General features: G+C 50.5%; 1 protein-coding gene across 3 annotated transcripts; it reads left to right on the plus strand.

Annotated features, from left to right (window-relative positions):
- The first annotated feature begins 28,262 nt into the window (after positions 1-28,262).
- Positions 28,263-112,606, plus strand: LARS2 (leucyl-tRNA synthetase 2, mitochondrial). 3 transcript variants are annotated; one of them, XM_081159190.1, is made up of 22 exons: positions 28,289-28,374; positions 30,665-30,710; positions 32,287-32,540; positions 35,467-35,595; positions 42,545-42,636; positions 43,654-43,714; positions 57,276-57,365; positions 60,815-60,958; positions 70,175-70,282; positions 71,666-71,825; positions 76,531-76,635; positions 79,360-79,475; positions 81,224-81,507; positions 85,082-85,180; positions 87,852-87,989; positions 95,515-95,615; positions 98,261-98,443; positions 100,146-100,315; positions 102,156-102,233; positions 102,534-102,645; positions 106,839-106,966; positions 111,302-112,606. In XM_081159190.1, exons 3-22 carry the CDS (start codon positions 32,307-32,309, stop codon positions 111,479-111,481), a joined length of 2,712 nt encoding a protein of 903 aa, XP_081015316.1. In that variant the 5' UTR covers positions 28,289-28,374; positions 30,665-30,710; positions 32,287-32,306; the 3' UTR covers positions 111,482-112,606. The 3 variants fall into 3 exon arrangements, with proteins under 3 accessions (XP_081015315.1, XP_081015316.1, XP_081015317.1); XM_081159189.1 differs by lacking the exon at positions 30,665-30,710 and having other exon boundaries at positions 28,263-28,374; XM_081159191.1 differs by lacking the exons at positions 28,289-28,374; positions 30,665-30,710 and adding an exon at positions 29,052-29,104.
- Positions 112,607-127,406: the final 14,800 nt, after the last annotated feature.

Below are 127,406 nucleotides of genomic sequence, written 5' to 3' on the forward strand. Positions count from 1 at the left end.
GCTGTGCAATTAAATTGAGGACAGTCAAACACTAATCCGTGGTGACAGAAATCAGAATGTGGCCAGGGATGGGGAAGGTGACTGGGAGGACATGAGGGAACTTTCCAGGATGATGAAATTTCTCTGTCTTGTTTGGGGTGATGGTTCCAAGGGTGAAGACAGTTGTCAAAACCCATCAAGCGGAATACCTAAGATCATTGTACTTGCTGTGTGCTAATTATATCTCAGTTGAAAAAAGAGAAAGCCAGTCCTGGCCGGTTTAGCTCAGTGGTTAGAGCGTCAGCCCGTGAACTGAACAGTCCCAGGTTTGATTCTGGCCAAGGGCAGGTACCTCGGTTGCAGGCTCAATCCCTGGCCCTGGTTGGAGGGCATGTGGGAGGCAACCAATTGATGTGTCTCTCTCATGTCGACGTCTCTCTCTCTCTCCCTTCCACTCTGAAAAACCAAGGAAAAAATATCCTCCAGTGAGGATTAAAAAAAGAAACAAGCCATAGGCAAATGGAGTCTCTGGGTCTAGGATGACAAATGCAAAGCTCATATACTGCTACTTCTGCTTTTGTTCCCATGGCAGGCATTATTAATTGATTTCAGAATTCTCAGCCCTTGATCCTCAATGGGGCTTCAAAATACATCACAACGTAGGTCTCCAAGCAGCCACCATCAATCCACCAGTCTGTTTTCTTCCAGATCTTTCCCCGGTCACATAGAATCATGTCAGGTGTGTATTAAATATGGTGGACTTCAATGGAGTGAATCCGTCCAAATCTATCCCACTCTCTTCTGAAATAACAACCAGATTTCCCTTTGGGGACCCTACCCTCACCCAAACTCTCATTTGTATTTAGCCTGTGAGGCTCAGTCAGGGGGACTGACCCCACCTCCTGGAACAAGGGTTGGGACATGACCCAGGCCTGCCCTTGAAGCATCTCCCCTCCCCCCGCCCTTACTTCAGCTGAGCCATCTGCTCCATCCAGTGCTGTAGGGGCTACTCCGGGGGTCTTTCTTCTGGGATTTCTAGGCTGGAGGATGTGAGCTAGGACCCGTTTGAGCTGGTTGAACCCATGGACGAAGCTGCGGCAAAGCTCCAGCTCCTCCCCTGGACTTCATAGTTATCGGAGCCAATTCATTTCTCCTTTTTGCTTAAAAGTTGAGTCTCTGCCACTTGTAAGAAAATAACTATCTGAGTCAGATAATATGCATATGCATAGAGATTTAAAAAGCACAATTGGCATCATAACGTCTATATTGGCCATCAAATTAATCAAAACAATTTTTTTACTTAAATAACATCATCCTTATGTTTCCATTTCTGTACAGACCACTTTCTGTTTCTCAGCGCTGCACAGTAGCCACTGTGTGAGTCAATTATAATTTATGTAACATGTTCCAGTTAATGGGGATACCCTTTAGTTTTGATTTTAAATAATTTGCCTAATTATTGTTGTGGTTATTAAAGAAACACGTGCATTTGATCACAATGAAATTGAACCACCACTAGAAAGGTCTAAGATGAAAAGCCATCTGTCATCACCCCTCTCCTAGGCCCAGTTTCATTTCTCAGGGGCAACCACTTCAAAGAGTTCCCAGTTTTCCATTTTTTTGGTTGATTGCCTGTTGAAGTCTTGTGTTTCTTTGCCACCTTTTATCAGCCTCAGATGGGGGACTTTAACACACTTGCCCTACTTCCCTTCCGTTCCGTGAAAACAATGGTCTTCCCTGTAAAAGAAATGTGAGCTGCCCTATAACTCTTTTCTACTTTTTCTAAATTAACAAATTAACTTAGAGTAGAAAGGTGGTCCATTTTCTGCTTCATCTCCATCCCTCCCTTGGGCCGTATCTAAACCTCCAAGGCTGGCAGAGCTCTCTTGAATAGAGACGAGGCCTCTTGTCATTCAGCCCAGCACAGCCTCTGTCCTTACTGTGGGTGGTTCCCCGTGCACAGGTGCTGGCAATAAGCCAAAAGGGGTTCATCTGCCAAGGTCCACTAGCCGAGGCTGCCTGCCACGGGCGGGCTGTTGGATGCCCCTCACTGTGGTGTTTTCCAAGGTGAACAGGGCATGAGGAACCCAGGCAGACTGGATACTCCCACATGCTAAGGTAAGGAGGACTTGCCCTGGGGATGGAGCCAGCCCTCCAATGAATTTCACTCCTGGAAGGAGCTGCCTGTTCTCCCGAAGCTTAACTTCCATGACTTCAAACTCTGCTCTGCTTTGCTGCTCTTGCAAATCCCTACAACCTGATCCAAAGCTCTTCCCAGGAAGGTACCCACTTCGTTTAGAGATTTTATTCAGGAGGAAGCCATTGCTTCCAGCTATGCATGCTCCACTGATAGGAGGAAGAAAAGAGGGCGGAGGAAATAGAGGGCTGATTAGCCCAACTGTTGCAAAGCAGCTCTTTAAGGAATGGTCCTGATGATTGCCCCTCAGCCCACATCTGAGTTTATATTTGTTTGTTCCAAGCTGGAAATTTCTCTGGGGTTCCCATGGCAATGGCTGTTTTTTACCTGTGGTATTTAAGACTATTGTTCTCTCTGTCCCATTTTCTATATTATATTATATATTTTTTCTTTCTCTAATGAATAACGAGGTTATTGATGTAAAATTTCCATTACTAAGAAATGATAAATGTTAACATTGATATTTAACCCAAGGATGTGGAGATCAATCCTAAAATTATCCCTCAAGGAACACTGTGTAGAAGGCAAAACAGACAGATACATAAGTAAAGGAAGGTGCTTTAAAATTTGTAGAAAGTTCATTGGGAGCTCAAAGGAAAGAGGCTGGGGATCTGGGAAGGGATTTATAGGAGAGGTGGTTCTTGGGAGATGAGTATAGATTTTCCATGTGGGCAAGGAAGTAAAGGGCATTCTTCCCCAAGAGAGAAGTAAGGAGTAATAATTCATGGGAAATAGTGGCATGGCAAAAATCACCTTCACCTGCTAGTCTCTTCTTTTAGCTCAGATTTTCATTCTGGGGTATTTTACTTCTTCCTTAAGTACATCCCTTAGGAGCTTCTTTAGTGAGGTCTTGTTGGTGGTAAATTATCTTGATTTATATTATATTCAGTTTATATTACTGAAATGCCTCTATAACTTATTCTAGAAATACAGTTTTGTTGGCTTTACAAATCTAGTTGATAGTTTAAAAAAAATTATAAGAGTTTATTGGAGCCAAACTGAGGACATATGCCAGGGAGCAAAATCTTAAATGCTCCTCTAGTGGACAGTTATTTTTATCAGCATTTTGAAGACATTATTCTACTGTGTTCTGGCTTCCATATTTGATGTTGAGAAGTCAGATGTTAATCTTTATACCTTTGTGGGAAATCTGCCTTTTCTTTCAGGGTTTTTTAAAGATCTCCTCTTTGTCTTTGGTATTCTATAGTTTCACTATGAAGTGTATGGGAATGGCCTTTTTTAAAAAATATGTTTTTATTGAATTTTTAGAGAGAGAGGAAGGGAGAGGAATAGATAGAAACATTGATGAGAGAGAAACATTGATTGACTGGCTCCTGCAAGTCCCCTACTGGGGATTGAGCCCAAAACCCAAGCATGTGCCCTGATGGGGAAATCGAACCATGACCTCCTGGTTGATGCGTTGATGCTCAACCACTGAGCAACACCAGCCGGGCCCATTTGCCTTTTGAAAGGAGCCAGACAGTGGCTCATGGACTTGTGATACTTCTGAGTAGATGGTGCTTGTCCTGCAGAGCCCAGTCCTGATGTTCTCCTGTGCAGGTGGCAGCTGGTGTGGTAGGACCCTAATTGGAAGAGGGTCCTGTGACCTCCAAACCAGTTAAATGATTTCTCGGGAGCTGGGAATAGCTGTGTGAGGAAAACCCTGTGGCTGCTTTGGGTAACAGGTGAATTTTTCTCTCCCATCAAAAGTTGTGTTAGTGATCTTTGGAGATATTGATGTGGATACTAAACAGGTCTGGAAAATTGGTTTCAGGAGAAGCAAGAAAAGTGACATTAACAAGCTGGGTCTTTCAACAGAGGCTCTAACAAGGCAGAACTGGGTTGCTAGGGAATAGTCCTTTCAGTGATGGGGAAATTTGCCAGCCTAGCACTAGCAGGTGCCTCAGAACCACTGCTGTCTGAGGGTGGAGGGCAAAGAACCAGGGGATCAGGCTGTGCAACCCCTACCCCCTGGAACCACATTCAAAGATGTCCCTAGAGACTACTTCAGGGTGCTGGAGTTTTCTAGATCTGGATGGCGGTCGATGGTTACATGATGATATGAATCTGCCCAGGGTCAGTTCCTCTATATGCAGATTATTCCTAAATTTAAACACACATACATAGTGTCCCTTAGGCCTGCCCTGCTCTCCCAGACCTAGGTCGGCCTCCAGGGCTCTGATGTCAACCCCACATGCTGCTGACAACTCCTGAGGCTCCGGGTATAATTGTTAAAAGGAGGGAGGGAGGAGGGGAAACACCAACAGAGGGTTATGAAAACGGGGAGATTGGTAAAGCAGTGATCTGCCACCTTGGCTGCCCCCAGGCCACACCCAACGAACCAAGTGAGATTTTGTGGGGCAGGGACCTGGTCTCAGGATTTTTAAGTCCCCCCACCCCGCCCATGAAAGCTTCGCGGTAACATCAAGAACCACCGCTCTGCAGTCAGGAGGAGGGGCCCAGCTTTCCATCCATCACCATCAGGTCTTTGGAGATATAAGACTAAAAAAGACCACATTTGAGTCCTGGCCAGTGTGGCTCAGTGGTTAGAGTGTCAGCCCATGCACCAAAGGGTCGAGGGTTCTATTCCTGGTCAAGGGCACATACCTGGGTTGCAGGTTCATTCCCCGGCCCCAGTCATTGTGAGTGTGGGAAGCAGCCAATCGATGTGTTTCTCTTACATCCAAGTTTCTCTCCCTCTCTCTCTCTCTTCCCCCTCCCCTTCTCTCCCTCACTTCTAGTCTCTCTAAAAATAAATGAAAAAATATCCTCAGGTGAAGATTAACACACAAAAAAAATCACATTTGAGGCCATGTGCTCCCCTGCCCCCACGCCCACCCACAGGCGCCGGGCACCTCAGATGTCCATCTTGCTGCTGCGGTGGGACATTCAAGGGGCTCTTCTCTCTCCCATCCAAGGATCTGTTTGGAACTTTGGCCTCGGGCTCCCACAGCCTCCTGCCACCTGCCACTCCTCCCCTTGTCCTTGGGAATGTGCACACATATGCTGTCCCCAGAAGAAGAGCACATCACTTGGAACTGAACTCTGGTGAAATTCCCCAAGGGTCTCAGCCAGAGCAAACCCCTCAGTCTGTTTGAGCCTCAGATTCCTCATGGGCAAGTTGGGGCAATGAATGAGAAGACACAAAGGACTCACTTGGGGAACTTCAGTATTCAGAGCCTAGTTAATGTTTTTCACTGGTGGCTCCTGGAGGGCAGGACCTCATGACCTTCATCTCTTGGTTTCTAGCAGGAGTCACTGCAGATTCCCCCAAGAATATGGGACCATAATCTGACAAATTGATGGTTATTAAACCCTGTTTCTGATGGGGAAAGAACCGAGCTATTTTCAGGCTGGCAGTTACCTCAGAGTTCAGTGCAGGCCTGTCACAGCTGCTGGCACCTGCTGTGAGGGCTCTAAGTGGCCCAGATTTCTAAGTGCTTCTGTCCTAATGGAGAGGCTGTCATGGTGGCTGTGCCTGCCCGCCAGGAGGGCGGACATTGACTGCTGCCTCCCTTTAGTCCTGTTGCCATCCTGGTGTAGCACTGATGGCATGAGGCTGTCCCCTCTGCAGGGGAACCTGGGCAGCTCCATGGGGAGCAGTGCTGTGTTTTGAAGCTTTTCCAGAATTGGTTGGTTGGGAGACATTTTTTAAAAAGGGTCCTTTCTGAATGTTGGAAAAATAGCCAAATCGCCCAAAAAGCTACGACAGGGACACTGTCCCTGTGCCCTCATTAGGTTTCCCAACCTCTTCAGAGGCTGCACGTCCCACCCCTGGCACCATGGTTCCCACGGGGGGCGGTGAGTCTGGGGCGTGTGCTACATGTGGCAGACGGGAAGCTGGCAACAGCAGAAGTGTGTTCTCTCACTGTCCTGAGGCTGACGGCTGAAATCCAGGCATCCCACTCGCCCTCTGAGCGCCCAGGGAGGAATCCTTCCTCGCCTCCCCCCAGCCTCCGGTGGTTGCGTGCATCCCACCCTGAGCTGTGGCATTCTGCCCTCTGCCCCCACCATCCCATGGCCTTGACCCTGTGTGTCTTCCCATGAGCCTCTTAGAAGGACATTAGTCACTAGATTTAGGGCCCACCTTAATGCAGTAGGACCTCATCTTAGCTAATTACATCTATGGAGACCCTACTTCCAAATAAGGACTGAGCGGACCTGAATTTGGGGGGGACACGGTTTAACCCAGCACACAATCCCTGGGGCTTGCCTACTACCAGGCCCACGAGCCTGCCTTGTTTTGCCAAAACTTCACCGAACCAGTATTTTCTTTCAACATTATTCGACAGATGAGAACATAATGTCCAATTTTAGTTTTTATACCTGATTATTGAAGGAAGCCGAACGTATGCTCATTAGCCTGTTGTGTTTCTTTTAGGTTAATTTCATGTTTGTGGGGCTCCTACCTGTATTAAGAAGAGTCAGCCTATGTCATACATGCTCTTATCAAGTTGTAAAAGGGAACACAATCTCAGATTCCACTCCGTCCTTGGGGAGGAGCGAGGGGAAAGCACTTGGCGCTGTGCCCGGCACACAGGGGCCCCAAAGGCCGCCTGTGTACCCCCCTTGCAGACGCCCACCCCGGGTGAGCCCCTCCTGTGACCACCGCGACCCTGTGATGAACACCAGGATGAAGCTCAGCGCTTCAACCTGCCTCCCACTTTATTCCTCCCCCACGCGGTCCTCCTGGCTCCAGACCTGCTTGGATTCGCCTCTTGATTTTCCTTCGGCAGAACTACAGACAAGCTCTGCAGTTGACAGCAGCCTGATCTGCAAAAGCCCCACCCAGAATCAGGTCCTGGTTCCCAGGACCCCCCTCTGACAGCTGCAGAGGGTGGCAGCAGGGGTGGGTGGAGAGTGAGGTACCTGCCTCCAAAGAGAGCACTGTCCAGGCTGCCCCGACGTGGGCGGACTCCCAGGCAGGACAATCACTTGGTGCCCCACCGGGCAGATATCTTTAAAAATTCTTTAATGGGAAGTAGGTAGAGAAACGGTTCTGTTTTTTAAAAAATAGCCTGCAGAAAGAGCTTTTTATCTTATGCTCCCAGAGCAACTTCTCTAAACCATTGTTGTGAGTTCTCCACTTTGCAGTCGCCGGTGACTTGTCCTCACCTTTGAAAATTGCCTCTTTACTGCACTTTCCGCAGAGCATCTTTTTTGATTTTTGCTCCCTTCCCCGGCCTGAAACCTTAGCTGATACAGTTTTGTTTGGAACGTTTCCAAGAGCCGTTCACCATTTCAGAAAATCGGGTCGGCCACAGCACAGCCACGGTGGCATCCGGGTCGCTAACTCCGCTCCCCTCGCTCAGCCTGCTTCCCGCTCGGCCCCGTCCGGCCTGTGCCGCGAGGCTTCCCAGCGCGGCCCATCGAGCTACTGGGGGACTGAGTGCTGTTTCCTCACACACAGTCCTTTCCTTCTGTCTCTTCTTTTTCTCGCAGTTAGGGCATTGCAGTCATTGTTTTAAAATCGTGGGTATGGGTAGATTTTTACATTCAGGACAGCAGAGAGGGATGTTGCACAGGTGAGTCACTGAGGCTCAAAGCTGGAGAACCTCGGCTCTAGTCCTGTCCCAGCTCCCCCTGCCTCTCCCCTCTAGTCCTGTCCCAGCTCCCCCCGCCTCTCCCCTCTAGTCCTGTCCCAGCTCCCCCCGCCTCTCCCCTCTAGTCCTGTCCCAGCTCCCCCCGCCTCTCCCCTCTAGTCCTGTCCCAGCTCCCTCCGCCTCTCCCCTGCTAGACTCACACTTCAGTGCTGACCATTGCACCAGCAACAGGCAAATAATAATGGTCGCCGCTTGTGAATGTCTTACGGTTTCGCCCTTTCTAGAATCGCACGTAAGCGCTCGCGTATCATACGCGGTCCTTTGTATTGGACTTTGCCTCGGTGTGATGTTTTTGAGCTTCATCTGTTTGTTCTGTGCACGACTCCTTGCCCCTATTTATTGCCGAGTGGATTCCGCTGTAGGGCTGTTCCACAACTTGTTCATCTCTTCACCAGTTGGTGGACATTTGGGCTGCTTCCAGCGTGGGCTGATTATGAATAAAACTGCCCTGGACATTCACATACGCATCGCTGTCGGACTTCCGTTCTCATTTCCCTTGGGTAAATACCCTTGTCAGCCTTTGCCAGTTTTTGTTGTTGCTGTGGGGCCAGCCCCCCGCCCCCCGCTGGTGGGGCCAGGTTGAAACATCAGATGCTTGCTGCTGACCACTCCCCAGGGCTATCTCTCATTCCGCGTGTCAGGACTGTGTCGTCTGTCCAGCCAGAACACAGTGGCCCCTGCGCTGGACCTCACGCTGTTTGACGAGTTGCAAAGCTAACACTGCATTTCCCAGACTCCTTGGCTGGGGGTCTGAATGTGAATGAGGCTCTGTCCATGAGATGCTCCCATGACAGGTTGGGAAGCACTGTGGGTTATGTGTCGTTCCCCCCCCCCCCCAATTACATGCTGAAGTCCTGACCTCCGGTACCTGGGATTATGCTCTTGTTCAGAAATGGCATCTTTGCCGATGTGATGAAGTTAAGATGAGGTCATTAGGGGAGGCCCCAGTCCAATATGGGGCACACGCCACATAAGACAGAACACAGGGAGAACCCCATGTGACGACAGAAGCAGAGACTGGAGTGGTGCAGCTGCAAGCCAAGGAGCACCGAGACTGGAGGGTGGAGAAAACCCCCGATAAGAAACATCCAGCGGCTCGTTCTGCCTGTCTTGACAGCTGCCCCTTTGATTACGGGGTGAGGGTTGTCATGGTGATGAGAGGGCTGGATGGGAAGGGCCTGGTTTTGCGTGAGATTGTTTATAGGCAGTGGCATCACTGTACGAACCACTGTGAGATTTTGCCTCTGAGCTGTGCTCAGACAGGCTCCCTCACTACTGGGGACACCACGAGCGCGGAGGAGGCTGAGTCCTAGGGTTCCAGGGCCAGGCCGGGTCTTCTCGGCATCACTCCCAAACCCACAGGGAGCCCACAGCTCCTACAGAGGGTGGGAACAGCCAGCGCGGGTGGCCCAGGGGCTGGGAATGGACACGTTTTATTGGTTGTTTTGCTTTCTTTTTATAAAATTATTATAATTTAGCTTTAGTTTTGAGGGTGAAGGAGGAAGGAAGTACTTTGGTGGCGAATTTTTAATGGCCATAGTTGCAGGTTCTGGGGGGCTGGCTCGATACTGGCCATTTCCCCATCCACTTCTTAGGGCTCTAGAATTTGCAGTTTGGAATGAAGTGTGTGTCATAACCCTTTGATGGGTACAAACCGCTTTCACTTGCAGAAGAGACACAGAGCCTGACTGGAAAAAAAATCACTTGCCAGGCTTGGGTCATCTGTCCTCGAAGAAATTCCTGGACTAAAACTTTTCTAATATCCAGCCACCACTGCATTTACTCCCATATCAGAGTCCTCGGGAAATCCTCCCAGCGCCTCTCGCAGGCTCCTGCCTCCCCAGTGCTCTGGGCCACCCAGACCTTCTCTCCTTGGCTCCCGGGGCTCAGGGGAGCCACCAGCTCCCACCCAACCCGGGAAGACCTGGGCTTCCTTCACACACTTGCTTGACTGCTGGCGTCATCCCGCAGACGGGTGCTGTAATGACACCAATGACTCCGCCAGGTAGACCTGGAGAATCCCCGTGGTTAATGGGAGCGATTCACTCAAAACACGAGATGTCTCATTTCCTATTTGCGTGTACGAGCAAAATCCCGCAGAAATGTAGCCTCCACCACTCCAGCTGAGGTGTCTCCACAGGTTTCCTTCCCAGGCAACTGGAAGCAGCAGAGTGTCTCCTTAGGGTCCAAAGTTATATTCAGGATGGGGGTGGGGTGAGGGAGGAAGTCCCTGGTCCTTCCCATCACAGAATATTTTGTGTGAGCTATTACTACTATTTGTATGCACTGGAAACAGATGTGCAGGCCGGCACCAAGGCATGCTGCGTGACCTGTCCTGAGCACCTGCTGTAGGTAAGGTGCTGTGGCTGCAAACTGGACAAACACGGGTCCTGTCCTCAGGAGTCTCAAAATATAGCAAGGAGACAGACACCATTTCCTCAAAGCATGGCATAGGCAGGGAATTCACGGAAAAGCTTCCAGGGGACATCGTGTAGGCAACGGTGAGAGCAGGGACCTGCTGCTGGGGTGACCCCAAAAGCCAGCCAGTAGCCCAGCTTTCAACCCCTGAAAGTGGGGCTTCCTCTAAACAGCTGTGGATCCTCGTGGGGTCGACCTGGCCAAGGCCAGCACTGTAGCAATACTTGGAATCAGGCAGTGGGAGAGCCATGGTTCTGGGAGGTGCATTGGTTGCCATGGTGCCCAGATACCAGGAGGGGACCAGCAGGAAAGAAGCCTCTGAGCCCCTGCCCCCTCAGCAGGAAGAGATTGTTAAGACAAGACAAACTCAGGCAGGACTCAGGGCCCAGTGCCAGCCCCAGGCAGACAAGAAGGGGACAGCCTGTCTGCCTACGACCCGGTGGTCTCATCCAGGGTGGGCTCCGGGAAGGCTGAGCTTTGAGTGACAGGGATGCACAGGGCGGCTGATGCCACACTGCCAGCCTCAGCCAGAGCCAAGTCCTCAGAGCTCACAGCTGAGTGGCACCTGGGCCAGGCTGGGCTGCCACTCCTGTGTTTTCCCTCCTTCACCTGTCCGACTGCTCAGAGGAGAGGAAATAAGGGATGTGGAAACGCTTTGAACAGCTGAGAGCAGCAGGCCAAGGTAAGAGGCCTGTGGTTGTGCTCTGCCTGCAGAAAAGTAGGTCAAGTTCATTAACACCTATCTTGTGAAAAATGAGCCCGGCCCCTTCTGTGGTGGTGCCTGGGCTGTGTCCCTCTCTTGTCAGAGAAATATCAGCATCTGGGAAGCATCAGCTGGTGGTATTTTCCTGCTGGTTATAGCCTTGACCGTGGCCCCCAGGCACTTACCCTCCCTCCCCCCGCAGGCATGGGGTGGAGAGTGTTCGGTGCAGGGTCCCACCAAATCCACATGGCAGGTCACTAGGGCCTTGGAGACAACTTTAAATGGCGCTGGATTTTGTCCAGGTGAGCTGGGCAGCCTTTGGAGCATCTTGACTTGGTTTTGACTTAGGTTTAAAAAAATACCCTGGCTGCCGAGTAGAGAACAGGCATGGGGCCAGGAACAAAAGCAGATGCAGGCAAACCAGTCTGGAGGCTGCTGGTCGCCCGCTGCTGGGTACCTGGTACATTCTGGACAAGCCGACAGGGTTTCCTGACGCACTGGCTGTGGGGTGTCAGCAGAGAAGGAGGCCAGGTGATGCCAAAGTTGATTTTACATCGGAGCAATTTTCAAAGTGCTCCTGTGGTGTTACTGGTCTTTGATAAGCCCTGGGAGGTGGGTAGGACTTCTTTTCATAGATGGGGACCCTGAGGCCCAGAGAGAAAGAGCCTGTCGCATGTCACAGGTATTGCTTCCTAGGCCCATGTCATTAGCTGCATGGGAGGCTTCTTGCCTCATTTCTTTTTTATTTTAAAGTGGGAAACTTTTCCTCTTTATTTAATTTTTTAAAATGTTTTTATTGATTTCAGTGAAAGGAAGGGAAAGGGAGAGAAAGAGAGAGAAACATCAATGATGAGAGAGAGTCATTGATCGGCTGCCTCCTGCGCGCCCCCTGCTGGGGATCGAGCCCGCAACCCAGGCATGTGCCCTGACCGGGAATCGAACCGTGATAGCCCGGATCCTAGGTCGACACTCAACCGCTGAGCCATGCCAGCCGGACTTGTTTCATTTCTTGTGTTATGTTTGGAGAGAGCCCAGAAGGAGGGCTGTACAGGGGACCTGGGCTGAGGCCAGCAGGAAAGCTCCCCTGTGAGGCCATCCAGACCAGGGCACCAAAGGCACCGTTGCCTCGCCCGGCAGATGCCCTTCATCACTAGAATGGCTGTGAAGTCAGCACCGTCTTCCCCTCTGGTGCTGGACTGCAGGGTAGATTCTACCCAGAGCTCCCACCCGGCACCTTCTCACGGTGGCCACAGCATGATTTACCCACGATGCACAGAGGTCCCCCAGCCTCAGAACCGTTGGGGAAGCCCAGACCCTTTGAGGTAATTCAGGCTGGAAATGGGATCAACGTGATACCTGATGGGTGCTCCTACACTGCAAAAAGCCACAAGACATCTTGTCACCCAGTTTACCTATCGGGGTCCTGGTTGGACAGAATCCAGCCATTGCCATTCCAGAGACTTTAATGAAGGGGCTGTTTACCTGGGCAGGTTAAGGAAACCCAGAGACCACCCACCGTGGGAGCTGTTGCCACCCCTGGGCCTGGAGAGAGGAGAGGGAGGAAAAGCTATTCCTGGAGCCCTGCGAGCAGGAGTGTGAAGGAGGGGCCACCCCACCAGCAGTGGGTTCATGGGGTCACAGCCAGGGCCAGGGCCAGGGCATGAGCCAGGCAGAGAAGACCTGCTCTGGCTCCCACCCCCCAAACAGATCTCTGCCAGGGCTCCCATTGGCCAACCCAGCCAGCACCCAGAAGGAGGGGGCAAGGGCAGCCCTGGCGGCGCAGTCGTCAGGACCAGCCTCCTGGCACGCAGGGCAGGGCCCAGAACGGGTGATGGGTGAGCCGAAGACAGATGAACCCGCACACCCGAGACGCCCGAACCCTGGGGGAAATGTGTACTTAAGAACCACGCTGATTGTTCATTACTGCTTTCTCCAGGCCCCGGCTTAAGCTGCAGCTGGAAAAAATCAAGTTCTCTGGAAAGAACATCTTGGTAGGAATAGTGATTAGGTACTAAAAACCAGAGACCGTAAAATCCAGACTCTTGAGGGCTTTCCAAAGCAGACTTAGATAATCATTGGCTTCAGATGTCGGAGATGTTCCAGGAGGCAGAGGGGTAGACGGCAAAGCTTTGAAGTCATTCCGAGCTGTAGTATTAACATATACCATGCAGCATTTTCCAAAAATGACTTACACAATTTTGATATAATGGTAATATAAATCATTTCCCCAGGCCAATTATAGCCTAGAATATAAACTCGGACCACAACTATGTAACCCTGCTCCAGGCAGACGCATCTGATAGCTGGGATGGTGCGGATGGGTCTGAGTCATCATAAATTCAAAATAATTAGAATGCTTTGAAACCCAAAGGAATTCATTGTAAACTATGACTACAAACATTGCCTGCTTAAATGTAAAAATGTTTTAAAAATTAATACTTTTGTTATTCCTCCATTCCCCTAACTAAAATCTAGGTTTCCTGGGAGACGGGCTGTCGGACTCCCCCTTTCTCAGTCCTCTCTGCGGTTCTCCTGCACACGCTTAGCCCCCGCCTCCCACTTTGTGAAATTGTCTCCTCCCAAGTTTCCTTAATGCTTCTGCAGCTCGTCTTCTCTCTTTGGAAGCCTCCTTTACATCTCTTTTCTAAAGTTTTAAAAATATGTTTTTATTGATTTCAGAAAGGAAGGGAAAGGGAGAGAGAAACGTCAATGATGAGAGAGAGTCATTGATCGGCTGCCTCCTGCAGGCCCCCCACTGGGAATCAAGCCCACAACCCGGGCATGTGCCCTGACTGGGAATCCAACCGCGATCTCCTGGATCCTAGGTTGATGCTCAACCACTGAGCCATGCCAGCCAGGCTCTATCTCTTTTCCCCTAATTAGAAATACATTCTGAGTCTCAGCACCCAGAAAAAGAATATAAAAATATCACAAATTTTATAAAACACATGACCTTGTGAACACTTTGCTGGGTCTCCCACAGGTGAATGGCTCTGGAGTTTAAGCTTCATTCCCTTTCTCGTAAATCTTCCTCTGGGCACATGTGACCCCAGGAAGGCCAGACCCCACTTGGAAATCATGGAGACTCCGGGCTCCACAGGTCATGCAGTGGGGAGAGGGGGTGGTTGGGCCAAGCTGGTCTAGATCTCAGGGGCTGGCCCGATAGACTGGCAGCAGGGTTATGATCACTTCCCAATCTCAAGAACAAAGTCTGACCTCAGAGGAGGAGAGACCAGGGCGGAGGGGGCACTAACAGCAGCTGTGGTCGGATCCTGGAAGGGTGAGTCTAAGGGCCTGAGTTTATGGCTGGAACAGAGGGAGGATGACCACACACCTGTGGGGTGACAGGAACCTGCTCTTAAACCCTTATTAGAAAATTGCAATGGAAGGATCCCCTGGCCTCCCCACCCTCCCAGGGCCCATGGTAAGATCTTTCCTCCGCTCTGATTACCCTCATTTTGGAGCTCGGGAAGAAACTAATCAGAGGGCCAGCGTTGCACAAGCTGCTTGGAGTGCAATTGAGAATTCGGCATGATGAAGGGAGCCATGGGTGTGTGATTATAAAGCAGCTTTCCAAAGCAATTACGGCTGGAGGGATGGGCTCTCTGCTTAGGGGTGGCGGGTGCCAGGGGCACAGCTCACGCCCGCGCTCAACAGTGCCCACCTCTGCACACCAGCCAGTAGGGGAAGCCAGCTTCACTGTGTTCCTATGTGTCCAGCAGCGTCTCACAATCCTCACAGCAACCCTATGGGATGGGTGTATTAGTGTCCTGTGGCCACCGTAACAAATTACCACGCACTGAATGGTTTTAATAGGTCTGAATCCCGGAATGGGTCTCACTAGGCTAAAATAAAGGTGCCAGCAGGGCCGTGTTCCCTTTTGGAAGCTCTGTGAAGAATTCATTTCCTGGCCTCCCCACTTTCTAGAAGCTGTATATTCTTGGCTCATGGCCACCTTCCATCTTCGAAGCCAGCAATGCCAGTGACTCTGTGACGTTGACTCTCCTGCCTCCCTCTTCCACACTTAGGGACCCTTGTGATTACCTCGGGCCCACCTGGGTAATCTGAGATCATCTCTTTAAAGGCATCTGATTAACATCTTACCTCCCCTTCGCCACATAATGTAACACAGTCACACGTTCTAGGGATTAGGGACTTAGGAAATGGACGTCTTTGGGGCTGTTATTTTGTTTCCCATGATAAGTGATGTATTTTCCAGGTGAGGGAAATGAGGCACAGAGAAGTCCTGTGACTTGCCCAAGGTCACACAGCTGGTGAGCAGTGGAGTTGGCAGTCACCCAGGCCATTTGATACCAGACCCTGTATCCTTCACCTTCAAACTGTACTCCTTCCATATGTTCCCTGTTCTTTCATTCAACATGTGAGAGAAGGCCTGCCACCTCTTTCCACCCAACAACCGAGGCCTCTGGGCTCCATCCAGAGGGGCCTCCTCTTATCTGTCAGGCGGGGCATTGTCCCTTCCTGGACCAGGGTGTGAATGGCGCCTCTGGAGTTCCGCGATATGATGGGGGTTGAAATCCAGCACCCTGGGGTGGACCCCTGGGCAATGGGGGGCACGGGCCTGCTGCTACTGAGCTGTGCGCCCCGGAGAGCCGGCGCCAGGCTGGGCAGTCCCTTGTCAGATGTGGCTCCCTTGACAGTCAGTGCCCCTGGAGGCTTAAAATGGAAAAAAAGAGGAAAGAAAAGAGAACCTCCTTCAATCTCTGATCTTACAGAACAAGGTAAATTTCTCATTTTGAGAGAATCAAAACCCAAATCCTTCTCATCCAGAGACCAAAGGAAGAGACAAAGTTCAATAGATTTCCCCCCCCCCTTAAACTGTTGGATCTCATTTGAAAGGAAAAGAATGTCTTTCACACAGAGACAAGTGAAATGAGAGTCCCTCGGCATGGACAATTCGGAGCCTGGTTTGTCCCCAGGCTGTTTCGGGGTGTAGCTGGCAGGTCATTTGAGCAGTGGGTACAGAACTGGAGAGGGCTTGGGTGTCCCGCTGTCCAGTGACTTCCAAGCACATCCTGTGGTTCCAAGGAGGGCCGAGCGGGCAGAGCAACTCTAATTGAAGTTGACTCTGTGGGGAGCCTCCCACTCCTTCTTCCAATCTCTGGGCCCAATGGTCTCCCCCTCAAGTGGCTGGAGTCTCAGCCCCAACACTCATTAAACCTCTATTACACGTCGAGGCTATCTGGGCACGCCAGGCTTTTCTTCACGAACAGGCCACTTGAGTAAAAACAAAACAAAACAAAATAACCCAAGACCAACCAGCAAAATGAAGAAAACCAATGGCGTATTTCACCAGAAAAAAATACCCTGTGGTTTGTTTATTTATTTGTTTTAAAAATATCTTTATTGATTTTTTTAGAGAGGGAGGAAGGGAAGAGAGAGAGAAAGAGGAACATCGATGTGAGAGCAGAGCATGGATCGGCTGCCTCCTGCCCGCCCCCTACCAGGGATGAAGCCCGCTACCTGGGCATGTGCCCTGACCAGGAATCGAGCCAGCAACGCCTTTTGGTGCCCAGGGCGATGCCCAACCAACGGAGCCATGCTGGCCAGGGTCCCTGTGGTTTATTTCTAAACCCAGACCACATTGCTTCTGGGTCACGTATACCTCTTTTTTTCTTTCCAATAAAAGATTGCTCAAACATCATCTTACCCGAGAGGCTGGCCCCATGCTGTCCCCAGGAAAGTAGGACCTAGCACCTGGCATATATTAGGTGTTCAATAAACACTTGTTGAATGAATGACAAATCCTTCTGCTAGAATTTGCACCTAAATGCACCCCGAGCCAGTAATGCTGAGGCCCAAGGAGCGAGTGGGTCGTGCCACCATGCTCCTCGACTACCCCGAGGTGGACACGGCGGGCACAGTGTGGGAAGCGATAAAGGAAATAGTACCCAGCCTGCCACCCTGCAGGACTTGACCGTAGCTTGGAAGGAAAAAGATGTACTTGGAATGGCCGCAGCCACCTGGTGACAAGGCGCCACAGCAGGGCGGCCAGCAGAGGAGGAACCTGGGCCTCTGACACCCGATGCTAGCTGTGTCGTGCCCGAGATGCAGGCCTCCTGCTTCTTGTTCTGTCAAATGGGGACAAACCGGGTGGAACAGCAGCCTTGCTTTTGCCGACTCGCCACTGTCTTACGTTACTAAGGAAGAAACTCAGGCCCAGAGGGACAGCCGTGTGTCCAGGTCTCAAAGCGAACTAACGTCCGTGTGACACAAGAGGCTTACCTCCCTCCTGACACAGGCCTCGCGCTATTTATTATACCACAAGTTCTAGAATCTTCTGCCACTGCCCCGCCCTCACCAGCCCCAAGACTTCTGTAGTCAGCTGCACCCAAGGAAGCTGGTGTGCTTTGAATCCAGCAGGCGATACTCTACCTAATTAAGCAATTACAGGCAGGAAGGCCCCATCTCCGGAGACTACCTGCGTTTTGTGCAGGTTGTTGTGACGGATGCCTGGGGCTGCTGAGACTCCGCAAGCGGGTCCCGCTGAGCCACCTCGGGGGCTGTGGCTGTGTCTGCTTACGGAATCCTCAGTCTGCATTTGGATAATTACCTCCATGTGATTGTCACATCAGCATCTCCTGGGCGGGAAGGTCTGTTGTTTCTGCTTAAGGGAAGGGCAAAGCCCTTCGGGGACGCCCAGCAGCTGAGAACGCGGGAAGCTGAGTGGGGAGGCCGAGCGTGGCCAGCAGCGAGCTCGTGGGGAGGCAGGGGAGAGCCTGGGAGAAGATATGCCGGTTTTCCTGCTTTTCCCAGGTGCACACACATGCCCACGCACACACATGCCCACGCACACACATGCCCATGCCCACGCCCAGGGTATGCAAATTTGCTCCGAGGCAGGCGGCAGTGGGCTTCTGACCTGGCTCCCTCTGTCACAGGCAACCGTGAGAAAACTCAAGCTGGGAAATCCAGAAAGAAGGCAGCTTGGGAAAAGCTGGGTCCACATGGAAGCCACTTTCTGCCCCGGCTGCTGTGGCTCACTGGTTGGATCGTCAGCCGCGCATTGAAGGGTCATGGGTTCGATTCCCAGCCTAGGGCACGTGCCTCCGTGGCAGGCTCGATCCCCAGCCCCCGTAGGGGAGCATGCGGGAGGCAGCCAATCGATGTGTCTCTCTCCCCCTCCCTTCCACTCTAAAAACCAATGGAAAAAATATCTTTGGGTAAAGATTAAAAAACCCCTCAAAACCAAGAAAAGAAATAGAAGCCACTTTCATCGTGGACACCAGACCGTTGCTGCTGCCCAAGGGTCAGCCCTGCAGCTCAGGTTCACGGGCAGAAATAGTTCAGTACCCAGGCAAATAACCTTCTCTCACGAGAGGCCCCCAAAGAGACGGATGCTGCAGCGAAAGGTGCCACCTGCCACCTGCCACCTGCCCGCCGCTCAGCCAGGCAGAGCAGTGCCCATCTGTGGGCGGGAGGCGCCCAGCATTTTCCCTCCAAGCCGAACGGAGGGTGAGGTCCTCAGGCAAGTGCTCCGTGGGCAGGTCTGGGGGCTTGTGTACCTTCGCGGCTCAGGGCCTGTCTCCCTGAGTTGCTCTGTGGAGAGAGTGGTGAGTGTGTAGGGGGGAGGGGGCAGAGAGTATGAGCGGGATTGTGTGTGTGTGTGTGTGAGTTTGGACCACACATCAAGTGTTCAAGTGTCCTGTGTGGCTTGTGGCTGCCATATGGGCCAGTATGGGTGTCCCTGCTTGGTTTCTTTCCAGCTTTGTGGCCCTGAGAAAATGATCTGTTCTGAGCCTCAGTGTCCCCGTCTGTACAATGCTGTTAATAACTGCCCGTCTCATAGCAGTCATTCAGTTAGGGTCCCTGAGGGGCTGGATCCATGCTGCTGGACTGGCTCGCACAGTGGGGGTTGGTGCACGGTCACATTGGCTCACAAAGCCAGCTGTGGAATAGTCAGTTTTGTAAACTGGTGCTTAACCTTTGGTGTGTGTTTCTAATTGCCTGACTTCTCCTGGTCTCAGCTTGTTCCTCTATAAAACGGGAGTGGTGATGTGGATTGAGGCCTGGCCCCTCTGGGGAGGTGGGAGAGTGTGTCCGACGACTCTAAAGGCCCAGATACAAGCATGGCCGTGGGGTGGGGGGTGGGGGGCAGTGCTGCAGACACACGCTGGGCCCTGGGGGACTCTGTTCTAAAGCTGAATTTCACAGTCTGGAGAATCTGATTGGCCCCCTCCTGCCTGCTGAAGGGAAAGGAAGCCCAGAGAGTGCCCAACGTGATACCCCCCCCCCCTCCCACCACTGGGCTTCCTGGAACTCCAGACTCTCTGGAGGAATTCCCAAATCAATGCCTGAAAACCAAAACAACACATCTGGTGACTCTAGAGACATTTCTCGAAAATGCAGGCAGTGAAGGGATTTGGGGACCAGAAGTTTCCAGATCTCTGTCGCCCTTCCTCCTTGACTGGACTTGACAGCTAGAAGTGGGTCACCTATAACACCTGTAACACCTGTAACACTGCAGCCCAGCCCTGCGCGCCTGCCCCCTCACCCCCGCCCCAGACCCAGCTCCTGACCTTCCTCCTGCTGACTCTGTCCCCCTCCTACGCCACCTCTTTTTGTCCAAAGATGTAGTCTTGATCGTTCCTGCCCTTAGGAACCCGCGGCTTGTCTCCCACCAGAAGCCCTATCTCCTGCCCCATTGCCCCCAGGGACCTCAGCCCTAACCTTGGCCACTGACCAGGTGGGACTGGGAGACCCCACAGGGCTGAAGATCTTTTCCCAAAGAGGGGCCTCAAAGTTTCCCGGAATGTTTAAATACGTCAATATTAATAGAGACGCTTGAAGTGGAAGAAAATGCCCGAATTAGAGTTGGTCAAACTGCTGAACTACACTCCATGCCAGCCCAGCCCAGAAAGCAGCAGGGCCGAGAGGACAGATCCTCCTTAGCCAGGATCCTGCCCATTACCCGCCTGCCTGGCTCCCCCCAGCCTGAGGTCCTCGCAGTGTCTCTCCCTCCCCCTGCCCCTGCCCCTTGTGGAAGACACTTAACATCTGAGCAGAGGTCTCCAAGTGACATCTGTCACTTTCTCTACCCAGTTCAGTACCATGTCTGACAATGGCTTTCAAAATGGGAATGATTGTTTAAATGTAAATTTCTTGATTTTTTATAAAAGTAAATCTTCATTTCAGAAAAAGTTTAAAATAGAGAAAAGAAAAGAAACTCCCTTGTCATCCCTCCCTCCCTCCCTCACACCCCCCTGCGTCAAGTTGGTGCCTGTCCTTGCAGCCTCTGTCCCTGTGGACACGTTTTATTCTCCCGCTGTGACGCTCCTCTCGCCCGGTTCCCCAGGAAGCAGAGTCTGCGCCCCTGTTTTACTGAGGAGCCTGATCCTGGGGCGCAGGGCCGAGGAAGGGGGGCGGGAGGGGCGGGAGGATGCTGCGGAATCGCCGCAGCTGGGTGCATCTGGTGCTGGATCGGAAACCATCCGCGGGCGGGGAGGCCTCCCATGGTCTGGACAACACGATCACTGTGCTGGTTGCCTGTTTCTGATTTCCTGTTTCCACCGTTCCTTCTACATTTAGTAATTGGGATTTGACTGCGAAAGGCTGTCCCCTCTCTGCCCTAATTTAATCAAGTGTTTATTTACCCCAATATGCACTCATGGAGTCCCCCCTATGGGCTGTAATCCATTACTGGGCTTATTTGTTGCTGAGATGACCTCAGATTTGGCCACGGGGAACTCTCTCAAATTGGTTTCTGTGTATGCAGAAGTATTTTTTATTTTTACTTTTTATGATAAAAGTAATATATGCCTGGGTAGGGGGTACATGGGACCTCTCTGTACGATTCTTTTTTCAACTTCTTATAAATCGATAATTATTTCTAAGAAACTTTTTTTTTGAAATAATATATGCCCATTGTAAAAAATTTCAGGAAATACAGAAAAATATAAAAATGGTGATCTTGCCTCTTAGACTTAATCTCTGTAGGCATTCTGACATATTTTCCTCCAGTCTTATTCCTTATTGTTTTCAATGGTATCATAGCACAGTGGTGGCAACTCTGAGCACCAACACTCTACTCTGTAATGGAGAAAATGCAGGCCAGGGAGACAGGGATTGTTCATAAAGCAACGCCACCAGCCCTAACTATGTGTCCGCCACATTACCCCGGCCCTTCTGGTACGTGGCCTCATCTGATCCCTCCCCAAGCTGGATGGTATTGATCAGATAGGGTATTGGAGGGTCTCAATCTATTGAGTCAGGGAGAAAAGGTATCAGATTAGTTAGTAGAAACAGAGGGAATTAACAGCTAGTAAATTCAGGAGACTGTACATAGTTCAGGTGGACTTTGTGGCGGGGGAGGAGAGAGAGAGAGAGATTATTAGAGGGGAAAAAAGGAAAAAAAAGTTTAATTTTTACATTCTTGCTTCCAGGAAGCAGAGGAGCCGAGAACTCAGTGGGTGTTTAACCAAACAGACTTAAGGTTTTCGGCCAAGGATGGACTTCCCACCTCCACTCAGGGTTGCCCTGACAACCTACTCCTTCTGATGTTGACATATTGTGAGAAAGAAGGGACTACAGGCAAATGGAGAAAACGGTTGTCAGAGGCAGAACCAGCTGCGGCCTGGCCGGTTCATCCCCAACGGCCAGGCGGAGCTCCCAGCCCGCAGCCGGCACTCACTTGCCAGCCCTATGAACGAGCCCTTTAGGAAGGTTTAGTCCTCCTGCCCTAGTCGAGTGCCTTAGCTGACACCATGTGGAATGACACGACACCACATAAGGCACTGAGATGGTCAATGTTTTGTGTCAACTTGGCTGGGCCCCTGGGCCCAGATATTTGGTCAAACATTATTCTGGGTGTTTCTGTGAAGATTATTTTTAGGTTAGATTAACATTTAAATCAGTAGACTGAGTAAAGCAGATTACCTTCCAGAATATGGGTGGGCCTCATCCAATCAGCTGAAGGACTGAGTAGACTGACTAGACTGATCTCCCCGAGCAAGAAGGATTCTGCCAGCAGATGGTGTCCGGATTCAAGCTGCAGCTCTGAGCTCCACAGAACTCTAGTTTTTGATGAGTGTTAGTAGGTCCTCAGCTATCACAAAAATGCTTCCATGGTCAATTGTGTTTGGGGAAATGCTTGGTCAAACAGTACTTAAAAGGTCTCTGTGTTGCAGAACTTCTCATATCTTAACCATAAGTTGCTTCCTGTGTAGCACCTCTGGAGCTTTGGAGAAGCTGATCTGGGCTTATTGCGAGCTTCCTGACGGCGAGTATTTATTTTGTTTTGAAAGTGGGTGATCCTGGTGGGTTTCCCTTCCTTTAGAGCGTCTCATTTATGGGCGAAAAGGGGTCTCCTCCTTGGGTAAAGGGAACGGGATGCATCCCTTTGCGCTCTCCCATCAGAGTGGCACGGGGGGGGGGGGGGGATACGCTGGTCCGAGAGCTAGTGCTGCATCTCAGCCCGCCCCCAGCTTGCCCCTTCCGCCTGGGCCACTCTATTAGATGTTCTAGAGCAGAACCAGCCTATTACTTATGCCCTTTCTGCTGGCAAAGGATGCTAATGAGATGCTAATACATAACATTATTATAATTTCAATGCAATTCCTGGAAGACTTCTTTTTGCTCTGGGCCTTTGCCTCTGTCCCCTGTTGGCCATGGGAGGAAGGGTTGGCAAAGGAGCCAAGGCACCAAAGACTTCCTTCATGACTATGGAGGCCAGAGGACTCCAGAGGGCTCCTCTTCTGGCTGCAAGCTACCCATCTTCCTAGACCCAGTTTTGGGAACTTAAAGAATGAGCATCTGGGAGGCTGTTTTCCAAAGACACAAGCAGGAGAGCATTCAGCTCACCTATTGCAGGACGCCTTTCCAGATTTATCCCTACCCACTGGGCCCTCTCCTTTCTCTCCAGACTGACTGTGTCCTGCCTCGGTTTTCTGCAGTCCCCGTGCTTACCACCAGCATAGATCACGGGAGGGTTCAATGGTCTGTCTCCACCGTTAGAGCCTTAGCTCCTAAGAACATGCGTTCAGTGTCTGTCTTCTCTTTATCTCCAGGACCAAGCGGGTGCTTAGTACATGCAGAACGTTCAGAAGTCGTTTGATGGGTGGAATTGAACTGTTCATGTGTGGTCGGTTCAATTCAGAAGGAAACTTGGCTATTTTGATAGGGATTACTTTGCCTTTGGATCTGCTAAGCAAATGTAATATGTAAACAAGACTCAGGTAGAGAGATGTTAAGCACTCTCAAAAAAACAACGCAAAAAACCTTTTCAAGCACTTTGGCAGCCTCCATTTGAGGAACAGGTGGCTAATTTCAAATGATTTAAATGTATTTATTCAAGTACGTTCAATAGGACCAGTCTCTATTTGGCAAAATTCTAATTCTTGTTGGCTTTTACTATACGGCCTTAGAAGTAATTCACTTTCATTTCCCCTTCCTTCCTTCCTTCTTTCCTTCCTTCCTTCCTTCCTTCCTTCCTTCCTTCCTTCCTTCCTTCCTTCCTTCCTTCCTTCCTTTTATTAAAGTTTTTTATTGAAGCTTCCCACTCGTTCGGATGGGCTCTTGAACGTAAGGTGCTGTATGTATCTTGTCTTTCTTTGCGCAATGCTTTCTTACTGCAATTGCCTCCGTCACCCCAGAGCTATCCGTTAGCTCTTCGCTACTCACCGTGTGGTCTGTGTGCTGGAAGCGGCAGCTCCTCCCAGAGCCTGTTAGAAATGCAGAATCTCGGGCCCTCCCTAGACTTTCTGAGCCCTGGGCAATTCATATGCATGTACATGTCTGAGAAGCGGAGGTTTAACGAGCCTGGACAGGGTCCCTGTCCCATGCCGTATAGATGACGGTGATGCCTGTGTGTGAGGGGAGACCAGAAGGAAAGTCCTGAATACATACCTCTCTGCAGTGTGTCAGCACCGAGTAGCCTCCGCCTTCACTGGATCTGCGCACCAGGCGGGTTTCCCTGGCCCGTCCCCACCTCTTGGAAGGGGCAGCCCCACTTCCTGCGCTGATGACATTTACAGCGTGCCGGCCACAGTGCCGACTGCTTTACGTTTGTTCTCTCGCTCAATCCTGACAACAAACCCGTGAGCTAGATGCCGCTCCTTCCCCCCTTACAGACGAGGAGCCGGGGATTAGGGAGGTGAAACAGCTTGCTTGCTGCCACCCAGCTTGGCACAGTTCCTGGCCTACAGCAAGGCTTCTATGAGTGAGGGCTCTTATCTCCCTTCTCTTTCTGGGGACAGTCCAGTGGACTGATAAATTGTATAGTGGGGGTGGCCATCTGCTTTCAACTCTTGTGGACTCTAGAGTCGCATTTTCCTAGCCTGGGCCTAGGGCCAGGGGCGCTATCTCATCCTGCCCCATCCCAAGGCTGCTCCCTTTCTTTCCTACATTCGTCTCCTCATTTCTACGTACTCTCTGTCTCTTCCTTCCCTTCCCTCTCCTCCTGTGGCCAAGCCCTCGAACCCAGCTCAGCTTCTCTCTCTTCCTCCCCCACCCCTTTCCTGCTGGGTTCCAGGTACAGAATTTAGGTGATGACACTGGTGAGAGTGCCGGCGATGATGATCTGCTGTTGCAAGTTTGGCCAGCCAGAATTTTCAGCCCCTTCTCCCTGTTAATCTCATCTTCTGTCCGGATGGGAAGGGTGAGGAGGGGCTCATTCACAGGAATGTGAGCTCTGCTCCGAACCCCAACCCACAGTAGGAAGAGAAAGGCTGGCTTGTCTTACAGATTTAGAACCTCTGGGGGGAGGGGGAGGGACCTGAAGGGTCCTAAAGACTACGGGGACTTCGGAGGGAGGGGAAAGAGGGGGTGAGAAAGAAGGGACTCCAGGGTGCTCCTCAAACACAGATCCTGATGGTTCTGAAGGTTGGCTGGTAGGGAAAGTACAGACACGTTTGGCACCTTCCTCTCTACTTGGGGTGTGTTTGTCATCAGCCAATGGAAGCCACTGTCAGGGGAAGGCGGCGCTGACAAATCCTAGCCACTGCGGGACACTGAGGGGCAGTGACACTACTGTTATCATTTCTACGGACCCACCAGTTCCTAAGCCCCCTCCACATGCCTGACACTTGTTAAATTCTCTCCATACAGAGGTCCTACATCTTACCAATTGGACAGAGTAGGAAACTGAGGCCAATGCTCTCTGTCTGCTGTATACTTTGGGCTGGAAAACACTATAAACTAGAGCTTTGCGAGTGACACAGGATTTTCTGTCCTCTGTATACAAAACTATAGTGCTCATCAGGGGTCAGAGGAGCATAATCATTGGCTTTTATTGTCTACTTGGGAAGAGAAGACACATGCACATAAATTCAAGGGCTAATGAACTTTACAAGAACATAAGAGATGTCAAAAGGTGGTAGGATGAAATGCCAAGTTAATGGCAGAGATGCAGGAACTCTAGGATCTTATTAACATTTACATATTAAAATTGCAGATGTCACCAAAAGATGGGCAAGATACATTTCATACAGTTACAAATAAATATATATTACCGAGGGCCCACTCTTTAACAATAATGAATTCCGCCTATTTTCAGGTCAGATGTAACTCAAAGCTGTTTTATACATTCGGTATTTCTTCAAATAGGATTACCTTTTTCGAGAAGCAATCATGAGGCCTTAGAAGATTTTTGACAATGGAAAGGATTTTTTTCTTCCTGTAATGAACAGATTAAAAGCTTAATCCCAAGGTCTGTCTCTGTGTCCAAGTATAACTGTGGTGTGAGTCACTCCAAGTGGGTTTTTTCATGTGTACACAAGAACTGTAAGTCATATTGGGGGGGGGGGGCACAAAAATTTACAAGTCCACAAAAGAGGTCACTTTCACCCTGGGAGGGGTGCCCAAAAGGTATACTTTTTAATATCAGGCTCCTAGGAAAATACTGGTTTTACTCCAGGCCACTCGAGGCCAAGATTGCTTTGTGACTTTCAGAAGGGCATCTACTCTCATTTTCTTGGTTACTGATCTTGGACACATGACGAGGTCACCATGAGTCTTTTGGTCCATCAGTGCTATGCTTAACTTTCAGGCCAGCAAAAACTGTTAAAGAAAAATTATCCATGACATTTGTTAAAAGGCTCACATTGCCTCTTCTTCTGTCTCAAGTTTCCCTCTGCCTCTCTCTTACGAGTACACTTGAGACTGCACTTCTGGCCCACCAGGATAATCTTCTCATATCCAGATTCTTCACTTAGTCACACCTGCAAAGTCTCTTTTGCCATATAAGGTGACAGTCACAGGTTCCAGGGATTCGAATCTAGATATCTTTGGGGCCATTACTCACCCTACCACACAAGCTAATAGCAAAAGGAACACAGCAACCTGTCATAAAGAGAAAGGCCCATAGGACCCCACTGTCTCTAAAGATTATCACAGGAAATAGTTTGGGCCAAATTTTTCTACATTTCTTTCTATGCATATACTCACAGATATATTTCTTTTATTTCCTTTCCTTTTAAAAATCAAAAATGGGATAACTTCCTACACAGCCCAGCAATTTGTCTTTTTCATTTAATAATGTGTCTTTGCAGTAAGCTCTTTAAGAGCAAAAGGGATTTACTTTCATGCTGCTGACTTCTTTGATGTAAAAATAGCAACTTTCCAATAAAGCAAGTGACTTTTAAAAAAATTCCATCTGAAATAATCTCCTAGAAATGTCAATGTTTTAATTCATAAGAGAAAAGAGATTTTGAACCAAAATAAAAGTAGAGGCTACTTAGAACTTAGTATTTTGGGGAGATTAGAGAAAGGGCCCTCTTGTTATACATGGATACAGCATGACATACCTGAAGGCTAAATGTCTTGAAGTGGGGCCTGTTATTGTGAGAGTCAGTGCCTCTATGGTATCAGTTTATTTATTTTTTTTCAAATATATCTTTATTGATTTCAGAGAGAGGAAGGGAGAGGGAGAGAGAGAGATAGAAACATCAATGATGAGAGAACCATTGATTGGCTGCAGCCCGCAACCCGGGCATGTGCCCTGACCGGGAATCCAACCCTGATCGCCTGGATCCTAGGTCGACGCTTAACCACTGAGCCACGCCCGGCTGGGCTATGGTATCAGTTTAAATTAAGCATTGGTGCAACCTTAGGCAAGCTGTATCCAGTCTCTGGGCCTCAGTGTCCTCACTTTTGAAGTGAGGGTGTTGGACTGGAAGTTTTCTAAGCTCCCAATGATCTTCCAGTCTGCAATTTGGAAGCGTACTATTCTAGCAGGCTAGAGACCCCGTTTGGATACCAAACCTTTTACTAACTTGCTATGACCTTGAGCTAGACAGTCAGCTCCGCTGGGCCTCAGTTTATTCATCTGTAAAATGACCAGTCTGGGCTAGAGTGTTCTCAAGATCCCAATTCTCACATTCTAAGACAGTGAGCCTCAAGCTTCAATGTGCCTAAGAACTGCCCCCCTGGGGATTTTGTTAAAGAGCAGAGTCTGATTCAGCAGGTCTGGGGTGGTGTCTGAGATTCTATATTTCTAGCAAGTTCCCAGGTAAGGCAGGCTAGTCTGGAGACTGCACTTTGAATAACAAAGCATTTGGATTTTGAAACGTCAGGAAACTGTTAGGGACTTGGAAACTGGCGAAAGATGACTGCGTGCCTGGTGGAGCGCTGGCCTGGGATTAGCTGGTGCGATGCCGGGCGTACACCTTTGCTTGTCTTTTTTTCAGCTCTGTCAGAGCAGATGTGAACTATGAATAGTAACGGGATGAATTTTGTTTAATAGAGGCAACTTATTTCTGCCCTGCAGAAAAAGATAGCTCCCCAGCATCCCTTTTACTTGTCCTATAGGATATCAAGCCCTCTGCACAATCAGCAGATTCATCCCACTATTCCTGACTGTCCACCTGCGTGTGTGCTTCAAAATCTCTTCTCACCAGGTTTCACCTTTCTGAAAATTATACCTTCACATCACGGGTCCTTTGCAATTCATTCATCCATTCATTGATCTATTTATAGCAAGAAACTTGCGGGAGTGGGGAAGGTTACAGGGTGGGAAACACACTCCTCTAGGAAAGCGGGTGGGTGCTCGGGGGTCCTGCTTTCCCAGCTGAGGAGGTCCGCGCCCCCCCCCCCCCCCAGGGCTGGGCGATCACCCCATACGGTGAAGAAGGTGCTCCACCCGTCCTGGGGCCCGCGGGCGGCTGCCGCTGGGACTTGAACTTGACCTCAGGCTCCCTTTCCACCGCCTCCCGCGGAGTCTGCGGGGCCACTAACCTGCCGGCTGCCCCCCGCCTGCTGCGGTGGTTACGAATGGGACACCCCCGATCCCCCGACCCCCGATCCCCCGTGTGCAGAGTGTGGGCGACGCGAGACAGGGCGCGGGGCTGGGCCACAGGGCGGTCCCGGGCCCCGCCCCCGCCTGTCTGTGTCCGCGGCGGCCGCTACCGATAAAGTTGTTGTTCTGCCAACATGGCGGCGCCCATGGGGACAGGCGGGGCCGCGGCCGCCTAAGGCGGGAACCGAGGCGTTAGGAGCCGCAGGCCAGAGCCTGTGGGCAGGTAACCCCCTGACCCGGGCTCGGCGGGACGAGGGACGAGGCCCGATCCCCTCTCCCCGGGTCGGGAGGCTCCGACTTGCGGGGAGCAGGGAGGGAAGGGGCCGGCTGGGCTGGGGGGTCCCGGAGCCGTGCGGCTTCCGAACTGGAAAAGTCTCGGAGATCCGCTGGAAGAGTCTCCGAGACCCGGCTCCTCAGGCTGTTTGAGCCACAGGCCGGAGGGTAGCCCCGGGCCCTGTCCCTGAGAAGCGCACGTGCGCGCAGAGGCTGGTCCCGGGTCTCTGCGCCCCCGCCCGGGCCTCGCCCTCAGGTAAAAGCCCCCCCGGGGCATCTCTGGCCCACAGGCCGCCCCACAGCGTGTCCGGGCGCGGAGGCCCTCGGGGCTCATCGGGGGCTCGCCCCTCACCCTGAGGGAGGCCGTCTGCCCGCGGCCGCGCGGGGCCTCAGGAGCTGCCGAAGCCCAGCTCCGGCTCACTCGCGGGAGCACTTTTGCTTGGTCCCCGACCGGGTCCTTTCGGATTCACTTTCCCAGGCACATTCTCGCGCACCTCGGGGCGCCCCCCCGACGCCCCGCTGTGCGCTCCTGCCGCGCGCCCCGCTGCGTGGCCGTCGTCTCCCTGCCCGTCTAGGTTTCTCCATAAACCATGGTCGGTTTGGGTCCAGCGCTCAGCCCCCCCCCCACAGGGCACTGCCCCCCTCCCCCCCTTCTCAGGAGACGCAGCCCCCAGCGCCAGGTGAGGCCGAGCTCAGGGCTGAACCCCGAAAGGGGAGGAGTGAGGGTCGGTGCGCTGCAGGGGTCCCGGAATAGGGCGGAAGGAGAGACCCGAGGCCAGACCTCCAGGCAAAGGCCTGGGTGAGAGGGAGCTGAGGGACAGGTGCCGGGTTGTCATGAACAGGACACACGGCCACACCTGTCCCATTATCCTCCGGGCACAGCCCCCTGATAAAAGGGCGATGGGGGTCAGGAGGAGGCAGCGCCCACGCGGGCTCCGGTGGGGAGCTGTGGAGGGCAGAGCCCGGGGGGTAGAGGGATGAACTGGGCTTGTTCTGGCCACCATGGCCAGAAGAATATACCTGAGGAACTAACAGTAAAGGTAGAGCGAGATCCCTACTGTACAGGACAAGGCCCGACAGGCTAACCCGATAATTACCTCTCCCCCTGAGTTCCCACAGAAAGAACATTACCAGTCATGCTCCAGCCAAGCTTAACTCCATTACTCCGTGCAAAACATTGTGTTTAAGTCATCCCCTTTGTGTTGCTAAAGGTCCCCCCTTGTTTCCTGTACCCCAAGCTGACAGCCTGACAAATGATTGGAAACCCCTGTACTGCAGTGCCTTTGTGGTTACTGAGCATAAAGTGAGAGAAGAACTGAGGGTCCCGGCTGCAGTTCTGCTCTCACATGGGTGAGCCCCCCGCCACTGTAGCCGCTGGCCAGCTAATAAAGGCTCCAGCTTCAAACAGAAATGTCGCCGGTCACCCCAGAACAGGCTGAGCTCCAGGAAATTCTGGAATAAATCACAGCCCCAAGTACACTGTATGCTTAGCCTGGGGGACCCTCTGACCCAAAAGGGTGTGAGCTTTCCTTTACAGAGTCTTGACATGTTTTTTCCAATATCGTTCCCTGGAGAGGTGGAATTAATTTACATACTTTCCTTTCTGAATCCTTCTGTTGTTTTTATTCTCAGAACAGAACATCCTGTACCTTTTAAAGAGTTATTAAGTACTCACCCACAGGGTGGGGCAGGGGTAGGTTTATAGGTGTGAGTACACAAAACAGTTTATTGTCATTTAATTATTTATGACTTATTGTGCTTTTCATACCAACAACTATAAACCTACTTTTGCCCCACCCTGTGTTTTTTTTGGTCTTGTTTTATGGTATTTTAAAAAATTCTTTAATCTATATGGGGTTTAGTATGGTTTGTGGGGCTCTAATTTGAATTTTCCCACCATTCATTGAATAATCTGTCGCTTTGTAATCTACGTGTTCTTTTTGCTTCGTGAACTTTAAGTTTTTTTTAAATACCTAGATCTGTTTCAGGAATCTCTCGTCTATCGGGTTTCTGTAAAGGAAAGGTTATTAGAGGTTATTGGTGGGCCAGGTATTACGTGAACGTTTTTAGAAAGATTGTTCTTGTTGTGTAGATAGGGAATTTGTTATGCGTTGTTTGTAATTTGGTTCATAGTATAAGTAAGTTGTAGAGACAGGATTAGAATTTTAAGTGAAAGAATGACCTTCATATTGCTCATATTGGTGATCTGTCCTCGTTCTTCGGTATTTCATTTGTCACAGTGGCTAACCAGCATTAAAATCAAAAGCTTGTGAGACTACAGTCAAGGTCAGTTTGTAATTTTATAATTTGTTGCTTCTCACTGAACTATAAAATCCATGAATCCTGTAGATAGTTCTGATCATGTAGAAACCCAGCCCCTAAAAATAAATGCAATTGCCTTTATATTAGGTTGGTCATATGGAATTGCTGATATTCGACTGATTTCATATAGTTCACCATTATATCTGTAGCCACATCTACTCACTTTAAAATAGCCAAGCCCGGTCAGTAGGGGAGTTGTTTTTTTAGTCTGTTTCTGATTTCACCCCCAAAGAAGCAAGAAGTGTTAAATACAGTGAGAACTGGTATGTCAAGAACTTTGGCAGACCAACTGGTAAAATGCCAACACTGTGATGCCATTTTATGTGAGTGTGAAATTCACTTGTATAAGCCTGTAATGAACCCTGTTGGCAACACCCATGACCCAGTACCTTTGTGAAACGGGGCCAATCCTAGTAGATACGGAAAACATTCTGAGAGAATCAGAGAACATCAGCTTAGAGTGTCAAGTTCTTCCTTTATTTCTTTCTTGGTTTTGAAAGATCTGTAGCACTTCTCAAACACTATGCAAGAAGGCAGAAAGTTTAGGCTATTTATTCATAAATCTTAAATATCTGATGAACTGTCACCTCAACCTTTTGAATCGTGATAGAACATGAAACATCTTCCATGAGTCCATTTCTGGAATTCACCTTTGCATGAAACATTTAAGGCGAATTTTGAATCACAGCTAGATGTCCTGATGGGCCCCAACCTATGGGTTAGATTCCAAAAACCCATAGCACTCACCACTGGTACCCATATTGTATATTTATTTGTTGATTTCTCATCTCCTTTTCTCTGCCAGTGTGCACGTGCCATGACAGCAGGGACTTTGTTTTTGTTCACTGTTGTATCCCCAGTGCCTAGAACCATGTGCATCTCGTGGCACTCAGTATATAGAGTGTCCCCCAAAATGTAGATTCTTTTAAATTTTGAAAATGAACTGTATGTTAATAAACACTGACATCATGATAATTCGAAGTGTGTATATATTTTTTGGAGACGTGCTGTATATTTGGTAAATGAATGAAGAACGAAGTGAATAAGCAGTCTTCTAAATAATGGTTATTTCCTGGCTTAGCCTCCTGAGTATATGTAACTCATAATATATTTGAAAAATGCTTATAATCGCTTGGAGTCTCTGGTCCCCAGGAAGGCCTGTGTTCAGATCCTTTCTGGTATAAGGCCAAGGTAAGATACGCTTGGAGGTCTTCTGAATCCTGGATGATGGGAAGTGAAACCTGCTGGACAGACCCTGGGCTGGTCTACAGAGAAGGGAGGAACTGGCCCAGGCAGGGGTCTTCATTTGTTCCTCTGGGGGTTTTGTATCTTTGGTGTCTGGGAGCACTGGCCCTCTTTATATTTTCCATTAAAAAGTTTGTGCTGAGCTCAAGTGAATTCTAAAGCATTCTTTTTGGGGAGAGAAGTCATCACAAGAATGAGAGGAAAGCATGTGAGCAGGCAGGGAGCACTGGGCTGTGCCGAGTGGAATCGGGAGGGTTCTGGGCGGCTCACCAGTGTGCTTTCTGGCCTCTTTCAGGGCCTCCCACCTTCTGAAAAATGGCTCCTGCTTGGCAGAGACTGGGTTTCTATGTCTCTCTTCTGAAGAGGCAGCTAAATGGTGGGTCAGATGTCATCAGTTGGGGGAGGAGAGTCATTCCAGGATGTACCAGAGGAATTTACAGTGTCACGGGACAGTGGACGAAAGAGTATACGCTGCAGACAAGAAAGGACGTCGAGAAATGGTGGCATCCACGAATAAAAGAACAGGCCTCCAAAATTTCCAAAGCTGATGTGAGTATTCTGAGAGATGCTGACAGGGTAGAGAAGAGGGGTTAAGGGCTTGGACTCTGGGGTCGGACTGCCTGGTTCAAACAAGTTATTAAGTATATGACCTTGAACCAAATGATTGAATCTCTCTGTGCTTCCGTTTTCTTGTCTAAAGTGGACAGTGATAGCAACAGTGCCAGCTGCTCCTTGGGATGCTGGTGAGCGGTAAATGTAGTGAATGAGACAAGGCTAGTGCTTCGAAGAGTTTCAGTGCGGTGTGTGTGCACAGGTGCATGCAGACATTCTGGAGCAGCATTTACGGTAAACTCTTCAAGACAGGGTCCATAGCAGGTGGCAAGTGTCAGGGTCTTCCTGGTCCATCGCATCCATTGCTGGTGGCACTCCATCAGCTTGTGAATGGGGACTGGTACACTGGGGAGAGCACCCGAGGAGGGGTCTGGAGCCTGGGCAGGAAAATACTGGCTCTGCCCCCGGAATTAGTGTGAACTTGGCAACATCATGAACTTCCAAGGTCCTCACTTTCCTCACGTTATTTATGTCACAGAACTCTTTTGAGGATCCAATGAGGAAATGTGGCTGAACACATTTTACAACCTGAAGTGTTATGTAAATGAAAGGTGCAGGAGGAGACACGTGTCTGGACGAGAGTACTGCTGGGTGCGGGCGGGTTCTGGAGCTTTTGTAATCGACCTCCCTCTGGTATTACATACAGCTGAAACCCACCCAAATGTTTCCCAGAAGCTCAGTGTTTTGCCATCACCATCTTAATTACCATCCTAAAAAGAACTTCCATTTAATGAGCATGTTACTATGTGTCAGGCACCATCTGCCCATTTATTTTCTCATTTAGTCCTGAAATGACCCTCAGGGAAGGTCATTACCCTCAGGGGTAAGAAGACTGAGGCTCAGGGGGAGGTTTGGTAATTGGTCGAGTCGCACAGCTGACCTGTGGCAGAGCCAGGGTTCGGACCCAGTCAGTTTGACAGCCGAGCTCATGCTTTCCCCCAGAACCTGGGTGTGCCTCACCTTTGACGTACAGATCATGAGCAGCCAGAAAGGCAAAGCTAGGACCAGAACTAGGGCTCCCAGCGGCTGTCGAGCGCTCCTTCCCTCTGCCATCCTCCCATCCCAGCCTGTGACAGCTCAGAGCGGGATCTGTAAAGAGGCAGAAGTTATCTCTGTCCTGACGTCAGAAGCTGGCAAAAAGAATAGGACCTATTTATAAAGACCATCTTTTTCCCATCGCTTACAATCTTAATTTCTTTTAAAAGTTTAAATTCCTACACTTTTATATAATTATGAAAATTTCCCTTTCAATCAGGTTCCTGCTTGGTTATAATATAAACTCCCATAATTCCTTCCCCTCTTTCCACCCCCAGAGGACAGAACACATTTCATTGTGACAGAGGAAGATGACTTAATTCACACAGAAAGCAGAAGGCAGGGGCAGGCAGTAAGCTGAATACTTTTTCTGCACTAAAAATATTCATGAATATTAAAGGCTTTTGCTAGCCATTCTTTTCAATATATCTTCTATAAACTCAGTTTCCGTGTTCGGCTCAGCCACTATATAATGAATCACTCGATTTTATGTAAGTTTAAGCTTTGTTGGACAGGCATACAAAAAGCAGATGCTAATGAAGAAGTTATATGTGGAAAGTGTTTGGGGCAAGATTGATTGTCAAATAAACAATATAAAAAAAGTATTACTATAATAAAAACAAGATGATTATAATAAAAGAAAGACAGGTTTAATGTAAAAACTTTACAGTGAAAAACTAGAAATAATTTATATCAAGGAGTTTCTTGTTTTTTTATTTGTTTTTTCAGGTTTCAAAGAACTCTATAGCAGCTCTTTCTGGGTCCCTAAAAATGGGTAGGGTGGATAGTTTGCTTATTTTCGATTCTGCACCATTTGAAGGAATAAAGTCTTGCATTTCTTTTGCGAGCCTTGTTTACAAGCTGAGAGGATTAGCTGTCACTGTCTTCTTAAAGACCTAATTCCTGAGTCTGCACTGACTCCTGAGCCTCCGGACCTCTCCCACACTCCTGAGGTTTTCGTAAGAGTTATGGATCCGCAGTTTCTGATTAGAGAGCGTGGTCAGTGTGCTGCTTCCCATCCATTTATATAAATCGACAGCATTTCAAGGTGATTTTCTAGTCCGTGCAGACTAGTTCCAGATTCCTAGTTCCCTTTTCTGCCTTCAGGCAGCTTGACTTGACCGCTCGCCAGTCATTTGTAGAGGATGCGCAGGACAAAGAAAAGTTCCACTCTCGTCTGTTTTGCCAGGTTATCGGCTCTATTAAAAGTTTGTTTAGCTTCTTCGCTGAAGGAAGTTTAAAGGAAGGGGTCAGATGAGATGGGGAAGAATCTGACTTCTGGTTTCTCCAGCTCCCCTGGTCACAGTTGGCTGTGTCAATGTCCGGTCATGCAAACATTAGCAAAAAACATAGCACCCTCCCGACATGCGCACAAAGGAATGGTTAGGAATATTCTGTTTTGCATTTGTTTTCATTAGTTTGGGGGGAGCAAAGTCTTAGAGAACTGTGATAGAGCTCTAGGAAGGGAGGAGGGACAGAAAGGGAAAAGCAGAAGGCAGAAATAAATACAGTAGTTATAATATCAGACGCCCCCAAGCCCTAGTGACTAAGCAGAATCAGTTACTGCCCTTTCTTCAGGAGCCCCTTCTCCATGGGAGGATTTGCGCTGGGCGGGGGAACGTTCCTGTCACCTGGACAGGGTTTGTGGACTTTGCTGGAAAATGCCCATCAGTAATGCCCAGTTTCCATTATGAGTAGTTTTTTCAAGAGGTAACTTTTTACAATGTTGAACCATTACCTTGAGGACAGTGCCCACTGTTATGTGCAGGCAGCTTCCCAGTAAATGCTTAATAAATACTCATTGTCACTTTCTACCATCCTGTCCTAGAAATCGAAGCCCAAGTTTTATGTGCTGTCCATGTTCCCGTATCCGTCTGGCAAGCTTCACATGGGCCACGTGCGCGTGTACACCATCAGCGACACCATCGCGCGGTTCCAGAAGATGAGGGGGATGCAGGTAAGGACAGGTGCTGCCGGACAGCTGTGTCCGCATCCCGCAGGACAGCCAGAGCGTGTAACGCGTGTTCAAGGCAAATGGAGACAACGCTTTCAGTTAACACCTTGCTGACCGGCTATTTCGAGCCAGAACTCATCCGTGCGGCTGGCTACTTTGGTCAGCAAGATGTTTAAAATTACTTAAATTAATGTAAGTGCAGACACGAGCGAACTCATGACCGGTCGGCAATGTTAGGACACGGAAACAGGTGTATACTCAGAACAGTCAGCAAGGTGTAATAAGATGAGATTAGCTTTGAAGATAAACATGAAAAGCTCAGTGTTTCTTTTTATGAATTGGGAGACATGAAAATAAAGCACATAGATTAGTTGGGAGGGGGCAGCCATGTGCTGGGAGTTGTGCTAGGGATGGAAATGGGGTAGGGATGGCATGGGGGAGCCACGAATGTGGGTAACACCTGATGTCTGCCCGGCAGGAGTTCACAGTCTGGTGGGGATGAAACACATAAATAGATAATCATTGTTTTGGGGGATGAATCCAATAGCGTAAATATAGATCGAAGACTGTGAGTAGGAGGTGGGGCCACAAATAAATTTTTCTCTTTGAATTGACTATTTTCTGTGTTCTCTAATGAGCGTGTATTCATTTCATAATGGAATAAGTAAAATTTTTGTAAGAAAAATATATTTGGGGAGTAATAGCTCTGGGGGAGTTGGGAGAGACTCCACTAAAGAGGGACCATCTGGCATGGATCTGGGGAATTAGGTGAAATTTACTGGGAGAGAGGAGAGAAAGATCCTTATTGGCTGGTGTGGGTCAGTCCCCTTCCCACCACTGCTGGTCACCCCAGGGTCTGCTCTTTACTCCCTAGTGACATGATGTGGGAATAACCATAGCACCTTCCTTAACTCCTTACAGAGAGGCAGGGTGGAAGAGAGGCTGCGAGCAGGGACTGCTGAACCAGGTGGCCAGGGTTAGAAGGCCAGCTCTAAACACTTCCTAGCTGTGGACCTTAGACTAGTTACTTAATTAACTTCTCTGAGACCTAGTTTTCTCTCATCCGTAAAGTAGAGATCAAATAGTACCTGCCCTATTACAAGGGCCTGTTACAAGGATTCAAAGAGGATGACTATGAAGCACTTGACATATACCTGGCGTGTGGTAGTAACAATAAATATTAACAGTAAATGTTAGCACTGTCAGTGGAGGGCTGGATTCTGCTCACGCCATCGCCCAAGAGCCCACTGTGCATCTCCACCCAATCTTGTGTTTCTTAGTCACCTTAGTAGCTTGCAATCCAACATGTTGGGATTCTTTACACCATGGAAATTGGCAAACACTACAAATCAGGGCTTCTTCCTTGAGAGAACCAGTTGTTAGACGTTAATGGGCTATCCCACTGACTGTGATTAACTGGCCGGGGCTGTACAGATGATGCCTGCCACCTCCTAGTCCTCTGTGAACATTTTCTTTTAGAAAGATGGGTGCATCCTTGTCACAGTTGGTTTGAAAATTTATGCTGAACTGCTATTGGCAGCAAGAAGTAATCCTAAAAAGGAAGTCAAGTTCCAATGCTGCCTCTTTGTCACTGGAAGAGTTAATAATTTTGTACTATCAGCCTCAGAGATTTGTGTTCTGCTTGAAGGCGGCCACAGGTGTTTGTCTCCCTGGTTTATGCCAGATGCCATCTCCCCGACACTGCTTTCCATCTTTTCTGCTGTGTTTATTAGGAAGAGGCGGTGTGGAATGAATTGGCTCTTTGCCTGAAGTATAATTCTTTATCTAACTGTGATGCTTCAACTAGATTTTTCTTTTTTTTAAATTTATCCAACTTATTTTAGACAATTAGCTAATGCAGGCAAATCACTGAAGATTAAGCTAAAGCAAAACTGTGCATTTATGGTAAAGAAAGGGAAGCCTGTTTACAGCTAGGTGATTGGCGGGGGTGGGGGTGGTGTAGGTGGATGAGACGTTACAGCGAAAGCTCCAGGCAGAGCCCTAAGCCAGAGGTACCCGGACCCTTGTAGGCAGCTCAGGCCCAAAAGACAACATAGAGTCGCCTACAGTAACAGAGGCCCGCTGCAGGAGTTGGACAGCCTAGGCCTGAACCCCGTTCTACTGCTTCTAGCTGAGGGACTCTGCACAAGTCATTTAATGTCTCCGAACCCCACTTTCCTGACCTTTGCAATAGGGATAACAGTCATTCCTCTCTAGGGGTGGTTGTGCAGGTTAAGTGAGTTTAGTGCATGTGTCTAGCACATAATCGTCCCTTACTGAGTGGCCGCTGTGATTATTTATACTGATCGGATTAGTCTGGGAAGTCACTCGTCTCCATAGAATAAGTGAGTCCCTGCTCCCTTCTGTCTGGATTGCGATGCCCGGAGCTGACTTCTGAGAAGCATCTTAACTGCACGTCATTGCCTGCCATCTGTGTTATCTGTCCTATGACTGGATTGGTGCCTGAAACACAAGTTTTTTTCTGCTCCATTTTGTCTTTGCATTGCTGACAGATCGAGGACGGTCCCCCTTATTCCTAGTTGGCTGAGAATTGTCATCGCGCTGGGCCATCTCGTCAGGTTGCTCTCCATAGTGTTGGTGCTGATTTGTACTCCTGCCAGCAATGAATGGCGTTTCTTACTAACGTACATCCTTGACATCACTTATTAATGTTAGACTTTTTAATCCTTCTAATTTGGTAAACAGGAAATGATAATAGCTAGTTGTGTTTTTAATTTCCATTTTCGTGGGTGTCGTCCTAGTGAAGCTGAGATAACTTCGTGTCTATTTAAGTTGCCTCATCTCTGATTGGCTCGCTCACATTATTTGCCAACTTGTTCATCTTTTTCATGTTGCTCTGTAGGACTTTGTCTGGATTATTGATTCGTTGTTAGTTAGCAATACAAAGACCTTTTCCCAGTCTGTGGTTTCCCCTTGCTTCTGAGTCTGGCCAGACCACAGATTGTAAATTGATTGCGAATGGGCGAGAATGATGGTTTGAAAAGTTCAGGTTTGCTTTTACTTTGGTTTCCTCCTATAGCAGCAGATAAGTCATACAAAGGAGAGAAATGAGACAAGAGTGTAAATGACGATTGGGATCCCCGTGCTCTTGTTGTAGTTCCTAGAGATGTGCCTGAAAGCCAGTACCATCACAGTTCTCTTAGGGAGACTATTGTCACAAACAGTTGACCAGACCATGGACACACAAGTAGATCACATGTGGCCTTTACAAGTAGAAACGCAGTGGTTTGGGGGTGATAAATTGATTAGGAATCAGGAATTAGTCAACAACAGTGGCCTACCCGCCTCCCACCTCACAGATTTGTTGCAAGGCTCATGTGAGATAATCAATGAGAAAACCTTTTAAAAATTCTAGTGCACCCATCCAGCGTGGCTCAGCGGTTGAGCATTGACCTAGGATCCAGGAGATCGTGGTTTGATTCCCGGTCAGGGCACATGCCCGAGTTGCTGGCTCGATTGCCAGTAGGGGGTGTGCAGGAGGCAGCCGATCAATGACTCTCGTCATTGATGTTTCTCTCTCTCTCTCTCTCTCCTTTTCCCTTCCGCTCTCTGAAATCAATAAAGATATATTTTTAAAAAATAAAAATAATTTTAGTGCAATTTTCCAGTGTAACCCAATTAATAACAGCACTAATAAGGTTGTGCTGAAGTTTGGACGTTTAAGCAGGGGCTGCTCGAAGCCAGGGATAAATTATCTTCTTTCAGGAATCAGAAGAGGCTGCACTGTCAGTCGGTTCCTCCATAAACCCGGACAATGTCTGATGACACATTTACAGCTTAGCACCATATGGTGATTTTGTTGTGTTTTCATCTGTTGTACGCACAGATGGCTGGAAAATAAAATTACCCGCCTCCCACCTCGGCTAGTCTCCCTGGCACCTCCAGAAGCCGGGTGATTCAAGCACCAGCGTGCCAAGTCCCCCTCACAGACTTGGGCTAATATGTCTGAGGCAGGAAACCTCCGGGCACTGCCTGAGTAGCATTTTCTGCTCGGGCCTTTTTGCTGTTCCCTGCGGAAGAGGAAAGGCATTGAGGCTGTGTCTGGCAGCCGCGTGGACAGTGTCATCACCTCTGAATATCAGAAGCAGGGGAGTTCTTAGCGAGTGGACTGAAATATACGTTTCATCAGTTTCCAGTTTGCCCATCAGTTAATAAATGTCTATGAAGGGCCCCGGGTGTACAGCTTGGCACTGAGTTTTCAAATTTGCAAATTCCTGTAGTGTTTGAAAGTAGAGAGTGGGTTTCTGGAGCTTATCTTCTCAGATGTCATTTGAGGGAGAGAATGAATTGCTGGTCCAGGGTCTTGACTGGAAACTGGCTGATCTCTGCCCGTCGCGGCCCTCCACACTCCCAGGGGTCTGCTTGGGCCTCTGTACTGTCACTCGGGTTTCTCTTACCGTGAAGTATTCACTTGAATCTGATCCCCAATCTGTAATCATGGTGAGCTATTAACACTTGCTAAACGAAATGAAATGTTGTGTTTCTCATTTCTTGGAAATAAACTGTTGCATCTACTCTGGAGAAACCGTGGCTCTCTCTCTGAAAATAGCAGTTTTTTTGAGAAGCAGTAACCATGGTTGCTGTCAGTTAGAAGCTGAGTTGGTTTCAGATGTGAAGTTTTGTTTTATGAAGAAAGGGGGAGAAAGCCAATCGTTCCTAGGAAATTGGCTGGCTCCTCGGTGACAGTGTGCTCCTCTCTCCATCGGGGAGCCCGACGACCAGCTGCCCCGGTTTCCCGGCTCCCTCCAGAGTCTCTTCACTCGACTTGTTTGATCCTACTTCCCGTGTAGGAGGAAGAACTGTACCTTTGCTTGTTCTTCTTCTTTTTTTTTACCTTTTGAAAGAAAACTATTTTAAAATTGAACATAAAATTCCATGTTCCCCCTTAAATACACATATGCATATATAAGGCTGCAGTCCCCTTTGCGCGCTCCCTGCCTCACCAGGCCCTTCTAGACAGTAATCCAGATATTTTCCAGTTTGTCCCTCCAGAGCCTTGCCTGTACATTGTCATATGTAGCTACGCTTTCTCCTGTGTCCCTTTTCCTGTTCTGCTTGCCATCTGTCCTGCCCGACAGCCCTGAGATGTCTATGGCTCTGCCTGGAGGGAGGCAGGGGCTGAGCTGTGGTCAAGTGACTGTATCTACACCAGAGGCTGGCCTAGACCCAGCTCCCAGGCCTGGCCTCCTGGCCAGCTCTGGTCTGACCTGTCAGGAGTCTGATCCCTGTGTTTGCCTTTCATCAGTAGCTGGTCTTGACTCTTCTTTGATGTCTCAAATCGTGGTAGGTTTTGCAGTCCTACTGGCGTTCCTGTGCTGGTCCTTGGCCAGTTTGCTATCAGATCCATCCCCTGCTTTGCCTTGAATGGCAGAAGGGCAGACCCCTTCAGGCCACGTTTCCCAAGTTCTGGTGTCAGCTGGCCTCTGGCTGGTTTTGGACAGTAAGAAATTCTGGCAAAAGTGGGGGGCAGGAGGAAAGGAGAAGCCCGGGAATTTCTCCCTGGCCTGGATAGTGTCTCCTTCATTAATCCAGTTTCATGTCGGCAGATCTGCCTATGTCAGCTTCTGCACCAACCTCAGCCTTTGAGCTCTGCTAACCCGCCTTCCTCCCTTCCTGCCTTCCGTCTAGAAGTGGTAGCGGTGTCCTGCTCTCCCGAATTTCCCGGTTGTTTTGCTCTCTGCTTGGCTTCTCACTCAACTTTAAATTCTTAGAGTATTTGTTAGAAGAAGAGCTGGAAATGATGATTTTTCACACTGGAAATTTATTTTTTAGATTCACAGGTTACAGCTACTAGGACTTTTTCTTGATTCCTTTCTGCACAGAGCACTCATATCCAAGAAGAGGTGAACTCCTAGGGGATTAAAAGGCTCAGGTAGCGCTGGCATATGGATCCAGATGCTGGGTTTTGTGGTTTTTTTAAAGAATAAATTGCCCAGTTGGCACATGTTACTGTGGAATGATGGAAGGATGAAACCAAGTTATGGTGATGAAAAGAATAGGAATTTGGGAGCTAAAAAGTAGAGTTTAGAGTCATTCCAGTGGATGCTTTAGAGAGTCTTGGCCACAGAGAAATCACAGTCAAGAAAATGGGCATTGACACCAATAATGGAGGAATTTGATCTGGATGCCATGTGAGACCAAGACGTGAACGAGACTGGCACAGGAAGCCCCAAGACTGGGCAGCACAGCATAGCACACGGCAAACCAGGCTCTCCTGGGGCAACAGCAAGCTGGAGGGAGCCTCAGCATTGTTTTTTCACCAGGCCTATGTAATCACTTCCAGAAAGCTGATCTGCGTGGGTCAGATCCACCACCAACCCTAACACGACAAGATACACCCAGCAGTGTCCTTGCCCAGGGCAGCCAGAGGCAGCAGCTTCCTGCCCAGAGCACAGATGCTGCCTTCTGCTTGTGGGCGGTGCCTGGGCCACGCAGCAGTGGCCAGAACAGCCAGCTGCTCCCCAGCAAAGCACCTGATATGGGCCTTGAATTATGTGGGAAAGAAGAAGAACTGCTGGGCCCCTTACACAGAAAAGAAGGCCAGGTAGCTGGTCACCCCTTTGAGCCTCATGGTCTGTTCGATTTGGTTAACTTCCAATGCCTGGCACCAGCCTGCTCCAGAGGCTCGTGGTCAGTAACCCACTTAGGAATGTCCATGCATGAGGATGCGTCTGGAGTCAAGGTGTCTCCCTACCTGTTGTGGCGAAAGAGAATTTTTATAATTTCAGAAAACAGTTCAGGTTAGTTACAAACAGTACAGACAAGAAGATATGTCAGAGGTAGCCTACTGGCTTTCCAGAGCATATTTTGAAACCACCCAGGAAGGGATAAGGCATGTTAGTAGGAGAGAAGGCCTGTTTATTGCCCAGAAGAAAATACTGGTCTAGGCAGCCACCGTCTGCCATGCCTGACATTTTCCTTGTGATGCTAGGTCATCAACCCCATGGGGTGGGATGCATTCGGACTGCCTGCCGAAAATGCCGCGATTGAGAGGAACCTACATCCAGAAAGTTGGACGCAAAGGTATGTATTTACAGACATATTCAGACACCTATGTATAGAAAGCTTAAGATAATTTTTAAAATCTGTGCATGAGAAATAGAAAGCAAAGTAAACTGAACATTGTAGTCTGCCAAGTGATAGGATTGTAAATACTGGTGTTTGTCTTTTAGCGCTCTACATTCTTTTTTTTAATCCCTACCTGAAGATATACATATATATTTAAATTTTTTATTGATTTTAGAGGAAGGGAAAGAGAGAGAGGAATATCGATGTGAGAGAGAAACATTGATCGGTTGCCTCCCGTATGTGCCCTCACTGGGAATTGAACCCGCTACCTTTCAGTGTACGGGACGATACTCCACCCAACTGAGCCACAGTGGCCAGGGCAACACTCTGCTTTCTTATCTAAGAAATTGCACATTGGGTTTTGGGTGTTCATACTTGTGTTCATTTAGAAAAAATATGTCTTTATTGATTTCAGAAAGAGGAAGGGAGAGGGAGAGAGAAATAGAAACATCAATGATGAGAGAGTCATGGATTGGCTGCCTCTGCACGCCCCCCACTGGGGATGGAGCCCGCAACCCAGGCATGTGCCCTGACTGGGAATCGAACCAGTGACCTCCTGGTTCATGGGACAACGTTCAGCCAACTGAGCCACACCAGCCAGGCTCATGTGTTCATTTGGTGCTTGGTTATTTACAAAAGTTATTCTTTTGAGTATTTGCATTTGGAAGGAGAAGGAGGAGGAGAGGGTTGTATTTGTTAAATTTCCATAATTAATGCTTCTCCTCTCCCCGACCATAGTTTGAGCGGTATCCAAATTCCACATTATAGTTCTCTCTGAAAATTCTTTTAATTTTTTGCTTTCACCACTGCGAAGCAAGAGGAATTAGCCCTAAATTCAACATAGAAATACATGGTCAGTTTATCCTGGGTGTGGCTTTCTCCAGACACACTGCCATTCCCGCCCATGCCTCAGGCTCCCATATCCACCCCCCTCCCGTCTGAAAACCAAGCCTTTTTTCCTCTATTTCACAGCAATATTAAGCACATGAGGAAGCAGCTCGATCGCCTGAGCCTGTGCTTCAGCTGGGATAGGGTAAGTGGACCCTCTCTCATGGAAGGTCTTTATTTTAACGAAGGTTCTGATTGCACGGGGACCATGACAGTCGCTTCACGTGCCTCCTCCTCAGGTTGGGAGAAGGGAAGGGAGGGAGGCAGTAAGCAGGTCTCCACAGATGAAAAAGTATCCCCAGGGATAATTCGCCTGCAAACAAGTAATCTTCTGTGAGATTAAGCTAAGAGTGTTAACTTCTTATTTAAACTTCACAGGGGCTATGATTATGCATGGCAACAGCTTTGCACGAGGATTTCCGCTGTTCTCAGCAATAGTTGAAAACAACTGTTGGAATCTATGTGCTTGTGATTAAATATCCACCCATTTGGTCCTTTTAGGTGATTAGGTGCTAAGTTGATTTATTGACCTTTTGTTCCAAGTTTGGAATTGAGGCAGAATTATGATTCTGTCATCAATAAATTGTCGAGTCACAGGAAGTTGCCAAAATAGTACAGAGAGACACGTCCCCTTCCCCCAGCCTCCCCAGTGATAACATTTTCTGTAACTACACAATAATATCAAAACCAAGAAACTGACACAGGTACAGTACTATTCATGGGAGTACAAACCTTATTTAGATTTCACCAGCTGTTATATGGAGGCATTGTGTTTGCGTGTGTGTGTGTGTGTGTGTGTGTGTGTGCTTAGTAGTAGTAGTTCTGTGCAATTGAACCACATGTATAGATCTGGTGGAGAAGTCCGAGGCCAGCCCCAGTTGTTTCCTTGTAATACAGTGATCTTTCTACCTCCATCTTGATACTTGCTGGATTTATTTATTTCTCTGCCCTTCCCGTTTAAAATTTTCACCAGTCTGTGGCTCCATGTAGATCCTCTCCCTTGAATTTCACTTGGTACTTAGTGACCGCTCCGGGGCAGAGGTAGGCCCTTTCTCAGGAACACTGCCTGTGGGCCTGGGCGCTGTTCACCGACCTGCATTTTTACCATCTGGATAATTTGTACTCCTGTTCATTGGCTTTTAAATTCCTGTGACTGGTTTCTTCCTTGTGTTTTTACGTTTGGTCTTCTGTACATGTCAGTGCCCAGTGGTAACACTGATGGCTTCGCCCATGGCGGGGCCAGGGAAACACAGGAATTACTGCCCCTTAGACAGCTGTGCACTGGAACAGACTCAGACTGTGCCCTCACACTCTCCCCGCCGGCGTGTGGGCTGGGAAGGGAGCAGGGGTGGTTTTCCTAGAGCAGTGGAAGAGGCATCTTAGAACCGCACTCAGCGCTCACAGCCGGACGGGCTTTTGGCCACTTTGAGCTCTTCTAAGTTTTGCCGTCAGTGCCGCACGGCCTGCGTGAAGCAGGGTGGCCAAGGAGGGGTTTGGGGCACCCCCACCATCTGCACTGATCTCTGTGCTTCTGATTCTCTTGCTTTCTCTCCATCTTTCTATTTATTTATTTATTAAAAACAAATTTTTTTTTAAGTGCCCTGACCGGAATTGAACCCCGTCATCCTGGATCCTAGGTCGATGCTCAGCCGCTGAGCCACGCCGACTGGGCTCTCTATCTTCCTTCCCTTTCACTGTCCTCTCCACTCTCTGTTCTCCCTCATCTTTTGCTCGACTCACCTGCTTTCCTTTCCCCCTCTTTCATCTGTCTTCCTGTCTCTTTTTTAAAATAATCTTCTTTTATTTTGGAAAATTTCCAATGTATTCTAAAAAAGTGAGACTAGTATAGGGAGCCCCCAAAGACTCATCACCCGGCTTCAACAGTTGCTATTACACGGCCAATCTTACTTCATCCGCACCCTCCACGTTGAATAATTTTGCAGCAGGCCCCGGACACGATACAACTTCATCTGTAAAGAGCTCAGTACCTGTGGCAAAGATGAAGGCTCGCTGGCTCCTTCCTTCCTTCCTCACAATTCCATTATTACAGCGAAAATGATTACTGATAATACCGTGTAGCATCATGGAATGGCAGTCATTTTGTAACTTCCCCTGGGCATCTCGTGTTTCTTTACACCACAGGTTGGTGGGCCTGCGCTTCTGCAGGTCTTTGCTGAGCCTTTTCCTGCCCACCCCCATGTCGTTAGTTATCCTGGTTGGGGAGCTGTACTCCTCTCATCCAAAACACCCAGCTCTTTGGACCATACCCGCATGAATTTATTTTCATGATTTGTATGATTTTCGTGATTTGTATCATTACAAAGTGAAAATTATTGCTTCAAGGCCCTTACAACCTTGGCATTTTATTTACCTAGAGGACTAGATGTCTGATAAGGAAGGATTAAATGACGAGAAATAATGAGGGCTCCAGGATAATGGAAATATATTTTTTAATGTTTTTTATTTTAAAAGGATTCAAAAAATAGCTTAAAACAAAAAGAACTTGAGGACAAGTGAGTGCCTGGAAACAGGGTTGGGAAGACTCCCCTTGCGGAGCTGGGAGCTGTGGTTGCCTTGACAACGCCTAACAGGCCCCGAAGTGGTTGACTCTCCGGGTCCCCTTTCAGGTCCTTCAGGGTCCCCTTTCAGGTCCTTCAGCGGTAAAGCGGTGTGTCTGGCAGATTTCCCGCTCTGGATCACTTGATCTCCCTCAGAATCAGAAAGTTAACCTTGTCCTGGAGTTTTTCTTTGGTTGATGGGGTGGGGGTGAGGGTTGCCTTTGTTTTAGCTGAAGTGAACGGGCACCTTATCTTTTAGTGCCTCCCTGTTTCCAGGGAGGTGGGGGCTGGGGCCTGAGGGTTGGCTCTCAGAACTGTAGTCATGTCCGGGTGGGGACCGTATGTCATCATGAACACATGGCACAGGTGCAGCTGAGCTCAGACGGGGCTGTGCCAGCTCAGTACTGATCAGCCTAAAATGTGCTGCAGAGGTCTTCGCTGCCCCAGCAGGATAGCCTTCCTAGACTCTTCAGCCCTAACTAAAGAAGGAGCCTCTTGGGGCCACCCAGTAAGTGTGCCTACAAGAGGAAGTGGTTGGTTCTGTTGCAGTTCCCGCTGGTGGTCCTGAGCCCAGTCAATGATGAATATAATGATTTTGACTTTTGAAGAGTTTTGTGTAGTGGTTTTGAGGAATGTCTAGCAGTCTGGATTTGTCTGATTGGTTCTTCAGGTATCCCTTCCAGTTGCTATGGCTGCATAACAAATGAATTGTTTGATTTGTTGTCTTAAGTTTGTAAATTATGTTTGTAAATAGTGGTACTTAGAGTAGGAGTGGAGAACATGCCAGGGTGACAGGAGGCTAACTGGTGCTTTTAATGGGATGTTTTCTGTATTAGACAGGAAGTTCTGGGATGATGTCTCCTCTGGAGTCTCACACTGGGTTCCACACGTCTTTCTTACAAGGTAAACTCACTGAAGACATGTCTAATCACCTTGAAGGATGAGCCATTCCAGGGTGAGAGTTATTCATGGCATCTCACAGCCCTAAATGAACTTTTCAAATAACCTTTCAAATTTACTGTCAAAACACATCTTTTGTTTGAGAACTTATATGTGGAAGTCAATTTCAGGTGAGCCTGGAATTTAAAAACTTTTCTTCTGATAAGAGCCTGGAAGAGCCAAGGGAAACTGACACATGGCCCAAGGACAGTGCCAGTGAAACAGATCTGCAAGAAAAGTAGACATCCAAGGCGGAAGGGTTGAGGACTGAGACCCACCTCTTCGTGTGAGGAGCGGCATGCATATGCAGACAGGGAAGGACTGTGGTGGCCATCCTTGGGGATGACCAACTACAGAGAAACGCGATGAAATCACCAAGGGACAGTGTAGGGAGAACAGAGCGCCCAGGATATCTTGTATATGGGGGGTCAAGAGATAAAGAGGAGCCAAAAGTCCCAGGGTTAGAGTAGAATTGCAGTAAAATGGTGCTGTAGAAACCAGGGGAGAGAGAATTTCCACAGAGAGAATGAGCAGTAGCCACTGGATAAGGGAGAAAAGGCTCAGAAAGCCACTGACGATCAAGCTGGTGATCAAAACAAGCTTTGGGGGAAGGGATTCTAGGGAGATGGCAGGGCGTAGGAAGTACCAGGAATCTGCCTCCCCACCTAGACAACTGCACTGGCAGAAGCTGTCTGATGTAATTATTTTGGGACTTTGGAGTCTATTGAAGACTTGCAGCTTCCAGGGGAAAGGCTTGAATGGTAAATTGCAGTTAATTTTGGTCAGTTTCAGCTCTTAGCTCATTGGTGGCTACCAGTCCCTTCCCCTCCAGCCCCATGGGAGGCAGCCGTGCACATGTTCCTGGAGCAGCTTGCAGGGGCCAGGGGGTGCAGTAGGACCCTGTCCTCCCAATATCAAGGATCTGTGTTCTCATTGCTGGTGGTTATTTTAATTAACTATGTCCCCAAAGTACAGTATTTTATTACTAGTTATTGTTAATCTCTTGCTGTGCCTAATTTATAAATTAAATGTTATCATAGGTTTGTATGTATAGGAAAAAACATAGCATCTCTAGAGTTGAGTACTATCTGTGGTTTCAGGCATCCACTGGGGTCTTGGAACGTGTCCCCCACAGATAAGGGGGGACAACTTAGCACTGAAGTGTACACTTAAAAATAGTTAGGATGGTAAATTTTATGTGCGTTTTACCATAATAAAAAAATTGGAGGGGAAAAATCTGGCTTTGGGGTGTGAAAATCAAAGCTGGAAAACTTTTCCCAGTCTTGTTCGAGGACACGCTGATATTTCAAAGCACAGCCCGAATTGTCTTCTGTCTGTACTCCTTGGCATTCCTGGGTTATTGGCTCTCTTGGTTCCGATTCTGGGACTTATGAGGCACAAAGAAAACCCGAGGAACTCACCACCATGTCACTCCTCAGGTGTTGAGGTTCCTAGCTAGCTTGCCTCTCCTCTCTGCTTTTCAGAGTCTTATGTTATATAAAAAGTCCAGGGTTTTTAGTTGTGCTTAGTAGAAAGAGTGGGGGAAAGTACATCTATTCCATCTTCTCGGAAGAAGGAACTGGCATATACAGGGTGGGGCAAAAGGAGGTTGACTGTTGTGAGTGTGCAGATATTATTTATTAATTATTGTATTATTTTCCATATGAACAACTCTAAGCGTGCTTTTGCCCCACCCTGTATAGTTTTTAAAACCCTCCTCTCTCCTGTGAGGTTCTGATCTTTGCTTCTCTGTCCCTACTCCTTGCCTTTTAAAAGTCACTGGACTTGTCCAGCCAGTGTGGCTCAGTTGATGGAGCGTCATCCCACGCACCAGGAGGCTGCCAGTTCGATTCCTGGTCAGGGCACATACCCGGGTTGTGGGTTTGATCCCCAGCGGGGGGCGTGCAGGAAGCAGCGGATCAGGGTTTCTCTCTCATCAATGTTTCTCTCTCTCTCCCTTCCTCTCTCTGAAATCAATAAAAACATATTAAAAAAAATAAAAAATTAAAGTCACTGGACTAAAAGATCTTCAAAATAAGTTCCTATACGTTTTTCTCAGCTTATAGTTGTTGTGTTTTTTCTTTTTGAGGGGATCTGTGTCACGTGAAATCTTTCAGGCTGTGACCTTCCCCACCGCTCATTGCTCACGGAGCCGGCAGGCAGCAGGACAGCTCCTGTTGGCTGCTGTCGCCGCTGTGCATCCCTGCGATGGCTGGATTGGTATTTCCTCTTCCTCTGGGTCCGGGCCCGTGTGAACAAATAGCCTTCACATTATTCAAGAAACCCGGAGAAGTTACATCTCAAAAATACCTTCCCGGTGACTCTGTCCTGTCGATCCTGAAATTTTCAAGTACATTGCAGATAAGATTAATGTTCTTTTCCTTCCAGAAAAATGCAACGATTGTGGCAAGCCGCTTTGGCTTGGGTGGTTGAAATCCTGGCGTCTGTTCAAGTAGACGGATAACAAATTGCAATTCAGACCCCTTAGTCTCGTCTGTAGTTTAATGGAGGGTTTTCTGTTCCCAACTGTCTACTTAGAAAAGCTGCCTGTATTGTCGGGCTGATGAAATTCTTATCAGCTGGCAAAGGACAATTACCAAGAAATTAAGCAAATGGTTGCTTCTCACCCAGTTGTGGGCTGTTCTCAGAATTTGTGTAGTTTGTAGCAGGAGGCAGCTTTCAGGTTACCATAAAAACAGCAGCGCTCAGAAAATAATGGTCCAGACAATAGCAAAGAGAGGAGCTTTTTGATTTCAGCTCAAGAAAGACAGTGTGTGAGTTTTCTTTAAAACAGCAAAGACCAACGTTTCCATTCTGTTACTAGTCATTTTCTAAATTGGCTTCAAGAGCATGTAGGACATGAACCTTTTAAATTACTTGAGAGTTTAGCTGCAGCCCTGGATTTGAGAAATGAGACCTTTAAGGACAAGATGCGTGCACTGTGAAAGCACAGCGTCTAGCACTTGCGGTGTTCAGTGTTCATTAAACGCTTCTTCTCGGTCTGGAGTTAGTCCTGAGGCCAAGGAACATAATGACCTCGAAACGGATTCTTAGACAAATGTCAGGCCCATGATTGATTAATTACGCCCATATTAACACTTGTTCCTTCGACGCTGCGTGGAGGAGGGCAGGGAAGGTAAAGGAGAGCAGAGGCAGAGGTTTGGCAAAGGTGGCCGTTGACAGGTGGGTGAAGAAGGCGGCTTGAGGCTGAAGCCAAGGGGAAGTGGCTGGTGCGGCCTAGGAGCCTGGGCAGTGGGACTCATGGGAGTAACAGCCTTGGAAGGATGGACGAGGTAGCCATGTGGTCTCGGATGGAGACCCCGCCTGGGACTGTAGGTGACAAAGAGTTGTGGGGTGAGATGCAAGTGAAATGGAATGAAGGAGAAGCTGGAGAGGTGAGGGATGGGTCTAGGGCCTGGAGTGCCCATGGGAGTGAAGGTGGATGGCGGGTTGCCTCTCTTCCCTCAGAGACAAATAGGAATGAGTGGGATGGGGGGTGAGGGCTCACAGCAACCTGCTTAAGAGAGCGGAGTCCATGGAAAGGCTGCTATAGATGGCCTTGCTCCTGTCAGTGTGGGGGGCAGGTCGTCTTCATGCTCCTGGCCCAGTGCTGACTGTAGTCGGTACTCTGAGTGTCTGAGCAGTAACTGGGCGAGTGAATGAACAAACAGAACCTTGAGTTGGGTGGAAAGTCCATTCTTTCTGTTCTTAGTATCTCCATTGTCTCTATCACAATAGCCGATTAGTGACCCTCTTAGAACAAGGATTGGGGAGCAGCCCCATACCAGGGAGGTGAGAAGCTGATCTCAGTTCCAAGAGTAGTCTCCTTGGGAAAAGTCATCCTTCCTTTTCCACGTGGACATTGCCGATGGGGAGAAAGTGTGTCTTCAGGCCTGCGGGGGTTTGGAGGTTCTGCACACAGGTCGGTTAAAGTGCTGTGTGCCGTACGAAGGGGCAGCATTTCTCATGTGAACCCATACTTGACACTGAGTGTGAGTAAACCAGATTGTGGTTCCAAGAACTTTTTTAAGAAAGCCTGTTCTAGTTAAGAAAATTAGCAAGGGCTCTGTCTCAAGGCTTTCCTTTGTTTTTTAAATATAGACACTTGACTACCTGAATATTGCTATATCTGTGGCATTAATGAAGATTCACTGAGCACCAGTTTGCACCCACGCTGGGCCAGACAGAGCCGGAAAGGAAAGCTAATAACCCTCTTCAGATCCCTTGATCCTCATAACGGCTGCAGCATGCCAGCTGCCAGAGAGGGAGAGGGAGGCCCAGAGAGACTAGTCATTTGTCCCTGGTCCCCAGCAAGCCCATGGCACAGCCATGGCTCAGACTCCAGTCTTGGTCCCCAGCAAGCCCATGGCACAGCCATGGCTCAGACTCCAGTCTTGGGCCTGCCGACCTTCTCCTTTTAGCTATTGTCCATACCTGCCCTTAGGAGCTCACAGCCTGTTTGGGAAGGTGAACAACACTTGGGGACTTAAATAATAGGGCCAAAATGTCTGTCCTAAATGTACTTGGCATTTCTGACTCAGTTGGGTGGTGGCATGGAGCACTAGGCCTCCCTGTCATTCCCTGGTGGCCGGACAGTCGCACAATATGAATACGGAGGCTGGCTCCCTGGCCTTGGAGCTGTGCTGTGCTTTCCGAACCTCTCCCTGTTAGAATTAGAGAGTCTGGGGTGGAATAAAAAGCAAGGTCATTGTCATGCATCTCTGTTGCAGTGAAGAGCAAATGACAAAAATGCTCCTTATGAAAGATCAGTTTTTCAAAAGGTACCTGTTTGCTTCGTCTGCTTCCAAGCTCGGTTGTTGCGAAGGCAGGAGGCTCATGGTGAGGCCGAGGAGAGGGGGAGGTGAAGCCTTGTCCCGGGAACTGTGTCGCATGGTGGTTGCTCACCTTTCTCGAGGTGTTTATTTTTCAGTGAACAGGGCTGCGGAAGGACTGACTTGATAAACACCTTGCTTCGAGTTTTTGTTTGTTTTATTGTGTTAAATTCCGACAGCTAACCTAAGTAATGCGAGGTTGCAATGCAACATACATGCACGTGGCTTTGAGTGATGCTAGGGGTTCTGTGATCTGGTACCAGTGACTCCTGCCGGAGCAGAAGCTGGGAGGGAGGCGACCCGGCTGGCTCTCCTGGCAATGGGCGACCACCAGCGGTGACTGGGAGCAGCCTTCGGTGAATGTCTCCATCCGGGTCCTGTGTTTTGGTTGTTCTCTTATAGCTTCCGTCTCTTTCTAGTCAGAAAGGGGGTATTTGGTAAGGGATGGTGATTGTAAGCTTTCTCTCCCCCAGTCCTTCCCTCTCCCTTTCGCCTTGTTCCAGGAGTCTCATGAAGGTGCCAGCTGCCTCCTTGAGGTGTGATGGTGAAACCAGCCTCGCTCCCCCAACAGAGTTCCAGAGTCAGGCCAGGGAAGTGGCTCCTTTGGTCCATCGTGTGCTTTCCATACATTATGACATTTGTCCTCACGATGGCCTCTCAGATGGGCTTCTTTACCCCTGTTTTTAGACAGGGACACTTGTCTGGGGCCACAAAGCTAACGATGATACAAGGACTCGAACCCAAGTTAAATGGCTCCAAAGTGGATTGTCTTTCCCTTAGAGCACGCTCTCTCAGACTCTTCCTGGAGCGAGGAGTGTCAGCCTGCAGGGACCTCAGTGAGGCACACACAAGGGACCTGCTGCTGTGACTGTTGTTCCCAGACCACGTGCCATTTCGCCAGTGGAGGAGGCCTCTGGCTCGGCCTTCATGGATTTTGTCATTGCCGAGTCGCTGCACCACAGGGCTCCTGGCACAGCTGGCTTAGTTAGTATTATGTGCAGTGTGCGGTGTGGGTGGCAGGTCTCAGAGGAGGTTGCGTCGAGCCTCACTTGTGGTCTGAGGGAACTCACCGTCTGTGTTGAGCTCTGTGTTTGGCTGTGAATGTGCGACATATTTTTCATGCTAAAAATCAGGTATTATAGAATGAAAATTGCCATGTGGGAGAGAGATTCCGGTTGAGGTCCCAGGTGCATAAATTTGGTCTCCGGACAGGTAGATGGCGCTTTCTATAGAAGAGCTCAGGGGGATAGAAAAGTTAACACCTTTATATGAATCTATGTGGATGTGGCCTTGTTGTGGTTGCTTTTGGAGCTATAACTTTGAGTTACCTGTCTTACTGTTTTAAAAACAAGGGTGCATTATGTAGGTGTTGGCTTCTTTGGAAAGGAAAGCACAGGAATGAAACGGAATTTTGGAACAGAGTAAACAGCCCTTGTTTGACTAAGAATTCTTCCCAGGTTAGTGCTGTCCCACTGCTTGGGAGCAGGAATCCCCACCCCACAGATATCGGCCTCCCTTTGGGGTACAGGCAGGGCTGGGCAAGGACATTTGGGTGCTGTGGGCCGGATTCCAGCAAATGATCTTTCAGCACTTACTTGTCAACAACCTTTTCATGGAAGAGGGTAAGCTGATGTTGTATCAAGAAAAACGATACGCCTCTGTAACTAAATTCACAATAGGAAATTTATTACATGAATTTATTACAGGAGACTTTCCAAGCCAGACAGCCACTTGGAGGCATATTAAATGATTTAAAATTTAGAGAGTAAAATCAGTCACTCATTCCCAGGGAGCAGCGCTATGCATGTGTAACCGAGTTTCGGAATTGTGTGGGCCTGCTCCCCAGGCTGGCCAGGTCTCTCCTGGGGTTGGTCTCAGAGTTGGGAGAGGGGTGAGCTCACTGGGATTGAGTGCCCTGCCCCATGTGCTCAACAGAGATGGAGTCACACCAGCTGGAGAAGGGGAACCTAAGCTAATGGGCTGGCATTTCTACTTTTCCCAGGGATGTTTTATGCCTTTTTATGGAGTGCCTACCAGAAAGTTGCTTGGCTCCTTAATCTGCCTGAGGTTATAGGCTCAAACTAAAAAGATCGAAGCCCATAGAGTTTTAAGTAAGTAGTTCCCAGTGGAAAAGTGAAAGGGAGCCTCTATCTCTAGCCAGACTAAAGTTAATGCTTTTAAGCAGTTTAATTTCAGAAAGATGTCTTTGGTGATTTTTACTGAGATGAAGCATTAGAAGACTAGAAATAGCTGTTTTGCTTTTTTAAGTCAGCAAACCAAGGAAGCTGGGCGCCTGGTCTGCCAGTTCTTCACTGGGTGGATGATACTGAGGGTCCTAGTGGGACCCTGTGTGCAGCAGATGGAAATAAATGGGCAGGAGCACTCCCAGCATCCTCTGGGCCAATGACACAGGCACTCCAGAGGAGATGGGGTGAGTGTGGTAAAACATACATTAAAGTAAAGCCATCGGCGTTCATACACACAGACCCAGGGGACATTCCCGGGACTGAACATCTACCTCCGTAATGGAAGGCAGGAGAGACCAAAGAAAGGCTGCCACTCCAGGGGTAATTAATAGAGTTTATTAGGGGAAACTCACATAGGAGGCATGTCTTCGCGGCTGCAAGGCAAAACAAATGAATCATCTCGCGGCTTGGCAGGCACCAAAGAATTATATAGGATAAGCGGGGGGGGGGGGTGGGGGGTGGGGGGTGGGGCAGTCACGGGTACCAACTAGTACGTGAATGCTACCAGGTATGGAAGTTACTTTCCATGCTTGACCAGGTCAGGACAACAGCCTGTCCAGGAACCAGCATGTCGTGGGAGGCAAGGGAGGGGCCCTGATTGACATCAGAATGAACGTCAGTGTGGTCAGACCAGATAGTCTCTAAGGCTGGTTGCCGGGAGCTCTCTCCCCCTCTGGCCCAGGTCCAGCTTGCAGGTCCTGCCGCGGTCACATCGTGGAACATTTTCTCCTCCACAGTCGGGAGTAGATAATGGTCCTGGAGCCCTAGGTTCCAAGCTATACCCTTCCAGCAGCTGGTGTGACTTTTCTTCCAATGACAAACAGAAACCCAACGTAAATAACGCAGGGCAGACCCAGCTCGAAGGCAGGCGGGGAAGGGGCCCGCAGTGCCCACGGCTCCGCATACCTCGGAGGGGACACTTCCAAAGAGATCGCATTCGTGTCAGACCGAAAGTAGGCTAATGCTTGGCTGGTAACCATCTTTTTCCCCCTGACTGGATATATCATCTTTCTTCAATTTTAGGTAAAAGTGATTTTCAAAACCATTAGCCTATGTGGGGGGAATCGTGCTGGTCCGTGGCTGTGTAGTTTTTACTCTTAGTCTATGGAAGCAGAAAACTCATACATGTGAAGCAGAAAACTCATACATGCGTGGAACATATACTTGGATGTATTTATTAGAAGTATTTTGATGCTTTATTATGAAAAACTTAACTGTATGGAAAAATAGAGAAACGAGAACTGTCATCTCCTGAATTTAACAGCTGTCATTTTTTTCATATTTGCTTCACACGTTTTTTTTAGCTTCTAAGGAACACAGATTTCAAAAGCAAACCATAGCAAGGCCATGCTCTCAAGTCCCCTGCCCTAGTTCACCTGGCGGACTCACAGTGTAATTTGCATTTAGTTTGCGAAACCTACAAGTTCGATTCAACATGCGGGAGTTCCTATATCGATTTAGTTTATTCTCCTTTCAACAATAATTTGGGGGTGCCTCAATGTGCCAGGACCCCAGCAGACAGTGATGAACAAATGAAACACCCAAGCATAGCTCTTGCCCTGGCCGGGTAGCTCAGTTGGTTACAGCATCATCCCGATACACCAAGGTTGGGGTTTGATGTCCCCGGTCAGGGCACATACAGGAAACAACCAGTGAAGGCGTAAATGAGGGGAGCAACAAATCCATGTTTCTCTCTCTCCCTTCCTCTGTCTCTGCAAGTTCTTCAGTTGCTTGTCTGGAAACCGAGTTCTGTGCTATGTCCTCGGGGGGAGGGGTAGCTGGTGAGGAAAAGATATGGGGCGAGGGTGAATTTGTGGGTGTCAGAGAGCAAGTCCGCCCATGTGTGCAGGTCCGATGCTGGAGTTGGCGAGGTGCTCTGTGCACAAAGCTCCTGCAGACTTGCTGTCTGTGGACCTGGGAGCTGGGGCCGGCTGTCATGCACGTGGCTCAGTGTCACAGCTCCAGCATCGCATGGGGCCGGCCCTGGGGTGTCAGGGGGCGACAGCCACAGTGTGGGCAAAGCTGTTAGGCTGGTTATGGACCCTCTGCCTTGTGGGGGTGTGGAGTGGGGAGCCGGTGATCAGAGCTCTTTGTTTTCTAGTAGTGATTACCCTGCTGTTTTTATTAGTCAGCACATAAAAGGACATAATACACAAGAATCTTACATAAGAAAAGTAGCCCTTTGGGAGCACCTCGAGTTTACCAGGCCCCTTGCTCAGTTCCTGCCAGACTTGCCCCCCCAGCTGGGTTTCAGCTCCCTCGTCGCTTAGTCATCTGAAGAAAGGCGGAATTGTTGCACTTTCCATAAAGTGTAACTTCTTTCAATTATAGTCCATAACGAGTGGAACCCTTTGGAATGTTCTGCCCCACATCCATTCCTGCAGTAGCTGTTTTGTGCAGAAGAGTAAAGGAGCAGTGGGAGTGTAGAGGCCTTTGTGCTTCCTTGAGTGTATCAGCCCAACCTTACAGGGATTAATCAATAACCTGTTTTTAAAGACTCCAGAGCAAGTATGTTTTCAGGACAGACAGTAAATTTGACGAAGCTTCGATTTAGGCTGGAAATACAAGCCGGGTGATTTCTTGCTGACTGAGTTTAACATTTGATAATATTTGCAGTGGGTCTTCCTAGGTAGACACCAGCCAGATTCACACAATGGAATAAATGGGTTATAATGAGTCTGAAAGAGCTACCAGGCCCCGGTTACATGTGGAAACACAAGGTCTATTTTCAAATGAAGATCGTATGAAAATAGGCAAATATTCCTCTTGAATTTTGTGATTGCTTTCAAAATGAACGACAGTGATGAATGGGCTTCATGGCCCCCAAAATATGTTTGTACTGACAAAAAAGGCAATACCCAGTTTCGTACAGTGAATTCACCTGTTAATTGCATGGGTGGAGGGAGGGTGTGCAGAAGGCTTCAGGTTGATCTCATCATTAAACATGCCCTGGGAAAGTGGGGTTGGCATTTTGGTAACAGCTCTCCTCCCTCACTTAACAAATAGGTGAAAAGTATTATAGGTTGGTCACGTTTGCAGTGTGATTGCTTTTCAAAATGACCTGCAAGGCCGATGCATAATGGGCGGAAGTGCTCACAATGGCCAATGTGTGACTTCTCCCTCTTCCGCAGGAAATAACTACGTGTTTACCAGATTACTACAAGTGGACTCAGTACCTCTTTATTAAGCTCTATGATGCTGGGCTGGCCTATCAGAAGGAGGTAAGTTCGAGTTGACTGCACCTTAAAAATTTCGTAAATTCCTGCCATCTTCTTGGAACGCATCCCATTGTTCAATAAGAAACAGATAAACCCTGTTTGCACAGTAGCTGTGACAGTGAGCACTACCTCAAGTTCGTGACATCAGTCACGGCAGACCCAGAAAGTAACCACTGCCTGGCTTAGTTTGGTGCCTCCAGGACAGGGCTTGGCTCTTTCGCTCTTGAATTCCCAGCACATCACAGTGTCTGGTGCCTGTGCTGAGATCAGGGAGGGGGCAGAGGAGGAACGCAGGCCTCTCAAACCCTAGCTCAGCTTCCTCTCCCAGCCGTGTGCCGGCTGGGTCACTTAACCTTGGGGAATCGTGGTTCTTTATCTGCTAAGCGGGGTGCATCATCGTCGCAGGGTCTTGGGAAGACAGAGGTGATATTTAGGGAACAGCTATCACAGTGCCTACACAGTGGTCTCCCAAGAAAGGGAAGTGCTTGTTATGGCAGGAGCTCGGTAATAGTAAGTCAGCCTTAGATGGTGCGGGGTGAGGGAGAGTAAATTATAGTGTGGCTTAGGACTGTGCTGTCCAGGGCCTTAGCCACGAATGGCATGTGGTGTTGATATTTAAAGTAATTAAGATTAATCAAGATTGAAGGTTGAGGCCCACATTAATGTGCTAGTGGCTAATATTGGACGTCACGGAGCTAGAACATTTCCACCATCACAGAACACTGCCTAGAATTAGACAATGTTCTGGTAGAATTACTAGACAACACAGGTCTAGAAAATTCAGAAGTGACAGGTAGGAAAGACATTCTCCTTGGACTGGGGGCGTTTAATGACACAGAATTACATTTGCTGTTCTGGGGGTCCCATCACAACTCTGGTCCTTACAGTGAATAGTACTCACAGAATCATTGTGTTCTAAGGTGGAAAAGTTTTAGAATTAATATAGAGACAGATGCAGGAGGCTTAGCCTAAGCTAGGGTCGCAGTGCAGCCTTGTCTTCAGGAAGCAAACTGAAGGACATGCTGGGCACGAACGGCCTCTCCCACTCCGCCCCTTGTGGCTTTGGAAGGTGGTGGCAGTAGCCTTGGGAACCCTGGCCCTTCCCCCCGGACTCAGTCCAAATTTAGGCCCATTCTGGGTGGAATGGAGCAATATCGATTTTGGGAATTACACCCTTTAATAAGATCTATGTGGTGTTCCTTAATTAAGCATGCTTTTGTCAAGAAAAAAGCTAATAGACTTTGAGAAAAATCAATACCCTGAATCATATGCTTTCCCAGGCTTCTGGAACCTGAGGCTGTATGGCAGTGTCCTCAGAAAAGGTCTTCAGCGGTGTCAAAGCAGCCCCGGAGGAGGAAGCAGCAAGGAAAACAATGGAGAGGAGCCAAAGGCCAGGGAGCGGTGCTCCGGCCAGGAGACAAAGCACGCCGATGGAGGGTGCAGTCTAGGAGGGACATCTAGGAGGGACAGGCGTCCTGTGTAAAGGGTGAGGCCCAGGGAGGCGAGGGAAAGAGAACCCAAGCAAAGAGGAAGGTGAGACGAGAGAGGGCGAAGTGGGGCCCGAGGGCCGTGGGCATCGCGGCCACTGGGTCTCAGAGAAGAGAGCTCAGAAACTCAGAATCAGAATTCTTGAGAATCCCCAGTGCCACCCAGAGTGGCCTGATCTCCGAGAGCCTAATGGTGTTATGGTATGCATCTCTAAAATGCTTTCTAAAAGCGTCCCATACATCACTCAGACCAAAAAAACCCTTAATTCTCATGTTTAACCCTTGATCAGCTGGGAACATTCTCTTACTTAGAATGGCTCATTCTGCGATGTTGCCAGATAACTGGTGTGACTGTATCTTACCAGTGAAGCTAGTGAACCGCAGGGGAGCATGGAGTGGGCTTCAGTAGGTGATAGAGAACATAGGTGCCAGCCAGGGACACAACTACAGTCGGCAAGATTGTCCAGAAACTATTTTATGTAGCAGGACTGTGCTTGCTTGAATATCAGGGTGTCCATCAAAGTATATGTTCAAAGCGTGAACATCCGGGAATGTTGTCAAGGGAAGCTGGATAGAGGCCGTTACATGAGAGAGGAGGCCCGGGAAAGGGGTTTGGGAGCAGCTCTGGGGCTTCAAGAGGCTGCACACACTGCGCTGTCAGGCCCCTGAGCCCTGCATCGTGCCGCCTCTGGGCTGTCCGCCTGCGGGAAGGCTGAGCCTGGGCTCTGATCTCTGCGGTGGAGGCGGATCGTGGTCATGGGAAGAAACCAGAGTGGCTTCTCACAGCTGTTGCATCTTTGATCTGAAACGCTATTTCCTTTGGTGTTTTCCTCTTCCCCCAAGACTTGCACTGGGAAAAACATTGCTTTTGTGTTCTGCTTTTATTTGCCTTTCATCAGATACCAGGGTTTTATTTATAACGTGTAAACCTCTTAGGGGCACATCTTCCTCATTGCATTTTGTAACCGAGAGCCAGAGAGATGCCAGGCCATGTGGGAATTGTTGATAAGAAAATAAAGTCCTGTTTGTTTTTGCAATCGGAAGTATTGAGTGTTTGCCTCTCCCTTATCCTTTGAGGTCTGCGGGGGGCGGGAGGCACAGGTAGAGGCATTGGGGCTTTTCCCCCCTTTTTGTATTTTATACAGTTTTAGTTCTGTGCAGGTTTTTTTGGTTACCTTCCGGGGAGCAGATGTTGATTGTGAGAAGATACAGCAGGATTTTCTGGGGCCCTGGGGATGCTCTATATCTTGATATGAGTGCTGGTAGAAGTTCTAGCATGTTGTACAGTTAAGATTTATTCACATTACTCTATGTCTGTTACACATTAATTTAAATAGAATTTTTAAAACCTTGCAAACGATGTTTACAGTTCGTAGAAACCTGAGTTCCGACTGCAACTCTGTCACTTCCTGTGTGACCTTAAGCAAGTTATTTGACCTCTCTGTCCCTCAGTTTCCTCCTTTGCAATATGTAGATAGCACTCTTCTTACCTTAAAAGGTGTCATGAGGATGAGAAAAGCTAGCGTGAGGCACTTAGCCCAGTGTCCCGCACATGGCAATCACTCAGCAACGTTAGCTATTTATATTAAAATAAATACACTTGTTTCCCCTAAATTAACTGATTCCTGCTAAGTTCTAGGTACAAGTGTTATTTCTTTCCCTCTGTTTACTGAAACTTCCAATTCAGCAAGTTCATCCTTTCCTGCAAGAATGTACCAAACCTGAGTTAGACATGTGCTTACAGCTTCCTTCCCAAGCGCACTGCCCTGAGATGAAAGCACAGGGGCAGTTCTGTGTGTTTTTTATAGCTCGTGGTGGTTTCCTTGCCACGTGGTACTCTGAGGAGATGCCCTCAGGTCTCAGAACAGAGAGGCTGGGTTGCAGACCTCTTGCATGTGAGGAACCTCGAGGTGATCCTTCGTGTACTCACTAGATTACATCATTGTGTTTCACGAATTGTAACAGGCCTTGGTTAACTGGGACCCCGTGGACCAAACAGTGCTGGCCAATGAGCAGGTGGATGAGCAGGGCTGTTCGTGGCGTTCTGGAGCAAAGGTCGAGCAGAAGTACCTCAGGCAGTGGTTCATCAAGACAACTGCTTATGCGAAGGTGAGTGTGATCCTGGAGACTCCCCAGTGATGCCATAGGTACATGTTGGCAGGGAGCACCAAGGCCTTCTGGGCCTTGGAGAGCCTCATGTTGTGGGTGAACTCTAGGAAGGGCTCTTAGAGCCACGGGGGTACAGACAGGAAGCACACGAGTCTCAGGGTCACTCACTGCGAGGGTGATGAGTTTGGGTCTCTCGGTTGTAAGTCAAGAGTGGCACCTGGAGGTCATTGTGGGCCATTGTCCTGCCATAGAGGCCAAAACACATAAGCTTTACCCACAGTAATATCAGCAGTGAAGCTAGAATGGAAACAAGTATCTTCATCTGTGTGGTTCTGGTAAGACCTCCAGGAAGAGAGCGACATTTCAGAGGGCCCAGGGAAGACCATCTAAAAGGAGCGAAGAGATGGCCGGGCTCCCCGAGGGAATGCCAGAGTGAAAGTGAGCTAAGCCAGGAGCCAGAGCTCTGCATTTTAACTCTTGTTGTGTGCCTGATCAACAGTGTAAACGTGCATGAGTCCCTGGCCCTCAGTTTCTTCACCAGGAAATGGAGAGGGTGGGACCAAGTGGTCTTTGAGGTGCTTTCTGGCTCTTTACGTGTTCAGAGATTCAAGGCAAAGCCAACCATTGGAAGAGGGGGCTTGCTTAAAATCATCAGTATTCTGGGCAGGTTAACCCGTTCCAGGCATGCCAGAACCGCTCTGCGGAAGGAATCCTCCTTGAGCTCATCATGTTTCAGGATCTAGAATGGAGGGTCACACCCCGAAACTCCAGAGAGAGATGATTGGAGCACATCAGGGACACTTCTCACAGCAGTCTGACAGTCTCTACTGGTTAGCGTAAGACTGGGCATAAACGGGAGCTGGAAAGGCAAAGGCATCCTGAAGGCTGCTGACAGCACGTCGAGGTGGCTTTTCCCCGGCGGTCACCACAGTAACCTGTGTCACACTGTCAGAATTAGGGAACCAGACTGAAATGGACTTCGGGTCAGACCCTGTACTATACTTATATGCAAAGAAAGCACGTTATAAATAACCTCTGGCCGCTATAGAACTTTGCTGAGTTAGTGGAGAGATGACCCCAGCGTTCTCACTCAAGAGACGCCTCTTAAATGAGGCTGTTTCGCTATTATAGTTTATTCAGAGTGTAGCTGAGAATAGCATGTGGGTTTGGAAAGCTAGTCACTAGAGCTGGCTAATGCAGTGCCTTGCTCCTTGTAAGCACACGGTGATATTGAGAGACCCAATGAGAAGACAAAGCTGAGGACATTGCTTTCTGTAACATCCCAGGCATTGGAGCCCCTCTCTGCTGACAGTCGGGGTCCATGACAAGGAGGGATGCAGGCTCACCTCCAGGACCTGTCTGGTGACTCTAACAGGAGTTGTTATAACTCCACCTAATTAGCTCTTTTGTTTTGACCTCGGCCTCAAGTTGGAAATGTAATAACCTAACTGAGGGGCATAATTCTTTAAATTGTCAGCTGTGAATTTCCAACTGTTCATCAGAAATGGTAGTTACCATGGTGACTTGCTTGCTTCTTGCTGAACTCCTGCCGGATTTATTGAAAAAGCTGTCTTTGGAGGTCAGCACTTTGTTTGCCCTGAAAATCAGAAGAGGGAGTGGTCAGAGTGGGCGAAAATCTGTGTTCACTGCAGGTTCTTGGCGGGGGCTGCACGAAGCGAACTCCCTGAGGCCTAATGAAAAATGATTGCTGTGGACAGAGATACCAGGGCCTGCACGGTGCTCAGAGACCTCGGAGTTAGGCCCCAGCCAAAAGTGTGCAGTTGACACCTCCAAAAAAGCCATATATTAGCCATACAGGTAACACCTTAGGACTGAGGGCAAAATCAAAATAGACCCACCTTAATAAATAAAGCTAAGTCTGACAGGTTCAAAAGGAACTTTCAGAACAAAACTTAGCACCTTTAAAGGGAGACGACATAATCCAGATTCCCTCCTTGCAAGGTTGGTTTCATCTGTGATGTTCAACATATAATAAGAAATTACTAGTCTTGCAGAGAATCAGGAAACTGTGACCCATAATCAAGAAATAAAAAAGCATAGAAATAAAATTTTTAAAAAAAGAAATAGATCCTGAGATGACCTAGAAGTTGGAATTAGGAAATAAAGCCAGAGGCATCTCTTCTATAAATGATCTGGAACTTAAAGGAGTAGATGCTCATCATGGGTGAACAGATGAGGAATCTCAGGAGAGAAACGAGAACTATTAAAAAAACAACAAACAACCACTGGAAATCTAGAACAGAAAAGTACAACATCTGAAATGGAAAATTCACTGTTTGGGATGCAGAGAGATGAGTAAGGGTTAAATAGGCCATAAAGCTGGAGGGGAGCCCTCCAAATAAGGAGCAATCACGTGTGGTGGCCCTAAAACAGAAATCTATGTGACAAGTTTGAGAAGCTGAAAGGATGTCAGCATAGTGGAAACAGTCGAGAGAGGAAACTGAAGATGGGGCTGGAGGGGCTGGAGCAGCGGTTAGGGGCGAGGCCGGGCTAGGCCTTTTAGGCCTTAGAGTTTGAACTTTATCATGGGGGCCATGGGAGCCTGTTAAAGGATTCAGAGGAAGAGAATGACATGGTCACATATATGTTTTATAAATTCACTGTGGAAAGGGCAGGGTGACTGACTGTTTTTTTTATCTGGAAAGCAAGAGCTTTCTTGGCAACCCCCAGCAAAGGTCCACTGATGCCCCAGTTGTGTCGTGTGGCTGCCCCCAGCTTCAAGGGAGACTAGGAAAGCAGGCTCAAGCTTTTTAGCCTCTGCAGTCAAGATGGCTGGGGGAAGAGGGTGGCGATTGGGTGCTGGGATGGCCAGGAGCTGTACCCGCCACAATGATCTTCAGAGCTTTGTATTTGCATCTGATTTGGCAGCTCTGCGAGCTGCCTCTGTGATGTACAGCTGGTGGTCTGCTCAGGAACATGGCTGTGGAGCAGCCCTCTTTCATTCACTTAACTTCCAAATTATAAAGATGGTGCCTGATGTGAAAATTACAGGGAGCCCTGGAATATAAAAACCGCTTTATTAGGCTGTTCTGTGATGTATTCAGTTTTTTTCCCCTTACCCCCCACCCGGTGTTGCTAGGATCCTTTGCTTTGTGAGACATTAAAAGTGCTCTCAGCCGCACGCTCCGTGAAAAGAAGGCCTGCAGTGGGAGTCGCTGAGGAACATGAATTAGTCTTGGCAGAGATGTGTGGGAGGAAGCTTGTGGGCAGCGCTGGGAGGGAGGAGGGGGGCTGAAGCCTTACACACACAAAGTACAAGGCTCAGAGTGTGATGGAGCCAGCGCCCCAGTTCCCGACAGCAGGGTGACAACTGGAAGGGCAGGCAGAGACGGCTTCCCATCTGAACTTTCCTTGGCTTTGATTTCCGCTCCTGCCTCCTGTAGCCCTGGAGGTGGTTTCCTCGCAGGGCCCCAGCCGCTGGGGCACTGTCCCTGGCCTCCTCTTGGTGTTGAGATGGACATAACCAGGCCTTGGTGGTGCTTAGTCCAACCCACATTGGTGGTGATGGTTCCCAGGTTCTCAGGAGTTCCTTGGCAGCTGCTGGATATGAGCAAGTCCACACCTTTCACTCCCTCCCTGCTTGCCCCACCTTATCAGTGCTCCGGCCTCTCCTTCACCGTTGTGTTTAACCCTCACATCAATCCTTCGAGGGTAGGTCCTCCTGTTATCTCCACTTTACTGATGAGGAAACTGAGACTCACACTGGTAAGTAACAGCACTGGGATTCCAGTCCGGTGCTTGAGCTCCTAACTGACAGTCTGTACCGCTTCTCAGGGAGTCTGAATTTGCTCCTTGTTTGCCCAGATGTTTTGGGTGCCCGGCCGGGCCCTGGGCTAGGTGCTAAGAACACAGAGGAGCAGAGCTGAGGCCCCTGCTCTTATGGAGCTTGGAGGCCAATGTGGGAGGCAGTGGCCGACGTGAGCGGTCACAGCCCAGTGGGATCACCGACCCGTGCCGGAGAGCACCTGGGAGGCCAGGAGGAGGGGCCTGGGTCTGCCCAGGGGCTGGGGAGGTGTCACAAGGAGGTGATGAAAGACAGGAGGCACAGGGTGTCTGTGGGGAATGTTCTGTTTCCTTCAGACGTGCAGGAAACTTCACGCCTCACAAGTATTTCTAAGTACCATTCTGTTGGCAAGTAGCAGAGGGGCAACCATGAGCTGTTATGAAGTCGGGGGGGTGGGAGGTACTACCTCCCTTCCCCTGCTCCCCTGTGCCTTCCTCACTGATTTCGCCTGTGATCTGGCAGGTGAAGCAGAGGTGCCTTCACAAGACCGCATTGATCTTTTTGGGCCTGCAGAGAGCAAAGACACAGGGCTGGAGAAGTGGTGAGGGAAGGGAGGTGAGGGGCCTGGCAGGAGCTCTGGGGAGGCTGGAGCAGGAGGAGCCACAGAGGAGCAGTGGGGCCAGGATCTGTCTCCAGTCCATGCCCCTGGGGCCTGAGAGTCCCCTGTACTCTGGAACCCGGACCCTGGGCAGCCTTGTTCCAGCCCTGAACCCTGAGTGGCTTGTGAAAGTGCCCGGCTGGCTGTCTCTGGGAAACTGGGCTGTCCCAGACCCTCCCTCGGCCCCAGAACAGGGGCTGGCTCACAGGTAGTGCCAGGAAAGCCTCCTGTAACAGCACCATCACCCCTGCCCTGCCCGGAAAGCTTTGCAGAACCATTGGCCAGTGAGGTTGGTGACTTGGACTTGGCCCCACCCTACCTCCTGTCTCCAAGAAAGCCCCTTGGTCCCGTGCTTCCTCCTGTATGCGCAGCCTGGGCCTTCACATGTGTGCAAACAAGTGAGATATTGGCCGAGGGGGCAAAGTTTTGAGAACCAAGAGGAGCATGTGAGAGAGGTTTAAGGAGTTGTCCGCTCATCTGCAGGGCTGTGGGGATAAACGGCTGTGAGGACTCAGGCCAGCGAAGATGGTCATGCTCTGGTTCGTCTACTGGGAGGGTTTCCTCTTAGCCCCGTGGCTTTAAAGCTGTGACTTCATTCATCTCCCCCTCCTCCCCCTGTGGTCAGCCAGGGCTGGGGGTGGCCTTGTGCCTCCCCCTTGTAAAAATATGTTACTAACTGCTGAGTGGTGGGCACTCCGGCCCTACAGCTCTGGACCCTGGCTGGGCCTCTCAGGCCCGCACAGGGACACACCCTCCGAGCAGGCTTCTGCCAGAACCACTGTCTCTTCTAGAAACAGCAGACTGCTTCCGTCCCAGGATCCGGTTCTGACTCCCTGTTGCACAGAGCTAATTAATGGTTAGAGTCTGCTCCTTCTTACATAATAATACCTTACTGTCTTCTCTGTAATTTGCTGCTCCGGGATCTTTTCTCTCCTAAGCCTAAGGTTGAACTCAGTTTTCCACCTTCCATCCTGTCTTGTCCTCTGTTCTCCTCGGGGTGATCCAAGGGGCACCTCAAGTTCTGGGGGTGGGAGTGAGCAGGAGGGGAGGCAGAGACTGAAGGAAAGGAGGTGACCTGAGGCTGACAGTTCCCAGCACTTCCCAGGCGAGCAGGAGGCTGCCTGGAGCGGATCAGACTTGTGTCCCCCACCCCAGCTCCAGCTTGCAGGAGGCAGCTGGGAACTCCTGCCTGGAAAAAGTCCCCATAGTTGGTGCGGGGCTGGGCCTGGCTCCACTGTGGTTTCTAGATGATACAGACGCTTACATTTCCTCTCCCTAAATGCAGCGCTGTGTGCCCACCTCCGGAATGTCCTCACCGATGCCCAGTCACATCTGCAGGTGGTCTCGATCAGGGCAATGCCAAGCCTGGGCTCCATGGGCAGGAAATTTATTATTTGCACCTTGCTGGGAGAGGTGGGGTCCCTGGGCGTGCTAGGGACAGCTAGTGAGTGTCACCACTGACCTTGTTAGCTCAGAGTCCCCCAAGCGCTTGAATCCCTGCCCTGATCTGAAAAACAATGGCAAGTAACAAACCCTCATGCCTGCCTCTCCTGCCTCTCAGACGTACAAAATCAGTCCAATGTCTAAAAACATTAAAATAGAGGGGCACGGTGCCGCTTTACTTCAAGCAGCGCACGTCCTGTCCTCCTGTTGCTTCGTTTTATAACTGAGCCCCCCTCCCCGAGCCCAGGAAAGCTGGGCTCAACTGGAGTCCCCTCAGTCCCAGACCTGCGTTCTTTCCACCTGCCCTTGAGCACTGGTTCCCAAGCAACCAAGCGTTTTCCAGACCCTCGTGCAGAAGGCAGACAGCCTGCGTGCGTGGCAGGAAGGCAGGAAGGCGAGGCCTTAGCAAGTTAGGAAATGCGATTGGTACGGGGATGGCACCAATGGCCCGGTAATGGAAAGGGCCGCAATTAGAGGTGTTCTGCTTTGTTCCTGATGGAACTGACCGGCCGGCCTCGTGGAGCTGGAGCTGGGTCATGTTCTGCATCATGATTCTCTACTCCGATGCCCTGTCCTTGCCCCGGGGCCTTTGGAGAGCAGGAGACTGAGCCAATGGCTGCTGCTGCTAAGGAAACAGTCATAATAGATACATACATCTCCATACTATATTGTTTTGTTTTCAAAATAAGTGTTCTCTTATAGAAGGGGACAGTGTCCCACGTTGCCTTCCCATTTCTCTCTGGTTTGCTTACTGTTCTAGGTGGCTAATTCTAAATGTCTGGTTTGCTCAAAATAGAGATTTGACTCTTTCCAGGGCTGTAATAAGCTGTGAACTCAGGTAAAATGCAGACTGTAGTTAAAAAGCATGTACTAAGAGCGTGAGCTTAGCCGTGTAAGAGTGTGTCCGTGGCACAACCCCCCTGCTATACCTAATCAGTTCTAACACACACTGGCTCTCAATGCTGTGCTCCACCGAGAAAGACATGCTGTCAGTCAGGCACCACGGACCGCAGGACACGTCCCGCTTTCGGAGTTGGGAAAATTGCATCTTAGAATCGATGGAAGACAGGAATAGGTGGGATGGAAGATACAGAAGGAGATGTTAATGGTGGGGACCCGGGGTGCTTAAGTCGGTTTGCATAACTTATTTTTCTTCACCCTTTCCGCCGTTTCCAAATTCCCCATGGTGCTTATTGTCACTTTGATCATCATAAAACAAAACAGCCTAGTGGCTGGGTTACGGTGGCCTTTATTTACACATCTTTAGACCCGAGTCTTAGGAAGACACGGCCTCCTGTTATTGCAAGTTTTAAATTTATAGGCAGGCTTCTGGCTTGAAGGAAATTGAGCAGAATGTCCCCGACGGCCGCCTGCATTTCATCTTTTCCCAGAACAAACTGCGATGTTCGTCATGTGGCCATTTACTTTCCCCTCCTGTCAGTGCAGCTGCAGCCTCTCTGTCCTGTGGACCCGGGGGCAGTAGGACGAGTGGGTGGCCTCTGGGAATCAGAGCTGTCTCATCAGACAGGGGCTCTGTCGTTGGGAGAGTCTGGCCTCTGTCATCTGCGTTGTTAGGATGGTGGCAGTGACATTTCGGGACCTCTAGTCACCGTCTCTTGGAAGTTAGTGGAATTAGAATAGCTCTGCTGCTGAAAAGGTGGGTTAGCTGGGTCAGAAGGGGGGAAAAGGCTGGCAAGTGTGGCCATCGTGAGTATATGTGGGGTCTTTGCTGTTGTTAATCCTTACCTGAGGGTATTTCTTCCACTGATTTTTAGAGATAGTGGAAGAAAGGGAGAGTGGAGGAGAGAGAGAGAGAGACACCGATGTGAGAGACACATGGATTGGTTGCCTCCCGTATGTGCCCCGACCAGGGCTGGGTGTTGAAGCTGCAACTCGGGTGCGTGCCCTTGACTGGGCATCAAACCCGAGAGCCTTCAGTGTGCGGGCCGATGCCCTGTCCACTGAGCCACACCGGCCAGTGCGCCATCGTGACTACACGGGCCTGTGGATAAGCAGAGGTTAACCAGATTGGCTGCCGCTGGCTTCCGGGGCTCCTTCGCCACTTCCCTCCCGGGGCCACATCCAGAAGCACGTCCCCCTCCCAGCTGTTGGGAAGCTGTGCAGTAGCACTTGCGCGTGGCTCTGAGATGCACAGGTGCTGTATGTGTGGGCTGGTGGGCGCCTCTGGCCCTTTGCCCCTGCCGTCCCTTGAGCCTACGCCTTGTTGCCCAGTCCCACCTCGTTAACAGGATGCCTGGCTCGCAAGTGACTGTTTCCCTTCTGGGTCAGCAGCACCTTCGCTGGAACTGACACTCTTGGAGAGCAAACTGTATTTGTAAATAAATGTTTTGCACTGAGATGCCACAACAAATGGATTTTGCTAGAAATACATAAAACATTTCAGAAGGCAGGTTAAACGCAGGGCTGTCAGAGGGAAATAAACATCCTGCCAAATGAAATTTTTAATGTATAAATCTCTGTGCATAAGTTCAGGCAGGAGAATGAGACTAGGATGTGAGAGAGGGTTTATTCCTCTAGAATATTCTAGAGGGGACATCTAGATTGTTAAACATCTTACTGCCTTCAGAAAGTATTTTCCTTTATTAGAATTCAAACATAGCCCTGGCCGGCTTGGCTCAGTGGTTGGAGTGTCGGCCCGCGGACTGCAGGGTCCTGGGTTCAGTTCCGGCCAAGGGCTCGTACTTGGGTTGCAGGCTCGATCCTGGCCCTGGTTGGGGCTCGTGCAGGAGGCAACCAGTCGATGTCCCTCTCTCACGTCGATGTTCCTCTCTCTCTCTCTCCCACTCTCTCTGAAAAGCAGTGGAAAAAAAATGTCCCGGGGTGAAGATTTTTTAAAAAAGAAAGAACTCAAACATGCACTGTGGTTTTGGAGTGATTGCTCCAAAGTGGTTTTTAAAAGAAGAATAAAGAAATCTTGGCAACAAGAAAAAGTTTTAGAAAAAACATACAAATTATAATTCAAAAACAATTGCTAATCAAATCACACTGATTCAGAAGTAGGCTAAGTGTTAAGCTTTTAAAAGTGCCCATTTTAATTAAATCTTCTCATTAAATCTTGTCCCTTGCGTTCTGTCCCAAACCTATGTCCAGCTCTCAGGGTTCTGGGTTGCAGCTCCCCCCGTGGTAGCTAATAAATCCACTTGTTCTAAAAGGTCTGGATTTCTCAGTTTGCCTAAGTTTGTTCAACCAAGGTCTTCTAAAATGTATCATGTTTTTAAAACCGCTTCTTCTAGAATTCTCACCTGTGGTCCTTCTGCGTCCCCCATTCACTCCCCAAATCATAAGCCCCAAATCACTCTCTTTCCCAAGCCTCGTGTGTCTACCTCTCGGTTCTCTTTCATTCCCACAGGCCATGCAGGACGCATTGGCAGACCTCCCGGAATGGTACGGAATCAAAGGCATGCAGGCCCACTGGATCGGGGACTGTGTGGGCTGCCACCTGGACTTCACATTAAAGGTGACCAAGCAGTAGCCTTTCCAGCAGTTAATGCCCACAAGTCCCCTTCCGCATTGTTATGACCCATTGACGAGACCAGCATCTGGGGCAGCACAGCAGCACCGTCCAGTAGAAAAGAGTGCAAGTCACACACGTAATTTTAAATTTTCCAGTAGCCACCACCTTTAAAGTGCAAAGAAACAGGTGAAATTAATTTTAACGTATTCTATTCAACCCATTATATTCAAAATGTTATTGTTTCAAGATGCGATCAATAAAAAAAGTACGAAGGAAACAGCACTCTTGTTTTAGTACCAAGTCTTTGGAACTTGCTGTTTTACTCTTACGGCACGTAAATTTCAAGTGCTTGTGGCCACCTGTCGCTCTGGCTACCACACTGGACAGCGCAGATCTAGAGAGTCTCTGGGGGTCCATGAACTCCCTGAAATTAAGTGCAGAGTGTTTGCGTGGGCATTTCCCTGAGCAGCATGTCCACAGCTCTCACTGTATCCTCAGGGGGCGCTTCATGTCCCCAAACGGAGCTGAGGCTAACTGGACACACTTAGTGCACAGACGTAGAGCTGTTAGGGCCTGTGCTTCCCCAGGGTCCACAAGAGGGGCCCTGCTAAAGGTCACTGCCCAAGGCCCACCTGCTCTGGAAGGTGCCCTCAAACTCTCCTTTGTCTCTGCTGGCTAGAGAGCTGTTCTGTTGCTGTTTCTTGGCTGGCTGTTCTTTCTATCCTTCTGATATCTCCTCCTCTGATCAAGACCTGTGTGCCCAGTGCATTTAGCTCCAAACCCTTCCCTCTCCTCAGTGCCACTCAGAACCTTGGGAGGGGGAGCAGCAGCCAAGAGACAGAGCTGACCTACCTTTCCAGGCTCTTTCCTCCTGGCAGCCATAGCTGGTGTCCACTGAGCCCCGCCGCTTGTCACTGAGCTCACAGTTGCCGTGCCATCTCCTCACCAGCGTGACCCGGCTCACTCCGGCCACAGCCATGGGAGCCCCCATCAGAGAGTGTGTGCCTTGATAACCTTTGAAAATCAAACCCTGAGACGAGCTCTTCCTCCCCCTGCTTTTCTGAGCAGGTGGCGAGATTTCCAGCTGACTCCCGGTCCGACTCTCAGGGCCAGGGCATCCCTCTGAGCTCGCTTTGCTGCCTTAGGTCCAGGCCCCAGTGCGCCTGCTGGTGGGCACTTCTGAAGAGCTGCATTCCTTTTCTCTCCTTTCCTTCTCCGCCCCTGCCAGGGTCCGTCTCGGACCCTCATCTCCAGGGCTGTGGCCAGAAGCTGGCCCCGCTGTTTGCAGTTGAGGAGGGGGGAGGAGGAGATGTCACTGGGAGTACAACGGCCCAGAGGGAGAACCGAGAAGTGAAATGACTGTGCTCTGTGTTCTCCTCCTGCCAGGTTGACGGGCAAGTCACAGGAGAAAAACTGACCGCCTACACGGCCACTCCCGAAGCCATTTATGGTGCGTCCCACGTCGCTGTCACTCCCAGCCACAGACTCTTGCATGGGCAGAGCTCCCTGAAGGAAGCCTTTCGGAAGGCACTGGTCCCTGGCAGAGGTGAGTTGGTGAGCTGAGGCTAAGGTGCAGGATTCCGCCTTCCGCTGTACCTCACAGTGTTTCAGAGTTCACGGTCTCTCACATGTCCTCCTGTGTGATTTGTTCTTGATCTCGCCTGACTTTTTATTTTTTTATTTTAAAGCATGAGGATTACAGAAGAGCTTTGAAAATGTTAAATGACGCCCCCCCCCCCCTTTCACTTTGAGCTACTAGATTGTGTGCTTCTTGAGTTTCTGGCTGAAAGCTCAGCTCTTTTCATTTAAACAGAATCTAGACTTAAAGCCCTTTTATGATAAGAATAGAATCTTCTGCTTCATTAATAATTCCATCATCAAATAAAACTGTACCCACAGGGACAGGAAGGAAGCCACCGAGAACTGGAGGCAACATTTTCAACAACTTAATTTTATTATTTTAATGAATTCACATAGTGACCTGAGCAGATGAACAGAGTCCTGCTCAGTGGAGGTCTTTAACGAATGGATCAAGCTGACCTTGAATTGGCAGAACGAATGCTATTGGTCAGTGAGGATTTGGGGAGTACCTCTGAGTTAGGACCTGTGACCGCAAGCCCAGCATCCACCTCTGGCTAACCCAGAGGGAAAGGGGAGCTTTCTGACCAGAGGAACCCCTGAAGGATCCATTTGGAGGAGGACTTGGACTTGCTATTTTTCTGATGACCGGAAAGAAAGATATCCTGACCTCAGGTTGGAAAGATAGACAATGTCATCCCAACTTAGGTCCTCTAATTGTTTACTTAGCCCTGGGAGTTTGGGCAGAAGGAATTAGTTGAATGCCAATGACTATGGGAATCTGCTCTCCCTCGCCCTCAGGGCTTGGGGCACTTGGCTTAAGATTCCTGCTGTAGAGAAAGGTGTCTTGATTGATATCACTAGGTTCCCTGGTCTTTTTCTTGGCCAAGGGAAGGCCAGGGACCTTTCCGGATAGACCACCAAGACTAAGCAGTGAGGAAGGGGCAGGTCTCCAAAACAGACTCAGAGGCTCCTCCCAGAGGAAGGAGATATGGGTCCTGTGCAGGCAGAAGGGGGTCCCCTGTGGATTAGAAGGAAGTCTCCAGAGAAATCAAATATTTCTATAAAAATCTCCTCCCTGTTCTCTTTTCATAGAGTATAAACTACAACGCACACAGTCTGAATCACTGGAGTCTATTTGCATTATTTAACAAAAAGTGTTTTGGATGGTGATAAAAAGTTTTGTTTTTTTTAAATTGCTATTCTTCTCATGACCGGAATGAAAGATATCCTGACCTCAGGTTGGAAAGATAGATAATTTCATCCCAACTTAGGTCCTCTAATCGTTTACTTACCGCCTTAGAGGCAGGGTTCAAATCGGTGAAAACTTACTGAGAGCCCGCCGCATGCTACACACTCGGGGACACGATGACCATTCACAGGGGTTGTGACGGAGGCGGCCAAACGCCTGTGTGATTTACTTGGGTGTAGACACGGATAACTCGGTTTCATATCTTTTGCTGTTTTATACTGAAATTGAGAAATGATTCTTGAGTTAAAATTTCAGTGTGTGCTTATTAAAAAGTCCAATGCAGCTATTTCTCTTTTATTTTCTACTCAATTGGGATCATTTCAACTGTTTAGTTTCAAGGAAAAACTCATAGTTTTTACTCATGAGCATTTTGAGGTTCCTCGGGGGCCCTGGTGGTTGAATAATATCTAAAATTGAAAAACTAAAAACCGTAAACATCTAGCCCTGAGATTTTTTTTCTTCTGGTTAATTTGGGGGCACATTAAAATGAGGTAATATTATTAATAGGGGATCAATGAGTTAATCAGTTATAAAAGATGGAGTTCCTGACATGAAAAGTACTATATAAATTTAAAACATTCTTCTATGTAAGAAATTATTTTAGCGTATGCAGAGAGCGATGTTTTCCTCCACTAGCACCAAGTGGCTTGTTAGCTTCGTTCTCTGCTCTTTGTAATAATCCCTGAAATATTTCCGATTGGAACATTGCACCTGGTCCTGGATTTTCCAGTTCTCGTTTTCGGAGTGGAGGTATTCTTTTTGTCAATTTATTCCATGTTCCTAGGTTAATTTGCGTCTGATGTGGCATTAGTCACCAATTGGTCTGAGTAGAATGCAGTTTTCCCAAAAGGTGAGTTCAAATGACCATTGAATATGGATTTATGCTGCCTTGGGCCTTTGAGGTTATGGCTTAAACCTGAATCTTGCCATTTATCATCACCAACCGCCTCGGATCAGCCAGGCGGCCAGGTTTCCCTCGAATGATGAGTGCCAGAGCGGTGACCACTGAAAGTCGCGGCAGCACAGTTGGGACTGGCTCTGAGGAGGAGGGTGACACACGTGGACAGGGTGATGCTCGAGTGGCAGAGTGGAGGGAGCAGGACCAGCTTCCCTCATCCGTTAGGAGCCGGTGAAGACCACAGGACAGTGGCTGTCGGCGTGGAGGGGCGGGAACAGCTCTGAGGACCTTTGGAAGGAGGGAAGTCGGAGGCAGCTTTCCGATTTCTGGCCTGGGCTGCTGTGATTGACCAAATGTGCTGTTTTTACTCAGCATCCCATAATTTGGCCCAGATTCCCTTAAGGGAGCAGAAAGTAAGGCCCCTCCCTGTCGAGTTCTTGGAGTTGAGTTTTCCGTAGCCATTGACGTGGCCTCTGTTTCTCAGCTGACCGCCCGGCTCGGTCCTGTTATGTAAGCTCTGAGTTGATAGGAACTCGAGACCTTAAAAAACATTGAGGGAAATACCACCAGCGTTCTAGAAGCCGTTTTGATTTCTCCTACATTCCTAATATTAAAATATTCAAACCCTGGGGCTTCGGAAGCTCACATTTCAGCTCTGAGTCACCAGTGGTCTGCACAGTGCATTTTCTTGACAGAAGGGTAAATGAAGTCTCCCTAAAGGGTTGTTACTGACGCGAAGCCCCAGAACATTGAATAATTAATCGCTCTCTATTGTCTAACTCCTGCCCCCATAGTGTCAGCATGGAGGAACCGGAAATAATTTGTTCTTTAACCAAACTGCTTTGCTCATATACCCTGGAATAAATGAAAGTAACCAGGTTTCTTCGCTTCTGGACTGGCTGATGTCACTGCAATAGCCTCAGAGAGGAAGCCAGGCAGCGCTTGTCACTCTCAGTGGCCACAGAACCCTCTCTCCACAGACTGACCTGGGATCCACCTCGTAGGACCCACAGCTTTTCTGAACACCGAGCCCCATCTTTGAAATGGGACAATACGGAATCAGAAATATGGGTCTCCACTTTGAGAAGTGTCAGCCCTCAGGCAGCTTGGGCAGCAGGTGCCTCCCAGCCATGGTACCATGGGTGCTGGCTGAACTTCAGCCCTGGAGACCCGTGTGGATTGCCTTTCACTGTCCCCATCTTTCCCCATCCTGTCTTCCTGATGAAAGAAGATGAGAGCTCACTTAGATGTCTACACAACCTATCTTTACCTCTGGAAATAAATCCTAATCCCTAGGCTTATGTTAACTTTGGGGTTTGTAAAACATATTTTAGATAATTATTTGAAGTCCTACAACATGGCAAGGGTAAATAGTAAGGGGTCATAAATTGCTTACGTTGCAATAAGCTCAAGTGAACTCACTAATTGCGTTCATCCTCTAGTCCCTTCTTCCTTTGGGGCTTTGTTTGGGTCTTTGTGTTTTCAGCTCTATGTATGTTTAGTGAAGGTGCTTGTATGTATGGCTTGTGTTCTGCTTGCGGTAGTTGTAACTAGCTCCATTTAAGATGACACACTGTCTTGGACAGTTCCAAATGAAGTGTTTTATTATGACCACATAAATATCGTTCACAGCTGAGCCAAGGGTACTATGATTACATCTCCCTTTTTATATAACTTTCTGTTTTTCCTGACGTTCACGGATGTCCTCATTTTTTTCAGTTGCTTTGTGTTCTTTGGATATCTAAGTCTTCCCACACCCTCCCAGAAGCTCTTTAAAACGCCTCTCCACACAGTTTTCCATCTAGTCCAACCTGTTGGATAATGTATCAGTTCCCTTTTCATCCTGAAGATGCTTCCTGAGGCCCTCTGTCCTGCTCACTTCTGACCTGGTCACCCTCTAGGCCTCTGCTGCTCACCTGTTATCCTAGGACTTCCTTCTGTCTTTGTTCTGCAAATATCCTACCCTCTTTCCTTTGTTGGATCCTCTGTTTCCTGGATCCCACGTCTGTCTCTTTCTTGACTTACCCCTTCATTTTGCTGGAGCACATCTTCCAGTATCTCCTAAGGAAGGGCACGTGGGAAGAAACTGTTGTCTGTATGTCTGGAAGTTTCTCTGCTCAGTCACTTTCTACTCGCTTCTCCACTTCCATCTTCAAGTGCTATGGTGTGGAATTCCAGGTGTCTCCTGGTTTTACTGTAGGTGGATTTCCATGTTGCTCATTTAATGGTATGTTTGAGGTATTTTTCTAAAGGAAAAGGGGTGGTGAGAACGTCTTTCCTCCACGATCTGGAAAGTAAGAATGCCATTTTCACTTCTTTGGTTATGAGCATGGATGAACATTTCCATGTACTTTAATGTTTTGATTTCCCTGGTGTGAATTATCTATTAAAAACTTCAAAGAACCAATTCTTGAACAATTAGCACAAAACCCAGAAGTTCTAATGCTTATTTTTCTCACCCCTCTCTGAGATTCGGGTGGCCCCAGCTGACTGGTATCCACAGATCTTCGCTCTCCTTTTCAGATTGCCTCACTCCTGTGACTGCTGTGAACATGCTCACCCAGCAGGAGGTCCCTGTCATCATCGTGGCCAATGCTGACTTTGAGGGCTCTCTTGATTCAAAAATAGGTAAGTAGCTATGGAAGTGTAATGGGGGATCATGGATTTATCAGGCTTAAAATCAAGATACTAGCCTGTTGCCATCAAGTTGAAGCTGACTGTTGGCTCCACGATCCGTTTTGCCTCTTTGTAAAAATGAATGCCCCCGCTTCATTTAATCACCCTCACTGAAGATGTACGCTTTGGAAAGTTCAAGTATATCGCACCTTGCTAGCTACTATGGAGAAGAATAAAAGATGTCTGGCCTGCAGATCTTGCCAGTGGAGCTAGTTGGTGAGACTTGTACCTATGACGTGGGGAACGGTACAACTCGGGTAGAAATCCCCTTTCAGCTCTCAGAACCCATGGCAGCTTCTGAGATGGGGTTCCACGCGCGGACCATCCACGTGGGTTGGGATTTTGGTGAGGGCTTTAAGGAGGAGGTGAACTTGAGCTGTTCAAGAAAAGGATCCTGAAACAGCAGTGAAATGGAAATGGAGGCCTATTTGGAACTGCAGATTGGATATCCTTGGCAGCCGTGCTCATCCGTGAGCATTCTAAACATCGTCACCTAATAGGAAGTCTGGGAAGGAACCAAGGGTGACAACCTGACAGCCCCATCCAAGATGCACCCTCAGGATGGGCCCAAATGTGTCTTTTCCACTTTCCTGCTGTAGATTCCAGCCAGTCTCCAGAGTGCCGACACCCTGCAGAGAAAGCTGTTTCCACCCTCCGTTTCCTAGCACACAGAGGAAATAGCATCTCTTTTCAGAATCATGTTTTTCCTCACAGTTCTCAGATCCGTTTCTGACGACGTGACTTGAACAAACACCCCCACAGAAAATGGATATTATGCCGGTCAGGTCATTCCCTTCTGACAATTAAACCCAGAAAGTGTGCTACTTAAAGGAAATAATATCTTCTACTTTTATGCATTTTATAAATTGTAAAATTCATTAGCACAACTAGCCACGATTAACAATAACCGGAGCTCTTGTGGATTCGGCTTTTTTCCCCTTTGGTGGTTTGAGTCAGAGTACTGACACAAATTGAGTGTCTCAAGGAAAAAAACATCTGATTTTTTAGGTGTGTTGGGAAGAGCATTCTTCCTGTTGTCTTGATTCCCCACAGTTACAGAACTAACATTTTCTAAGTTATTGCCTCTTGCCTTACAAGAACAGAAACAGAAATCAAACAAGAGATAAAGCGCTATTTTTGCTGTGTCACCTGCACATCGTAAACTGCAGTGCCCTGAGCCCACGTGACCAACACTGTGGCCCAGAGCGTCCTTTGCATGGTCAGATAAATTCCATGCCACGATTCCTACACTCGAATATTACTCCTAGTTACTCCAGGCCCTACACTGTTGGAATGCGGTAAATGACTCTTTTTTAAAAAAATCCTCACCCAAGGATATGTTCTTATTGAGTCTAGAGAGAGAGGAAAGGGGGAGGGAGGGAGGGAGGGAGGGAGGGAGAGGGGGAGAGAGAGAGAGAGAGAGAGAGAGAGAGAGAGGCATCGATGTGTGAGAGAAACATTGATCGGTTGCCTCCTGTATGCGCCCTGACTGGGAATTGAACCAGCAACCTTTTGGTGTCTGGGACAACACTCCAACCCGCTGAGCCACCCTGCCGGGCTCATTTCTCCCTTCTTGACCGTGAACACGTTTCAGTGACATTTATTGCTCGCCATTGGTCCTCACCCTTCAGGAGCTCTCAGGTCCGCTGGGAACATGGATGTGCCCCATGAGGTGCTTCCTGCCAATAATCTCACCAGGAACACGAGCCGCGGAGCTTTGCACCTTACCCAGGAGCTTCAGAGCGTGTCTCCCAAACATGAAATCACCTCTCAGGCCGGTGTTGCGAGAGGCTCTTCGCGGAAATCGGACCTGAGCCTTCTGTGTGTTACCTTTAGTTTTGTCTCTCTCAGTTGCCACGAGATACATCTCAACCACAAGGATGCCAGCAGCTGTGGCAGTTGACACTGCAGCAGGAGTTCTCAGCCAGAGGCAATTTGCCACCAGGGGACATTTGTCAACTTTGGAAACATTGTTGTTGGTCACAGCTAGGGTAGAGCTGCCAGAAGAGCCCAGGGATGCTGCTCAAGCCCGGCCCTGCAGAACCAGCACCCAAAACACCCGTTCTTGGGAATCGCTGGCGCCGAAACAGCGGGCCTGGCCCCCTGGAGGGGTGATTAACCCGCGCTCCAGTCCATCTCCTCAGGGGTGTGTGTGGGCTGAGGGATTAATGTCTGTTCACAGCTGCTCTTGCCTCTGGGAACGGGCGCAGGATGAAGAAACACACTTCCAGCTCCCGGCTTCCTGGCTGCGTGGATTTCTCTAGAAGCCGGGAAGCGCGAGAGGGGTCAGCTCGGGAGGGTGCGGGAAATGCTGGAGGAATCCGCCTGCCTCTCGGGAGAACGCGCTGTCCTCCGTCACTGAGGGGGTTCAGAGAAGAGGCTCCCCCAAGATTTGTGACTTACTGTGTCAGTGACGAAAGGTACCCCAACTTGTATGTTTTAGAATTACTATTTTTGAAAAGAAACTAAGCCAAGGAAGAAGACTTAAAGGTTACGGGGTAGTAACCTGGTTTCGTTAGGGCAGGGGAGGGGGGTCTCTTCAGTGACTGTGCGCTTTTTATAGCTTCTCTAACGAGAAAAGGTAGCATCTCCCCGAAGGGTCGGTGCTGCCGATTATTTTGTGATTCCGGGGTTTGCAGAGGAGACGTCATGTGTTTTTTCTTCCCCTCTTGATAGGAATTCCCAGCACCAGTGCAGAGGACACCCTCGTAGCCCAAACCCTGGGCCTGTCCTATTCGGAAGTCATTGAAACTTTGCCTGACGGCACGGAGAGGCTGAGTGGCTCCGCTGAGGTTGGTGCCCCATGGCCTGGGCCTGAGGACTTACTTCTAAGTTCGTGACCTTGACACGAGTCTGATGAGACATTTTCCTTTGGTGCAGATTGCAGCCTGCCGTCTCACTCCTCCCCACCCCTAATGGTCTCGCAGCCTCGTTTCTTAGGCTGTGAAAACAAAATCACATTCTTTTTCAAGACCTAGAAGTTTATCAATGAAGTCGAACCCAATTCTAGGGTAGTTTGGTTATCACAGTAACTGAGCTTTACGTTGGGACTCATCTGCTTAGAAAAATGACCTCTCCCAGGAAATCACTTTCATTCATGAGCGTCTGGTATGTAAATACAGTGATGTGTGGAGATAGACTTTTTTAAAAAAAAATTATTTTTATTGGTTTTAGAGAGAGATAGGGGGAGAGAGAGAGAGAGAAACATCAGTTTGTTGTTCCATTTGTTTGTGCACTCATATGTGCCCTGACCAGGGACCGAACCCACAACCTTGGTGTATCGGGACGATGCTCTAACTAACTGAGCTACCCGGCCAGTGCAGAAGATAGGCTTTCTTTTTCTTTAATCATCTTCACCCAAGGATATTTTTTCCATGCTTTTCAGAGAGTGTGGAAAGGAGAGAGAGAGGCAGAGAGAAACATCAGTGTGAGAGAGACACATCGATTGGTTGCCTCCTGCAAAAGCCCCGACCTGGGCCAGGGATCAAGCCTGCAACCGAGGTGCGTGCCCTTGGCTGGAATCCAACCTGGGACCCTTTAGTCCGCAGGCCGACGCTCTAACCACTGAGCCAAACCAGCCAGGGCGAAGATAGACTTTCTGAGCATGTGCACCATGACTGTGTGTGACAGTGGGAGTGCAGGGCATGGAAAGTGCCCTCCCAGAGTGAAGTGTTCCTCGTGGCGAGCTCTGTACTCCAGGGACACTTCCAGCCCTGCGTGAACAGAGCTGCTTTTGACCGGTAGCTGTACTTTCTATTTCCTATGCCTGTGACTGTGAGCTCCTTGAGGGCGAGCCAGATCGCCCTGCCTTTGTGCCACAACGCCGAGCACAGGCCCGGCCCCGAGCGCGGGCAGCCCATCCTGAGCCAGTCTGGGCACACACGGTGCAGGTTGCTGGCCGGCCCCGCTGGCCCGGCTCTTGTCATTAGTCTCGTTCTCTGAAAGACGGCAGGTGAAAAGAGGGTTTCTCTTTTCTACTATTAAGGTTCTGCCCTGCTGTAATAAAATGGAAGCGTTTAGGCAAAAAAGAGCGGTCCTAGTTCTTCAGGCTGGGCCCCGTTCCTTCCCTGCTTGACTGCAGTCCTGCTTCCAGGCAATACTGAGTTTTTCTTTTCTGGTTGCTTTTCCCCCCAACATAGGAGCAGTCGTTAAAAATACATAGGATGCAGTTGTTGATTGGCAGCTAAATGCTGGTGTGTGGTGGTCTCTGCAGGGGGGCTCCGGGAGCCCCGGAACCAGGGCTGCTTCACCTATTAGATGGCCTGGTGGACGCAGTGCCTAGGGTTCCCCTCAAAGGTTTTAATTTCTTTTAAAATTAGAAGAAAAAAGTGAACTTTTAGGGTCAAAAATTATATTTGTTTTTATTCAACCCAGTGATAAAACATAATTTTTAGTATGATCTTCAGGAGGAAGGGACTCACAGGGCCAAGGCACCTGGACTCACGAAGGTCATTAACAGAAACCCAGCAGTCCTGGTGGTGGCCCGGGGCAATGGCTTGTTCTCACGCAGGAAGGAATGGACCTCTCCTTCCCCTCTCAGTTCACAGGTATGAGCCGGCAGGATGCGTTTCTCGCCCTGACTCAGAAAGCCAGGAGGAAGAGAGTGGGCGGAGATGTGACGAGTGATAAACTGAAGGACTGGCTGATCTCCAGGCAGCGCTACTGGGGCACGCCCATCCCCATGGTCCACTGCCCGGCCTGCGGCCCGGTGCCTGTGCCCCTGGAGGACTTGCCCGTGACCTTGCCCAGCATCACGTCTTTCACTGGCAAGGGGGGCTCCCCACTGGCCACAGCATCCGAGTGGGTGAACTGCTCCTGCCCTAGGTAAGGAACCACCTGCCCCTGCCGAGACGGCAACTGTGGCCCCAGTGCCCTGCTGGGGTCTCAGACGCCCCTTTCCCCGGGGCTAACTCTACTCCCTTCTGGGCCTCCCACCGGCTGGAAAGAATACCATGGTCTTGCCCGGCCAGGCGTGGCTCAGCGGTTGAGCATCGACCTAGGATCCAGGCGATCAGGGTTCGATTCCCGGTCAGGGCACATGCCCGGGTTGCGGGCTCGATCCCCAGTCGGGGGCATGCAGGAGGCAGCCAATCAATGACTCTCTCATCATTGATGTTTCTATCCCTCTCTCTCTCTCCTTTCCTCTCTCTGAAATCAATAAAGATATATTAAAAAAAAAAAAGGAAAAAAAAAAAGAATACCAGGGTCTTTCGGGACCTTTGAGAAAAGGGGCTGGAGTCTGGGGCCCAGGCTCTGAGCTGGGGGAGCAGCAATGTCCATTTGCACGTTTCTCAGAAGCATCCGATCCAACTGATGGAAAAGCAACACACGGTGTGAGAGACCGCTCTCTTTTATTTTATATTCCAAAGAGCTCCTTGGAGATGAGAGAGCGTGTCTTCCCATCTAGCAACCGTGATAACAGGAGATTTTAGCACCAGGAGCAGAGTAGAGGCTACTGCAGTGAGTGTGCTCAGTGGGTTCATTCTTTAATATCCCGAAACATACCACATTTCCCTCTCCTCATTTTGCAAGTGGTACTGTGTTTTTCTGTCAACTCCCTGGCCTGTCTCAAGTGTAATTTTTATGATGCCTTATTGGCTCATAAATAAATAACCAATACCAAGCTCCAGTATTTTCCTTCTTTCATGTACGAAAAAGCCATTTTCTCTGCTCTGTAGAAGTCACGATGAGGACATTTGGAAGTAATTTAGTCTTCTGCCAGTACAGAGCTGAGTTACGAGGTTTTTCATTAGGTTACCGCATTTCAGGCCAGGGAGTCCCACAGTAATGGATTCAAGTCCTGGACAGGCCTGTTAACTGGCTGTGTGGCCTTGGCAAAGTCACTTGACTTCTCTGAGCTTTGATTTCTTTATCAGGAACTAAAATAATCCTTTTGAAGGGCTGTTCAGAAGACTCAATATAATCCTGCACGGTGGCCCCTGCATTCAGTGAATAGAAGTGTCACCACCGTCTGACCATCCGACCTGGCCAACAGTCCTCCCAGGGCCTCGTACAGGTAGCCTTGAGATTTGAGATGGGGCTCGTAGGCAGGAACATAGGAAGCTCTGGACTGTTCTAGGGTAGAACCATGGGCTCTGTTTGTTGATAAGCAGTAACAAAGGGCTTTTCTCCCGGGGACATGGTGGTCCTCAGGTCTCCATTCACAGCAGTCAGGGCCTCGTTGTCAGGAATGAGGTTTCCTACCCAGGCTGCAGATTCCTGGAAGGCAGAGCCCAGGCCTTGGTATTGGTCAAGGCTCCCCGATGGTTCTACTGAGCACCAGGGCTGAGAGCCACCGGGCCAGGGTGGCCAAGCGGGCAGCACAGTGGTGAGGGTCACGGGCACCAGAGCCCAACAGACGTGGATTCCTTACCCTTGAGCTCCAAGACTCTGGGCAGGTTTTTAACCTCTCTGAACCCTAGTTACTCATCTGCAAAATGGGGTCATGAGTAGTATCGTGCCTGTGAAGCATGGTCAGGTGCTGCCCAGTCTTGGTATTATTACTATTGGAGCTAATGATAATGTCACCGTCACCATCAGCTGCCCCTCCCACTTAGCGAATCACCTCTGCCATACCCTCCGGCTTTAGAGTCAGCAGTAAAGCATGTTGCTTGTCTGTAAGTCCAACATGACCATCCAAAAGGAAATCGGCATGGCCGGATGTCATTCCTTTTCTCAGCTGAGTCCTGCATTTCCCTCCCACCTGGTACCAGTGCACTAATGGTGAGGGAGACAAAGTAACCTTTATCTTCCAATTTTCCCCCCAAATAGTAACTGTGTTCTAGTTGATTGCTCTCCAAATTAAAAGACCTGGCTTTAAGGCAGAGATGCATTGTTGAGAGGGTGTCTTAGGGCAGCACCAGGTGGCAGGAAGCAGGATTCCCTCGGGGGTCTCTCTGATAAGCTCCTACCCGCAGGGATCACCACTGTTCTGAGTGGGAGCCCCCTGACTAAAATGCAGGAGGTCCCTGGGAACCCCAGAGACCCCCCACCCCCATATCGGAGGCTCCTGTCTGCTCGGCCACTTCCATTTAATACGAGGGAGGTGGGGAATGGCTGCTTCCTTCGGTGATATTTGTAAAGCCAGCAGGAACTGCTTCACAGATGTGAAATATAAATGCATCCCTCCTTTTATTTAAAAATTAAAAACAGACTCAAGCCCTGGCATGCCACATTAATAGAAGATTCACCGCTTCCTCCTGGGGCTCCTCATGCCCCTCCAAGGACCCCCAAAGACTTAATACAGCCCACAGGGCAGCGCTTGAAGGGATGGTTGGTCCTGCCTCTGTGCCTCCAAAGGGAGAGCCTGGAGTCTGAGCTGTGACCTCTAGCTGTGGCTCCTCACTGCTACACAGGGTCCCTGTTAATAGCTGGCTCAATCCATCCACTGCTGGTCCAGGTCTCATGGGGTCTTCAAGGGAGCTGAGCCCCGTCCTAGGCTAGGCTTGACTAAGGGCACCCTCTCTTGGGTCCCTAGAAGCTGTGGCTTTTGGCACCTGGTTCCTTCACTCCCCAGGCCCATCCCCCTAGGAACATGCTACACAATTGGTTCTGCAGTTGGGCCCCTTGTGGGACCTCAGTCCCTGGGCATCTCCATCCCTAGGATGAGGGTTGCCTTTTTTCAGCCCCTCATTCACCAAGCTCTCCACTCACTTCCTTGAACAGTAGGTCTGTTAGGAGCCTGCGTTTAGGCAGCGGTGTTGGTACATGTGTACTAAGTAGCCCTCTGGAGGGGGCTTCCGATTGGTGTGTGCACTACCACCAAAGGCTGGTTTTAGGCTTCCTACTTGACGTTGGCAGCTGGGAGGAGGTGCTTACGGCTGATTCTCATGAGCTGGTTTGAGTTGGCTGCGGCTCCCCCTGCTTTTGGGCCTCAAGGTGATTTATCTTCCAAGGTTATCCAAGTGGACTTCTGCACCCTGCCCCCTATAGCAGAATTTTTTTAAAAAAAAAAGTAAGTTCATTTTTCAGCACAATGTCTTGCTACATTTGGTTTTCAGCTTCTCTCCATAAATCGATTTGCCTCTCCAGCGTTGTAAAGTAGGCCCAGGCTGAGGCAGCTTTGACGTGCCTGAAATAGAAGTTAATGCACAAAAAGACACGTACTCTTGTCTTGTCCTTTTAGGTTGTTAGATTTTTCTACCAGGTTCGGTTCGGAGAAGTAGAGAATAGGCTTTTAATTGTTAAAGATTGAAGCTTCTATTCTGTGAATTTCTTTAAAACATCATGCAGGATCCAATCCAAAAGGAGAGCTTTCTCTGAATTGTCTCTTCCTGATGTGGCATTGTTCTTAGGACATTTCAAATTCCCACTAACTACCATGGCTTTCTCAAAAGCTGGTGGAAAACTGCATTAATATTTAAAAGAAACAAGCTGATGGACTTCATTTGTGTGTTAGGTGCAAGGGAGCAGCCAAGAGAGAGACAGACACGATGGATACCTTTGTGGATTCCGCCTGGTACTACTTCAGATACACCGACCCTCGGAACACTCACAGGTAGAGCCGCCCAACTCCTCAGACATGTGTCCGCCGGGGTCTTCCAAGAAGCAAGCCCCGGCCTGGAATTAGATGTGCAGGAGATTTACTGGAGTAAATGCCTATGAGGAATGAAGGGTGAGGGAGCAGGAGTCCACAGGGAGCGCCCTTCAGCCCTGGTGTGGGTCTGACTCCTGGGAAGGGAGCCAGGGAAGGAGGGGGACTGGGTAGGAAGAGCCTCAGACCACAGTGCAGCTCTGAGAAGGTCTCAGCCAGGCCCACAGGACGCCCCATGCAAAGCCTGTCCATTGGAGAGCCCAGGCCAGGCAGAGGGGACGCCGCCCCGGTCGTTTCCCTCAGCATGTTCACCGAGGGGATTTAAAGATGGAGCTACTGGGAGCTGTCAGTCGCCGTGCTCCTCGAAGCAGATCTCGTAAAGGGAGCGTGTTCAATGATTGAATTAGATTCTTCATGGCCGCATAAGTCCTTAGTACAAGAGAGGTAAAGCACAGAAAACGGAAGGCAGTGCTATAGTCATTCCCCCTTGGCCCCACGTTGGCCTGATGCGATTATAACCATCTCAGGTTATTTACGTAACTGAAGATAGTGATGTAACTGTGCAGGGAAGGTTGGAGGTAGGGACTATCAGAGCTAAGGGACATCACCCCTTATTGCATAGCCAACAGTTAATATCTAAAACTGGTAAGTCAGTGAAGAGTGTGCACATATTTTTAATAATTGCCAGAAGAAACAGCTAAGGGAATTAAATTTGCCTGAGACATAGGCTGGGGAGAAGGGGTTAGGGAAGGAATGGGCCAGAGAGCACTGTTCTGAATTGCAGACCTATTTGGTTTTTAGCTCTGTGCTTGTTTCCTTGAAAAAGCAGATAATTAAGGGGAAGAGAGCAGCAGGTAGACAGGTAAGGAGAGAATGGGAACAAAAGGAAGCTATCACAGAGCGCAGGAAAAACTACCAAAAAGTTACTGTGTCGGAGACCTTGGCAGCGTGCCCTTGTCTGTGGGAGAGCAGTTATTCTGAACCCTGAAGCCCATGTATACAAATGCCCCCCTTTATAACATAGTTCCAGTGAGACGGGCGTCCCGCCCTCCCCCACCCTGCCCCCCGGCACTCTTGCGGTTCTGGCTTTGAGTTCAGGTCCTGTGAGTGGGACCCTGAGTACAGTAGCCAGCAGAGGCAGAAGGATACAAGGTGACTGCTGTGCCTGGGAACCGCCTGCGTGGCCCTGGCTAACCCACAGAGGGGCCCCTCTTCTCGGTCTTCCTTCTAGAAGGCTCTGTGGTGCATCCCGCCTGGTAACAGCTGGCTTTGGATGCAGGGGACTCAGGCTGTGGACCTCTCAGAGCCCTTCAAAGGAAAAGCTCCTCATAGATGAGGGACACTCTAAATGACAGTGGTGGGACCCTCCTCACCCGGTGAAAGACAGTCCTGAGGCCTTCACAGCCCCGCCTGAGACCACCACAGCTCGTCGTTTCCTTCCCAGAGTCTGCCTGCGTTTCAGCGCCGGCCTGAGCCTCACTCGGTGTTTCCGGGCAGATCGTGGATCCGAGCTACAGCTGCTTTCAGCTTCTCAGTCCCTAGTTTATCCTGACCTTGTTTGGGGGCTGAGTGCCATCCTTGGCTTCTCTTTCTCTTCTGTCACCTGGATTAGATTTCTCTGGGGAATGATTTTTCACAAAGAAAACAATTCTGTTTGAATTTTACTAGAATTCTGGCATAGTGACTGGAGGAGAGAAGACCAAGCTGCAGTAAGATGCTCACGCGTGGTGGCTGGACAGGCTCACCTGCTCGGCAACAGGGGCCAGAGCCAGCCAAGTCCATGCCGGGGAAAGAGGCGCCGGGGAGAGAGCTGTCAAACATTTGAAACCACGGAGTACAAATCCTCCAGAGGCAGAAGTGCAGTTCATTGGATGGCTCCCCAGCCAGCACTGCCCCCCCAACACACACACACACGCACCCCTCTGCACACACACACACACACACACCCCTCCAAGAGTCCTAGAGGGAAGTGGTGTTTCCCTTCCTCCCCAGCATCTGTTAGGACCGGGGAGCATGAGGAAATGAGGAAGCCTTTCTTAGGATCTCTGTGGCCTGAAGCCCTATAAGGTGACAGAGAGTCGGACTCTTTTCCAACAGTTACCCCAAGTTTGCTCATTACATTCAGGAGCCAAATGCAAGCTCTTGCTAACTATCTGCATTTTAAAAATAAGATTGAATTTTTGTTTTAAAATGAACATTTAGTGTGCACATGATAGTCCCCATTGTAAGTGCCACATTGCCCCCTATTGGTAAGGACTTAAAAATCTTGACTTTCTATCATAATAAAAATTAAAATAAATCTAGGTATTCAGGTATGCGTTTTATGGAAATATCTTTTTTTCTGATATATTTTCCTCTTGTCCTCATTTTCTATGAAAATTGCGTCTGTTAAAATGTTGCATGCAGTAATGGCTTCTGAAACAGTTTTTATGAATTGTATAAATTAACACCAATCTGACTTTTTTCTCCTTTGTTATATAAGGTTTTCTCTTATTATATTTTAAAAAGGAAATCAGTGTTTTTCTCTGACATAATTTATTTCAGGGCATATGCAAATTACAGTCAGCCTGTCTCTTTTATGCAATTGTGGCAAAGCAGGTTTTTAAAAGAAAGTGACCGTTTCTCTTTCCTCCAGCCCTTTCAGCGCGACGCTGGCGGACTACTGGATGCCTGTGGATCTGTACATCGGGGGGAAAGAGCACGCTGTCATGCACTTGTTCTACGCGAGATTCTTTAGTCATTTCTGCCACAATCAAAAAATGGTCAAACACAGGTGAGCGTTCATGCTGCTCTGCAGGAGAAATCAGTACCATGACCAGCAACTTACAGCGGTGTCCGTCCTTCGAAGCCAGGTAAAGGTCTGTAGCGGGATTCTGTTTTTCAAGTATACTTTAGAGGTCAAGGTCGGCCTTAACCACTGGAAGTGCGTTTCTGTTGCTTAATTGTTGTAGCAGGTGGTGTCACTGCTCCCATCGAATCTTGCCTCCAGCTCTTCTCTGTTTAACCGAGTTATGCAACTGAGATTTTTACTTGAGGCAGAGAAGAGTGGTTTATAATGTTTTACTACAGCTCTTTGTTGCTTCTCGTGTGAGGTCATGTTTACCTTCTGGTCCCTCGGTGTAAGCTCTCTCTCTGAGCTCGACTGAATTCTGCCTCCCAATAGCACTCTGATAAAAGTATGTAGTGGATTGAAAGCTAGGGAATCACATTGTAAATCCACGGATAAATTATTTACTGTTGGTCTCCGATCTAGTCCCTATGATGTTCAGAAAGATGTGTATGTGCCTTTTCCCCATGAAGAATATCATATATATGAGACATGCATTTAATATATTAAACAATTTAAAGCATAAAATGAAATTCCATGCCCCCCTTTCTCAGTTTAAGAAACAGTGTGTGACAGGTTCCTCGGAGCCCCCAGGGTGCCCTCTCGAACCCTAGCATCTCTCTTTCCACCCCCAACCCCCCACCCAGCAAACCCCTGTCCTGAATCTTAAATTATTCATTCTCTTACTTTATAAATGTGCCATCTCTGTGTATATTTCTCAGCATTACGTACTGTTTCGTTTTCCTGTGTTTGGATAGAATCATATTTCCTGTGTCCTGTCCTGCTTTCCTCGCTCAGCACCCTTGGGATTCATCCGTGTTGCTGCATGGAGTTTTCCCCTCCCTGCTCAGGGCCGTGCGGTGTTGTTACGGGGATGGGACTCTCACCCAGGACTCAGCCTGTGAGTCCATGCCACCGCTAGTGGTCGCTGCGCTGGTTCGTGCAACTCTGAACGAAGCTGCCGGGAGCCTTCTTGCATGTGGCTCCTGACCACGCACGTCGGCGGTTCTGGAAGGTGTGTTTCTAAGAGTAGAACCGCTGGATTGTGGGGTTTGCCCGTGTTCAGCTTGACTCAGGAGCACCAACTCTCCCACCAGCAGAGATGAGGGCTCCCGCTGCCCTACCTATGTCTTCATCATTACGCCAGCTCTGTGTCTGGTGGTTGTAGAACAGGTTGCTCTGTGAGTTAAACTTGCATTTTAAAAATACTGCTGACTTACTGCCGTTTGGCATGTTCTTGATATGAGTGTGGACATCCGTTGCCTCTTCCATTAGACCCCTATGAGTGTCCTTCGCCCGTATTTCTTCTGGGTCGTCTTCTATTGCTTGTAGCAATCCTTTAGTTATTCTGGTGCTAATGCTTTTTCAGCCGTATGTATTGCAAGTATCTTTTCCCAGTCCCTAGCTTGCCTTATTTTTATGATGTCTTTTGATGAAAAAACCTCTTAATTTAATGTAGTAAATTTTAATAATCTTTTATTGCTTTTAGTGTCTCAGTAGCATCCATTTCCCTCCGTTCCCCCCATTCGATGGTGCCCTCCCTCTCATAAATCAAGCTTTCACATACACGCAAGGGCCTATTTACAGGGTCTTTATTCCGTCCATTGGTCTGTTTGCTCTTTGCTGTGCCTGTTAGTTGTTTACTGGATTTATTTTAGTTTTACAAGCCTAATATTCAGCAGAGGAAGCCCCCTACTCTCTTCTTTTCCTCTAGGGGTTTCTTAGCCATGGTTGGACCTTGGTTCTTCTGAGTAGATTTCAGATCCGGCCTGTCCGAGGCGGCAAAAGTATCTAGTGGGAGTGTAGTTGGAATTGCTAATATCTTTTCTCTCTTCTTGCTCAAATCTCTGATCTTAACACCTGAAGTCACGTCCCTTTTATCTAAAACATTTGCTTCAGGATATCTCTCATGTTCTTTAATGAAGGCCCAACTACAAGTTCTTTTTTGTGAGTTTGCCGGCTCAATGACACATTTAAAACAATGTTTTGGGTTTTTAAAGTATCTTATCTGGTTTTTCACTTGTTTTTCATCTGGACACTAAACCAGGTTCACCATCTGCCATATTGCCAGGAGTATAATTCCTGGGATGTAGTTTTGAGTTGCTGTTATGTTTTGTTTTTTTCTTTTTTTAACGCAACGTCCTTTAGAATATATTTTTTTTAAGCTTTGTTTGTTGATTTTAGAGAGAGAGGAAGGAAGAGAGAGAGAGAGAAACATCAGTGTGTTGTTCCACTTATTTATGCATTGATTGGTTGGTTCTTGAATGTGCCCTGGCCAGGGATCGAACCTGCAGCCTTGGCGTATTGGGACAATGCTCTAACCAACTGAGCCACCTAGCCAGGTTTAGAATATTTTTTAATTGCAGAGAAAAGGAGGAAAATATCTGATTATCTCCCCATCCAGATAACCCTGGTTAACAATAAAAAATAAAAATAAAAAAGGACTATGTGTCTAAGATTAAAAACTTTTAGCTGCACAGAAAGGGAGCATTGAGATCTCCCTGCATCCCACCCTCCACACTTCTCCTCAGCCTGCTAACAGTGTCTTTTTATTTCTTCCAGAAAAAATTTGCACAGCTCCATGTTTCTATTGATACACTCATTTCTAAATGTTACGTATATTGCTTATATGTCTTTTGCTTTTTTGATCCAATTATATATCTTGGTGATCTTTCCACATCAGCCCATAAAAATCTTCTATTCTTTTTAATTTATTCATAGTATTCCATCATATGGATCTGCTATAATTTATTTAAGCAGTCATTTATTTGTTCATTGTTGTTACAACAACAACAACAACAACAAAAGTCCAGTGACTCTTTATATTCTTGGCGGGTGTTTGGAATCATATCTGCAGGTTCAAGTCCTGACACTGGGGAATGCTGTGTTAAAGGATCTGTGTTTTTAAATTTTTGATAAGCTAAAAAATATATTACTTTTCAAACCTCCATCATGCAGACTAAAATCAAGTTTCATTAAAAAGCAGTGCATGGAGCCCGGCCGGGCGTGGCTCAGCGGTTGAGCATCGACCTGGGATCCAGGCGATCGGGGTTCGATTCCTGGTCCGGGGCACATGCCTGGATTGCGGGCGAGGCAGCCGATCAATGTCTCTCTCATCATTGATGTTTCTGTCTCTCTCTCTCACCTTCCTTTCCTCTCTCTGAAATCAATAAAGATATATTTAAAAAAAAAAAGGCAGTGCATGGAAAGCGCAGACCTGCCCCCTCGGTCTGGGCATGCTCACATGGGTGAAAAACCTACTGCATAGAAAACTAATTTAGGACCACAAATTAAATACTTAAAATGATTTCCTTCTCATCAAACCTAGAATGCTTCACGTATAAAAATAAACTGATCGGCATCAGGAACTAAACATATTAACAGCATTAATCCTCGGGCAGTAAATGAGTTAACATGTTCATACGCTGGGTTGTAGAATTTGTGATTCTGCCTTGCGTTTCCGATTTCTTTATGGAAACCTCTCCCTCACTGGGCAAAGATCACCCCTGAGGATGGACGTCGTGTCCTGTCACTGTCTCAGTCTGGTGGATAGTGTACACTCTTGGTGACTGTTTAAATACACTGAGATTAACCCCTTGATATAAACAGTACAAGTTTAAGTTCTTCAAAGGAAGGGTTCTCCTTGGTGTAGGGAGAGTTGGACAGAGCTTAGGGACAAAGACCAAACAGCCTGAGAAATACTTGTCCCATGTAGGCCTAGAAACAAAGGCCCTAAGTGATTTCTGGCTCCTTTGCAGCAGGCCTATGGCTCCAGCTTCGGAACAGCCATGGCTTCCTACAAAACTGGCTGATGATGTGAGCATGATGGCCCCAGACACGGCGAGGGAGAAGAGAAGGTGAATTTAGCCTGGAAAGTCCTAGCTAGAAGCTGTTTGCAGAGGTCATGGCTCCCTCTTTTCTTTTTTCCGATCTACATAGTAGCTGCCAGACCAGGTTAGGAGAGTGGACAGGAGGCTCTCTAGGGTGTCATAAGTAGGTCAGTGTCATCCATAGTGACCGGTTGGGGCTCTGATGTGCTGAGATTCTTGTTGCCACATCTTGGTTAACATAGCCCTTGTATGCAATGATTTCCTGAGAGTGCTTAAAATAGCCTATGTTCTGAAATGCCTTGTTTATCCTATTAATTAGCAACCTCCACACCCCACCCTCCTCAGCTTCTTCCTCCCCTCCCTCTCTCTTCCCTCCTCCCCTTTCTTAGTGGGACAAAGGTGGCCTTCAGTGACCAGCAGGTATCAATAGTAATGTCTGGGTCAGTGCCGTCCAAACGATCAAGGAAACAGGAAGGGTCTCCACTCTGCTTGTCTGTAGCTGTGCCATAGCGCAAGCTGCGCAGCCACCCCGAGCAGCGGTGTCAAAGGAGCAAGGAGGAAGCTCACTCAGAAAAAAGGAGCTCAGACGTGTATTCATGCAGTGAAGCCGCCTAGGGCCATCCTCGAGGCAGAGGCCCGCATGCTGCCCCCACTCTGGATGGTCCCCGAGTCAGAGGGGGTTGTTGATGGCCTAGAGTTTCCGGTGATTTGCTTTCTTGTGAAGGCCCTGCTATCCACAGTCACTGGGATGAGTGACTAACCCAGTTGCTTTTACGAGTTTGGTCCCACGTACCGTTTGTTGAGCGAATGGCTGCACAAACAAATGGGAAATGTGTTACACCGGTTGTGCGTCTTGATAACGAACTTGGCAGTGTGGGTGATCTCTGCTCCAGCAGGACTGGTTCCAAGTCCAGCCAGGCCCTTGACGTCCCCTGGACCCTCATTCCCAGGCAGCTCGCCCCTGCATATCACGCTTGGTGCCTCCTCCTCGAAGTGTCGACTGTTATTTACGAGCACGTCTCGGGCCACTCATTTTACTGTAAGCTCCCTGATTAATTGCAGAATGCTCTGTACTCAGTTGTTGCTCAGATGTGTGTTGAATAAATAAACAAGTGTGAGTCCTCATTTATAGCTAAATGCACATGGGTGTGGCTGTGTCTGGTCAGCCAGGAAAATGAGAACCAGATTTAACAGCCCTGTGGAGACCCCCCTGGGGCCCTGGAAGGGTAGGGGTGGGGAATCATTGGGAATGAGCAGAATTCCAGGAACTGGAAAGCACCCCTTCCCCGCTGTGAAATTCCATGCAAACACTCGGGGTTCTCTCCCACTCTGATTCCCTTGTTCCTGCTGCTCCTACGAGCTTGAAGTGGACAGAGTTTGAAATCCTGGAGTGCACCCCTCCCTGCCAAAGGGCCATGGCCCCAGCCGGAAGCCACAGCACCCAGCGTCTGACCTTCATTTGCGTCTTTCTCTTTCCACCCTGGACCTGGGTGCTGCTTACACCGGGGTGTTTATGTTGTGAACATTCATCAGTTTGACCCCTAGGATTTACGTGCTTTTCGGTACGTGTGCCTAACTGCATTTGGAAGTCTACTTTTTTGAGGCCTGAGGAGCGCAGCCTCAGGCAGACCGGCTGAGTTAGGCGCCCACGCGGCAGGTTGCAATGCCGCCTGGTCCCAGGAGGTGGCGGCGCCGCGCCACTTGGGAAACAGGGTTCCTGGGTCTTCGCCCACCCTTCTTGAGGATTAAAGGCTGGGGATTTTGATTCATCTTTAGGATCTAGAGTGTTCCCTCCCTGCTTCCATCCCAAAGACATCTTTTTAAAAATCTCTCAAGAGTGACCAAAGCCGTGGACTCGCAGTGAGAACTGAGAGGCAGGACCTTCGACACTGGCGCAGGAGCCCTGGAGCCTCAGGCAGCAGAGGCGTCCTCACCGCACCGAGCCCAGCAGGGAAAGTTACGGTCTGTTTCTTTCCATCTGTTTCTCTCCTGTTAGGCAGCAGCATGTACACGCGTACACATGCTCATCACGAGAGTTTAAAATACGAAGGCCAGGAATCCTTTTTTTCTAGCTGACCCTCGTCTCTTTCCTGCGCAGTCTCTTTGTTCAACTCCCCCGCCTCCCTAAATCCACTAGAAGGTTTCCCTGAAGCCACCTCTGTCCACACAGCCATGGTAACGGGGTGCAGAGTGCACAGCCCGGGGCCTGTCCAGGGACCTTAGTCAGCTGCAGAGCTCATCTTAATCAGACAGCCTTGCGGCCAAATGAGAGCCTATGAAATCAACGAAGCCAGCCCCCCGCCTACAGCACTAGAGCTAGTTTTGTGGTCAGTGTGGCGTCTTTGAAGTTATTGGTTTCTGAACCTCTCAATAAAAGCCACCCTGTGTAAGTGAACCTGTGAAAGCGTATATTCATGTATAATTTATACGATTTAAAAATTTCTGAAGAACGTAAGCAGGTTCACTTACACGGGTTTGCATATTCAAAGGGACGGCAGGCTGCCAGTGATATGCGTGGAGATAGGTGTTTAAAAATGAGATAGATCTGTGTGGACTGTTGTGGAAAAAAAAATCCATTCATATCGTTAAATGAAATGCCACAAAGTAATGTACGCTGTGGTCCCATTGATTTAAATGCCGCCCAAAATGTCTACAACCATATGGGTGTATTTACAGGTTTGTATGGGAAAGGTGCTGGAAAAAGTGTCCAGACTTTTCCAGGATATTCATCAAACTATTAAAAATAACTGCCCCCTCAGAGGGGAGTAGGCCTAGGAAGGAGGGCGGGGGTGATGTCTGATGAGCGGAAAGGGTATATTCATGTGTAATTTGTATGATTTAAAAATTTCTAAACAGCGTAAGCAGGCACTGTATGTAAGGTTGAGGGGGAAGGAACCTGTGTGAACAGAGCCCCAGCTTGAAGCTCTCTGTGTCCTTTCTTCATGCCCGTTCAGCATGTAGCCGGCGTCCGTGTGGGTCTTTAGAGTTTACAAGTATTTTCATGTGATCATTTTATTTCATCTTCCCAACAACCTTCTGAGGCAGATTTTTACTGCCTCCCATTTACAGATAAGCTAACTGATGCTAAAAACAAGTGAATTGCCTTGGCTTCTGGGATTCATTGAGAAACAGAGCTGAGACTCAAATCCAGGCCTTCCAAGCCCAAAGCCAGCCCTTTCCACTTCTCCACAGTGGGAAGAAGTTAGTACCTGCTGGTTTCACTTAGTTTTCTTACCGCTTATTTATTTTTTATTTATATTTTATTGATATATATATATATATATATTTTTTTTAGAGAGAGAGAGAGGAAGAGAGGAGAGAGAGAGAAACATGGATTTGTTGTTCCACTTATTTATACATTCATTGGTTGCTTCTTGTGTGTGCCCTGTCCGGAGATCGAGCCTGCAACCTTGGCGTATTGGGACGATGCTCTAACCAACTGAGCTACCTGGTCAGGGCTCTTACCGCTTATTTGTAAGGAGCCATTTGTTCAAGCAGATTTACAAGTGGCGTTGCTCAGCCTGCCTGTTTTCAGAGAGGGTGGTTTTCTCCATCCATCAGCTGGTAAAGTTTCTATTGCTGTTCTCTGGATGCTTTGAATTCCTGCCCCACAGTTTTCTTTTCCTGTTATCTTTTCTCAGAGAGCCTTTTCATAAGCTGCTGGCCCAAGGCCTTATCAAGGGGCAGACATTCCGCCTACCATCTGGTCAGTATGTACAGAGAGAGGAAGTAGATCTCACAGGTAAGACTGGCCCATCCATCCCACCCAGGTGTGTGCAAAGAACCGAGGCGAGGCCTGAGGGCCACTGACAGAGGCCTTGGCTGGGTGGGGAAGCCAGGAGAGGGACCTGTTGGCCACCTGGTCTCTAAGCCTCGGCTTGCTCTGGGCTGGCACCCTTGACTGTCTGCTCCTCGGCACCGTCCAATCCAGCCTAAGTGTTAGCTTCTGGCAGGGTGTTTGTTCATATGTAACATAGAGCCAGCTCGGGCATCACCTCCTGTCCTAGTTCCTGTTTGACAGCCCCTTTCAGGGACAGAGCCCCCAGACCCAAGAGATGCTCTTCCAAGACTGGGGTGCCCCAGCATTTCTCCCCATGTGGTCGAGGGTGCATTGGAGAACCTAGGGCGCCATCTCTCTACTTGTTCCCACAGCACCCACAGCCACCGTCCAGCACTCCCTGGTGGAACGCCTCCCCCTGACTCCCTGGACTCCCCTCTCCTCCCTGCTCTCCCAAGCCTCTCCCTCCACCCTGTGTTTTCAGTCTTCCTCAAAGAGGGTTCCTCCCTCCAGCTTGTTAGGTGGCGTGATGAGCATGTATCCTGTGCACCCAGCGCCCAAAGAAACTGACATGTTGGGAAATGGGGAGGGGACTGTGCATAGAGGCAGCTGGGAGAAACCCCCAGCACTCTGGCCGTAAAAGTTTTTAGAAAACCAGTGCATAATGGGTGAAATTAGGTTAACCTAACACCTCTTAAATGGTCGGCAGCCGCCTACACCAATAAGGTAAGTCGATGAGTCACCTAATTAAAGCAGTGACGTGGCCGGTTAGGAATGGTCACCGTGGAGAAAAAGAAGTGGGAGAAGCAGAAACTAGCAGTGTTTCCCCCACATGGACCAGAGGGGCAGGAGCTGAACCCAGGGGCACATAGATTTCAACTGTGAAGTGGGCGGTCAGTGTGATGGGCGGGGCCTGCACGCTGCACAAAGGCCCTAGCTGGGAGGTGAGCGGGCCTGACAGCCAGCCATGTGCCAGACCAGACACCTCAGGGCCACATCTGCCATGAGTGGGCACCTTTATCTAACCTCAGCTGCTCTGCCCAGCAATATACCTTTTTCCTGGTTTGCACAGCAGGGCTGTAAAGGTGAGCTGCAGCCTGGAGGGCGTGTGCAGGGCGGGGAGGGGGACAGCGATTCCCCGAACCTCAGCACAACCAGCACAAAGCCCCTCCCTCTGCTCCACGGCATCAGGCCTCACGGTGTGGGCATCCTCTCCCTTCTCATGGAGACTTGCCCTCTGGGAGGGCGACCTCCATCTACTTGGTGGGTGGGCCTCTCGTGAGTGTGGACTTGGCTTTTAGGTACCCGCATCAGTTCCTTGGGAGTTTGGTGGCTGTTGGAGTCATAGCAGAAATCCACCCAGAGGCGAGTGTAGCACAAGGATGTAAGGGCATCACCCCAAGGCAGCTGAGGAAACACCGCGGACCCCACCGCGCCAGGGAGATCGCCAGGCCACTCACCTCTCCTCCCTCTTGCTCGAGCCCCCAGTTCTTCTTCCTGCTTCTCTCTGTTCGTCCGCCCTGTTTTCCAGACTTGGATTCTGCTCTCCCATAATTTAAGTTTACAAAGTGACCTTGGGGAGCCACCAGGCCAAGTCTCACCCCGTCCCTCTAGATCTTTATGGTTGCAGTGCCCAACATAAAATGGAGCTTCTGTCTGCTAGTCCCAGTTCCTGAGAAAGAGGCTTAGCCTTGTCAGATGTCTGTCCTGGTCCCAACCACTGGGGCTTGTCAACAAGTCACCTCCTCCAAACACGGCCATTTAGGGCCCCCTCCGTCAGCACCATCTGGACCACCATGTGGGTGGGAAGGAGACGCTTCCAAGAACAGGGCGTGGGGCTGGCACCGCAGAGGGACCACATTCGGCATGAGCCCAGCGAGTTAACTCCATGGGCCCTGACAGCGTGAGGTCTTCTCCGTGACTAAGACACGGGCACCGAGACCGGGCCTGGGGGTCAGGTGACCGCTCGGGGCACTTTGCTGCTCCAAGGCCTCACTGGCCAGCTGCCAGCTCTCCTAGGAAACCCCGAACCCACAAAGAAAACAGAGATGTGTAGAGTCATTCTTACTCCTGTTTATTTTATTTTTTGTATATAAGTAAGTTACTTTTATAAAGGGGGAGATTGCTTTGTCTTATTTTGTGGTTGAGAAAAAAATGGTCACAGGCCATTCGTTGTAACTACCGTGTACTCGTGACAGGAAGGTTGGTGGTGGGAGGTGGGCCTCATTTATTTTAAAACATTTTTAGCCTAGCCGGGTGTGGCTCAGTGGTTGAGCGTCGACCTAGGATCCAGGCAATCGGTGTTTGATTCCCGGTCAGGGCACATGCCCGGGTTGCGGGCTGCAGCTGATCAATGACTCTCATCATTGATGTTTCTGTCTGTCTCCCTGTCCTTTCCTCTCTCTGAAATCAGTAAAGATATATTTAAAAAAAAAAAAAATTTTTTTAAACATGATGCTGGGGCCGGGAAGGAGGCATGTTAAGTGAAGTGGCGGAGGCCTTCCCGTGGGCACCTGTAGTTGCTCAGCCACCGTTTCCTTACTGGATGTGTTTTTATAGAACAGTCCGGGGTCGCATGCGTCATGCCTGTGTGTGCTTTTGGCATCTAGGCCCTGTTCCTGTCCATGCCAAAACGAAAGAGGAGCTGGCGGTGACCTGGGAGAAGATGAGCAAGTCCAAGCACAACGGCGCCGACCCCGCGGAGGCCGTGGGGCAGTATGGCGCCGACACCCTGCGCCTCTACCTGCTCTTCGCCGCCCCTCCCGAGAAGGACATCCTGTGGGATGTCAAGAGTAAGTGCGCGCCTCTTCCCGACCGGCCCCCTCTGCCGCCTGCCTCGGACGCCGAAGGAACTGGGGGCTCGGGTGTCCTTGCTGAGGGCGGTGGCAGAGGGCTCTCGGGATGGGTCCCGTGCGGCAGGTGGCAGCTGGTCCCGTGCGGCCCAGGGTGGCGCCAGGCACAGCCCAGTGTCTCAGGTGATGAGCCTCCGGATCACCCCGGGAGCCTGTTGACGTCACAGGTTCCCGGTCTTCACCCCTGACCTGCGACATGGCCCCCGGGGCGGCCCAGGAGCCTGCCTCCCACAAGCCCATGGTGTCCGATGCAGGTTCCACGAGGACCCACCTGGTGACCATGTCCTCAGAGCCAGACTAGCTTCCACGCCGTCCCGGGCCCGCTGTGGCCCCAGAGGCCAGTCCCCTCTTGATCTGCCCTGAAAGGCTTTTTTCTAGAATAGTGTCATCGCCCCTCACCAATCCAGAAACCCCCGCCTGGGGCCTGGTCCTGACCTTACCTGTGACCTCTTCAGCCACCACAGCAACCTCCAGAGCCCCCCCCACAGGGGAGATTTCTCTCTCCAGAGTCATTTAGATGTAAAACGGCATGAAGTAAAATAATCTTGGATTTATTCAATGATTGTATGTACATATTATATACTTATAAATAGTGTAACATATTTAATATACATGTTACACATTTAATATGTGTATTATGTGATGTGCATATTACTTACTTATAACTAGTACGTATAATAGAATATGTAAAACAATCTGAATGTCCCGGAACAAACTGTCCAGCGGTCATTCACTTTTCCTCGGTGTGATCTGCCCCACGTGTCACGATGGGAAGATGTGAGCAGAGACCTGGAATCACCATGTAGTTTGCTGTCTCATTTCTAGTGAGAAGAGTGGTCAGAGCAACCGCTGCAGATGCCAGTCCTGGAACTGGCTGCATTAGGATCCCAGGGATTGTAAAGCACAGACCTGTAGGCGCAGGTTCTGCTCCCACCCCTCTCTGCAGGGTGGCCTCCCGGAAGCTATTTCTAGCAAGCCTTCCAGAAGGTCCCATGTGCATCGGGCTTAGGACCACCTGGTCCAGTGGCCAAAGAGTAAAAGACTGGCCTGGCCTTAATCCGGCTACCCTGTGACCCAGGGCCTCGAGATGAGCTCGTTCAACGTCTCCAGACAATCAGATCAGCAACTAGATTTGATGAGCATGTTTGAAATGGGTAATAAACATGTCTGGCAAGGACAAGGGTTGTGTTAAAACAGCTCATGCTGTATAGCAGCTTCTGCTCCCAGCGGTCTACAGACCACGGCCCCTGCATGTGTGTGTTACCTGCCCAGGTGAGACGAGGAACTTGCCCAAGTGAGACGAGGAGCTAGTCCAGTGTAAGCCGACTGTGTCCCCAGGCACAGTGGGCATGCTCCAGCCTGAGCCTCTGAGCTTGAGCCGACGACGGGCGTGGACAGTCAGTGGGCAGCACTTGAAGTAGCCCTGCTGTCCAGTGCTCAGAATATCTGGGGCTCTGAGAGCTATGGAATCTGGCCTGGTCTGAGTTCCCAGACACTGGTGGCCAGGACGGGCCCTTCCACCTGCCCTTGGATCCATCCACTGGGGCACAGTGAAGTGTGTCTTCAATTCTCAGGTGCTTTTCTTGGCTCAGATATTGTCCCTTGTCTCTCTTTCTCTCTTGTTTACCAACACCCACCCCAGCCGATGCACTGCCCGGCGTGCTGAGATGGCAGCAGCGACTGTGGTCCCTGGCAACCCGGTTTATCGAGGCCAGGACTTCTGGGGAGGTTCCCCAGCCCCAGCTGCTGAGCAACGAGGAGAAGACTGAGGCCAACAAGCTCTGGAAGTACAAGAACTCGGTCATTTCTCAGGTCAGAAACTTCCCCCGGGATCCTGGTTGACTCTGTACCTGGCACTCGAGGTTTGTGTGCCCGCTTCTCTCGGGGTGGGCCCTCATGGGGCTTCTTCTTCTCCTGGTGGCCCCACTTGCCTTGGATAATCGATCCTACTGCTTTGCTATTTCACCAAGGCGGAGTGAAAGTACAGCCATTCCCGTGGGAAGACTTACTCTCAGGAGATGGCTCCTTCTAATGATGGCCTGCGTTTGTCCATCAGGATCTCAGGGAGCTGCCCGCTTTCCATGTGTCCATACCTAACACATGCAGGCAGAGAACCAAGTCCAGGATCACGCTGACACACTGCGTACCTTATATCAGCAGAACAGAATGTGAGAGCTGAAAGGGACACGAAGGCACTTGTGTAGCTTCCTCATTTTGCAGATGGGGATAGAGATGAGGCACAGAGAGGTTAAACATCTTGTGGAAAGTCACACAGCTAGTGAGGAACTGAGAGAGTAGAAAAAAGGAATTTAGGAAATCTGAAGCCATTTTTTAATTTTTAATTTTTTAATCATCGCCCGAGGATATTTTTTCATTGCTTTTCAGAGAGAGTGGAAGGGAGAGAGAGAGGGAGGGAGGGAGGGAGGGAGGGAAACATCGATGTGTGAGAGACACATTGAGAGAGACGCATTGATTGGTTGCCTCCCGAACTCGCCCTGACCAGAGCCAGGGGTCAAGCTTACAACTGAGGTATGTGCCCTTGGCCAGAATTGAGCCCAGGACCCTTTAGAGCAGGCCGACGCTCTGACCACTGAGGCAAACCGGCCAGGGTGATCAGAAGCCATTTTTAGTGGGTACCAGAAACCCCAAATGCTTCTTGGGCTGATGTTTTTTTAATGCGCTGATTCAAGCGTATAAAGTCAGCCAAGGTCTCTTCTCCGGACCCTGGTAACTGATGACATTGAAGGAAACGGTTGTCCTCTCTGGATTGTGCAACCTGAGTGGCCCTGGGTCCAGCATGGTCTCGCTCAGGGACACTTCTTCAGCTTTATTCTCACCCTCTGTCCTCCGGCGTGGAGAACAGAGTGCACGTAATTGAGTTCAGCGGTCCGAGTGATCCTGAGCGATTGTTTTCATACCACATACTTTCTCTTGGGATCTGGCACGTCCTTCTGTTCTGTCAGATCGTAGAATTGGGTTATTTTGGCAAGTTGGGAACTCTTGACATCTTAAAGATGTATTATTTTCCTATGTCCTTGCCCGTGGTCAAAACCGAAAAGCGCACAAACAGGAAAAAGCTGACACGCTGTATTAGTGTTCTAATGTCTACTCCGTGTTTAAAAGTGTAAGACTAATCTTGTCCCAAACACTAGGGATCTTTTTTTTTTTTTAAATATATCTTTATTGATTTTAGAGAGAGGAAGGGAGAGGGAGAGAGAAACATCAGTGATGAGAGAGTCACTGATCGGCTGCCTCCTGCACGCCCCCGACTGGGGGTCGAGCCTACCACCCGGGCATGTGCCCTGACCGGGAATCGAACCGGTGACCTCTTGGTTCCTGGGTCAGCACTCAACCACTGAGCCACACCAGCCAGGCTACCCTTGTGAGGTTTGCTCGTCAGTGCGTCCTGCCCCTGTTCCGTGGACTTACTGTGAGAACCAGCAGCGTCCCAGCTGTGGGGAAAGAGTAGGAACCTTGACATGATGTTAAAAGTTTGGGCTGATGAAACATGGGGATTAGCCAAGCCGGTGAAAACGTTTGTAAATAGCGATGATTGCGTTCATTTAGTTTCACAGTTTGGATTACTCAGTGTTTCTCTGTGGAAAGCTCAGAGGAGTTTTGATGAAGGTAAGTAATTCCACTTTGCCCACAGGTGACCGCCCATTTCACAGAGGACTTCTCCCTGAATTCTGCCATCTCGCACCTGATGGGACTCAGCAATGTCCTCTTGGTAAGCGGCCTGTCTGCCCTCGTTTGCTGGTAGCAGAGGAGAGATGGGGCCTCCTGCCATTCCTGCCACATGGGGAGGTGGCCGGCAAGGGGTCAGGTCGGGGACAGGGAGCGGTACCACTGTCACCTTCTCGGAGTGGCTCTGTTATCTTAAAGCATCGTTTCCATAGTCACAACCTGGTTTTAGAGCCGGAAGGTCCTTGAAGGTTATCTGGTCCTGACCAGGCACGCCCGCGGCCGTGCTTCCCCGCGCCGGTTCTGGTGCCTCGGTGCTCTTACACTATTGTTTTCTGTTCTGCAGCAAGCCTCGCAGAGAGTTGTGCTCCACAGCCCCGAGTTCGAGGATGCTCTGTGCGCCCTGATAGTGATGACCGCTCCCATGGCCCCCCACATCACCTCCGAGCTCTGGGCAGGTAGGTGGCCGGGCGGGTCCTTGCTTGACCAGTTACTACTCCCCAGACCATGCTCGAGCCTCTTGTGGAGCACGATTCAGGGCTCAGGTGTCCTCAGCCGTGGGGTCCAGTGCTTGGCATCTGTTCTTGTCTTGTACTCTGAATAGTGGTGCTTTTGTGGCCCCCCCACCAAAGGGAGAGACACCTCCCTGCTGTGGAACCAGGTGAATACTGGCGTCACCGCAGAGCATTCTTTCCCATCACCCAGCCTCCCGGTACCCACACATTGTGCCCCACGTCATGTCTTTAGGATGGAAACTCGTGTTTAGTCCCACTTTATAGGTGGAGGAAAGGGCCCCTGGAAATCATTGCAGATCTAGAAGTCACTCACTAAGGCTGTGATTCAGGCCCCTCCACCCAACCGCAATCCCCAAACAGGGCACTGAAGCTGGTCTGGCCCCCTGAGGCTCAGGTGGGTTCAGTGTGGACGCTCTGCCCCACCCACCGCCTTGAGGCTCTGGATCCTGGAGCTCCGGGATGGACTGGAGAATCTGGGTTTTAGCCTGCTCTTGGGTGTCTCTGCTGCACAGGCAGGTGGGGGCCGTGTCCTCACCGTAAGACCTGCTCTCAGGTGACAGCCGAAGGCAGGACTTCAGTGTGCTTTTCCACCTTGGGGCAGCCTCTCGAGGATGTTACAGGGCCCGCTGGTAGTTCTAAAAGGCCGTCGCTGCAATATCTGCATCTCCTTCTGAGAAATAACTTGAACAGTCTCCACCTTACGCCACCTTCTTTAACTCTTCATTCTTTTCCTTCTCTCATCTCCTTTTTTCTGATTTTAATGTGGAACTACTTCTTTAGATGGTATGAGGTTACGGTCTCTTTCTCTGTTAGAAGAAAAAGAATAGAACTTATTTGCCTTTAAAGCATTTTGCCCGACGGAGTCGCAGCTGGCTTAGCAAAGCTGGGGCAGGCGGGCGTGTGGGCGAGTCTCTCCGCAGCGCCCCTGAGTCTCCGATCCTGGCAGGTGTGGGCTGGGGGGGACGGCATGGTAGCCCAGCAGTGGCCCCGGGGGGAAACGGAAGTGAAGCTACAAGGTGCTGTGCAGGTGGCTGTGCTGGGCCCGGGTCCCCAAACCTTGTATTCAGTGGTCTCCTGTGACTTCTGGGGCGTTTTACAGGAACCTGTAGGAGACGGGCCGCCTACAATCTGTGCTGATATCATGCGTTTATCTGGGGGCCTCTGGGGTGTAGCAACCCCCCAGCAGCCCTTCCCGAGCGTGTTGGCCAGAAGCCACGAGATGTCTCCCAGAGAGAGAGCATCGGTTCCTGAAATAAGTACTCTTGGCCACACACTGTGCAGAAGCACGTCACTGAGTCTTTCAAAGACTAAAGTGAGCTGAGAAGACAGAACCACAAGAAGGAAGTGGTGAGGTTGGTACCGTCCTGAGCGGCTCAAAATGGCGAGACCGTCGCTGTGCGGCGTGCGATTCTTTGATGGATTCTGCGGGCCCTGGACCAGAGGCTCCAATTTTAAGGGGCACTGAGGTGGTGATGAGAAGGAAAGGGAGTTGAGGAGGTAATTGCAGCGACTTCATGAGGCTGAACAGGTCCAAAGAGTGAAGGCAAAGGCGGCAAGGAAAGGCAGGAGCAGGCAGCATTCAAGATACCACCCAGGCAGGCGCCGACAAGACCAGATGGGCAGGTGTGAGATGCTAGGAAGCGGTTTCCCCAAGAACAGTGAGCTCTGGTCAGAAAACCCAGCACCCCAAGAGGGACCTGCTCCTAAGGAAACAGAATGCACACAACACTGAGAGTCTCCACCCAGATCCTGGAGCCCAGGTTCACATGCGCTTCGTCCCAGCCAAGGGTGGCAGCACCTCAAGCAGGCAGAGGTGCCAGGGCTCAGGTGTGGCCACTTTTCTGAGTTGAGGGTCTCCGTCCAAGGCATTGAGGGTCCCGGCTGAAACTTGATGGGCCCGCAGTTCTGGTGTCTCCAGCCACAGGCCACTGGAACACACCTGTTTTAACAAGCTGGGTTTATTACCAGGAGAAGGGGGAGGGGGGGCTTCTGGGGGCAAAGGCTGAAGGGGCCTCACTTCCTGTCCATTTCCTTGGAATTGTGAGGGCTGGATGAGGCACACTGAGGTCAGATGCCAAAACGTCCCCGAGCCCTCCCTTGTGTGTATGAGGACAGGCCTGAAGTTGACCACCGGGGAAGCCTGGCATCCACAGAAGCCTGACCCCTCAGCACTCACTTCTGGGTGGCACAGTGACCTCACCAGCTCTCGGGTCAGTGACAACAACTCTCCCATGGGAGGGGATGGGAAGGCCTGGGGCATGGGCTCGGCTGGCTCTTCTGGTGGCCTTGTGTGCCAGGGCCTTGCCACTCCCCAGCCTGTGCTCAGACTTTCTGCACATGCTTCCGGAAGGCTGGCTCGTGACCTGACATGTCACGTAAAAAAACCACAGTATTTGCCATACAAACGTTAGGGATCTACTTCCCTTAAAAGAGCAGGAGGCAGAAACACCATGTAGAACCCTGTGTGAGTTTCTGTTCCTCGCTGGCAGGATGGCCCCCTCCCATCTATATGGAAACTCGGGCAGGGCCCAGGCCACTCGCTATAAATACGCATCCTGATTGCTCCAGGAAGGTCAGGCTTCCTCGGTTTTTTTTTAAAGTGGAATTTGTAACAGCTTTTGCCCAGAACCTTTGTGTCCAAGGCCCTTCCATCTGCCAGGCATCCTGTGCAAAGCCGCGTGGAGGTTTTGGAGTCCTTCCCGGCACGGCTGGGTCACGGGACCCGCCATCCTGGGCCAGCCTGCTAAAATAAAGACACAATCCTCTCCCTCTGTGACTTCTGCCTTCTGCTTAGAAGTGAGTGTCAATAGGATCCCTTCTGAGGAACCCGGGAGCTCCTTCCAGCTTCTGCCCCGAGGCACACCTGGTGAGCTCGGAGCCCCAACGCCCAGGGGCCATTGGGGCCCAGGAACCCGTCCTGTATCCCCCTCGATCCCCAGACCCTTAGGGGCCATCGCTTCCCTCAGATCGACTCAGCGGCATGGGGTTGCAAGAGCGCCAGGTGGGGAAACGACAAAGCGAATCTGCGATACCAACGCGAGAATCAGGACCAGGTCTGCAGGATGACAGCAGGGCCGCTGAGTGGCCGGTGGCTGGGCGTCTGTCCGTCTGCAGCAAGATAGGGAGCCTGTGCTCAGAAGGCACGTCGGGGGTCACTAAGCACACAGGGGGACAGGACGGCCGTAGCTTTTGGTAGTGAGACTTTCTCAGCGAAAGGAGCAGTGTGTGTGCTGATTGACACTGGGCCCAAGTTTTCACCTCGCCGCAGACGGGCATGTTGAACAGCTTCGTCGTGAGGACCCCTGAAACCATCTCTAGGGTAATATAATGTCAAAGAAAAGCCACAGACCCATAGGGAGGGAACTTGTTGAATAAAATTGGGTTTGGAAAATCGACTATGTATGTTTTTAAATAATGCCCAGGGGTCTGTTTTCCTGCTGCCTGTATGTCTTACACATTTGGGGGCACCTCCTGTGCTCACAGGATCTGTGAGGCTTTAAATCAGAACTTCCTTTGTGGGCACCCCTGGGTGACGTCCCGAGCACTGACAGCTGGCTCCGTGTTGCCTCATGGGTGCTGGGCAAGGAGCGGCCTGAGCACGGCCGCCTCAGCTTTGGGGGTGCAGCGTGAACACTCTGGGAAGCAAGACTCAAGGGGGCTCGTTCCTCTGCTTCTGCGTGTGACCCACCCTGAGCAAGGATGGCTCTTTCCAATTCGATAATTGGCGGGACCGCCTCCCTGGAAGAATTTTAGCAGGAAGGTTGAGAGCTTCCCGAGAAGGTGGAGGGGAGCACCCTGCTCTTCTGGGTGTGCTGGCTCCCCTGAGTGAAAGGACCGGCAGGGGCCTTCGGACCACAGGTAGTCATGGGCCAGAGAGGAAGTGAACACAGCTCGGGATTTGGGGATCCGCTCTCAGAGCACAAAGGTGTCCCTCCCCCAACAGAACCTCAGGGACCAGGTCAGACCAGCAGCCTGGACTCCAGAATAGGGTGTCCATCCATCTTCACAGCTCTGGGACTGTTTGAGAAAAAAGCTCCCTGTAACCTGGGTGATAAGCCAGGCGGAGAAAGTGAGGAGCACCTGGCAGGCTCGGAAAAGCCATGGCGCTCAGTGACCCTCTGGCCTTGACCTTGCAGGCCTGGCACTGGTGCCCAGGAAGCTCTGCGACCACTACGCCTGGGACGCCGACGTGCTGCTCCAGCCATGGCCGGCCGTGGACCCCCAGTCCCTGCAGCAGCCTGACGTGGTGCAGATGGCCGTCCTGGTGAGTGACTCCCGCAGCCCCCAGCTCGGGGCGAGCCTACCCAGGCAGGTCCTGTCCTGTCGGTCTAAGAGCTTCTGTCGCCTCCCTGGCCCACCCAGCCCTCAGCCTGTCTCCTTTGCCAGGTGGTGAGCAGAGAACCCTCATGCCCTCGAGGGGTTGGAATGTAGGAAAAATAAAGCTGCCTGAACTATAGGATAATTATCTTTCTTTCCATCCGTGTTCCTACCTCGCTAAGCTTCCTGCAGCTGCTCTGGCTTCTTACGGGGGGAGGTGGTGGTGAGGTCGGCCATGCAGGGCGCCACTCTGGAAACTATTGCAGGAAAGCTACATAAAATCTCTCTCTTTCTCCCTGTCTCTCTCTCTCTTTTTGGTATATTGGATCATTTTAAATACATAGAATAGTATATTGTTTAACCCTTTTATAGGGCAAATAGCTCTCTGATGGTTCATTCTTTATGTAATTTTTATATATTTAATTTGCTTACTGTGAGATCCCTTATAAGGAATGTCTCATAGATACGCTGATGTGGCTCAAGAGGCAAGTGGACAAGGGGTGGACCTCCTAGCCCGTCTCTGAACTACTCCTGGGGCCTGGCAGATAATTTACATCCAAATGTAATTTCACTCTCATCACCCTACAAGGCAGCCGTTACCCTGCCTTTTTTTTTTTCAGTTGAGGAAACAGGCCCAGGAAGTTAGGCACCTTGCTCAGGTTTATTGTTTCTTCATCAGTAATTACCGAGTTACCCTCACTACTGCGGGCACAGGGCTAGGTGCTGAGGATACAAAGTCACACCAGCAGAAGGATTCCTACCCACCGGGAGCCGAAAACCTAGTGGGAGAGACAGGGAGAAAGAAAAAGGAAAGAGAAAAGTAAATAAAATTATTGCAAATTGTGAGCAAAAGTGCCACGAGCAGACCCGCCCCGGGGTGGAGAGCATAGCCCCACGGAGGCTCCACCTGCCGGGCCCCTGTCCTCCGGCATCTGTGCGCACGCTGGGCCCAGCGCAGGTAGAGGTTTGGGAACATTCCCCACAGGCCCTGCCGATTAGTTCCCAGCTGCCCCACCCTGCCTCCCCCACAGAGGGGAAGAGATGGGGCTGCCCTGATCGGCTTCTTCCAAAAATCCTCAAAACCAAAAACAGCCTGAGGCACGGATGGACGATTTCTTCAACTTCAGTGATGTTTATAAGAAACAGGTACCTTGTCCTCAGCGCATTGAGTAATGCAGACTTGAGAGGCGGAAGTTTTAGTCTGAAAACGTCTCTATTTTAAGTTATCACTACAGAAAAGAAATCTAGTTTTGAGCATTGGTAAAATAATTTTGGATTATCATTGAAATGAAACCCCCCAATGTGAAGTGTGTGTGGGACTCCCTGCAAGCACAGCAGCTTGAGAAGGTCCGGGTCGGGGCACCGGGCCGTGCGGCAGCCCCTCTGTATAGGTCTGTGTTTGGTGCAGTGTGATTTGGTTCAGCTGTGCCCATGTTCCTTGTGCCCGTGACACAGGCTGTGCCAAATCCGAGGGACAGGGAGCCCAGAGGCACTGCCTGGTCTTCACGGAGCTTAGGCCCAGCAGGGACAGGCTGGGGGCACACGAGTTGTCACATACACACAGGGTTATGAAGCCTCGAGGTTAAAGATGTAAGGGCTTGGAAGTCTGACCATCCCCGTGTAAGTTTCAGTTTTGTAAAATACTTGATTTCTCTAGGCCTCAGCTTTCTCAGACAGTGGGGGCGAGCACAGAGCCAGCTTGGTGGAAAAGGCATCCTGGGGAAGGGGCCCCAGGACCTTGGCCTTGAAGAAGGAACCACATCTAGAGGGGAGCCCCCGGTGACACTGGGACTGTGAGCCCTGGGGCTGGGGCAGGGCCACAGCAGGGCAGCACTGGAGAGGACTGGGGGCTGGTGGAGGGTCTGAGCTGGGAATGGGGAGGAGCCACTGCAGGGTGGGGCCTTAGGCAGGTGACTTGACGCCATGTGCCTCAGCTTCCCCATCTGTAAAATGGGGCGGAGTGGTTGCGGTGAGGATGAGCAGGCCACCGAGGAAACGCGAGGCACTGAGGGAGAGCTGCGGCCCAGGGGCCTTGTCCTCAGCCTTTGCAGGGCTCCCTTCCTCTCTACGAGGTGATGAGGGGCAGGGGAAAGTCCAAGAGAACCAGGGCGAGGCCCTGGACCAAGGCTGAGTAATGACGTGGGGGCGGCAGGGTGGAGGGCCTCCAGGTGCGGACTGGGAACTTCTCTGCAGTCTAACAGCCGCTGTGAGGTTTGAAAGTGCTTCTTCCCCTTTGGGCCCCTGAAGGCCAAGCCCCGGCCAGACTTCTGTTTGTTTAATTGGTACCTCGTGCCCAGGAGGGGGCAGCATGATTGAGGCCCACTCACCCCAAAGGGACTGCCCTGGATACAGTACTCGGGAGTCCCAGCGTGCCAGAAACTGTGAGCGGTGGCCGGGGCAGCGGCCGGGGCAGCCCCCGGGTACCCACAGCACATCCTGAGGTCCCAGGCCCCAGCTGTGGACAAGAATGACTCCGCTCCATTGGACAGGCCCCCCAGCGAGGGCTCAGGACCTGCCCCAGGCTCCGGGGAAGCACCGCCGCCCACTGGGTCTAGAGTCAAGCAGGGTCGTTGTCCTGGGGCCGCGCATCGGAGTGGACGTCCCAAGGCTCACTCCTTCCATCCTGGCTGGGAATCACTTTTTTTTAATCTTCACACAAGGATATTTTTCCCATTGCTTTTCAGACAGTGAGGGAAGAGGGAGAGAGACATCGATTGGTTGCCTCCTACTCGTGTGCCTACCAGGGCCAGGGATGGAGCCTGCAACCGAGGTGCGTGCCCTTGGCCGGAATCAACACCAGGACCCTTCAGTCCACGGGCCGACGCTCTAACCGCTGAGCCAGACTGGCTAGGCTTTGGCTGGGAATCTTGACAAAGGCAGGGGAAGTAAGACAGGGAGCTGGTTGCTTTATGCAGGTGATCTCACTTCCTCCACTCATCCATCCAGAGAATTCACCCTTAAAGGAGAGAAAACCAAGGGCCGAGAGTCACCCTGAGCCTGCCCCTCGTAAGAGATGTGCTCTCTCCCCGCCAGGACCCCACATCATGGGGGTTGGACAGAGGAGACCTTACCCTGGGCTTCTCTTTCCTAGAAAAAGTAAGAACAGAGACAGGAAGTCCGGTACGAGGATTCATTATCAAGGGCACGTTCTGCGAATCCCATGTTTGGGGTTCCCGGGACTTCACAAGGGACCTGGCTTCTGTGTGACGGGGGGAAAGGTCTCTTCCGAGGTCTCAGTCAAGCATGTGGCCTTGAAAGATGGCAGCTTCTAATAACTTAGAAGCGGAAGGGGAAGTGACCACAGCCCTTCAAACAGCGAGTCCTGGCCTCACAGCTTCAGAATACAGAGGATATTTATTCGGAACAGAGTATTTCAGGATATTTCAGGACACGTTTGATTGTGTCCCGCCCAGTGATTGAGGCTAACGCAACCAGTACAAATGCCGGTCAGTTCTACGGCGTCTGGAGAAATGAAGAGGTGGTTAAGGCACTTGGTAATGTGCTCTGGTTGAAACTTGAGGAACTATTCCTGCTGACTTTCCATAAGGCGGGGACTGGTTTCCAATGAAAATCTCAGGGCTCGCGGGAGCCCTGGGGTCGAGCATGCGGAGGCTGCTGCTCAGCGCTGCCTGGCCAGGGGCTCGCTTCCTCGGCGGCGATGTCAGTTCATATTTGGGTGAAGTTTGTCCTTACTGAACTGAAAATCGGCGACGTCAGGAACTGTACTTGTCCGTTTTAAGCAAGAGGAGTTGTTCACGTGAGGCGGGTCTGGTTTCCAGTCCTCACCTGAGCTCCCCCTTCTGGAGCCAGTCACCAGAAAGGGAGGTTCACTGCGGTCCACATGAGTCCTCGAGACCCAGGCGAAATCCTCGGTGACACCCCCTGTAGCCGACACCCCCTGTAGCCCATCTGAACCTAGACTTGATCCCCAGTGACACAGTTATCCCCTCCCCCTGGACACAGCCTAGGCCGCCCATGATCCCACGCGGAGGATTTGGGGCATAATTTCCACCAAGGCTGTGATGGGGCCGCGCTCAGGGAAACAGGGAGGCGCTCACGCCAGGGGCAGGCGCTCTCAGGGGGGTCTCTCTCTCTCTCTCTCTCTCTCTCTCTCTCTCACATTGCACTTTGCCCTCCTGAGCAGCCAGGTGCTGGCTTCTCCCCCTTTCCCCCCAGCTTTCCTTCCCCAAGCAGACACCAGGGGCCCTTTGCAGGAAGTGGGTTTGGGTACCGGGCTGCCCGCCACTCAGGACTGTTTGTCTCTGGCTTTTCCCCTCCTCAGATCAACAACAAGGCCTGCGGCAAAGTCCCTGTGCCCCAGCAGGTGGCCCAGGACCAGGACAAGGTCCATGAGCTTGTTCTTCAGAGCGAACTGGGTGCCCGACTCCTGCAGGGGCGAAGCATCAAGAAAGCCTTCCTGTCCCCCAGGACGGCCCTCATCAACTTCCTGGTGCAGGAGTGACCGGGCCTCCCAGGGACCTCTCTCCACCCAGGCCCGGGGCAACGGGCGGGGAACAGACTCGTGTTCTGAGCGTTCACCTTCGTGCTCCGACAGATGGGCGTCAGCGTGTGCCTGGTGGTGTGGCCCGGTGCCGGGGTGAAGGCAGACAGAGGAGAAACACGAGCGAGGGGGAGGAGGGCAGCCTGCTTCCCTCGGCCCCCATCACATGGTGGAGGAAGCCGTCCCGTCCCGTGTGAAGCCGCCAGAGACACTGCTGGGTGAGCAGGTGCACCCCAGGAACCTGAGGGTAAACTGAGCAACCACAGGAGGCCCAGGAGAGCAGCGAGGACAGTCAGTTTGAACGGGTAACAGAGCCTGGCGTCGTGGTGGGTGGGCTCCTCTCCCTCAGGCCAGATGGGAGTCATTTGGGTCATGTCCAAACACCCAGTTTGTGGAGTGGACACTGGGGTCCTCAGACGTTGCTCCGAACCAAAAGGCAGCAGTGCCCTCCCTGTGCCCCTCGCTGTGCGTGCAGGTGGCATCCTCCCAGCCCTGCCGGATGCGCCTCTGGGCCTGCTCTGGGGCGAAGCGCCACTTCCCACCCTGAGTGAGCGCCGCCCTTGGCAACCGCTCCCTGGGGTAGAGAATCTGCTGTGTAGTGAGGCGGAACCAGCCGCTTCCAGTCCCAGATGGAACCAATCTCCGAGCCCACCGCAGCCCAGCAGGAGTCTGCTCATCTGGGCCCCAGATGGCGATGCGCCACCGAAACGGCCAGAGCCCGCCCTGGGACAGGGAGCTCACCGCAGGGGAGGGGGCGGGTGCCACCGGCGCTGCCTCCTGCATTCCAGCCACCGCAGGCTGGCTGCTGGGGAGGGGGCCAGGAATGGACCTGTGTCGTTGACATGCTAGGATAACCCTGGTTTTACGTGAAGTCAGCAGCTCGGTGCTCTCCCCAGAACTGGCCCAAGCCGCTGATGGATTCAGCGGGGAAAGGGAGGGGACTCCAGCCGCTTTGTGATGCCGAAAATCCACGTTGTTCTCTGCTGCCGTTTTTCTGAACAGCCTCAGGTGGGGTCTTCCTGCAGTCCAGCCGTTAACAGATGACTTTCTTAATGCAATAAAATGTTTGTCATGTATGACTTCGGGACATCTGTGTGATCCTGGAGTAGCCGCCATATTCCCGCCCCGGGGGTTAATCCGGAGCAGATTGGGGTATGCCGGCACCATCCGGAGTGTTGGCTGTGCGCCTAACTCCACGGGGGAGCTATAAAGTGAGATGCGCGGGGGACAGGCGGGCCCATTAGCAGCAGCCATTAAGTCCCGCTGCTCAGACTCGGCTCAGACTGAATACCGTGCCTGCTCCCCATGCCCAGAAATCCCAATCGAGTTGAACCAAGGTCTGCAGGGGCGTCAGGGAACCTCACAAGCTCCACAGGAGAACCGCTGGGTTAATTGCTGTGTTTGAACCATAGTGTCTGACTAGTCCTTCCTCATCTTCAGCTTCAGGGGTGAGTTTGGTTCAGAAACGAAACATGAAGTGAGCTGGGAAGGGTGGGGACCAGAGGGAAGGCAGGGCCAGGGCTCTCCAGCAGGCGTTTGAGACGCTCCCAGAGCCGGCCTGAGTGTACACAGCCCCTTCCCATGTGGCAACAAATGCGACTTAAATATAAGCAAACAGATGGGGATACTTGGTGTGAGGAGGGAAGGGTGCTTTGCTTGTCTCGTTCCTAAATAAGTGAGTGCTCTTGAACCCGTCAGCAAGAGGAGGGCAGGGAGCCCTTGGTCCGCACATAATCGGCCAGAGCAACCGGCCAGGGGAGCCTCAAGGCTCCTGGATGGACCAGCGTGGCTACGGAGAACTTTTTCCCTAAGAGGATCAAGCTTTAGAAAACACCAGCCCAGTGGTAGTAAGAGACAGAATAATGGAAAAACTGAACAGAGAACTCTCCCTGGGGGAGGGGCGTGGGGTAGGAAATGACCTCAGTTCTTTATTAAATGCCTTGATTAGGTCAAAAACCCGACTCAACAAGTTCACTTGCATTATGTCATTTAATTCCCACAAAAACCCTAGAGGGAAGGAAGTATTGTCTCATAAATATGAAGAAACGCAGGCTCCGAGGCTCCGTAATTTGCTGTTTGCACAGCTAATGAGAAGAGCCAGGATCCAAACCCATGTCTTCTGGCCTCCAGATCTCTGTCCACCAGTCCCCTCACCGAATCTGGCTTGAAGGGTGGCAGCTGGGGAAGTCGAAGTGTTAGCCTAAAGCAGAGTTTCCAGCAGAGTCTGGCTGGGGCTCCCTTCCTGTGAGGTCCTCAGTTCTGGAAAGCTGGGAAATCTCAGCAGTGCCCTCTGGATGGGGACAGGTGGTGGCTGGGAGGCCAGGAGCGTGGCGTGGGTTCCTCAGGGCTGGCGGTGTTGCTCGTGGTCAGTGTCAGCATTATTTCCATCAGAGAATTGAACGGAGAGAGTTGTGCCCCAGAAAGTGGTACCTGGGAGGCCCCACAGCAAATGGCACCAGAGGGGGAGCCAGCTGTCTGCCAAGGAAAATGAAATTATCTCTGAGACCTGAACACAGCATAGGCGTGCTGCGTCCCAGCCTAAATACACGCCCGAGGGGACTGGTTAAGAAAAATAGGGCAGTTTTTAAAAACACATAATATGGAAATTTGCTCATGAATAAAGCAGTAAACGTGTACAATGCAATCCCAACCGTCATTTTTAAATTCTGACCCTTACAAAGAGAGGAAATTTGCCTGCAGGTCGCTGGTTAAGAGCCCTATAACTTATTTTTTCCTTCTGTTTACCTTTTTGCGTTTTCCAATTTTTATTGGCCATGTAGTATTTCAGTCACGGGAAGGAAACATCAAAATGTGAAATTTTGTGAAGCTCCAAATGAGCCAGGGACCTGTCCCCTTGAGGTCTTTTTCCCTCCCAGTCAGGGTATCTGGCTGCCTCTGGATTCAGGCCCCAGTTAGGAAAAGACGCTCCTTCTGTGTGGAAGCTGGAAGCCAGAGCAGCCCTAACCAGCCCCAGGAGGCCCCTGTTGGCAGCCGCTCAGCGTGGGTGGGGGTGGGAAGCGCCCTCTCACCTCTGGGCCTGAGGATCTTGCAGCCCGAGGGCAGAAGAACAGGAGGTAACATTCCCTTCATGGGACTCGCCTGTTCTTGGTGGACAAAGCAGCATGGCAGCAAAGGGGGTGAGCTCTGGAGTCAGCCAGACCGAGGCTCTGTGACTCAGTGGCTAGGTCACTTAACCTCATGGCCTGAGCAAGCCGCAGAACCTCTCCGAACCTGTTTCCTCAACTGTTCATAGGAGTAAAAAACAGTAATGCCCTGGGGGGGTGACGACACAGTCAGATGTGTGTGTAAAGTTCTCGATGAATGGAAATGGCTCGTGAAGGATTGATCTGAGGAAGAACCAGCTGGTGTCTAGAATGGGATTGTCTTTGGTCGAAAAGAAGGGAAAGTTTAGGGGAAGATGCATCCCAGATGCAAACGTCAATCCTGGGACCCCAGGCCTGTGGAGGAAGGAGATTCAACCAGTGAACTTGAAGGATTTGGGGCCCACTGGCAGAACCTGCCTTACGGTGCGGTGCCCGATGGAGTCTGAACAAGGTGCCTGCCTCGCTGCCTTCGCCATGGGCTGTGGCTCGGGGCTGTGCCGCGGGATTCAAGGCGATGGATCCGACCAAACCAGAAGGCGCTCTCCCCTTCCACAAACGACAAAACCGTGGCTCGTGGAGCCTGCGACTTGCGTGAGACTATGATGGTAAGTGATGAAGTTTCCTGACCCCCAATCTGTGCTTGTTTCATGCAGAGCGCCCCTCCCCCTACTTTCAAGGAAAGCCTGGAGCTGCTGCCAGGCAACCTTGAGCTCAGGAGGTGAGTTTTCTTCATTGTGAGCCCCACACAATGAGGAGAGTTTGCTCTCCCTTCCTCCTGTGAGAAGAGCAAGCAGAACGCATCTGTCTCTGGGGCTGGGACCCCATCTGACGCCCAGAGGGAGGGCCGCTGGAGGCTCTCCGGCAAGCTGATGAGTCTGAAGACCGGAATCTGGGGTGACCAACAGTGAGCCAAGGGGAGCCCCCCAGGGTGCTGGCGGGGAGGGGAGAGCCTGGAGCAGCCAGTCCTGTGGGCAGAGGCCTCCGACCCGAGGGCGGGCCAAGGACTGTTCAGAAGGGTGGGCCTCCCTCCAGGCCTCCTGGGAGTCCCTGGTAGGCCCACGTGAGGGAGGGGGCCCAGGGTTAATGCGACCCCGGGGGGAGGCGGGGGCGGCCAGGCCCGCTGGAGTCATGGGCCTGGAAACCAACCCTCATGACTCACTTCCCTGCCCCTGGAGCCCTGAACTTGAACTCCAGCTCTTGTTTGGCCTCTGGGAGAGAAGCCTGCGCCAGACACCCAGCGCGAGCCACGGGTATCGGCTGGAATATTTACCATCTCTGGAGGGCCAGTTGTGTGCCAACCCCTGTTCTAAGTGTTTACCGCCGAAGGGGCCTTGCTCAAGTCCACACTCGAAAAGGTGACCGAGCCAAGATTCTCCACATTGCTTCCCGAAGGCCTTAGGGATGGGAACCAGCCCTGGAACCTCTTGGGTTTTCCCAGACAGTCCCGATTTCTGATGTCGCCTCCACTTGTCCCCAAAGTGCCCTGCGAGGCTCACACTTCCTGACCTGTGGCTTGGAAGATGCTCGCTGTGGGTGCACACATGGGTGAGCACTGCCCCGGGGTTCCCAGGCACCCCGTTCAGCCCGTGCCCTGCCCAGGGAGAGGCCTGGGCTCTCTGGGAGCCTGGAACTGACCACTCCCCCAAAGCCGTCACCTCTGGCAGACAGACCCAGCCTCCTTTGGGCCCCATCAGTGGGAGCTAGAGGTCAGGGGGTAAACTTGGCTCAACTCCACATACCTCTGGGAACATTACGTTCCGAGGGCGAGTGGGGACACCTGGCCTGGGCCTACAGTCACAGTGAGAGTTGCCCGGCATCACAGCCTGGGCAGTGACCTCCCCAGACCATTCTTTCCACGCACGACAGAAGAACCCCATCTGGACCACTGAGGGGTGGTCCCACCCAAAGAGAAGGCACCGAGCCTGCCTGCTGGAGCTGCAGCCTCGTGGGCTGCCCTCAAACCAGAGGAGAGCCCGGCCTGGGAGGGAGTGAGGTGAGGGGGTGCAGTGGGCATAATGGACGCTGTGGGTCAATGGGGGGGTGGGGCTGCACCGTGGGTGATGTCCTTCCCTGGGTCTAGCATGTCATCATTAGGGAAAAGGCATCTCCCTTCCACTAGAAACGCCAGGGCGGGCCAGAGAGCTTTGTCGGGAGGTCTTCAGAAGGGGCAGGACACAGCTGAGAGAGGGAACCTCGGCTAGCGTCACCGAATATCTCCATTATCTGTCGAATATTATCTGTTGTCAACCTCGTATTTGTCAACATCTTAGTTTCCAAGAAATAGCTTAGTTTTCTATTCATATTTTAGTTGACTACTATCATGGACCGAATGTGTCTCCCCTAAAACTTCACACGTTGAAACCCTACTCCCTGATGTAATGGTGTTAGGAGGCGGGGCTTTGGGAGGCAATTAGGCTTCGGTGAGCTCATGCGGGTGGAGCCCCCGTGAATGGGATTAGTGCCCCGATGAGCCTCACAGGAGTTTGCTTCCTCTGCTCTCTGCCACGTGAGGACACCGGGAGCCGGCAGGCTGCCCCCCAGAAGGGGGCTCTCACCGGAACCCGGCCACGCTGGCACCCTGATCTCAGACTTCCAGCCTCCAGAACTGTGAGAAAGAAACCTCTGTTGTTTATAAGCCACCCAATCTATGGCACTTTGCCACAGCAGCCTGAACCGAGACAACATTAGCATCCTGGTCGGCAACAAACACCTAGGTGTCAGCTGCCCTCCAAGTGGATGTAGTAGACCCGTTAGTCACCAGTCACTGCATTGTTACCAGCAACAGCCTAACCGTGCACCTGTACCTGACGGGCCTGCTAATAGGTTGATTGTCTACCAATCATCTTTAGCAAGAAAACATTTTAAATTATCGGCCAACTGATGATCTAACTATAGCGTAGAAACCCCTAAACCTCAGTGGGCTCACACAGCTGTTTCTCACCCCCACAGTCTACTTCTCTGGAGAAGGGAGCAGGGAGGAAGTTCTGTTCCCGAGGGAGGGGCCAGGATGACGGAGGCCCCACCGTCTTTAGCTCTTGGCTTTCAAGGTTGCCCCGGACATTGACATCCAGCCCCCAGATACGGGGAGAGAGAGATGGACATTCTGAAGGAGTTTTACGAGTCATGCCTGGAAGAGGTCTGTCAGAACAGGCCTCCCCCAGCCGCACTACGTTGGCATGTGAGTTATTTTGAGCTGAAGGCAGTGGAGACCCTGCAGGCTCACTACCTCTCCCCTAAAGAATTTAAATGTGGGGCCTTGCTGGTAATGAGAGTTATCAGCAGAGATAACTTTTATGACCTATCTATAGGGCAGGAAAGACTTCTATCACCCTGCAGTGAATGACCTTCCTGCCCTCTGAAGCCCCCAGGGGCCTCATGTCACCCTCAGCTCAGAAGGTCTGAGGTCCCTCACTGCCCCTTTCCGTCTCTGAACCTTGGTGCATGGAGGTCTCTGACTCCTTCGTGTCTGCAGGATTCCCATACATATGTATGTAAGTAAATTTCGTCATTTTCTCTTGTTACTCTGTCTCATGTAGATTTAATTATTAGAGCAGCCGAAGGAACCTAGGGAGGTAGAGGAAAGTTCTTCCTCCCCCCCATGGGCGTCACTTCTACTTTCTCTTGGCCTGAATTCAGCCACCTGGCCTCGAGGGCCTGGGAAATGTGGTGCCTGCTGGGCAGCCACTTCCCAACCCAATCCTCGGTGGGCAGCCTGTCACCTCTGCCACCAGAAGAATCCTTTTTGACAAACTCTTGATTGTCTGTGTTACCTTATTTATCTTCTAAATATCGCAGCTGTCTGCTAACACCGGGGTTTACAGACATCTCCCGAGTGGCGACTGTGTACCTTCTGAATCTGTGCGAGCTGCTGACGGTGGCTGTGAAATAGCTTCTAGTCACAGGCCCTCTCCTGCCTGCCCTGCTGACAGGCCGCCCTGCCCTGCCCTGCCCTCTGCCCCAGCCCGGCCTCGCCCCACGGAGATGTGTGAAATCACAGACCCGCTTTGTGCCTGTTTATAAAGGACTGATTTTAACTCCAAACGTTTGTTTATGGGTCCCCACCTCTCTCCACTCTCCTTTCCTCCAAGAGACTCACGCATCTGTTTTTGGAGCCGGTTTGGAGTATTTTTTTGGTCTGGAGGGTGTGGGACACTTTGAAAGGTAGAGAAAGGCGAGCTTCCCAGATGCCCTCGGGCAACCTGGGAAATTCTTCAGATTCCTGCCTCCCCAGAGTCGGCTGTTCACCGGGTGGACGTGACCCGTCCCTGAATGCGGCACTGTGATTTGGTCCTGGAGACTTATACCTCACCCCACCCCACCCCAACACGCATCCGCACACACAGCACACCTACAACACACGGTCACACACACACACAATACATACACATACCACACAACACAGAACACACACACACACACCACACACACACACAAAACAGAGCACACACATGCACCACACGCGCCACAGTCAGGGGCCTGCTTTGGCGAAGGCACCTGGTTATTTGTTTTGCCTGATGGAGGGTGAGCCTCACGGCGGCGAAACTGGGGCAGTTGCGGGGGGCAGATCAGTCCTGAGGGTTAATCTAAGTCACAGGTGGGCAGTTACACAGGAAGGCTCCCACCTCGCCTGGGCTCAGGTGGGACAGGCGAGGTGTCAATTACAGGGGCTCAGTTACAGGGCGTCAGTGACGGGGCTTGGTCCCTGCCCTCCAAAGGCACCCACCGTGGCGGGAGCACACTCGGCGGCTGGGAGCACGTTTCCCGCAGCGCCTCTCGCCTTAGGGGCCTACGCAGCAGGTCAGGGTGGGCCGCTCTTACTCAGATTTCCTGCTTTACGCGTACGATCTGGGTGGTGTGTGTTTTGTTCAGTGCAGTGTGATCACAAATGTAGGCTCGGGTGTCCACAACCACAGTCAAGATACAGAACTTCCCTCGCTCCGAGAGCCCCGCACCGCCCTGTCACAGCCACCCCCTCGCCGTATCCCCACCCTCCCCAGCCCGGCAGCCGCTGGTCTGTCCTCCAGCCCTGTAAATGTGTCATTTCAGGATGCTATGTGATGGAATCATATGGCGCGTAACCAGCCCTTGGGACTGGCTTTTCCACTCAGCACAATTCCCTTGAAATCCCCCCAGCTCGTTGCGTGTATCAGTCGTTCACTGCTCTGCGTTCCCGGGCCCCAGGCGTGCCCGCGGCCCGCACATGCTGTGGCCCGGGTAGGCGCTCGGCCTCGAAAGGGCAGCTGAGTGGGTTCCAGTTCCGGCTGTTATCAGCGGAGCTGCTAGAACATTCGTGTGCGGTTTTTGTGTAGACATAGTTTTTATTTTTCGGGCTAAATGCCGAGCGCAGTCGCTCGGTCAGGTGGTAAGTGCGGGTTCCTGGCGTTTTCTGAGCCCCCTGGCTCCCTTCTGCGTCCAGCCTCCCGTTGGCTTCGGCAATGGATTCTTCCATTGGATACTCTGTGCTCCAGTTGAAAATGTTCCAGTGGGTTTTTTATGTGCATTTTTATTTTTCTGTTGAATTACTCCACATTTTATTATATTTGTCCATCTTTTTCCAAAAATTCTTTATCAGATTTAAATAGTTATTTTTTAAATCGCTTGTCTACTGATTCCAACATCTGGGTTACCTGTGGGTTTATTTCTATTTCTTGCCTCTTTTTTCCTAATCTCCCGGCACCCAGAATCCCTGGTTAAGGTCGACAGCATCGTGTTCCCCACCCCAAACAAGCAGAACTGCTGACCGAGCCCCAGAGCCCTTTGTGTTCTTCAGGGTGAAGTCACATGTCACCTCTCACGTGAATGTGGGATTCGCCAGCTCGTGGAGGCACCCAGGGTGGGAACATGCGGTTACTTAGGGGGATGTGGTTTACAGGCTGGGGCTCAGGGGCAGCACTCTGCAGCGGGCGCCACGGAGGCACGGGGGTGCAGTGTGCCCCTCCGGCGAGGGCATTTGTGTCTTTTCACAAGGGGATGGAATAATGACTCCAGTTACGGACGGGCATTGGCATAAACTGGGAGTAAGACTGACCTTGCCCTCCAGGCACCAAACCCGGGGGCTGTTTGCGGCTCTCCCATCAATTCCACTGTGTTGAGTCCTCTGAGAGGCTCCTACTGAGAGATGTTAGGCCTGCAAGAGGCCTACGGGAGAGAGCGCCTGCGCGGAGTGGGGAGGGAGGTGGAAGGAGTCTTGGACGTCTGTCTAAAGCAGTCCCTTGGTCAAGGCCACCTGTTGGAGGCGCCCGTCTCGCAGGACGGGGCCTGATCTTCATAGCCCTGCCATGGTCAGTTGTGGGCTAGGAGCGGCCTGTGGGAGGCGTGGCCTCAGCACACCTGGGTTCAGAGGGCGACATCGGGGGCATCAGGCAGTTGTCCTCTCCACAGCAGGCGGTCACAAGGCCTGCCAGGTGGGTCCAGAGGGCCAGCAGCCCCCTCCAGCCCTGCATCAGCTCAGCGCCTGTGGGGTAAGAAGCCTGGGCCTGAGGGGTCCCCGCGAGGCCAGTTCTCCAGTGGGCTGGGGCTGCAGGAGGGAGGCAGATGTCCCCACCCAGGCCTCCCTGGAAGGTCACCCAGGACCAGCCCACAGCACTAGGAGTTTTAGTGAAGCACTTTAATGTCAATGAGGGTGGGATGTCCTTAGTGGAAATCAAACCCTGAAATCATTTTTAACACAAAAGGCCCATTTATTTTGACAAGGAAAAAAAATAGTGGCTCCAACCAGCCTCCAGATGCGGCGGGTGCCCTGTGGACGCCTGCGGAGTCTTAGGGCCCCTCCATAGCTCTCAGAGGGCTCGGAGCAAATCTTTCTCATTTTTTTAAAATTTTTCTTTAACAGGATTAGAAGATCACGAGTATTCCTGACATCTCAGTGATTCCCCTTTTGAGCTCTCCAGTAGACTGGTTGAGCCAAATTGAGAGAGCATGACACACAGCTTTGGCCCTAGGGCTACATTTTTATCTCCTGAATGACTGAGGCTTAAGGAAGGGGAGGAGAGCCTGTGCAAAGATGTCAGCAGATGTGAAATCAGGCGACAAAAATAAGCAGGGCACTCTTCCTTCCTGTGCCCTGTCCGAGGGGCTCCCACTCGCCAAGGGGCGGCCACTTCCCCCAGGTAGCAGGTGGGGACCTGCCCACACCCAGATCCTCGGTTCAGTTTCTCCAGCAGCCTCTAGGGGGTCCCCAGGCTGCCCTCAAGCTGCGAGGGGCCCCTTTCATAGTTTGCACCCCAACCATGTTGACTAGTGGAAATGTCACAGGCAGTTTTTCCTGTTTGGTGTTGCTTTACGAATGTAGCACAAAGGTGCCCAGGTCCTCTGGCCTGGAGTCGCCCACATCTTTATTACCCAATGAGAAGAGGTCCAGCTGCCCCGCCCGGGAGATGGGGGAAGTCACGGCCCTCCCCATGGAAACTGCGCTGCTCACCTCCCCGTGGCGAAGCCCACCGAGCCTCACGGTCAGCCCTGCCCTCTCTACGTTTGGGTCCTGGCCCTGAATTCCCCCGTGGTGACACCGCCTGCCCAGGTGAGCTCACTCGGGCTCCTGGCTCAAGCACCAGTGGCCCCACCCGCGTCCAGCCGGACCGCCCTGGCCGCTCGGCTGGCTTCTCTGCCTGTCCTCTTGCTTTTCCCTCCACATTTCTCTCCAAGTTTGCTCTGGTTCCGTCAGTGACCCACCACCTGCCGCCAGCCCTCCCAGTCGCTCAGTGTCCTCAGCACAAGGGCGTGGCTAACAGAGCCTGTCTCCTGAGTTGTTGGGAGGGTTGACCAGTGTCACGTACATCGAGCGTGGAGAGTGGTGCTGGGCACAGAGCAGGTGCTGGGACGTGTTAGCGACCATTGTTCTTGCTGTGACTCATCAGGGACTTGGACGACCCCCTCCCCCCGTGGGATAGTAACCGGGGAAGGCAGGGCGGACTTCCTTGCTGTCCATGAAGAAATCTAGCCAGCCAGTTGTTTCTGCAGCCTGGTGGAATTCTCGAGAACATGCCTGCCCCGTGGCTGTTTCTCCGCAGTGCGGCTCGCACTCGCGTCGCAGCGTTTCTAAGTCACCCATTGCTGTGGCACGGTAATAGCCAAAGCATGGGTGCAGGGGGCTGGCTACAAACGGCATGACTCACCCAGAGAGAAATATTAGCCGGGCGGGTGCGTGAAATGATACGAAAGGATTTCCAAGTGCATTTAAGTGCAAAAGGCAAGGGCAGTGCAGTCTTATGCTTTGTGATGGTGGTTGGTTGTCTCTGGCAGGGCCACTGGTTGCCTAGGGCTCACCTTTTTTTATTAATCCCCATTGGTGTTATTTAGAGAGAGTGAAAGGGAGGGAGGAGGGGAGGGGAGAGAGAAATATCGATTGGGATTGAACTGCCACTGAGGCACATAACCTTGACGGAGAACCAAACCTTGTGATCCGCAGGCCAACACTCTAACCACCGAGCCAAACCAGCCAGGGCTATTGGCACCTTTTGGATTTGAAGCCATATATATGAATTGCTTATTTGAAAAAAAAGAGAGAGCAGAGACTGAGCTGATTCAGAAACCAGCACTCCAGTTCACTGTCCTGCTAAACATCTGCTCTCGAGCAGATGGCCCGGGGAGGGCCTGGGCTGGGGCCAGCGGGCAGCCTCCCTCCCCTATGGGTGTGTGGGGAGCCACGTGGGGCCCTGTGGCTGGGCACATGCCTCCAGCTGGGTCTTCCTGGGTGGCGAAAGCCGGGGTGGGGGACAGAGACTGGGGGAAAGTAGCCCAGCTGCCTGGCACAGGCTGCACACGCTGCCCAAGGTCATGGTCGTCCTATCTGGGTCTGGCCTGGGCAGCTTTCCAGGACAGACAATGGGGACACAAAGCCTCGTTATAAGCCCCAGGAAAGGCTCTTCACCGAAGCTGCTGGTCACCATTCACAGGGCAGTTTCACAGTGGAACTCGGGGCAGAGCAGCCCAAGGCTCAGGAAGCAGATTCGGAGGGGCCAGGGTTTCCTGGGCCGCTCTGGGCATCCGTAGGGTGGAAAGAGCCCAGAGGAACCTGGGTTCCTAATTCTGCATCCCTTTGCTCAGCTAAAATATAAAGATCCTTTTCAGAGCTCTCCCTGAATTGGCTCGCCAGCTTCGGGACACACACACAGCATTGTGTGCAGGGACATTCCCTGTAGCCAGCAAAAGGGACAGAGAGGTCCTTTCAGCTAACTGCAAAATAAACAGGGTTCTGTCCAAAGACAGGGCCCTTTGCTTCGTGGGCTCCTGGTAATTCATAGGCTGTCTGAGCACCATTTACTGCCTACAGTCTATTGCATTAGGGTTTTTCAAATGCCCTTTAGCCAACAATTCTTTACACACACCTATATGAAAAGCACATATGTATGCATGCAATCAGATATTCTTCAAATATCCTTTATACATTCAAATATACATGCACACATGACTAGCAACATAGATGAAATACCAGGTAGATCAAATATTTAGTACAAAGTACGGAATAAGTTCTACAGGTTTACAGTGACCTACAAAGTTAGAGTAATAACGTAGCCTCCTTTCATTGTTTCTCCAAATCTGAGTCATCCTTCAGTCCAATTAATTCTTTCCACTTACAGATGGTAATAATTGTACTCCCTTTTCTGCTGTGACTCATTCATTCACTTACCAAGCATTCTGAGGGGCCCTGCCACGAGCCAGGCACCGTTCTGGGTTCCTGGGGTGTAGCAGTAAACAGTGTGGTCAGCGCCCCATGGCCTGAGGTGTCAGATGGGGACAGGGATGGAGAGAGGGGACTTTCTGGGGAAGTGACCACTGAAACCACACCTGAAGGTTATAAGCCAGGGAATCACATGATATCTGGGGTTCTGGGCAGGAGACATGGCAACTCCCTTGCTCACTCCAGTTACATTGCACGCACTTGGCCAAAGCCAGCCCTGGTTAGACCCAACTCTCAACCCACCACACACCCACATCTGCACAACTGAACCTTGGCTACGGAAAAGCATGCCACCGTGCTGGCTGGCCTCCTTGAAATTCATGCCCAGAACCTCAGGGTGGAGGGTGGGAGCAAGTGGGAGCCTTCGTGCTTCCATCACACCATGCTTGCCAGGCCACTCACTCTCTCGCTCCCTAGATGGCCGGTCCCCAACAGCAGCTCGCCCGGCTCCACCCTCAGCTAACTCCTTCCTATTTCCTGAGTAATCTGAAGAGCGGCCTACCTCTCCAAGATCCAACACTTGTGTACTTACCTACTTCATTCTTGCCCAAATCCTTCCCATCTATTATCATGGATGAAATCTGCGGTGGTGCCCAGCCCCAGTCTGCTACTCAGGCACCTCACTCCAAAAACTCTCTTCTCTCTCCCACCCCTCCCAACCCCCATCTCACTGGATCATCCCGTCAGCATCGAAACATGGGGTACCTTTCCCATATTAAAAAAATAATCTAAAAACCCTCTCTTAACGGCATTTCCCCCTCTATTCCACTTTACCCAACACAGTTCCTAGGAAGGGTTTGCTTAGATGGCTGTCTCATGGGATGCCATCTTTATAAGCTGTTTGGTAGAGGCATAAGGTCCTCCCCTCACTAAGACGGGATGCGCCAGAGTGGTCAGGAAATATGTGGCTTTTGAGTGTTAGGTTTATTGGTGGAGGTGGTGTGGCTGCTTCTAAACCTGAGTGGGAGTGGGGTGTAGAGTCCATAGCTTCTGCGTACTCCAGGCAAGTCAAGATGGGGGCGAGGGGCAGGAGGGGACCAAAATGTATGGACCTAGGCAGCTGCCCAGCTAGGATGAAAAGGGAAGACTGATTTGTAAGAGGCCCTGGCTGAAGTCTGTGGCTCCTGCCCTGGGTTCCCAGCTGTTAGCACTGAATGCCCAGGAAGCTGGCCCTGGGATGGCTTTGTGTTCCCAGTGCTTCGTCAGCTACATCCCCAAAACTCAGGGGTCAGGCAAAATGGGCCACAGGCTTCCACTCTGATAGATGTCCTCTGGCTGTGTGCCCCGTGGGTCCCTGCCACAGTGCTCTGAGGAAGCATAGGGCTTGGGACTCTAGACGAGTGGTTCCCAAGTGTGGCTTCTGAGCCAGCAGGAGCATCACCTGGAAACTTGTTAGAGATGCAGATTCTTAGGCCCCACCTAGAGCTGCTGAATCAGACACTTTGGGGTGGGTCCCAGCAACCAGTGTTTTAATATGTCCCTGGGGAATCCAATGCATTGGGGAACCACTGACCTAGGCCAGTTCCGGGCGGAACTGCTGCTGCTGGCTCCAGGACCTGCTTTGAGAACCACTGCTCTAGAAATTTCATAAGCAAATGACTCAGTTTATGAGTAATCCTGTTATTAACTAACAAGTATTACTGAATACCTAAGGGGACAATAATGTTTAATAATGATTATCTCTGAACAAGGGGATTGTGGGCAACTTTTTAAAAAGCTTATCTCCATTCAAAGCTGTTATCATAAACATGTTACTTTTGTAGGTAAAAATTTAAACGATTTTAGAAGTAAAAATACCTTACTCTAGTACACTTCTTTACAGCAGGGCCTCTCAAACTTTATTGTAAAAATAAACCACTCATCATCTAGGAGGAGGTGACCTCAGCAGAGATGGGAAGGATGAGCTGCTGAGAAGTTCCAGGTGAGGCTCTTGGCCCGCAGGGGAAGCTCCTGCCGCTGGAGCACAGGGCGGAAAGGCCCCCAGATCAGTTCCAGGGAGCCCGCGCAGGAAGGCCAAGGTAGGGGGCCAATTGCCATCCAAGCCCAGGCTCAGCATGGAAGCTGTGCCCCAAAAAAGGATCCTATGGAAAGTAACCTCCAAGGGTGATCTGATCGTAAATTCTCAACTATGCAGGTCGTGGAGGGTAATCATGCACTGGGCGTAGAGCTTCTTCTTTTTTTTTTTTAGCGCTTCTTTAGTAAAAGGACTTTCTTTGCCTTAGGCAAGCCCTGTCCCTCGTTTCTGAGCTTCTAGACTGACATACCTTTGAAATGCCCCCTTTCAGACCCCTCCTTCTAATAGCGGCCTCCCTTTTCAGACCAGACCCTTCTAGAGGGAGGTCACCGTCTTCACCCTCCTGTCACCCGATCCCGCCCAGCGCCCTCCCACCCTCCAGTTTTCTTCTTCGGTTCCCTCCTGAATTCCAAACTCTTAAAAGAAGCTGCAGACTGTCATTTTCTTGGAAACATTCTCTCAGGCTGTTAAGACCCTGCTTCCAGGCGTATCCTCTGTTTGGCTCAGGTTAGTTTTTATAAAAACTCTCTACAGGTTTCCACGTTCGTGGTGACACGTGTCAGCAGGGGGGTGCTGGCCTGGCACCGGCCTCAGCATCACCAGGGGCTGCTGCGCAGGAAACGAAACCGCGCGCGGGGCTGGTGCGGGAGCCCCGGCCAGGCGGGGGCGCTCAGGAGTCAGGCCCGCAGACCCCTGAGTCCCCTTCCCAGCCGCGCGGATCTCCCCGGGGGTCAGGAGGGCCCGCATGAGAAACAAGCCACCGGGGCGCGCGTTTCCACTGCGCCCCCGAGGACCCCAAACCCGCGCGCTCCGGGCACAGCATCACTTCCCCCCGTTCGGGGGACCTGGGCTCCGTCCACGCCTCGCCGGTTACGATGGAGGCCTGGGCGCGACCCCCTCTGCGCCTTGGGCTCCCCACCTGCCACAGAGGACGCGGGGCCAGGCCACGGGCGACACCCCGGGCCTCCCTCGCGCGCTGCGGGCAAGCTGAGCGGCGGGCCCGGCCCGGCCGGAGGCAGCGTCCACGGACACGCGTGGGGCTGGCTTCCCGCCCGGAAAGCTGGGGCCCGGCGGGGCGAGGAGCGCGCG

This window comes from Miniopterus schreibersii (assembly GCF_964146895.1).
Source record: "Miniopterus schreibersii genome assembly, chromosome: 15".
Lineage (NCBI taxonomy): Eukaryota > Metazoa > Chordata > Mammalia > Chiroptera > Miniopteridae > Miniopterus > Miniopterus schreibersii.

Bases quoted from the DNA above. Each gene is read 5' to 3' on its own strand.
- LARS2 (XM_081159189.1), top strand. From the start codon at position 32,307: ATGGCTCCTGCTTGGCAGAGACTGGGTTTCTATGTCTCTCTTCTGAAG. The intron at 42,637-43,653 runs GTATGTATTTAC...TCTATTTCACAG, and splicing joins CCAGAAAGTTGGACGCAAAG to CAATATTAAGCACATGAGGA. The intron at 79,476-81,223 runs GTTGGTGCCCCA...TTCCCCTCTCAG, and splicing joins GGCTGAGTGGCTCCGCTGAG to TTCACAGGTATGAGCCGGCA.